The 144,179-nt window shown below is 37.6% G+C and overlaps 9 protein-coding genes across 12 annotated transcripts in view; 7 read left to right on the plus strand and 2 right to left on the minus strand.

Annotated features, from left to right (window-relative positions):
- LOC139117820 (polycystin-1-like protein 3) overlaps positions 1 to 4,175 on the plus strand; it is a 6,690-nt gene extending 2,515 nt beyond the window's left edge. The window contains exons 4-7 of the mRNA XM_070681066.1: positions 1,132 to 1,259; positions 2,393 to 2,621; positions 2,772 to 2,869; positions 3,680 to 4,175. Coding sequence (XP_070537167.1) covers positions 1,161 to 1,259; positions 2,393 to 2,621; positions 2,772 to 2,869; positions 3,680 to 3,757 — 504 coding nt within the window. The 5' untranslated portion in view covers positions 1,132 to 1,160 and the 3' untranslated portion in view covers positions 3,758 to 4,175. The remainder of the gene's footprint in view (positions 1 to 1,131; positions 1,260 to 2,392; positions 2,622 to 2,771; positions 2,870 to 3,679) is intronic.
- A 7,533-nt stretch (positions 4,176 to 11,708) lies between these two features.
- Positions 11,709 to 33,517, plus strand: LOC139117821 (uncharacterized). The gene is made up of 11 exons (XM_070681067.1): positions 11,709 to 11,881; positions 15,338 to 15,964; positions 23,567 to 23,785; positions 24,205 to 24,254; positions 24,546 to 24,636; positions 27,554 to 27,882; positions 28,572 to 28,683; positions 30,084 to 30,211; positions 31,059 to 31,287; positions 31,787 to 31,884; positions 32,958 to 33,517. The coding sequence occupies exons 1-11, from the start codon at positions 11,824 to 11,826 to the stop codon at positions 33,033 to 33,035; spliced, it is 2,019 nt and encodes a 672-aa protein (XP_070537168.1). The 5' UTR covers positions 11,709 to 11,823; the 3' UTR covers positions 33,036 to 33,517.
- Positions 33,518 to 36,886: 3,369 nt separating this feature from the next.
- LOC139117108 (periostin-like) lies at positions 36,887 to 41,753 on the plus strand. Its single transcript, XM_070679948.1, has 5 exons — positions 36,887 to 37,153; positions 38,838 to 39,055; positions 39,659 to 39,848; positions 40,190 to 40,399; positions 41,448 to 41,753. The coding sequence occupies exons 1-5, from the start codon at positions 36,970 to 36,972 to the stop codon at positions 41,564 to 41,566; spliced, it is 921 nt and encodes a 306-aa protein (XP_070536049.1). The 5' UTR covers positions 36,887 to 36,969; the 3' UTR covers positions 41,567 to 41,753.
- Positions 41,754 to 44,941: 3,188 nt separating this feature from the next.
- On the minus strand, positions 44,942 to 57,166 carry LOC139117109 (FAST kinase domain-containing protein 4-like). The gene is made up of 6 exons (XM_070679949.1): positions 57,109 to 57,166; positions 54,456 to 55,848; positions 53,220 to 53,471; positions 49,972 to 50,083; positions 48,222 to 48,336; positions 44,942 to 46,432 (listed from the first exon to the last, which is right to left on the minus strand). The coding sequence occupies exons 2-6, from the start codon at positions 54,994 to 54,996 to the stop codon at positions 46,328 to 46,330; spliced, it is 1,125 nt and encodes a 374-aa protein (XP_070536050.1). The 5' UTR covers positions 54,997 to 55,848; positions 57,109 to 57,166; the 3' UTR covers positions 44,942 to 46,327.
- A 5,218-nt stretch (positions 57,167 to 62,384) lies between these two features.
- LOC139117110 (myosin heavy chain, clone 203-like) lies at positions 62,385 to 72,755 on the plus strand. Of its 3 annotated transcripts, none has more exons than XM_070679950.1 (4): positions 62,385 to 62,568; positions 64,420 to 64,845; positions 66,228 to 67,182; positions 68,698 to 72,755. In XM_070679950.1, exons 2-4 carry the CDS (start codon positions 64,462 to 64,464, stop codon positions 69,678 to 69,680), a joined length of 2,322 nt encoding a protein of 773 aa, XP_070536051.1. In that variant the 5' UTR covers positions 62,385 to 62,568; positions 64,420 to 64,461; the 3' UTR covers positions 69,681 to 72,755. The 3 variants fall into 3 exon arrangements, with proteins under 3 accessions (XP_070536051.1, XP_070536052.1, XP_070536053.1); XM_070679951.1 differs by lacking the exon at positions 62,385 to 62,568 and adding an exon at positions 62,747 to 62,903; XM_070679952.1 differs by lacking the exon at positions 62,385 to 62,568 and adding an exon at positions 63,720 to 63,799.
- Positions 72,756 to 82,011: 9,256 nt separating this feature from the next.
- Positions 82,012 to 103,203, minus strand: LOC139117111 (GTP-binding protein Rheb-like). Its single transcript, XM_070679953.1, has 7 exons — positions 102,991 to 103,203; positions 102,207 to 102,278; positions 92,786 to 92,936; positions 91,773 to 91,829; positions 87,581 to 87,628; positions 86,849 to 86,930; positions 82,012 to 84,975 (listed from the first exon to the last, which is right to left on the minus strand). The coding sequence occupies exons 1-7, from the start codon at positions 103,037 to 103,039 to the stop codon at positions 84,883 to 84,885; spliced, it is 552 nt and encodes a 183-aa protein (XP_070536054.1). The 5' UTR covers positions 103,040 to 103,203; the 3' UTR covers positions 82,012 to 84,882.
- A 338-nt stretch (positions 103,204 to 103,541) lies between these two features.
- Positions 103,542 to 116,791, plus strand: LOC139117112 (FAST kinase domain-containing protein 2, mitochondrial-like). Of its 2 annotated transcripts, none has more exons than XM_070679956.1 (6): positions 103,542 to 103,655; positions 109,454 to 110,898; positions 113,084 to 113,350; positions 113,565 to 113,631; positions 114,490 to 114,622; positions 115,527 to 116,791. In XM_070679956.1, the coding sequence occupies exons 2-6, from the start codon at positions 109,482 to 109,484 to the stop codon at positions 115,614 to 115,616; spliced, it is 1,974 nt and encodes a 657-aa protein (XP_070536057.1). In that variant the 5' UTR covers positions 103,542 to 103,655; positions 109,454 to 109,481; the 3' UTR covers positions 115,617 to 116,791. The 2 variants fall into 2 exon arrangements, with proteins under 2 accessions (XP_070536057.1, XP_070536055.1); XM_070679954.1 differs by having other exon boundaries at positions 103,548 to 103,877.
- A 606-nt stretch (positions 116,792 to 117,397) lies between these two features.
- On the plus strand, positions 117,398 to 135,819 carry LOC139117651 (polycystin-1-like). Its single transcript, XM_070680892.1, has 11 exons — positions 117,398 to 117,616; positions 117,953 to 118,270; positions 118,735 to 118,971; positions 120,260 to 120,397; positions 121,430 to 121,614; positions 122,183 to 124,496; positions 126,252 to 126,395; positions 127,714 to 127,845; positions 128,377 to 131,566; positions 132,259 to 132,422; positions 135,671 to 135,819. Exons 1-11 carry the CDS (start codon positions 117,538 to 117,540, stop codon positions 135,817 to 135,819), a joined length of 7,050 nt encoding a protein of 2,349 aa, XP_070536993.1. The 5' UTR covers positions 117,398 to 117,537.
- Positions 135,669 to 144,179, plus strand: part of LOC139117114 (sperm receptor for egg jelly-like) — an 8,711-nt gene continuing 200 nt past the window's right edge. The window contains exons 1-6 of the mRNA XM_070679958.1: positions 135,669 to 135,888; positions 136,555 to 136,796; positions 137,312 to 137,548; positions 138,318 to 138,437; positions 139,205 to 139,313; positions 139,995 to 140,174. Of these exons, the coding sequence (XP_070536059.1) occupies positions 135,858 to 135,888; positions 136,555 to 136,796; positions 137,312 to 137,548; positions 138,318 to 138,437; positions 139,205 to 139,313; positions 139,995 to 140,174 (919 nt within the window). The 5' untranslated portion in view covers positions 135,669 to 135,857. The remainder of the gene's footprint in view (positions 135,889 to 136,554; positions 136,797 to 137,311; positions 137,549 to 138,317; positions 138,438 to 139,204; positions 139,314 to 139,994; positions 140,175 to 144,179) is intronic.

Consider the following 144,179-nt stretch of genomic DNA (forward strand, 5'->3'; position numbering starts at 1 on the left):
AATAATACTTTCCCCAAGGAGACTTCAATTATTATTGTCAGTCTTACTCTTCAATCAATTATCATTCTGAAAACGTCACAACAAGAGAAAAAAAAAGAAAATTCCGAAATGTTTCTAAAAATCAAAAAGGGCATTCTCCGATCAATTTGAGGGGAGAAACATATCTATTACACAAAAGCAAGAAGGTGAAACTGAATTTCTTTAAATGTTTCAAAGTGAATTAACAAAAAGTTTATAGCATCAAATAATTGTAAGAGATGTTTGTGCATGTGAGTGAGTGAGTGAAAGTGTACCCTGACAGCAACTGTATTTCCGCGGTAAACACGTGATTGACATTACAGTATAGGATGGTGCAATACTGTACTGTACGTTATTGCACTTTGCAGGACAGTAGGTACGATACATCGGGTATGGTATAGCAGACTACAGTTTATGGTCAAATTTAGATAAACACGATTGGAACTAATTTGGTATAATTGGATCTTTTTTTTCAAATTTCTCAAAAGCGTTAGGTGCCCTATAGCTGAATGTTGCAATATTACAAATTACTCATAAAAAACAAGTGTGTAACTTAAAAGGAAAAGCAGATGAGCTGAAATTTGCAAGTGAAAACGACTTAACTTCCCCATCCAATTATCCCAAATTAGTTCCAATCGTGTTGATATATAGAAAATCCGGCAATTACAAAAACAAACTATCTATGGGTTATGAAGTAACATGTGAAAGTACAGAAATATAATATGATGACACAATATTTCAAATGAAAAAGTTTTTACTCCATCGAAATAGACGAGCTCGATGTCTTTTCACCATAAATTGGGAAAGTCTTCATTTCATCCTCTCCTTTATATTTCCATACATGCATAAGGGAGGACGTATCGCTGGTGTAATTCGTGAAAATAAATGAGAAAAATAAAGGCAATTTATTCAGCTGCTCTAAAGTGACGAGTTTTTTATCACGATTACCGTGTCTTTATTTACGCAAATAATATCGCCGTCTTAATTGGCATTAATTCAGCTGGCATGTAATATTAATTAAGATTGTAAACATATCCAATGTACTTAATCTAGTGTTTCGGAATATTGCAATGTTTCGTGACAATAGTACAATGGTATTCAATTTCTTTCCAGTGAACAACACTAAAGACTACATTCAAATTATGATTGGTTCTGATGTCCCTTCCCCTGAAACAATTGTATTGACGGGAGGACGGTATCTCAAAGAGCAGGATGTTACGTACTTCGGATCAAAGTTTCAGGTGGGTGTATGAATCACACATCAGTGGTTTGTTCAGTGTTATGCCAAATCTCTACCACCTCCTCTCTTTACCATTGGCAATGTGAATGTTGGTACGGATGGTGGGGTGGGTGGTTGGTCGGATGGGCGGTCGGATGGATGGTTGGTCTGGTAGGTAGGTAGAATGTATGTATGTAGGTAGAAATGTATGTATGTAGGTAGGTAGGTAGGTAGGTAGGTAGGTAGGTAGGTAGGTAGGTAGGTAGGTAGGTAGGTTTATTCCAATGGAAGCACTTCAGCCCCCTCCCTTCTATAGGTAAAACACCAAAGTGGACTCCCGCTTTGAACACGATACAGCCTTCACCGGCCATTCAGCTTATTACCAATAGCTACTCATGAGGCTCTTATAAAATTATACAGTCTGCTGAATCAGAGATGAGATGAATAAACTATGGCTGGATCCAGAGGGGTCTTCCCTATACAGTGCATTGAAAACACCTCACTTGCAGAACTCAGCTGCACTAAAACCATATCTGTACGTGAGACATGAAGACCATAACTATTATCCTTTAACCTGGGCCCATGTAGCCTCACGTTGATCAGCGTGGCACTTGGGACAAAAATGCGGGCAGACTCCCCTTAAGTTGAAGAGATGCCTGCTAAGCTTCAAAGGCACATAGCTAAGGAGGCAGATCAAAGGCCAGAAAGACAGACCAGCATAATATTTCACCTGTACTCAGTGTGAGAGGGCCAAGGGACTAACAACCCCAATCCCGTACGGCCTGCTCGGCCACACCCAAAATTGCATCAGGATCACAATCCCGAGCGAAACTCTAGTGTTTCCTGCGACTTACGGACATTATAAAAGACTGCGTTTTCTTTCATTGCATTTGTTGTGTTTATCTCATGTCGCACTCATTCGGAATCCCCTTAATTGTGACATTAGACAGAAGGGATCTGATATATAGATATCAGAGAACACATTTTTGTGTATTGGCAGTGTTAAACACACCGTACTACAAAGGCTTTCCAGCAAGGAATCACTAATAAATTACTAATATTAGAAGAATAATTTCATTTATTTCCAAACATTTTGTTGTCCTTCTCCGAATAAGAAGCACATTTCATAATCCATACTTCATTTTGCCTGTCCAGGTATCTCAGTTGCATCATGCAATTATCATCCTGCTGGCAAACTCACAACCGCTCCATGTAAATACTACGGCGTATATCTTCAATAAAGTGGTTATGTATTCGGATCAATACCGTGGTTATCAACTCTCCGTTGATGTCCACTTTAACGGAAACACTGCAAGCCTGTTTATCCCAGAGCACTATTTTATGAAGACTGGAGAATACTATTTGACCTTTACCATTCCAAAGAGTAAGTACGTCACTTGTTGGCAGTAATACGTCAATCTTGTTAGGGAGTCGCTTATCAATAGACAATAAGACAGAAGGAGTTATGTGAGTAATTTCACCCAGCTTTTACTGTTTGGTCAGCTTACCTATGCTTTACAACCTATATTTATAGGGCATGAAACGGAGCTGTCCATGGCTGTGAAGCCAACCGTTTGCATTTACCTCGATGAAGATATTAGTAGGCCTACATGGGATACAAGCGGCTGCAAGGTATAACGACATTTGATACTTTCAATGCAACGTTTAGATATTTTATATTATGCAAATGAAAAAGCACAAAGTCGATATGACAGTTTCATCTTCGAAACTTGTATGATTTGTGAAGTTTTACGAAATTTGTATTGCATTGCATCTTTTGCGGATTTATCATTGATTATCACTCCTCTGTCAGCCATGCAGAGCGTATTAGAAAGGCTGATTTTCCTTCCTTGTCCGTCCGTCTTCTACCAACAATGGACTTCTCTGAAAATACTGGTCTGATTAATGTAAAATTCGGTATGCTTGATAGCGATTTTTGCAAGTTGTGGTGAAGTTTAAGTTGGTTGTATATTAAGAGCAATATTTCCGGGGCTTTGACCTATTTTTGTGTACAAGTTGTGGTAACATTTATATCGTTACATTTTGGGGCAAGCCTTTTCCAATTTTTAGTCAAAATCTTTTTCTCAGAATCCGCTTGTCTGATTGCTTCAAATTTTGATATGTAGGTCTCCAGGGTTGTTCTTATTCAGTAAATTTTCGATGGATTGAGACTCACAAAGTACTAAGTCAGACTAAGTAAGTGGGTCTAGTATGGAAAAGAACAATTTATGGTTCCAACCTAGACTATAGGAAGTTCTGCAATAACAAATACATAACAACAATTTAAAGGTAATTAGGTGCGTCGTAACAATGTACAAGTGTATATCGCTTTTGGTGAACGTTACTCTGACTTCTTAAAGAGAAAACATGACACACTAAAGAAATATGTTAATCATCATTAAACGACTTACCTCTTTCACAACTATTTCACTTTAATTACAGGTGTCTCCAAATTCAAGTATGTCCTCTACCGTTTGCCTATGCAATCATCTGACCACGTTTACAACCAACCCTCTGTGAATCAGAAAAATGGCCTAAAATGTCACTGTGATGTCGATGAAGAGATTTAAAGACACACAAGGGGACAGATGGAGGCATGGAAGGATTAAAAAGTAAGAGGCAAAGAAAACAAGAGGCAAAGAAGAATTAAGAAGTTTATTTTGCCAACAATAAATTATGTGTGCTTTGGTTAATATTGCTATCAACAAGTTCAATACAATTGCATCATTCTGTGAACATTTAAATTTATTGTTATATAATTAAGTTAGTTAATAACTTCAAAGTAATAATTGATTGCCTAGCACGCTTAACAGGTTGTTACAGTAATTCTGTGAATACCCTACATCTGTTTACCTTAGCATGTTTTTTGCAAATATTTGTGTGACAGTAGTTTTCCAGTATATTCTGCCAACCCTTGGCACATTCACTATCTCCGTAGTAACTTACCTCAAAATTTTCATAACACAGTGTTTGTTATGTTTGTTATGTACTTTCCATGCACCGGTGTGTATCAACAATCAAATGTTGTTCCACTCATAACTCATGACTGTGCCTCTGTGTGATATAGCAAACTATTTTGCAAATGTTAGGGTGTTTGGACACCGTGGAGCAAAGCCCAAACGATGACCTATGTCGCCACATTTTCCTCATGAGTGTGTATGTGTGTGTGTGTCTGTCTTTCCGTCTGTTTGTTAACGGATTTTGTTCAGTCAAAACTTTAAAAATCATCAATCAGAACGTCATGCAATTTGGCACATAACATCATTTTGAAAATATCTCGGTCTAATTAGATTTTGGTGGATCTTGTCTGCATTATCAACGCCCATTTGCATTGTTAATTAATTTATGCATTAGGTTATATCTCTAAAATTGCTCCACCATATTTGATAAAACTAAGCATGTACTCAAACTTTTATTAAGCAAAACAATTTGTTGACGTGATTTACAGACGTTAAGCTAATTTGCATATTTAATAATAGCTCAGTGAACGTTTAATATATTACAGTAATAAGGCCACATATTGAAGCTGGATGCAAGGACTTAGATCGGACTTTTGAGTAACATTGATCGTACTTAGATCTTGTTATGCTGCAGGTTTGATAGGCGTGACATGTGATAATTAGCTTATTTGAATGCATATTAAATCTATTGTCAGTCAACATATTGACACTGATGTAATTGAATTTCTTTGGAAATCTTACGTACGTTGGTTATACACCCGTGGCCACTTTAGTGTTGAGCAAGGCTACTTCATGCTTTTACAAAGTCAAAACTAGCTCTGTCTGGGGTTGTAAATGAGAGTTTATGATTGGCACCCTGTGTTCAAGATTGAGATACAATGTAACATTACCATGCACTGGTCCATGTACAAATCTTGTTTATTTCAATTTCTCCAGACGCACTGTCTGCATGGGATATACAATTTTACTTGATGCTATAGCAGTGAGCTCATAAAAGTGTGTTGCCTCAATAAACTAATTATCGCGTAGAGGCTTTAATGAATGGAAGTGGTATCTTATGTCTCAATTTTTACCACAGAGTGCCAATCGTTAGCTCTCATTTACAACCCTTGGCAGGGTCTGTTTTGTCTTTATACAAGCAGAATTTCTGTCTGTATCAACACAGACAAATAGAGAAACAGACTAGCAACGCGCATGCCTTTTATTCCATGGTCGTCTGGGTAGACAATGGCCTTTTCATATTAAAATGAGCTTCAACTTTTACCATTTTAAAAATTCTGTCATATGTTTATGAATATATACTTTTTGGAGACTTTGTTTGTGATTGATAATTGAACGAGATTATGCGTAAAAAGACGACGAGATGGCATCGTGCTGCCAGTCGCGTAGCAACCATACAGTTACTTTGTGAGCTCTCAGGGCAGAACACTGCTTCACGCCAATATTACACGCCGGCAGTTTCATAAACATGTCCTTCCTTGACGAACGTGTAAAAGACGGCATGACTGACCGTAAACTATTGAGTAAAATCAGACAGTATCGATAAAAGACTTTCAAATTTGGTTCAAACACACTCATTATGTATTCATAAAAATATGAGAGGAATTTTTAAAATGGTAAAACTTACTTTCCTGAATCTTAAAACACTCCCGTTTTTGCCAGCACGTCAATTCCGCTCAGCACCACACGACAACAACAACACAAACTTTGCCGAACATACTTTCGCTTAAAAATTGGCTAAAATCCGATAGTTACCGAAGGATGCATGGTCGGCACTCTTCGGAAAAAAGAGGCGAGAGCTACCTGAGGCGAGGCGACCATGGATGGGTTACGTAACGCTTCACGTCTTTGACAATACCCGTTGCTAGTCTGTTTCTCTATTTGTCTGTGACCGAGTTTGTGGATCCAACACTCTTAAAATGATGAATACATAGGCAGTATATGTTTTGGTGTGGTAAATACATACATACATACATATATATATATATATATATATATATATATATATATATAATATATATATATATATATATATATATATATATATATATATTCAAGGTTTGAATTATTGCAAACGGCACAAACAGGGGGAACACACATCAAACGTTCGAAACAAAAAATAAAATAATCGATGACAAATTCACACTTTCATTTCTCAGCTTAATTGCGTTGGCTTAAGGATAGTTCCTACTAAATTAAATCGTGACGTCAGTTTATGGTCAAAACTTAACATCTAGTGGTTCTGTGTTTGCATAGCGCAAACAGCCAACAGAATGAGAAATAATTACAGTGAGAATTATTGGCAAGGAGTCAGGGCACAATTTATTGCTCAGATACAGGTGGCGTAGGCACCACTAGTGCATGTATTATATTTCCAGCTAATCCATACAGAGGCATACTCATCGAAACTAATGCAATTAAAACACCGACTGAGAACAATGGAAATACACCGTAGAAGTTCTTACAAATGTGAAGCATTTGATAAATGAAAACGTTTAGGCAATGCTGCATGGTGAATTGATCTATAAAGGTGTGCCTTGATATCTTTATATTTACAATATATATATATATATATATATATATAATATATATATATATATATATATATATATATATATATATATAATGCGCAGTGACTTCTGTCAAATGTCTGAATATTTTATCTGTCAAATAAATAAAAAGAATAAACACTATCTCACAATATGTGTCAAAGTTGGTTTTATTGCTTCTAACTGTAGTTTATTTGTCAGCCTTTTTTCTGTTTTGTTTGATTGTTTGTATCTTAGTATAATATATATATATATATATATATATATATATATACATACACACACAAAATGTATACAATGTGCCCTTCCGGTTATCACCATAATGGCTTTATGGCAATATCTGAACTTGGGCACAGATATATATATATATATATATATATATATATATATATATATATATATATATATATATATATATATATATATATATATATATATATATATATATATATATATAATATATACGAAGTATGCGGTTCGACTTGTCCGATACAAAGTGCTCAATACAAAAGTAGAGCGAGATATATAAGGGATGCTGGAGAATTGATTTTACAATGTCATCTCTACAACGTTGTTTCGTGAGTCGCGAAACTCACTCATCAGGAGACTAGACTGGAGTGAATCTACATGGGCTAAACATCGCTGGTTAGCGCCACCTGTGTAACCAGCGATGTTTAGCCCATGTAGATTCACTCCAGTCTAGTCTCCTGATGAGTGAGTTTCGCGACTCACGAAACAACGTTGTAGAGATGACATTGTAAAATCAATTCTCCAGCATCCCTTATATATATATACATATATACATATATATAATATATTATATATATATATATATATATATATATATATATATATATATATATATATATATATATATATATATATATATACCGTATATATAAAATAGTATCTCAGGGCGGGAGATCTTGTGCAACGGATTACTCTGATTATCTTGTCTTGACTTAGATGTAGACTTTGTCTAGACTTAATTGTAGTTCTTGTGTCCAACGCTTCGTTCTGTAGTTCGAGCTTCTTCAGGTGCAAAGAGAGTGATGAAATGTACAGATCTCAGTATACTTGAAAATTGCAAGGTGACATTGAAATTTGTTCGATTGAGCGTTCAGAGATTCGATTGAATGGTTTTGAAACCGACAAAAATTACGTTGCTTGTTCAGAAGACTGATTGAAAATGTAGTGAGTGATACAGGAAAGTAGTGGATTTGACTAGAAAAACATTACATTGCAATGTGGATGGGAAAGAAATGTCTAGCACACAGAAAAGAACTACCTGATAAGCTATAGGACTTATCTTGGTGATACCGGGTGATGGAAAAGGTATGAGTAAGAACAAAGGAAAGCCCGAATTTATACAGTTTGGTAGGGTGTTTAGAGTATGACTATGACTATGTATGGCCTGTGATATCATTATGACATCAAAAGCATTCATAGTCACACCACTCAATAGGCAACCCTTCAACTGAATTACGTACAGAAATAAATCATAGATAATAGACGAGCATTAACTAGTTCATAAAAGTCGTCACATGGCCGTGGGACTGCAAAATGTAATGTTTGGGTTACTACTATAAGTAAGAAGTCACTGTAGTCGTCAATTATTACAACTAAATTAACAGAGAAAAATACAGAACAATAGCATGTGTATCTCTGCATTCTAACAGTGCCACATATGCCTTGTAGGCGAGTTCGGTTTTCAGGGCATCCAATATTTTCTTTCAGGCGCAGATTGTTCGTACAAGAACGGTAGAATGTAATATATATTCCCCGAGTACTTATAAATAAGTCTCCTCCATAGCGTCAATTTACTTGCAGTCATCAATATACAGCCATCGGAGTCACTCCCGACAAACTACTTCTGTTATGCTTTGTTGTTTTTGGAAGGTATGACAGATGAAAATCACATTCCAATTTCTGAAAGTATGGCAGACGATCTTTTTATCTTAGCATCAAAAACATCGCCACAGAGAAATGGGAAGACACAAGCTAATGCGAAATATTAATTTGAATACGATAAGCTCGATCAAAGTAGTTATGTAACCAGTATCAGTAGAGACGTTAACCTTCAAGAGGTTTAAAGCCCTAGTAGCTGCGAATTTTATGCATTATTTTAATGATTTTATTTTCAAACCAAAGTTGGTTCGTGTAAATGTGCTAACTGAAGGACGTGTATAGAAGTATCACTGCTCGCTGATTTGGACCATGCCTACACGTTTTACTGCCAGTAACAGGCTGAATAATATACGGGTGCCGCACCCATAAAATGGCGCCCCCACGGGAAAATACCAAAAACAGTATTTCCTGCACATACACATCGTGATCATATCAGAAACAAGCATGATGCAATTTACTTGACTGCAGAGCACAGAATGGCAAAATTTTGTTGTTGTAATCTTTATTTTCTTTGTCATATGATTAGATTTTTGAAAATGGCGGGAAATCTCAACCTTTGGAATTACATGCCACTTTTGACACTCCATGGCAGCGTTTTACACTCTTTCAGTCTCTAATGGTTCTTATTCAAAGAAAACTCTTGGAAAACTAAAGATATTTTGAGATCGGTTTATTAAACATTTGCAGCTATTGGGGTTTTTAAAAGGAATATCCAGGAATGAAGCTGATGGTTAACCATACAAATGTAGGTGAGGCAATACGCTTTGTGTATTATATGCTTTCTTAAAATAGGTGGTATTTTGCTGGTAGTCTATGCTTAGTCTCCGTGTGCAGGGTAAATATCTTGCATTATTTTATAAATACGTGAAAGAGAACATTATATGGGTCAACTGCTTGACCAGTCAAGATGAACAGGACATGTACAATGTCATCAATGTCTCACGTGTTTCACAAACGCTACTTATTAAGCTGAAAATTAATACTGTAGAATTGGAAACACAAAAAGTATATCTCCACTGCATCAGAGGCGCTGCGATGCAAATAGGGAAAGGAAATGGTATTACACGTTTTATAAGGATAGACCGAATGTATCATCGACAGTGGTGCGTAGGTTTAGATGAAAAAAAACCTATTTTATAGCTTGCGTAGTTGTCAGACAAGCACATATGGGACGACATCACACCATTTAAAACAAAATATTTTATCGGTTGACGATGTGTTGAAGAATTAATGATTTCCCTGTAGCCTGCTTGTAGACAATAATGAATTTTGATCAATCAGAATATCAGAAAGCGGATGCGGTTTAAGGCAAGAAATGCCAATATAATGCTCTATCGGCGCTAATTTTGTCAAGGGGAACATTCTTTAATTCGATAGTCTAGAATTTAATTTGTTCACAAGTCTGTTGTTTTAAACTATCTGTCTTCCATATATACTTCCATAGTATCAATGAACTGAGAAATCATATTTGATTGTCTACTGCACTTGAATATTATGTAAACATCCGGTACATTATCTAAGCGCGTAATTCAAGCTAAGTAAACAGTTGTTTTGTTTCTTCGGAGTCCGTGCATGTAAAATATTACCCGATGAACTGCTGCAAACCACGATATTGGAAAGGGATCGTCAATGCCGGTTGGTAAGACCACGATAAGCTAACGAAGCACAAACAATTGTCGAAACTTGCCATCTCTACATCTGATATTAGTCACATTGCATTTCTACAAATTAGATGATTATACCCAAATATAGTCCACCATCACTTTATGATGACCTAAAGAAATCCAGGCGTTATTCCCCTGACACCCATCTTCTAATTTTTCATGGATGTGTTAATTGTTCACAATCCAAAGAACAATGCAAACAGTCTTTGATATGATAGGCGTATTTTATCCTCACTGGAATATAAGATTAATCATATTTATAAGTAAAATGTGGAAAAACATCTCGAGTAATCATGTAAAGATAATGCTACTCCTTTTACTAATAAAAACATTGACTTAAGTATGAAAGATTAATACCATTTGCATTGTCTTCAGATGTTTTTCTGCATTTTACTAATGAGGATGACTAATCTTATATTCCGAAGAGGGAAGAAAAATACCGTCATCACATTTAAGACATTGAAGGATTGCTTCATAAATGAAAAAAGCAATTTTATTTCAGGCTTTGATAGATGTAAAAACATCATAAATGTAACATAACAAGTATTGTGCCTGAGCGATCTATTGTAGCACTGTCCATGGTGTTTATTCCTCCTGGTCGGTGTGTCTAAAATATATCCTCAATACTTCCTGCTAGCCATGTGATTTGAGGTGAATCTTCTATGCCCATTGGTGAGATCTACTTCCAAAATTTCACAATTATGTCTTTTGAGCTACTTTTACGTCACAGTTGAACTATTATTATTTTGTGAAAGAACTGGGACTTGTCGGAGGCGGCTTGGTGGCGAGGGAAAGATATACGAAAAGCACTGCTATCTTAAACATAAATCAAAACTTTCAGAAATGTAATTTTCTCTCTTTAATAAAAATACGCAGAAGCCTTTGTCATGGCTATCGTCTTTGACATTTTTCATGCAAATGTCTCTCTTGCGAAGTAGTGCAGCTTACAGACGACCATAGTGGCTTTGTTTATAAGATAGTACTTTTTAGGAACAAAGGTAGTCAGGAATAAAAGTGCTCAAAAGCGTAATATTGTGGCATAATGTTTTTGGTTTTGCACTGCAGTGCAAATACCGATGGCACGCGCCCGCTCCGGTTCAAGTAAACTGTGGTACTTATGAATAATACGTTTACTCCAGATGGAACATGTAATGGCAATCTTTACTCCCTAAATTATGATTCTGCCCACGTCCGAATTTTCAAAGTGTTTCAGTCTAGATTATACATCGCTCAGCTGATCGCTCCTGCAGCGATTTCTGAGTGATCTGTTGTCGACAGACCTCCCTCTCACTGAAATAATATTGTAAGGAATATGTTAATTACGTTGTCATGGCATCGTCGCTTATGGGCTTGTTTAGCATCACATCTTCCCAATTGCCTCGTTTCTTCCAAATTCGAGTGAGAGAAGACGTCTGTGATAGGCAAAGACCAAACTGCCCTGTCTCTCGAGCTTTAATGGCGTAGGATCAGCATTTTACCATACCCACGCTCATCGAGAGGGGAAAATGTTGCGGCTCGTTGCTCTAGTTGTTACCTTCCTATTCCTGAAGAAGGGCGAAGCCCGTGAGTATTGAAATACATCGCTTCTATTTTCTCCGTAACAGTATTCCACCGTACACGTCATCCTTCCATTGTGGAATGACACCTCTGTTATATTTCTCGACCCTACTAACCAACTTTCCTCTGCATTATATAAATATGCAAGAATTTCACCTAATAATCCTTAAGTTTCTTGAACATATTTTCCTTTTCTCTCCTAATCTTGCACCTGCGCGCCCATTTGGCCGTGAACATCGCAACTTCGATCCATTTCTTTCTCCCTCTCCTCTAGCCATCAGAAAAAAACGCACCACATGGGCCTTCTCACCCTTGAAATAGTTTCTCACTGTTGTCTGCAGTTTTACAATATACCATATTTCAATGCAAACCCCGGCCAGCTTGTGAGTAATTCCATCTACACTCATTCCATAATTTGGCTTGCGAGGTAAAAGAATATTTTCATTTGCGAACAAATATTTCAACTCGTTTACCGTACAACAACGTACTATTTTGGTTCCTGCAGTGACGTCTTGGTGACTTGTTGAAGACGTGCATTGCTGTTGCTGTCACTGATAAACAATTGTGATAAGCATCAGGCTTGTACATCTCACTGTATTGGAGCAGCCTCTCGTCCGTTACTTTCCTCACGGACATGTAGCAGGAAATACGTTGTGGCTCTTAAATGTAGCTCTGACCTTCCAATACCAGAAAAATGATGACGCAAATATACGTACATTGTGTCCCTTTTTCTTTTCTATGTAAAAGGGGTACATGATACTTGCAATTTTTCAAGTGAGAAAGCACAGCCTTCTTGATATTTCTCAAAATATTTTTATGTATGAGGCACTGTTGGACAGTGCTTAGAGTTTCAGTATTAGGGGATGGTGAGTTCGAGATCCGGTACGTCAGAGTAACGGACTCACTGTCGGAGGATTGTAAGTTCGAGACTCTGACATGGTTTACTCCTCATTGCTCCATTGGGTAATTGGTTGTGGGTACCTTCTTCTGTAATTGGGCGTTCGCTTGTTGGATGATGGACTTAATAAAAATAAAATAAAAAACACTTCCATCCCCCGGCCAAACAAACTGTTGATTTGCAATGTGGCAACTGATATCCATTTTGCTTCGAACACCTACCAATCACACCAATCTCTCTTACTTCCCTTGCACCGTCTACCATTTTGGGCAAAAATCCTTCGCAGGCCCTCTTTGCCTTACGAAAGCTCTAAAGAGTTGTCAAATTGCAGTGACAACGTTATATTGTACGCTGACAACCTACATTTATTATTAGTCATATCAGTATGAGTAATAAGACGACGGTAATTTGTATTGTTATGCACGAGTGGAATTTAGGGGATCATCAAGAACTACCAAGGTAACCATAGGTTGCCCCAACAATGAGAGAGATTATGGCTTGGGCAAAACAGTCCATTATGCCACGTGGAAAAGCAGAGACTGTGTAGATATACATTAGCTTGCACTGTTTACACTGGAAGACAGCAATTCATCAAGACGAAATAATACGTATCAGAGAATAATGTTAAGCAGTAGTGACAAAAGCCATCTGTGAGGACAAAGCCCTTCGGATGAAAGCTTTATAAAGGCAACCCAAAACTGAAAGAAACATTTAAAAACAGAATGTTTTCAACAGCTTTCATTAAGTTAAATTTACTCATTGACAGCTGTCTGTCGATCAACGCGAAGGAGAGATTAGGTATTCATTTTGACGACTGCAGTGAACGCAAATAATGATAATCGTTTACTGCAAAAAATAAGTAAGAAACTGTGTTTTTTACACAGAAAACAACAGATGAGCTGACTGAAATGATTTTTGAACCTGCATGTAACGTTAAATTTGGGGTAAATCTACATTTAAACTGGTGACATGACACTAATGACTTAAAGTTCTCGAATATCATTGCGTTAAAGACACACTCAGGCAGCTCGTTACCTAAAATAATAGTTTGTCTACTCCAAAATCCTTTTGTGTAGCAGCACACAAGTAATAGAATATTTCGAATGAATGAGTATCTAACATTTCTTATGACGAAAATACATTATGTACGTCAGTTGAAACCTTTGCAAAGATTCGTTTCAATTGAATGTAAGCGACAGCATACATTAATCCTCAGCTTTTCAAAAGTTTCGTTCATAAACTGAAAATATTCTGAACAAAATCATTATAATTATTGTCTTTGCTAATAGTTTCTTTGGTTAAAAATCCAAAAAAAAGAAATGAGACCGTAAGAATCACACGCATGCAAGACAATTCTACTTGACAAAAACATGTTATTTAAGCCATGTTCTGGTAGGGATATAGGACGTATCTCGATTTTACTAAAACGTACAATTTTATCAACTATTATTGTTTCGAGAACAAAAATAAACGGCGTGGATTCAATGTGTTGTTTCCAAAAAATATTCACGTAATTACGTTTGGAGACACAGGCGTTACACCCTTGTGTTTGCGTCGCCGCAGGTGCTGATCAAGTGAGAACCTTGAAGGCCGAAATGGAGAAGGGTTCCATGTGAACAGCACTTGAACTTGGGTCAGTCGACCCTGAGAGATAGGAGAGCTCCATTCTGACGCAATGGGCGTCTTGCCTTGAGAAAATGAACGTGACATTGATTTTAAGCTGTCTCTGAGTTAAGATTACATGATTCTGCCTCTCTTGTTCCGACCCGACTGGCATCAGCAGCATCAGCGAGTATCACATTGAAACACTCAAACAGGTCCGTGTCCTACCAGTTGGGCTAATCCCCGTTGCCAATGTCCTTCACAACAGCCCAAAGCAAGATCCAAGCTAATAATTAAGGCAAACAACATTACATCTATATGCAAATTACCCGAAGCCCTAGATATTTATCATTCCCGCACGGCACTCCACACTATACATCCTCGAATGATACATCGATTACCTTGATTTTGTGGACCTCATGCATTTGCTAAACCTTTGAAGTGCGACCGCACTGTCAAGACATTCTTTAAAGCGCAGAAACAAAATAAAAAAGTAAAAAGGCAATGTAATCAATCGATCTATCTGGCTGGAATATGCCACGAGGAAGTGTCATATTCCTAGATCGACACAAGCTCTGAAAACCATCGTTATAATAGTCGGGTTGTCATAATACAATTATCTGCGGGCTTCATTTGAAATTGGTTGCTTCAACACGATTTTGGCTCAATCATTGTCTATTTGTTTAGCAAATAAATTCTTTAGATTCGGTTAACTTCCTCGGGTCTGTCTGAAAAGTTGATTTTATATTCAACGAATACATATTTAAGATCAGGTGATGCGTATGTGATTCCGCGCCCTTATTGTACAAAACCAAGACCAAGTATTATGCGACTTTACTTTCTATGTTCAGTGTAAAAATTCATATTTATTTCGCCTTAGCTAGATAATGAGATATCTTGCTTTTCGCTCGTATGACTTTTAATAAGTAAATAAGTAATTTTCATCTATCGATTAATTTTAGAACTTCCAGATCCAGCAGCTTTCTGGCCCCTTGATGGCGAATATATGTTTCAGGATGCTTCTGGGAATGACAACAACGGTTCACCTGGAAGCGATGTTCACTTCGAGCCCAATGCTGTCGGCACTCGGAATGGAGCGATGCGATTTACAGGTACCGACGACTCGTACATCGAATTTCCGAACAACGGTGCATATGACACAAGATACTCGATAGCCATGTTTGCGTACGTATATCAGCAAGGGATGTACGGTCCAATTTTTAATTATCGGCATATTGGGTGGGGAATACATCTAAACGCTGGCAATTCGGTTGTACTTACAAGACTATACGAACGTTCGACATCCGAAGAAACCGTTGATCTGCGGATCACCGCGCCTCTAAATCATTGGAAATTCTACGGATCAAGTTATAATCACATTACAGGAATGTTTAAATTATGGGAAATGGATCATGTCTTGAAGTCAGTAAATGTTGGCACTATAGAGTTAGCTACCGATCATCCAGGAAGAATGGGAGCATCAACTGATGCAACTGCACAGTTTATGGTATCATGTATGCAGATATATGACAGAGAGCTGTCACCGTCGGAGATCATAGAAGCTGAGAGTAAATGTCAAATTTTGAATGGTAGGTAAAACATTTGAAATTCGGCACTTTCACTGTTTATATCACAGTACGTTTATTTACTAAACATTTTCTGATTTTTACCACAGACAAATATAAGACAGACTAGCAACGCAGCATGCCTTTGTTTGATGGTCGTCTCGTTATACTGTGGCCTTTTCATATTAAAATGAGCTTCACAGGTATTAGACTTTTTGGAGACTGTGTGGTTGATAACTGCACGAGATTATGCGAAAAGTACGACTAGATGGCATCGTGCTGCCAGTCGCGTAGCAAACATACTTTGTGAGCTCATAGTGCATAAACATGGCTTCACGCCAATCAAAACATAACACGCCAGCAGTTTTATAAGCACGTCCTTCCATGATCAACTTGTACAAGACGATATGACTGACCGTAAACCATTGAATAAAACCAGACAGTATAGATAAAGACTTCAAATTTGGTTCAAAAAGCACTCATTATATATTCATAAAAATGTGAGAGGAAATTTTAAAATGGTAAAACTCACCTAATCAAAGGTCAAAACTTTCCTGTTTTCGCCAGCACGCCAATTCCGCTCAACGCCACACGACACAACAACACGAACTTTGCTGAACATACTTTCGCTTAAAAATTGGCGAAAACCGGAAAATACCAAAGGGTTCATGGTCGGCACTCTTCGGAAAAGAGAGGCGAGAGCTACCTGAGGCGAGGCGTACATGGAGGGCTTACGTAACCGCTTCACATTTAAGTAATATTGCATCTGCCAGTTTGGAATGCCAAACTGGGCAAAGAGCCCTTGTTAAATCTACAGAGGGCACCCCCAGACAGGATCCTGCAAATGACAGGCAGCCGTAAGGCAAGGGCCTTTGGTATTCGCCCCCTGTCTAAGGGAACCACTACTGAGAAATGACAACCTATTTTGCATTTACAGTTTAATGATCTTCTGGCGGAATATTTTCGCTGTGTGCTTAGGCCTTGAATATGAACAATACCCGTTGCTAGTCTCTCTCTATATTTGTCAGTGATTTTACTGCAAACATTCATGGAATTTTTAAGCGTGTGCGTAGTAATAACACATCATTCTGTATCTTCTTTAATTTGCGGTCACAGAACATCGCTCGTGATTTGCATAAAAAAGAACTGTTACAGTGGCAGTATGTGAGTCCTGCGAATGCAAAGGGACACAGAGCACATATGATTAATACGTACAGGTCAACACTTAAAATATCAAAGATCAGGTAGAACGCGCCTCGAGGACACCTATTTGGACTTTCCAACTTTTACAATTCTTTTCTGATCTAACACTTGTTGGTACTCAGTTTTGAAGTTCTTGGAGTAAGAACATTTTCAACATCTTAGTTTTTTGAAAATCGAAAATTGTATTTTCCTCCATAAAGTCAACACATTGCACAGGGAAGGTTGCCATTTTGAATTTCAAATAATCGTAAATGTTTGAACATTTGTTTTTCTAGTACCAAACTTTGCACGATGGCCCCTTATTTTCATTCTTGATTTGGTAACACAATGGTAGAGAGTTTCGTTGAGAAAAGTATGAACAAAAATTTTGAGTCTTGCCATGGCGAGCCGCTAACTAGCTTAAAAGTTTAGGGTTGCATGGATGTTGTGATAATAGTTTCTCAAAGATTGCAATAGACAGACAAAAGGAGCTTAATATCGACGAAACAAAATTTCTTTTTACTGATCTGATCCCATTTTGGGTCAAAATTAGTAAAAAATCTAATACTCGCATTGTTCAATAGCTAAGTCCTATTTTGTTGAATTACAGTAATTCTATCTGCTTAAAATCTTCGGATTGGCGGAAGCAGGATATCCGGTGATGGTTTCAGCTTCAGTGGATTTTATCGTTTGTGCAATATCGAGGGTATTCTAAATTTTGATCATCAGAGTCATTAAGGGTTAAGGCTAGGGAATTACTCCACTTAACCTATACACGACACAACAGTTGTTTGATTTTTTTAACCATGGCTGTATAGTGGTGCGGCATGGCAAACCCATTGTGCATTTTGTGATAAAAGCACCAAACTTGGCTCAGATGTGTCTTAATATGTGCTGAACAAATTCAGATACCGAGCCACTGAAAATCTGCCGAAGTGTTGCCATGGCAACCATTTTATTCAAAATGGCTGCCAGACAGGTATTTCTCACCTACTAAATGTCAACTGCAGAAGTTGTGGGATAACTTTAGGTTGGATATTTTCAATAAGAAACTGTGAAAAGAGTTATTTGAAAATTATTTTAAAGTTTCTTCACCACCTGACTTGTTAAACGGGGTAAATACAGACAAAAAACACAATTCTTATTCATAAAATGCACGGTATTAGAACCTATAAAAGGATGACGCTATGTTAGCAGTCAAGATATGTTAGGCCGTGGGCTAGAGGGGTCTACTTGCACCCCCAGGATAACAAAACTGTCTTTGTAGAAGCCTTGGGATCCCTAGAATACGAAATAGAATTTTGACAGAAAAAATATAGTAATGCAATAACTGTCATAGTCGACTATTGAACGGTACCGCAAAATAACCATTTTGCTACCCACGTACATTTTTCTTGTAGTACTTGTAAGTCATCTGCTAAGTTTTTTTAACTTAACCTGACTTGTCGGATATCATTAGAATGAAATTTATTTCTCTTTAAAATGACATATGTAATATGCAATATCTTCGATATATTTTTTATGAAATGGGACCAAAACTTCCCCCTATACCCCCAAAATCTGAAATTCTACCAATTTTTTACCTTGGCATAACACAAAAGACAATGCTTTGTATGACATCTGTTTACTTGCTACAGGGACATGTTAAAATGTGAAATAGATTTTTGATAGGAAAAATATTGGGATGCTATAGGTCTACCGGACATACTTTGAAGGGTACCGCAAAATTACAGTATTGTTAACTCGCATGCATTTTCGTTAAACCTATCTTCTTGTAAGTCATCTGCTGAGCTTATTTTTTTACATAACCTAGCTTGTGGGCTAACATTGGAAAGGGATTTTATTCTTCTTTTAGATGACATATTTTAATATGCAATATCTTCTATAGCTTTTATAAAATATGACCAAAACTTACCCTATACCCCAAACTTTATATTGCAAATTACTGTCACTGCTTATCTCAAATTCTACCAATTTTCACCTAAACATATTACAAAGGGCAATTCTCTGTATGCAATCTGTTTTATTTACTATGAAGACATATGAAAATATGAAAGAGACTTTTAACAGAAAAAAACATTGGAAAAGGGAACTGTAAAGTCACAGTATTGCGAATCGCATCGTTTTTGTTAAACGTCAAATTCTACCATTTTTTAACCTAGACATATAATAAAGGGTAATGCCTTGTATGAAATCTGTTTTATAAGCTATGAGTACCTGTCAGAAATATGAAATAGACTTTTGGCAATGCCTTGTGTGAAATCTGTTTTATTTGCTACATGTCAAAAATATGAAATAGACTTTTAACTGAAAAAATATTGGGACGCAACAGCTGTCACAGTCATGTGTTGAAGGGTACCGCAAATCACGATTTTGAGACCCACGAACATTTTTGTTAAACCTGTCTTTGTTTAAGTCATATGCCGAGCCTAACTTATACATAACCTGGTTGTGGGGTATCATTAGTAAAGCGATTTGTTTTTCTTGAAGGTGACCTTTTGTAATATACAAATATCCTTTACAGTTTTCATGAAATAGGACCAAGACTTACCTAATACCCCAAAAGAATACATTGCAAATTACGGCTTATCTTACGTTCTACCATTTGTTTTTGCTCCACACAATACAGAAGGCAATATAATGGTTATATGAAATCCGTTTCGTTTGTAACAGACGTATGTCAAAACATAAAGTGAACTTAATATGATTTAGTCGCCACTGGGATCATATTTCTAACGGTTCACAGATACGGCAAATTTCCTGAAACATATAATTTTTATCAAACATGTCTTTATAAAAGAGGTAAGCAAAAATCATAGGTACGGATGATCTCGAAATATTATCAGCATCGTGCATTAAATTATTTGTTTCAAGTGTGTTTTGTAAGATTTGACCTGAAAAGTTCTTATGTGGAACTCTAATTTAATATTCTTGGCAGAGCAATTTTGAAAACCAATTATGGTATCTGTTCTACTCGCTGTAATGGATATGAAAAAAGAAAGGCATTATACTGAATTATACAACCAACTGAATGACAAGCAAGGTGCGGAATTGAGCCTTTAAAGGTTTTGTTTTCTAAACTGTATAAATGAGCACAGCTAATTCAACAATTTAGCTGATCCAATAATCGTTCTAAACATTATACATTACATCAAAATTACCTGTGCGTTCCTGAAGAAAACTTGTATAGATATATCAGAAAGCTGGACTTTCTTCATGAACAATATATTATGAAACTATTATGATATACCTGATATTTAGCTGCTCTAATTATCGTTTCTAAACTTCATAAATTAGCATAAGTGTCTAAAGATATGTCATATAGCTTGGCTTTCTTCATTAACAAAAATAGGGATATGTCCAATATTTAACTTCTCTAATGATAATTTCTAAACTTCATAAATAAGCAGAAATTTAGCTAGCCATTCTTAAGTACTTTATGGCATTCTTCAGTAAAATTTTCAGGATATATCCGATATTGAACCGATCTAATTATCGTTTCTAATCTTTACGAATGAAATCAAAGGATGTTCTATAGTTTAAAGAGCATGTATGATACTTGATCGCTACACTCAGTATACTTTATAAAGTAGTTAGATTTAGCAGGGCTGACATGTTCAAAAAGTTCAAAATTTGGTAATAGCTTTTCTGTAATTGTGTGTTACTGAATATGCAAATGATTTATTGTGAATACTGAACTGCGTAAAATCTCTAAGGTTTATGTTTCAATTTGGACTGGAGTGTCACTGTTTGTATAGGAAGGTTCCCATTTGATCAGATAATTGGCCAGCCAACACTACCTTGCTTAGGTCTTGGGTGTATGTGTCAAGTGGATAACAAGAAAATGATTGGCAAATATTTAGGATTGTCGTTTAAACTTGTTGTCTTAGCCTATGTAAACACCATGGAAAGGAATAAAATACTCGCCAGCTGACTAGCCATGCAAAAGCAAGCAGAGATCCGGGGAGTGCCAAGCACGGACATGACGGACAAAAGTGCAGCATTGTGTTTTAGCTTTGCTTTCCCTACCTTTCATGTTTGTTAAAACAAAAGAAAGTGGAGTAATACAATTTAATTTACGGTGCTACGTTTTTGCATTTCAACAACAAATTATGTACGACCGAGAAATTAATACCAAAATATACCATGTTCAAAATATTATTAGCATGAATCCATATATATATTTATGCAATAGACCATTGACATTGAATAACTCTAAAACCAATATGTAAATCATGAAATAGATATCAAATTACACAAGATCAGTTTCATGTGAAATGAATTATGAAAAGTAATGTATAAAATATAGTACATAGAGCGAAAAATAATATACAAACATGATCGTGTTCTCCACGTGGTCAAATTTTAAACGGCCGCACTTATGTACTAATTGTAGTTACATGATAAATCTCTAACATTGACAATTATGGGGATATATAAGAGATTTACGCCCAAAATGTTATTGTTTTTGACGTTAAAACTAGAAGGTTTGTTATACAATAAATGCCATTGTGCTTTTTGGTATGTAGGCCTACGCGTGAATGTAGATGAACAAGAGTGAGAGATTTGGTTAAATTCCCCGCACAATTTTCCATGTGAGGCCTTGTGATTGAACACCCTGCAAAACTTGTCAATGGCTGACTTATAAAAATTAGAAAAGATAATCAGTCAATGTCAAAATATTGCACATATTCAACATTTCTACTCAAGAACACTCCATCCATTGGAAGAACATGGAACATGCTGTTTTTTACACTCGGACGCATCATACCCTCCCCACCACAGCCATGGGCCGATTTAGGCCAATTTGCAAAACCTGGTGAGTGTCGCACGTACCAGCTACAACTCTAAAAATGCTTTAAACTGGTGCATCAACGATTACAAATAAGAATAGAATAAAAAAAATGTCTGAACAGTAAGTTCTGATAGTCTAACTACACAGAACAGCTGACAGCTGATCACCGTATAAAACATTCAATTTGACAATTTTGAATCTTCCACTTTTGCCTTGTTGCAACCATATTGTCAATAATTTTATTAAGAGAACCCGTTTTTCTGGTAAAATGAAATCATAAAACAATAAAAAATGCAATATGCATTTATAATGGTAATACATCCACTATTCACCACAGAATCATCCATAAGAGCAGCAACTATGGGATTTTACAGTAATTAATGGTCGTCATATTTAAAAATGGCCGCCATACCAGAACGAGGCTCTACCTGTGAGGGATCGGTATCCAAATTGATTTTAAAACAAAAAAATATGCAAATGGTAATCTTAAAAGGCATTTATGATGGTAATACGTCCTTTATTCACCACAGAATCATCTGTAGAGCAGCAACTATTGGATTTTATAGTGACTGGTGGTCGCCATATTTAAAAATGGCCGCCAGACCAGAACGAGGCTCAACCTGTGGTGGCTCGGTATCCAAATTGATTTATATTATGATAATCTACATTCGTACCAAATTCATGCTTTTATCACAAAATGCACAATTGTTATGAAAATTTTGTTATGCCGCACCACTAGTAGTAGAAGAGCTCTGGATCTGTTACCAGTAATGAAAATATGAATCGGTACAGGCAATTTGATAGGGTAGCTAAGCAAAAAGATATGAAGGAAAGAAAACATAGGAACATTTAATCAGAATTTAGCTGATTATGCTCCCGTGTTTCAGCACACGTAGTGAGCTTGGTTGTTTGTTGATGGACTTTGACTGAATGACTGTATGACTGTATGACTGTATGTATGTATGTATGTATGTATGTATGTATGTATGTATGTATGTATGTATGTATGTATGTATGTATGTATGTATGTATGTATGTATGTATGTATGTATGTATGTATGTATGTATGTATGTATGTATGTATGTATGTGTGTATGTGTGTGTGTGTGTAACGTAGGCAGGTAGATAGGTATGTGGCGTTTTGTGTGTGGGTGTGCTCATGGGTTCATAGAACAACGAAATATACATAAAATGGAGAGAGCATGACATCAATAAGAAATGTATATCAAACAATAAAATGTATATAGAAGGTGTTGGATTAATATGGACATTTTTGCATTTAGGGATAATTTCCATGGTTGGAATATATGAGATGATAAAAATGTACGTAGCAAACACAATCTTGTTTAAAGTCCTTGTTGCAAAACTTTTTAAATGCTATTGATAATGATGAAATTTCGTTATGACTTCGACATGCAATTCTTGACATCGTTTATTTTACAATGTCTTATCGTCTTTGCCTTTCCTCCGACGTTAACTCACGCTGATAACCATAACATCTAATATCTCAATGTGTACAAAATTTGAGGTTTGAAAATATCTAAAATGACTTTCTTGTGTACGTTGTTGTAATTTCAAATTTGGATAATTATTTCTAGAAATTTAATTGATTTTCTCATCATATGTTTTTATTGCTTTTTCTGACAAAGAAATGACAACAACGGCAGAGGCCACCACAACTGCAGAAATGACAACCACTGAGGTAACAACAGCTGAACCCACTACAACTAAGGAGCCAACAACCACAGATATAACAACGGAGCCCGAAACAACAACTCAAGTACAAACTACAACAGAAATGGGCACCACCTCAAATGCACCAACCAAACTACCCGGGACAACGACACAAGAGATAACTACCATAGACGGTGAATATTTACTTTATGTTCCCTCAACTGACAGTCAAATGTTCAATTATGTCAGGACATTCCAATGATATTTCATTTAATTTATTCACAATGTTGTCTAAAGTGTACATATTTTATCCATGCTTTGTAATCAGGGGGAACAATAAATTGTGTGATCCTCTAAAACTTACCATTCTTCTTCACCTTTTTCTTCTTCCTTCTCAGCTTTTCTTTATGTTCTTTTTCTTTTTCTGCTTCTTCGGATCACTTTTGAAGTCAATCTATTTCAAAGTCAATACCTACGGCCGTTTGCGAAATATGAGCCTCGCCTCACAAATTTCCCGATGAGAGCGGAATTGAGAAAAAGGCTGTTCCGTGTTAAGTGTATGGGAATTGACTCTTAGTCCCTTTTTACTCATACTTATAAAATTTCAATTCAGGAAAAGTCCGGGATATTGAAGGCACAAATGCGAGCCCATCAATAAGCGAAGTGAGTAATGTCAAAATACATTTTTGCTTCTTTAAGGTTATTTAAATGATACATTTATACACACTGTTTTGCACGTTTGTTCCGTTTCTTGAGTAAATTCAATGGGGAAATATTTGTCTATTAGTGCTCAGTGTCATCAGTTCACTTCTCCAAAACTTTCTACTGTTATTACGTGGCTGATTTTAATACATATTTGTAATTATCAAACTTCAATAAAGACAAAAAATGATGCCTTGTTTAATTGAACAGCAGTACTGTAATCCACTGAGACTTTTGCCTTTTCTCATACAGGTTGTAGAGTATTTCGATGGATTAGCAGACGCTATTTCTGGTCTTGACGATGCCAGTATATCGCAGGAACAGAGCCAAAATATGACCATCGGTAGGTAAAATTATAACTTCAGTTTGCAATACGGCCATTAGAATTTCCAAGTCTGTGATGCATTCGAAAGTTAAACCGATGATTAAAGCAGAATTCGCCTCGGGGACAGATGTTTAGACCTCAATATTTAAAATTTCTTTTGTTGTCTACCAATCGTTTGGGTTTATTTTAAAGCTCTTGCCATAAGATAAATCCTCACGATCTTAGTTTTTCGAAAATAAAAAAAACCCCACAGAGAGTTAGCATTACGATAGCGACCATTCTTACTTTTAGATATCGGTAATTATATCATACCAGTATATTGATGGTACAAATACAGCGATCTGATTGGTCGAGGAGCGAAAAGTACCGTGGTATATTGGCGATATACCACGGCTGGCATGCGCACTAGCTCTCAACTTGAGGAAAAGTCCTTTTATGACGTTCCACGCCAGAATTTCAATATACTGTTATGATATAATAGCAATAAATCACACCCAGCGACGGTATACCACTCGATTGTGACCATTTCACTTCATATATGCACTCGCTATCGCTCGTGCATATATGTCGTGAACTGGTCAAAATCGAGTGGTATACCATCGCTGGGTGTGCTTTATTGCTTAAATATTAGCTAACTAGAACCAAACTTTTCATGGAGACCCCTGCATTTCATTCTTGATTGCGTGAAAGAACGATTGCAAGGTGAAGTTCTTCACTGTCGATACGCATGTTTCCTCAAATTTGCAGTGAGTAAGTCCCACTGAGAGCGATGATGTGTAGAAACTTGTAGATCACGTCTAATGATTCGAAGGACTGGAACACCGTAGTTCTTTTTTCCACCAGTCCTCCTCTTTGTTGAGAGCGGGAGTGGTGATAAAAGTTTTATCCGCGAATTGCTGAGTTAAATTCAACAATGACCGAGTCAAATCGATTCTTTAGCCAGGTCTCGGTGATGACCATGATGTCCAGATTCGCCTCAAGCAAGGTAGCTGCAATAGCAATGATTTTTAAGAGACAGTGCATTCCACAGATCGGCGTCCGAAGTTAGTTTGTTAAAACTGCAAGATGTCCTTGGGATTTTGAAATATGCCGAGTTTTGCTTGTGTCCAAGTGGTTGTGCAGAACGAGTGGCAAGTACAAATTAAATAGCGTGGGGGCGTAGTATAAATGTCCTTATGAAACGACTGGAATGAATCGGAGAACTCTTGGACGTGAACGTCTGCATGGAAACTTTGGTGCACGGTGATTGCTGACTATCGTTGAAATCCCATACATTGGTTTTGGATGCTTGCGCCCAAACTCGCATCCGCGTGGTCGATAAAAGAACTTTGTAGGCAGAGAGCTCGAGCTGGACAAAGGGACATCTTCGTCGCCATATTCAAAGATTTTTTGTTTGCACCCAGACACTGCCGAACATCGAGAAACGAATCAATGCCCACTTCAAAACATAGTAAATCTCCACGTTTTGCTACATTCTGAGGCAGAAGGTGTTCAAAAGTTGAATGCTGTACTGGTAAAAGCGGCAGAACGATAAAACAGAGAGAGAGAGAGAGAGAGAGAGAGAGAGAGAGAGAGAGAGAGAGAGAGAGAGAGAGAGGCTGCCGATCAACAGCGCCACCAATATAAAGATCATTAGTTCATTTGGTTTAATTTTTTTTGTATGTTGGGTATGTAAAGTATATTCCAAAGGTGCTCAAAAAGGTATCGGCATTATTAAATTGTATACATGTTAACACTTTATCGAACTATGATATGATTGCTGACGTTCAAATCTAAATGTTTAAACGTAACTGTGTTTTGTGTTCAGACGTGATGAGCTCTATTAGCAGTGCGTCTCTTACATTCCCCGGGAAGTCTTTTAATATATTATATATTATAGCCCCAAAATGGGACTATGTGCCTGAGGGTAAGTGACCATTTGTCCGACGGCAGGAGGGCAAATGGTCTCCTTGCCTAAGGGTACATAGTCCCTTGTTTGGGTTATAATATTTTTATTACATGCCCTTCTTACACAGTTTTCACTCCAAATATTTATAGTCTATGGTAAATGGTAATCAAATCCTTTATTTCCATCTTAGACAAAGATCCGTTAAAAATGGAACGATTTTCATCATCGAATGGTGCATTGATATATTTTAACTGCTGTTATGTGGTTTATCCAATTTTATATGCAAAATTTTCCAAAAACCGGATTTGCTATGGAAAACATGAAATTTCAACATATTTACATCCAAAAGTTGTCAAGTTGAAAATAGTTCCGGTTCACTTTCAGTCCAATGATGACTATGCGGCCCGAGACGTCATCGACGAGGTACCATTGGATACTATTGAGCGAGCGACGTTCGATATATGAGGCATTTAATAATGTAGCATTCAGCCTACAGGCTATCAATACTGCAATCAATATTTTCTGCGTGTTTGACTTTCTTGTTGTCTATGTGTATGCTTGTCTGTCTGCCGTCTGTTTGTGTTCAAGGATGATGTGTTTTCAAATTGTTAGTCGGTCGCTTCTAGGCTAGGTATTTTTTGTCTGTGACTCGACCCGCCTCACGGATACCTGCTCAAGTACAAAAGCTTTGATTGGGTGGAACATTTCACATCTTCTAGACCTGTATAGCGATTTTACCTTACCAACTTGGAATGAATCCCTAGTAGTATAAACAAAAATCTGTAACGTCCCGTATTTATACTAAAAGACGCTCCAGAGAACACAAGAACAGTCTAGCTAGAATTTCTATTGCTATGCTAACTATGTTCTAAAATATCTTGTACTAAACATGACCTTCTAGAAATTTCAAAACTTGACTAATTAACGTCAGATCACTGATCACTGAGAGAGTGACCTACATAACAAAATAAATAATTGGACTATGCGATGTGCTTATCGTCCACTATGATCACATTTTCTCCTTTCTACATTTTTCGTTGCCAAAAGATGTTTTAAAGAAAATGGACACAGCCATTGAAGCGTTTTGGTCGTCGTCTCCCGAAACTGAGAAACACAACCCTGACAGAGACATATTGACAGTATCTGTGCTGAACACGACAAAAACGCTATCAAACTTTGTTCTGCGAAACATGGAGCCTGGAACTGGCTCAGTTTTATTAGAAACACAAGTGTTACAGTTGAACTTGGAGAGTGACACTGCGGGCGATCTCACAGAATGTTTCCTAGATATGGGAGATGGGAACGGCTTTGATATACCAGCAGCGGAAAAGATTTCCTCCAATTTTGCATCGGTAGCAGAGTCATTGAACAGGATCGTAAGTATATTCTTTCCGATAAAATCTGACCATCGAATTATACAGACAATCCGAATGGCAAACTACAGTTTCGTTGGCTTTTGTGTCCTATTTAAAATGTCATGTCCAAAATAACGACCTACATTAGTATCAATTTCATTGAATTTACATGAAGAAAAAAAGTCAAGATAACCCTAACCATTTTCAGAGATGCGTTACATAACTTTAAATAGGCTTATTTTTCCATTTTGACCGATAATTTTATGATTTATTACATCTTTCAGAACATTTACATTTCACTCGACATAATTTCCATCTCAGGTATTATATGAGCATTTAGTAATTTGAACAAGTTTCACATAGTATAAACTACTATTATTTTTTATAAATATCGTGTATTTGAGTTGATCTAACTGATCTATTTATCATTATTGTACATTTTTTTCTGATTTTTTGCTGCAACATGGACTTCATTACCAGGCAAATCATTTATAATTATTTTTCATGTCATTGCAGCATCCAAACTGTATAACAATTTGGCAAATCTGTGATACAATATTTCACGTTGTGGGCCTGTGAAGTTTGATGTGAAACACTATGGTTTTGTCATAGATTTTCGCATCTTACTAACTTACTTATCGACATATCATTGTCAAATCCTAGCTAAACACGTAAGTGATCGCATTTCATCACATCTTTAACCCATACAGGTGACAGTTTTCAAACGGAGATCGTTGAAAAGAGACAATACTGCAAATGATCCTCCGGTAAATGATGTGCTGACATTATCTTTCACAGACAGGGAGGGCGAGGAAATACAAGGTAATGATGCTACAACATCAATGCAAAGCCAAAAACTGACCAGATATTCAATAGTGTTGATGAACGATAGGTTGCATACCTCTGTAAAGCACTGCTTTGCAGTTTTTTAAGGTTCCAAGACCAGAAATTGACCTTTTTAAGGCAACAATTTTCTAGTGGTTAATAAGCTCAGAACCCCCGTAAATTATATATTTTCGGAGAGCCTAGATATAGGGAAACATTTTGGTTACCATAGTGTGACCATTGTTTACATAACTATCACGTGACAGGTAATTTGCATAACCTTTCAAAAATCAGTTTTCCCTATGTTCTGTTTCAATGCTATGAGATATTTGGCTGAAATTTGTGTGAGTGTAAGCTGTTCTAAAGATCTTTCAAAGTATGTCTCAGAATTTTTTTAAACCTTCTTAAACAATTTTTATGCCAGAAAAACTTCCAGAGCGGTGAATTTAACCCTAGTTGATTTCTTTAAAATTGTGCTCAAATAAAAACTAAGCAAGATATAAAAAATCTGAGACACAGTTTTGACGAGCGTTGTGACAGCTTGCATTCCAGCAAGTTTGAGTCAGATATTTTGAAGTATTGAGACAAAACATAGGGAAAACCGATTTTTGAAAGGTTATGCAAATTACCTGTCACGTGATAGTTTTTTAAACAATGGTGACACTGTGATTATCAAAATCTTCCCCTATATCTAGGCTTTCAGAAAATGCATAATGTACGGGGGTTCTGAGCTTATTAACCACCAGAGAATTGTTAGAATAAAGAGGTTCATTTCTTGTCTGGGAACCTTAAGACATCGAATCATATATCTGTCACTTCTAAAATATGTTATATTTACAAACATTATATCAAAACACAGTTATCATATTTTGCAATTGTGTGGCGAATGGTCAGTATTGTTGTTGGTAAAGTCAGGTTTTACTGATATTGGAACTTTTATTTTTAATTCTAACGTTTTCATACTTTGTCATATTTTTTCAATATACTGTACCGGTTTCTTGTAAAGAAGTACATTTTCTTGTGGCATCATGATTACTTTGACAAAATCAGGATTATTTTAAGAACAAATAGTACCATAGAAAGGAATCGCATATAATTCACAGCTGAAAGCAGGTAGAAGGCAAAACAAAGGCTTTTTTGATAGTCTGCTTAATTTTGAAAAGAAAACTTGTTATTGAAAGCACAGCATGGGTGTTACAAAAATTACTGTAATTCTACCCTGATGGCAACTGTATTTTCGAGGTAAGTATAGAACAGTACAGGGTGGTACAGAACTGTACTGAACTGTCCTTTACAGGACAGCAGGGTACGATACATCCGGTACGGTATAGCGCAGTACAAACAGCAGTACAGGAAGGTTTCACAACAATAGTACAATGGTATTCAATTCTGTCCAGTGAACAACACTGAAGAGTACATACAAATTACATTTGGTTATGATGTCCCTTCCCCTGAAACAATTGTATTGACGGGAGGACAGTATCTCCACGAGCAGGATGTTACGTACTTTGGATCAAAGTTTCAGGTAGGTGCATCAACCACACAACAGTTGTTTGTTCAGTATCATGCCTAACCTATTCCACCTCCACTCTTCAACATCGACAATGTGAATGCATACATTAATGCCACTGATGCCATGCCTTCATAATGTGCGCATTTATTGGTTAAGCCATGAAGCACATTTCATGCTATGCCGAGAATAACACAATTTTAACTGAGTCGTTTTCACTTTACCAGTGCAGAAATAAACTCCACACAATACACTTTCACTGAAAAAATAAGCTATGAACTGAGAAAATAATTTTGATGGCAAAATATGTTAAAGAGTATGTATGTATGTATGTATGTATGTATGTATGTATGTATGTATGTATGTATGTATGTATGTATGTATGTATGGGTATGTATTATGTATGTATGTATGTATGTATGTATGTATGTGTGTGTGTGTGTGTGTATGTATGTATGTATGTATGTATGTATGTATGTATGTAGAGCTGTCACAACCACTCAGCTTAAGACATGCAGCTACTCATAAGCCGCTGTTGTGAAATTTGCCAAAATTTTAGACTGACCACAGCCTGGGTCGTAGTACATTTCATGTACTCACTGCCCTATATCAGAGTATCCGACTATCAAGCAGATGTTGTCGATTTGCACATTGGTCTATAGACCCCTATACGACTCACCATTCAGCAAAGCTGCAAATATCAAGTCCACACTAACAAAGAAAGCATGGAGAAACAACAAGATTAGAGCAAATCGAGATCAAGATCTTAGAAGAATACTTTCATTTACTTTCAAGACAATTAGTTGTCTTTCTCTTAGTAGCCAGTACACTTCATAATGATAACTTCATTTTTCTTGTCCAGGTATCTCAGTTGCATCATGCAATTATCATCCTGCTGACCATCTCAAAACCAATCCATGTAAATACTACGGCGTATATCTTCAATAAAGTTGTCATGTATTCGGATCAATACCAGGATTATCAACTTTCCCTAGCCGTCCACTTTAACGGGAACACTTCAAGCCTGTTTATCCCAGAGCACTATTTTATGAAGACTGGAGAATACTATTTGACCTTTACCATTCCAAAGAGTAAGTTGGACACTTCTTGGCAGCAATACATTAGTCTTCTTAAAGGGACATTAGCTGTAACTTTTGACTAATTTTTCACAACTCTGTTTCAATGTATCAACTACAGAATTTTACTATAATCCGATCATCATGACCAATGCCCCGTGTCTTCCTTGCCAACACAGCCTGTATATGTGAAATGATCATGTTATTGTTGAAATATGTATTCTGACCTGACCTGAATACAAAATTTAAACAATACCAATACAGATTATACTCATATAGGGTATATTTTTGAGCTAAATATTAGGAATTCTCCATGGTTCAGGGATTCAAACCAGAAACTGCAGATGATACACAGAACAAACAAAATTTTAAAATGACCGAAGTTACAGCTAATGGATCTTTAAGGAGTACCGTATCAAAAGACAATAACAGAGAAGGACGTGTTATGAGAGTAAATTTATACAGATTTTACTGTTTGGTCAGCTTACCTATGCTTCAAAACCTGAATTTACAGGACATGAAGTGAGGCTGTCCATGGCTGTGAAACCCACCATTTGCGGTTACCTCAATGAAGACATTAGTAGGCCTACGTGGGATACAAGCGGCTGCAAGGTATACCACCATTTGATGCTTTCAATAAGAAATTTACAGAATTTATGTAAATAAAAACACGAAGTTAATATGACAGTTTCAATGTCGAAACTTGTGTGGTTTGTGAACTTTTATGAAATTTGAGTTGCATTGCATCTTTCACGGTTTAGAAATTGACTTCTTCTCTGCAAAATACCGGTCTCACTATGGGAAATTTGGTATGCGGTACGTTTCGCGCTATTTTTTAAATTGTTGTCAAACTGGTTAGTCGTATATTAGGGGCAAATTTTCCTGTTTCTTTTGTCAAAAGATCTTCTCTGAAACTGCTCGTCAGATCGCTTTGAAATTTTAAATTCAGGTTATTGAGAATGACGTATTTTGATGTACAAATTGTGATAACATTTGCATGTTTATATTTGGGGTAACTTTTCCAAATTTAGTCAAAATCTTCTTCTCAGAATCCACATGTCTGATTGCTTTAAACTTTGATACGTAGGTCCCCAGGGTTGATCTAATTCAGTAGACTAATGGAATTCTAACTCACAACGTACTTAGACTTCTTCAAATTGTGACGAAATCTTAAATTTTGTATTTGTAGGGCAATGTTTTATAACCATTTTCAGTTGAAACCTCTTCTCATCTGTATCAACCAGTCAATCGCTTTGAATTTTGAAATTGCATGTCCCTACGGTTAATCTTTGTCAGATTTTTAAAATGGGAATAAATGAGCATTAATGATTATAGGGGCATATTTCCCATTGGGGTAAAAGGGTAATATATTTTCTTAAATTTCAGAATCTTAGGGTACATGTATACCAATAGCATGGCACAGTACAGTTTATGGTTAAAATCTAGACAACAGGAAGTTCTGACCTAACAGAATACTCAACCACAATCTAAGGTGATGAAGTCAGTTGTGACAAGAAAAAAAACAAGTGTATATCGCTTATTTATAACATCGGTTGTCCTGCGACACCTATGATGCGCGTTTACTCTGACTTCTTAGAGAGAATACATGAAACACTAAAGAAATACAAATACTTATCATGATTAAGCGACTTACTTCTTTCAGAACTATTTCACTTCAATTCCAGGTGTCATCAACTTCTAGTTTGTCCTCTACCGTTTGCCTGTGCAATCATCTGACCACATTTACGACCAACCCTCTGTAAATCAGAAATATACCCTAATGTCGATGAACAGCTTTAAAAGACACAAGCAGACAGTCGGCGGCATGGAAGATAAAGTAAGGGACAGAGAAGAAAAGAGGCAAAGAAGAGTTAAGAAATTTAGTTTGCCAACACTAAATTATGTGTGCTTTTGTTAACATTGCTATCAAGATGTTCAATGCGATTGCATCATTCTGAGAACATTTAAAGTTATTGTTACATAATTAAGTCAGTTTATGACTACAGTGTAAAAATGATTGCCCGGCACGCTTAACAGGTTGTTATAGTAATTCTGTGAATACCCTACATCTGTTTACCCTAGCGTGCTTTTTGCAAATATTTGTGTGACAGTAGTTTTCCAGTATTTTCTGCCAACTCTTGGCACATTCATTATCTCTGTAGTAACTTGTAACTTACCTCAAAATGTTCTTAATAAAGTGTATATATGTTATGCACTTTCCATGTGCGGATGTCTATCCGTGACCAAATGTTGTTTCACTCATACTCATAACTGAGCCTGGGCATTGTACAGCATATTATTTTGCAATGTTAGAGTGCTTTTGGACACCCTTGGCCAAAGCCCAAACAGTGACCTATGTCGCCACAATGTCCTCGTTTGTGTGTGTGTCTGTGTCTGTGTGTCCGTCCGTCTGTATGTTGACGGATATTGTTGTGGTCATAACTTTAAAAACCATCGGTCAGAACGCCATGCAATTTGGTACATAACATCATCTTGAAAAGATCTAGATCTGATTAGATTTGGGTGGATTTGGTCGGCATATTTCATGGTCATTTGCATAATTAATGAATTTATGCATGTCTATATCTCAAAAAATTGCACCACCAAATTTGATAAAACTATGCAGGTATTCAAACTGGTATATTATGCTAAAAGTTTGGTGAGCGTAGTTTATAGATTTGAAGCTAATTTGCATATTTAATATGAGCTCATTTGCAAATATAGTACACTACAGTAATAATCCACACATTTAAGTTGAATACAAGGACTTTGATCGGAATTTTGAGTCATACATACTTAGATCTGGTTATGCTGAACTTTTGATGGGCTTGACTTGTGATAATTAGCTTATTTAAAAGGATATTAAATGTATTTTTGTAGTCAGTTTATATATCGAAATTGACTTAACTGAATTTCTTCGGACTTCTTACGTACATTGGTCATACGTAAACTGACTCAAGCCAAACGTTCCATGAGCAAGTTGCAGATTGTCCTGTTTTCCTCTTCTTGGTAATCGAAGATGGCGTTTGCAACTTCTGAGATGAAAATGATATTATTCTCTTTGAAAGGAAAAAAATTAGGGATAGTTCAAATTGTTTAAACGAAAAATGTAGGAGGAGGGTTGCACAGATTTTTTGGTGTATACTTCTACGTACTTTGCAGCTGAAGTAGTCTGGTGGTTCAAAATTATATTTTATCGATAGTTATTGCACAATATAAGCTTATTAGGATCAATAAAGGAAAACATAAAAAAGTAGTTAAGAAATGTAACAAATTTTACAATATTTAAAAATAAAATTTTAAAGTGTAAATAAAAGCTTAAACTACTTGAAGTATTCAGTAAGCTTTTCAAACTTTTAAACATAGAAGGTAGAGTATGGTAGGCATATAAATCCTTCATGATAGAGTAGAGTTAATATAAAATTGTTATATCTTTGATACAAGTTCAGTATTTAAAGCATATTAGACCCAATATTATCGACCTACATAACTTACAAGATATCGATAACGGTGCCTCAATGATTAACTGTTTAAAACCAGAAAACAAGAGTTTGTGGATCAAACAATATGTTTTGGAGTAGTGAATATAAACATATGTATATATATATATATATATATATATATATATATATATATTATACTTTAAAAAATTTGATCTTGGAATTGCACCAAAAATGTATATTCTGCTCACATGCAGTCTATGAGAACAGTATGAATATTTTCTCAATACAAAAATAGCACCATCTGTATTGTTTTGATGTTTAACAAGTGATATTGATTTGAATAGGATGCTCACAAGGACATATGTTTGGAAGAAACTTAATTTTAAAATTTCACCAAAAATGGTTATGATAAATCTAAGTCAATGAGAGAATTAAGCAGAATTTTATTCCAATACAATATCTGTACATCTATAGATCTTCAACAGTTGATAATGTATTCTACTGAGAAGGTATGTCTTCCAGGATCATCTGCGTTGCATTTTTCCTTGTCGAGATGCGGTTTTGGAAGTCGGATGAAAATTCAGTAAAATTTTCGATTTGAGTCGAACTCACCACGCACGACACAAGCTTACAGTCACCTTGCGAAGACATCACAGACAAAACCGCTCGGCCCATACAATCAATATATGTCCATAACGAAGTCAGACCTACGCAATACCTTATACAAACAATATTTTCAAATTTAAGAATTTTGCAGCCAGGTTTGACGAGCGTAGCGTAGATTTCGGTAATAGTTTGCTGAGCGGGAGGGTCATCAGTTACGCATGCGCGATATGAATTAAAGGGGAAGTTCACCAAGGATGATTTTTACATATGTGCTAGCTTTGTGGTCACTTACCCCAGAAAAGCTATATTCGCCATTTATAACTCGCAGGATTTTTTACAAAAACCGATAGAAATAGTTCAGGAAGTTGCCCATGTAATTTGAATCATGGGAAAAAAGCGCCAAGCTTGGAGCTTGCATAATGTGATATGGAAGGGACCATTATCCCATGGGTATGGCATTGTCCACTCATCCATGCTTAAACAAGTCTGTGCATATTTACATAACTTTTGTTTATACTGGGTATCCTTGCATACAAGATGATTCACTTTTAATAAACTGTCCACTGTCAGATTTTGTGTTGCTGTTTACCACTGTGTTACTGTGAGTGGACAATGTGGGGCCATACCCGTCCGGAGATGGTCCCTTCCATATCACATTATGCAGCTCCAAGCTTGGAGCTTTTTTTCCCATGATTCAAATTACATGGGCAATTTCCTGTACTATTAAACGGTTTTTGTAAAAAATCTTGCGAGTTATAAATGGTGAAAATAGTTTTTCCTGGGTAAATGACCACAGAGCTACCACATATGTAAAAATCATCCTTGGTGAACTTCCCTTTAACCAACTTCTATACACTGTGTTGTCGCTGAATGGAGTATTGCTGAAGGTAATGATTATATATATATATATATATATATATATATATATATATATATATATATATATATATATGTTCGTCTTTATTATCGAACTCTATGATTAACTTTTAGTTGTCGGCAGACATGCTGTCTCAGGGCTCCATCTCGCCGGCGAATTTAGTTACGGCTCAACTACCGTGGTCAAAAGACTGAATGTTTTAATGTACTGTTCTCGTAAAAACAGTGTGAAAGATTTTGATATAGTGCTTGTCGACCGTTTTAGCATCGATGATTGAATCTTTTCGTTTATATTTTGGTCAAGGCTTTCGTATTTACACTGATAAACTGATAGGATATAGATAGTTATAAAATTACATGTCAGATAACGCCACACTGGACAGAGTGCTGTCGAATTACAGGCTTTACCAAGCATCACCCTCCCCTCGGTGATATATGAGATGAGTAATTTGTTAGCTTAAAAATGTTTCAAACAATGTCAGATTACTTCAAATTGATATATCGAAATTGTCAAGGCTAATGTTATATTAGCTTACATGTTAATATTTTTTCAAAAAAGGGCGACGAGCGACGGCGCCCGAATACTCTGTTTGGTCTGTACACTAAGCGTTGAAATTATTACGTAATTACGCATAACTTCTGTCATGTGATGTTTTTAGTCTCTGATCTTGCGATTGCTTAAAATTTAGGGGGCGTGGATCATTTCAACCTTGGGTCGCATGCTTTGGAAACAGGTCTGATCTTACAACAGCAGAAAAAACACCTTTCAACAATGATGAAATTTGCGGTAGCCTTTACGCTGTGTGCATGCGTTGTCATGACAACTGGTCTGAAGCTGAATGAGCGGTTGTTCTCTGCTGAGCACAGCGTTCTGCAGGTGGCAGAAATGCTCGGAGCAACTGAGCTGATAAAACTGGTTGAAGCCGCTGGACTGAACGGTACACTCAGTGGTAAAGGTAAATAGGCAGATTTTTAGTGACGTGGTTTCACTATTTCACGTTCTTCAATTTTCCTCTTTGGTTTATCCGCTTGGGGTAGGGGCACACGACTTGTTACAGGTGTACCCAGGATAGTTCAATGTAAAAGAGCACAAATTTGAATTTTCCGTTTAATGGGCGAGGCGGTGTGTAAACGGTCTACAGTCATGGCAAAGTACTGAAGTAAAACATTAACATTTCTATATTTCCACCAAACGATCGGTCGAAAATATCCACAAAGGGTCAAGAATTATGCTAGAGTAAAACAAACAGTATTCAAAAGTTTGTATTTTATCAACATTTCCTTGGTCAAATTATGAGACAAAAAGGGGTGGGTCATAATCGCTGTACTATTGTGTATACCCTAGCTTTAATTGGCAATGTTAGGACACATATTCTTGTACACGTCACTATTTGTACAGTCTTACTGTAGATAACACTCCTTCTTTAGCTTTCAGCTTCGAGGCATCGCTTCCTATCACTAGTTTATTTTACCAACCAGAGAGTCCATCTGCTATTGGACAATATGTTAAATCTCTGTCCCTCTGTCACATGATAGAGGGACCGTGGTTAAATCCATCATCTGCCTTTCTTGTGATTCATAGACTTTTCCCGCCAAAACTGCTTTATCACCTGGAAACCTTGCCTTCCCGAAACGGAGACATTTCTACCCTCAACAGAGACACTTCATGTCAGCGCACGGTCTCTCACCCTAGTGTTATGCTTCACTGTATATTTAGCCACTGTCTATTATTTAGTATAGTAATAAAGTGGTTATCTATAGTATTAGACGACTTCGTCTCCCAACTGCTTTCTTAGACCTGGTAATATTGCGCACAGCAGTGCCCCCTCACCCCCCTTATGTGATACCTAAAAAGCCAAAAGGTTCCGTTTTGCCTTACACTGCTTACAGTGCACTACAGTGCACTGGGCGGAGAATAGAATCTTTTCAAGTGTCGTTGACGAGACAGTCCGTCATAACTCATGTAATATTAGGCAATTTGATGGCGAGAGATACTACAATACAAAAACAAACGTACTCGAGGTCAGTTGGTCACGACTTTTATTGTATTGATTTGATGCAATGATGGATAACGAGAATAGGTCAAAGTCAATAAGAACATATCTAAAAAGAGTAGCGCTCCACTAGAATGCTTATCAATCGTTCTCGGGGGATTGCAACCCTAGCTTCGATTTCGCCAAAGTTGCATGCCTGACAGCGCGAACAAAACGTAACGTATCATTTCCTTGATCGAGCTGTTGAGAGACTTGACCATGTATGACAAGTTGTGTCGATGACGAACGTATTGTACCCAATCAAAATTGATAAACTGCGCCCATTAGATTTCTCTCTGGACAAATACTCGCCATAGTAATCGGAGACTAGTTAGTGCCATGATATAGCACAGCCAACGTTTTGAACTCATATTGACCTGCCTTCCCAATCCTCCAAAATTATGAAAAGGCTAGAAAAATAATCTTACAGATTGAGAAAAAATAATAATTGACTCAATAACAATAATCTCACTCCAGTCTGGTTACGGGACAAAATAGTTAAAAGAAAATTGCATTTTCCCGTGACTTTTACCAAAGATCAAGAACCAGAATTCGATTATTTTTTCCTTGTACAATGTCCTTATTAATTCCTCTCTTTATGCCACAGGACCATTCACACTTTTCGCGCCGACAAACGTTGCCTTTAGTCACCTGGATCCCTGGTATTTACAGTATTATGGCAAGAACATCACCGCTCTTCAGGAAGTTCTCACTCACCACGTGGTGTCCGGTAGCGTCATGTCCTCGTCCCTCAGCAACGATAAGCTGATACCGTCCCTGCAGGGCTCAAAGCTCAGAGCGAACATTTACATGCACGGTCAGACAGTAAGTGTATGATGAAAATAAACTGACTGCAATTTACAGATCATCATTGTTTCAAGTTAAACTCGTCCACGTGTTTTTGATGAGTAATACGCTTAAAACACTGTACCTACCCGTACCCTACCACACACAGACACACACACAGACACAGACAGACACAAACACACAGACACACACACAGACACACACACACACACTATATATATATATTATATATATATATATATATATATATATATATATATATATGTGTGTGTGTGTGGGGGGGGGAGGTGTTATATATATGTATATATATATATATATGATATATATATATATATATATATATATATATATATATATATATATGTATACACACACACTCACACAGAAACACCCATACACCATATGGAACACCTATCCGACTAAAGCCATTGCTGTCAAGGAAATAACTTGGTCAAACAATTTATTGATTAAAACACAACATGTCGTTGTTTGAGTTTGAGATAGTCGCAGTTGCTACAGCCGGGCCTATTCCGGGGTACTACTTTCGATGTCGTCAAAATAAGAATTATGTTTTCATTTGCTTATTGCTGAAAGGAATATTTTTGTTTATCTGAATCGCAGATTGCCACTATCGACGGAGCCATCGTACGAAGCGTTGACCATAAAGCGGCCAACGGCGTGGTTCATGTGATCGAGAAAGTGTTAAATAATCCTGCAGATCATGATGTCGCATGGCTGTTGCAGAATATTCCGGAATTTTCCACCCTTTTAACGGCTGTTAACGCCACCAACCTTCTATCCACCCTGGCAGGTGTGTTTCTCACCTTCCTCAAGAGGGAGTACACGCACTTTCTTACATAATAACTAGCCTTATACCCAGGTACTCAACATTCGAAGACCTTGGGACAAGTTTACTTTGTCTCTAACCATAATTTAAGAAAACCAAAGCAAAGTCGATGGTGAAAATAAGTATCAGCAATAACGAATTAATGGGGTAACCGAAGCTAATTGAGAGTAACCTTGGTAATTTTGAAGTATTCGCACATTAAATTTCATGACAGTAAACAATGTTGGGAATTCAGTCATAGTACACAAACATTGAAATATAAGTTTGTACTCCTTATTTTTCACAAACTTTCATTGTACTCACAGGGCCAGGTCCATTCACTGTCTTCGCTCCATTGGATATTGCCTTCACCAAGCTTCCCCCTGGTGTCCTGGATAGTCTGGTAAAGAACCCGACAGCCCTAAAGCAGCTCTTGTTGTACCATGTTGTCAGTGGGACATATTTCAGCCCTGGTCTACCTGAAGGCCCCTTGCCAACATTGGCAGGCAAGAACGTAATGATACGCATGAAACCAGGTAATATTCTTTCACATTTCCTGACTGTGGTCCCGTTAATGCACTTTTAAACTTGGTTAGAGTCGATGAATTTCAAAAATAATTAAATCGTTTGTAACAGTTTCTCTTGTATCTCTTCTATTTTGTACAAACCTAAGCTTATTTGAAATTTGGCAGCCCGGGTCAGGTTTTTCCTAGCAATCGAACGCGTTACTTTTGAGTCTCCGCAGTAGTGTGTTAGTTTCTGCCAGATTCATCGGGTGCAACTCCTCTGTATCGTGTTCACCCCACTCACACGTTCATATGAAAAACAGAACACAAATCACCGCGTTCACCCCACTAAAACATTCATATATATAAATCGCAGACTTGAACCAAGTCTATAGATGCATTTTAGGCATATCTTGAGTATTTCATCAACTTCATTTATCTTCCTACAGGACTGCTGGCGATTCCCGGTTTGTAGTACATACAGATGAATGCGCGCGATATCGGATCCTGCCGCTGAAAATTCTTGCAAATTTTATCGTGGTGCATGCGTGGCTGTCATTGCACCTCGTAGTCTGAGTGTCCGTCGCAATATTTGCAGTAGCTTATCAAGTTATTTTCGTCGTTCTTGTTCAGTTTATTTTTAACAAATGTAACCAAAAGTTGCGGACATGTATTTATTTTTGCATTATGAGAGAACATTACGTTAATTGCAAACAGCCCTATTTTCTCAATCGTTTGACATTAATTCAATCGTCATTTGCAACATAACGAATTTCATGACACACCTTTGACAAACTATGTTTAAATCCCGAATACTGAGTACTCTAATCTGTTTGTGAAGTACAGACCGAAAACATTGCTGATAAACAATAAAACAAACTTGTACTTGTCAAAATGTTTCGATAAGGCCTTCACAATGTGATTCAAAATCTGCATGGAAATCAAGTAGTCCAGAGGATCACTATGACGCGACGTTGACCGCTGTAACATTACTTGCTCTACCGGGTCAAGAGAGCAAAATTAGCAATGCTCATCTGATAACATGACCTAGTTGTCTCCCTGCTTTCATTGTCTCCAGGTCAGATAGAAGTTGAGGGCGTCATGGTAACAGAAGAAAGTGCGGTCAAGAATGGTGTTATCTACGTTATTGAGAACGTACTCTTTCCTCCACAGATGAAATTTCGTCTTGATTTTTAATAATTTTCATCATTGAAGAGAATGGATGTTGAATAACATTCGGCTAACATTAGATGATCATGAAATTTCAAGCAAGCTACCCACTTAGCTTTGTATTCTGAATTAAGTCATTTATATCATTGTTCGGGTATTAACTTAGAGTATGACTTTTGCTTCGATTACTCAATATTTAGAGTATTTAGAGTATTTTCCAGGAATAGCAGTGAATGAACTTCATGTTAAGTTTGCGAATCTGTTTCAATATAAATAAAACTTATAATACACCAAATTGGTGAAAATATACAACTCACTGGGGCTTTGTAGAAGTGTGACATGCATTTGCGCTCTCTCTCTCTCTCTCTCTCTCTCTCTCTCTCTAATAAGCATTGAATCAGCAACAGATGGATAGAGGTCAGGACTTTGTAAACGAGGCCTCTCTTTTTTAGACTATATTCACGATGAATGTTCATTGCTGGGGTTTGTGGTAGCTACTATTATGAATTGTATTGTATTTAAGTTGTTTTTTACCTGCAACTTGGAAACGTTACAGTGTCAGGATATTTTGGCTAATACGAACCATTTATTCATGCATAAACCATAAACAGTAGAATTGGAGAAAGGAACAATGCGAGATGTACACTTTGAAGACTTTAGTCCTGGGATGATAGATAGGTGATGAAAACTTCGATGGCAGTGGTTGGTTATTTCATGGAGGTAGCAGAGATTCTGCTACCTCCATGGTTATTTTCAGCCCTTAGGGACTGGTCAGTTTCTTTCGGCCGGGGGGGGGGGGGGGGGGGGGCCGGTGGATTCATGGGGGGGGTCACCCTGTTTTTGACTTTGGTGATGGGGGGGGGGGGGTTCACCATGTTTTTGAAATACCAAATAGGGGGGGTCAGTGTGTTTTTGAATTTCGACACAGGCTCATCATTGCCTAAAATGCATCGTGTCAGCCTCAAATTTCATCATTCAGTTGCATTTTTCGGCGCGCCCTTCGGGCGCGTAACTTTAATAATCAGACATATTTTTCAGCACACCCAACTTTAACATATCAGCATACATATATCAGAGATATCTGTATGTTCAATATTTTTCAGCATGCTCTTCGAGCGCATTACTTTAATATATCAGACATTTTTCAGCACACCCTTGCTGTGCATGACTTTAATATACAAGACATATATATCAGAGATATCAGGATGTTTCATATTTTTCTCCGCGCCCTTCGGGCGCCATACTTTAATAAATCAGAGATATATGCCAGAGATATCTTGATGTTTGCTAAGTGAAAGTGTACCGTTATGAAATCTGCATTTCATATGATAAGCAAGACAAATTCCTGATACTTTTCTGTTCTCTCTATGAGAATTCAGTATGAGAAAGCAACATGCACAAATATTTCACAATATATATTTGATACAGTGACTTATTTTAGAGATAGAAAAATGACAAGATATCTTTCGTTCTCATTGATGCAACTGTTTTCCTTTGTGTCTCAGGTTTTCTGTAGAATGATGCTTTTTTATGACCAAAATAACAGTTAAAAAAGGCAGTTTTTGTCATTATTAGCTGTGCTTTTATGGTTTCAATGTTACAAGAAAAGGTCATCTCAGACACTGCACACATCAGATTTGGCTAAAATGCCTCTCTATGGCTCCTCAGGAGATTTAATTTGATGGCTGGCAAGTCTTTAAACACCATCAAAATTTTGATTTACTGCTTTTTCCTCTTGATATTAATGATTGACATCCATTTCTGTACAACAGTTCAGGACATCTGGTTAAGCATAGAAAGTGTGAAATACATTCACAGCTCATTCAAAATGTACTGTATTCAAACTTTAAGATTGACACTTTGAAATTCCTATCTTACAACTGACATGTCAACAATTCTTTAAAACACAGAATGACTGTTAAAATATAAATGTATGTAAAATATAATATATATATATATATATATATATATATATATATATATATATATATATACTGAGAATCTAGGAACTTGTAGTTGTCACTCTACAGGCTGTTTCATGCGCTAAGCAATCATCAGGAGTGAAGGTTTGGCGGCAATTGAACTGTTTATATTGTGTTGCAGGTGGGCATGCATATTCAAATAAGCGCTTATTTGAATATGCATGCCCACCTGCAACACAATATAAACAGTTCAATTGCCGCCAAACCTTCACTCCTGATGATTGCTTAGCGCATGAAACAGCCTGTAGAGTGACAACTACAAGTTCCTAGATTCTCAGTATTACCGCCCTGCAGAAATGCGTTGAGCACTATACTTTGCCTGCATTGACAAGCAAACCATTTTCGTATATTATATATATATATATATATATATATATATATATATATATATCAACTGCATCAACTGCTCACGTCTATTGATACTATATATATATATATATATATATATATGTATATATAATATATATAATTTGTGTCCACCTTTTGTTTACAGTTGTCGCGTGCGGGGGGGGGGGGGGGGGTGTTCACCCTGTTTTCAAAATTGGAATAGGGGGGTCACCCTGTTTTCAAAATTTGGAATAGGGGGGGTCAGCCACTTTTTGACGTCGGCAAAAAATAATCCACCGGCCCCCCCCAGGCCGAAGAAACTGACCAGTCCCTTACCGGTTGGCGAGAGTTTGGGACAAAGTGGCCTTGTTTGGGGGAGACATGACTCCTGAGGCAAAGTGGTTTTGGTGCGAAATGCCAGGTAACCGTTTCTCACACAGATCGTGGGCGTCCCTTCCTGCTCCCACTCAGTTGCTTCAATGATGCCTACCAACTTTTTAGTACATAAGAACTGAGGTCATATCACATATCTCCGTCTGCAGGAAATCAGGATTGGGTGTTGAAGTTGTCCGTTGGTCAACATTATATTTATCGCTTCCCTTGTTTAGGAAAATGCCCATTTCTTTACACCATTACTTTTTGTAATCAAAGCTGAAGCCTGCACAGAGGGAGGGTGAGAATCTCCTATGGAATTTTTAATCAGAACATTAGGCTTATCCTCACCTTTCATTGCTCATATCGTTGCGCACAAACAGAGCATCTAAAAGTGACTTCTGTATCTCGTCAGTGTCCAAGATTCAAACCACACAACACTTTGATACAATTTGGAAATCCAAACATTCTTCAACTGAACATTCCGTTTTTCAAACTAATAGCTGATTGTCAAGTTACCTTCTTCAACGGTGTTCCGTAGTATTCAAAGAATTCTCTTTGACAATTGTTTCATATACTATGCAAATGCAGTGTTTTGTAAACCCATATCAAAGATGATATTACACATGAACATTTTCAGTTTTGATTAAAATACTGACTTGAAAATAGAATACTGAAAGGACCTTTACTGGGCTCTAAAGAAACTGCTACAAGTTAATACTGACTTTTCATAGCCAAATGGTGAATGTTTATTGTACGCACGAAATACTTCAGTAGTTATACAGAACTATAGTATTTAATTACATGAGTAGTGTATCACAACATTGCAACTAAAACAGCTTAATCCCCTTAAAGGCATTTTTCTCTCTTGAACACAAATGATATTTGGTTTGAAAGTCTCTCTTGGAAAACGATTGACTCTAGCCACCTGTGATACGAAAGCATTTTTATCCTGGATACAGTCATACAGAAATCTTTCACTACAAATCTACATCGAATGTATCAAGCTTATGGTGTGCCCTCCAACTTGCCACACTTTTGAACACCTTCAGTCAATCTATTGTAAGTAATATACAAGCAAACTGATCACTGTACTGACATATCTGGCATCAATTTGGGAATTTGTGGAAGTTGCTTTGCACAAGTCCCATGCACTGTAATATGTGATAATTTCTTCTACAAATGAGGGTATTCATGTATTAGTAATACTGGTATGCCAATTTGGCTGTGAGGGCACACTGCTACTTCTAATGCTCATGATTATATCTAAGCTAGGAATTGTCCTCAGTTACTGACATTCCCATGACAAAACAGATGGCGTAAAGCCCCTGGCAACAGAGAGTCACAGAAGATACTGTCATCCCTGCTCCTGTTTGTCAGTATCTTTGGCATACGGCATAACACCTGCTGGACATAAAGTAACAAACAAACCATTGAACGAATGACATCAATGCTACATACAGGAAATCCAAGTTGAACTGGTAAAAATCACTCAGTGAAACAAGCAGTTGTAAACACAAAAATCAGAATTTACAAAAATTTACATAATAGGGAAGGGGGGGGGGGTCATCCCATCTGCGCTACTTTCTTGTTGATAAACAACGCCTCTTCCCACGCCTCTTCCCAGGAATCGGTAATGAATGTCATGGAAATGTGAAGCAAATTCAGCATATGATACATGCTCATACTTCAGCAGTTTTGTAGCTTTCTGATCACTGAAAGACTTTGCCAAATATACTTTGTTTGCAACCCTTCATTTACATGAAGCTGCTTTGGTTGCAGTTGCCAGTTTCGGTGCAGCTATCACTATAAACATAGGATGTTGAAATGTGTCATGCATAGCAACAGACCTGTTGTATAAGTTCCATAAAAACAGCCACAGACAGGATGACTCCTTCCCTTTAAAGTTTAAAGGAGGACACATCAATTTGATAGCACACGCCACTGAGTGATTTTCAGATTCATTTCAAAATCACATTATAGGAATAATATTTAATACGTCATTTAAAGAGATTCCATGCATCTTCCTCAATGCACCTTGAATGTTCTGACAGCTTCGTGTCATGCATATATTGATTAATATGTAAATTTAATTCTGTTTTCACAATCACTTCTTCGCAACTTCTGCTGCCACAGCTTTGTTTATCTTGTCTTTGAGGTAGGCCCCTCTCTGCCATTCTGATCGCAAGTCATTCCATTCATAGTAAGGAATCTGTTGACAGAAAGAAGATGAACATTAAACCTTTCACCACCATGGTTTGAACCAACTGCATTGTTTTCTATGGTAAAGTTGGACTTCTAGAAAGGGAAATGGGGGTGAACAGGTTAAAGGTAGAATGCGCCTCAGAGGCAGACATTCCAACTCTCAAACTTTTAAAGTATTCTCTTGGCCCACCACTTGTGGGGATAATTTTGAAGCTTATGGAATATAAAAAGTATCTACCAGCTTAGTTTTGTGAAAAATCAGGAATTTTATTTTTCCCCCATAGAGATAACACAGGGATGGCAGCCATTATTATAAATGTCAGTAAAAATTGGGTAGTTTGTGTCTCTGGTACCAAAATTTGCACAGTGGCTACCGATCTTTATGTTCTATTTTGATAGGGAATGGTTGAAAGTTCCATTGAGGGAAGTTTGAGCAAATATTTGAGTCTTTCAATCTTGAGGCATTTACTACCCTTGGACAAATAGAGTGTATCAGAACACATATCAAGCACTAAGACACTATGTCTGATGATGAGACTTTTACATGCTGTCAACTCTTCTGCATATCCATACAATTTGTCAACTGAAATGTTTGTAAGAAAGACATTTACTTGCATCATGTGCAATGCATGGTCTGGTTCTTCAAAATAGGAAATCTGGAAATTGTTGAGAGTACCGGTATTTGTTCTGGGCCTTATCGTGTTTTGTTGCATTTAGACTAAGCAATTTTGTTCTCCATATCAACAGTCCATGGAGTGCATATTTGATATCGATTTTGATATTGATGACATTATCATTGTTAGCTCTTCACCTATTCATCGAAACATATTCACTAACAATTGCCATCTGCAAGGCTACTTTCTTGGTGATATGACAAATGAGATGGCACCAAGCATTGACAGAACTAGCATGGCTCGAAAAACGTAGTAATATTTGAGGCAAGAGATTAAAAATATCAAAGATAAAGAATCTCTCAGGACCTAATACTAGACTTTGATACAATGTTGATATCAGAATCCAATAATACAACACTGAAGTCATTAAGAGTTAGTAGATGGAAGCAAACCACATCAAAATGAACATACCAGATGTTTAGTGTGTATTGCAGTACTGTGTACTACTTTTTGGGGGACTTTCCATAAAAATTTAGTGGCACAATTATGTTGGATCAAAATTAGAATGTTAGAATGTATGAGGCATCTCCATTCATTTTATTTTCTACCCGAATTTCCTCATCAATAATTCTGTTGGAGGACATCTTGATATTACACCATGATATTCAGAGTAAATATTAAATATTGTCTCATTGAATACAATCTAGATTGACAATGTATAATACAAAGAGCACTGACCCTTAAGCTTTTGTCTAATTTCTGGCTAAATGTCCTAATTTTTGTATTATTTATTGAAAATTGTGTACATGTACCTTCACTCTGCATGAAAAAGAATTTGTCCTGCAGTCATTTTTACATTGAATTTGGTTATGTCATAGCAGATAATTTATCACAACTTTAAATGAATTATCAAAAAATTTGATTTTCAGGTTTCGCATTCATGAAACCTTACCAAAATGTTGTTTTACTTTTTCAAATTTCAGTTTCAAACGATGTTTTTCACAGCTGACCCAAGCTCCTTTGTTCTGGCCCTTGCTTGTTTTGGCAGTCACCAACATGGTATCTTCAGTTGCCCACTCCCTCTCAATATTATTATCAGAATTTAATAATCTAAACTAAACATGTGTTCATGAAGACTTTCAGTAAAATAGGAAAAAGATCATCTTGACACACACTACATACCTCAAGCAGAGCGTATCCTGCTTTGGTTAGATGTCGTCTTGCCATTTCATATCGTCCTAGAAGATCTTTACTCTGGTAGCAGTAATTCTGGAATTCCCAAAGCATGACTGCAATTCTGAAGAAAAAGAGAGACATAATTAAGAAATGAGGAAAGAAATTATGCACTAGAAGGCTTTAACAGTCCTGTTGAAGGTGTACATACCAGCATATCAATGCTTAAACTGGAAACTCTACCCTATCATGTGAAAATTGATCTTGGCTTGAGCTCTGAAATGAGTTATACAGCATTAAGAGATCTACAGTGACTGACTGGTATAATTAAACATGTGCTCTGGTATTGAAGTTATTAGTTCTTGGCATCTTTTAACCTTGCTTTCAGCAGGGCTCTTTTAAAATTTGTATAACTGTAAGCACTTGGCAAAATGTTTGATGTACGTTCAGTATATTTACGTATATGGGACACAACATTAGTGGTATACATGTATGTAATGTATATCTTTGTATATGGAACATATTACGTGGATATACAGTACGTAAGTATGTCTACGCAGAACAAGAGTATACATGAAGCTGATCTTTGCAGACCAAGTGTATGTACAATGTAAATGTGAATTTTATTTGTATATATACGTGTACACTTAATGCACTTGACAAATGTTAGTACATGTGTCAGAGTTCGCATTTACGCAAAAATCGTGCGTATTTACGCATTGAAATTGACGCTGTACGCATTTTTTTCATTGGTATGCGTTTTCTATACGCAAAGGATAACACCGAAAGCACTCCCCACGACTGAGCTAAGGCGAATAACCAGACGAAATTTGTTGCAACACATTTCTGTCAATCACTCATTTTGTGTGGAAAGTTTCGGATTCTCTGGGCGTTGTCTGAAAAATCGGCATCGTAGTTCACACGTTATCACATTAGGCACGTTATCATGTCAGCTGTGCCTATGAATTACGTTGCTAATTTTCAGGCGAGCGATAGTTTCTGAAACTTATGACACAAAGTGAGTGATTGACAGAAATGTTGCGACAAATTATATAAATGCCAACCGTGCACGATCATCGCGTCTCGCTGTTCCCAAATTTTGATCAAGCACACATGCAGCATGGCGTCGAAGCAGACAAATCTGTTTTCTTTCAACTTTGCTCTACGAGTCTGTGAAAAAAATGATTCATCGGTAGAGCTCGTCGGAATCCCAATAAATTTTGAACACTGCAGAAGTGTCTGGATAAGCTGCCATAACTCTAACTTTTGGGTTGCCCGATGTGTTTTGATGGTCGCATGTATACCCTTCCTGTTACATTTCAACATTGTTCAAGTTTTTCGTTAAATTTTTTTTCATTAAAATAATGTACATCGTACAATCCGAATATGTAGTGAAGGTTTATTCAACGGCACATTGTATTTTGCAGTCAGTTTTTTCATCAATCGAGTGCTGAAGTGAAATTACGCACTCAAATCCAGCCATTACGCAATTTTAGCAGACTAATGAGTATGCCGTACGCGAGGAGAAAAAAGTCACTGCGAACACTGTGTGTGTATATCATAAGCATTTTGTGAAGTGAAGATAGGCAACGCAATCTGTAGAAATTTACTATTAATATTAGGGCATCATAACATACAAAACACCTTTGAAGATGTAACAATGATCTGTCAACAGTCTAGCAAAGCTTGCAACTTGAATTTCATTTCATAAATGAAAAGAGTTTTATGTGTGAACAGGATATAGCGCTAGAACACCAACCTTTTTGCATTTGGAGGAGTCTTTGCAGTACCGCCATCTTTTTCACTGTAGAACGTTTCATATTCATCGACTGGCAATGCTTTGCCATCTGCATCCAGCAAAAACTCAGCATCTGTGTCAAACGACAATACACAACATCATCCCTGATTGTACAATTATCCCAAACAGACTTCAAGACTTTCAATGGGATAGACAATTTTTGATGTGTATTTCTTCTATTCAATGATAAGTTACTCATGTTCTAACTTATTTTGGCTGACACTGATCAGGGTTTTACATCACTTTTTACTTTTGAGAGTCCCTGGGACCCCTGGTGTTAGAAAATGGGAGTCCTACATCAAAATATGGGGGTCCCAATTTATTTCAAAAGAATATTTTATTGTTTATCCATGCCATGGTCTTCACTGTGTTCAATTAGTGTTATAACACACGGCAAATGGTTGCGCATTTCTTAAAATTATTCTTACATGAAAATTCTAGTTCATACTGAGGTCCCTCATTGATCAATTCAAAGAACACTATTCATAATTGAAATGATCTCATAACTTTAATGACAAGTTCACAAAGTTGTGAAATTTGAACAAGTATTCAAATTTGGCAAATTGACAAGAAGGTAATTTCATACTCTGAAATGGCATTCACCTAGCAAGTCCAGTAGGTTGAGTTCACACTCTGCCAGCAGCTCCTTCAGCAAATAACCTAGCATTGTTTATGAAGTCAAAATCATCTGTGATGGGGCCAACCAGTTTGATGAACATTAGTCTATTAAGCCTTTGAGGACTGAGTCTATTTCGTGCCCTCTGTCTGATGGCATTTTGTACTGAAAAGCGCCTTTCACATGGGGCAGAGGACACTGGTATAACAAGAGCAATTTTAGCAAGAATGGCAAGATCGGGATACTCCTCTGTAAAATCAGTTAGCAACAGCTTGATATACATATCAAAATTCAGTGCGTCCGTGTGAGATCTTGTGAAGTGTTTGTAAACAAGAAAGTTTGCCCTAGCTCTATCAGCATCAATACTGGTGTATTGTTATGATGATTCAACAGTTGATCAAGCTGGTTGACCCCATAGTCAGGTAGGTTGGCCAAATTTTAGGATATCTGTGTGGGTTTAGAATTACATCAAACATTCCAGAATATTCATCTCATCATCTGGAAATCTGCAATCTAAATTCTGCAGTAGTTTGTTGATATAATTTTCTCGTACACTACAGAAGCTCTGTCTGAGTGGCTGATTGTAAGTGATTTGAATGTTTTTGTATGTGTTTTCTGACCATTGCCAGGAACATCACCCAAAGCATTAAAGACTTCTCTGACAGTGTGTGAATCATTAGTCATTGTATTCAATGTGTCCCTAGTAGACTGAACACTTTTTTTGATATGGGATAGGTTGACAGAATCTTTCTGAAATGTAAGGCTCAAAATTCCAATCACAGTAAGGACATCAATCAATAAGGCAGTGAATAGCAGAAACAATGAATTGGAGACAAATTTCAACAGCCCATCAGCCTTTCCCCCTTTTTGTCACTTGCAAGTGCCAAGGCAATTGGCTCAAAACTGATGAAAATCATCTTGACAGCTGATTCAACCGACAACCAGCGAACAGATGTAGGCTCAGTAATTTGTTTTGCCTTCCCATTCAACAGAGTTTGAATTTCTCTAAGTTTGTCATATCTCACACTAAAGTCATTAAAGTATGTATACAATGAATGGATTATATTATGATATTCTTTGCAATATTCAATATTCATCTCTGCCTGCTTGAGAAGCAGCAAGATTCAATCGATGTGCAACACAATGCACTTGAACAAGGTTGGATTTCTGGCTTTTAATTTTGCACCCAACCCGTTCAAACGACCGGTCATTACGGCCGCCCCGTCTGTTCCCAGTCCATATATTTTGTCTACGGCCGCGTCACAGATTTCTTTTCTAGTCAAAAATTCAATCAAGGCGTTTTCGATCCCTGCAGCAGTGGCAATTTGCTGGTTACCGAGGAAAGAAACATTCGCCTCGCCATTCTGAATATATCGAACATATATGGCAAGTTTCTTATGAACGGTTATGTCACAAGTCTCATCCAACATTATACCGATGAAATCACTTGCAAGTTGCATGTATGCTATGAATCAGGGACTTCTCGATCACACGTTGAATACACTCTTCAAACTCCATAACTATCTGAGGACATTTGTAATATTCAATGTCTAAGCCGTTCAGATTCTGTAGATGCATGATGTCAGTGAATACATCGCACGGAAGGTCACGTTTAGCAATCAGGTAAACAGTACGTAATTGTGCAGCGTACGCCTCGAGTTCGTTACTCATACCCTGCACCTAGGTACCTGCCGGTCCTCTGCAGATTTGCGAGCAGTAGTAAATTGTGACCTCAAGCTTAGGATTTTAGCACTTGTGAGATGACTTTTCGAGTCCTGATGACGAGTGAGAGTTGAATGTTGAAAATTAGAACAACCTTCCGTGAAGGGCATGTAACATTCGATTTCAAACATGCATCGCATTCCATGACGTTTCGCTCTTCGGAATATCGAAGCCATTTAAATCTATCGAGCCAACTTCTGTTGAATGTTCGTAATTTTGCTGACTTGGCCGGGGGATCTGATGTATCAGTATCGCATGGCGTAGCTGCTGTTTCGGCCTCGACCGAACCTACATCGTGCTGGTTGCTGCGGCCGTCGAAAAAACTTTCGCAGATCGGCTTGTTTTGGGGTATTTGACACGACCTGCCATAATGCATAAACATGTATTGATCGCCGCAAACAAGAAATCGACCAATTAAGAATCAGTTTACATTTTGAAAGTCACTTTTTACGGTAGTAAAATTTGTTTCCGCGGGTACCATTGGTTATCAAACAGTGGAGGCCAATGCACTACGGAGCATTCTATTAAAGTATGGGGTCGGTAAGGTTTACTGGGATGTGTTTTACGTGTTCAGCAGCTTCGCGAGATATACACCAGGAACAGATATTTGTGCGTCCGAAAGGACGCGTAGTTTAGTTTTTGAGGGGTCCTGGGTCCGGTTTTATGCGTAAAGGACGCAGAAATGCGCGTCATGTAAAACCCTGCACTGATACAACCATAGGGTCTACGCTTTAAATTTACTTCAGCAATATTTGGGAAACCTTTCCTGACATTCAACAGCTATTAGTTGTCATGACTTAGTAATTTTCATGGGTAAAATTCATAACTTGTCATAATGCGAGGCTTCATGAAACCAAGAGACAAAGCTCACCAAGTTTATGGCCGTATGGAGTAAGCACTTTGCTGCGCAAGAACTTCTCTCCGCCCAACGTGTTGGTCAGAGAGTGCAATATGGCTGCCTGCATGGCGGTAGCTTTTCTGCCTGGATTGATCAGGGCGTCTGCAGGTTTTATGAATTCGTCTGGTAGATATGGACCTTGGTAGTCGGGACACTCCAGTCTGGCTGCGGTATTGATGTGTAGGAGTTTCAACCTCAAACTCTGGATCTGATAGGACACTCCCTCTATGGAGGAAGAGAGTTTTGAAAAGGTAATGATATCATGACATAAGGAAATGTAATTTTTCTATCGGATTTCTGTGCAATACAATCTCACCAGCTGCTGAACCAACAAACTGATAGAACTCATGTTAATCCTCTTTCTACCAGACGCATAGACAAACTACAGAAAAAACTACAATCTGGGAGAAAGAAGATTAAAGAACAACTCAACCACATCTTCCACAATTTTCACCACAACTCTTTAACCCTTTTCCTGCCAAGTCCATATTTCATCACCAAGTAAAGCTGGTTAAAACTAATGAAACACAACATATTCCATATGGTGTATTTAACATAATACTGTACATTTCAAAGCTGTTGAAAACATAAATACTGTAAGCTTGACTTTTTGGACTAAAGATGCTATAACAGACCAAGCTAAGTGGGTGAAAATACGTCATGTTTTGGCTCAATACCGCTTTTTACTGACTTGGCTGATGTGGAAGTGATACTGTCTGGCAGGAAAAGGGTTAATATAGCTCAAATCCTAACCAAGCATGTGTACACATATTTTACGCTAAAATTATAAGCTCTTGATGTGGCATAAACTTTAACCAAGTTGTAATTTTTAGCCAACACATGTTATATTACAATATGAATTTATGGTATATTTAGTATTTGTCCATATTTTTCTGGTGTGTAGAATTAACAGCTGGATGTGTAGAATTAGCATAATTGCTACATCATGATTATTGTATGAGAAAAGTCACATTCTCATAAAAATATGATTGAAATATCAATACAAGCTGGTATTAAGCTTTAGACATATTGTGTGCTATTTTGCTAATGTATATATGATTGACAGTACGCAAAAGATTCGCACTTGTTGTCCTGACCCATGATTAGGAATTCAAATCAATATAATTCCTTGTAAAACTTCAACAAATGCGGATTTCATTTGTGAAAAGTATGATCAGAAATGGCAGGCAAGCATAATCACTCCCTTACCTGAGACTTTTTCTTGATATTCTGGTCCGAGAGCTTTACTGAGGTACTGATTTGGAACTTGTTGCAGAATTGCAAGGGACCACACAGTATCTACCAAGTTGTTGCTGTTCAGGCTATCTATTCCTGAGTCAAGTGCTGAGATAACATTCCTGAAGAAGGCATCACTGTTCTTGGGTTGGTAGTTGAGTCTTGCAAATGCAATCAGCAGGTTTGCGAGATTCTGACTCTTAAACCGCTCCAGGTTTTCCAGAGTATATTGGGCGATGGCATTGTACAGTGGATAGTGCAACCACTTCAGAAATGCAAATGACTTGGCCAAGCTGGCTACCATACCTGGTGTGCATTCTGCCAGCCTGTGGGGCAATTCTGCTAGTATCTTCTCAAGCAGCTGTTGGTGGTGGAAATTCAGCTTTCCCAAGGAATATGAAAGTCTCAACATGGACTGAATGTCAAGTTCATGCTGACGTTGCATGATATGGTAACCTAGCGAGCGCAGCAGGGGAACAGATCTACGGTTTTTGTTCGCTAGAACCATTGCCATTTCACTAGCTTCCGCCAGTGTGAATTGCTCAGCTAATTCCAGTGCTCTGTCTTCTAGCTTTTCAAACAACACCGTGACAGGTGACTGACACTAGCCATGAGTTTCAGCAATATCTTCGGCTGTGTTATCTCTGTCCAGCGCAGCTCTACCACCCGAATGATATCGCGCATGAGACTTCGCTGACTGTCCGTCTTCATAAATTGCGAGTAAAATGAGGCTAGAACAGTCAAGTGGTTAAAGGAAAACTTACGGAGTCTCCATTTGCATTCGTGTTCCAGAGACTTAATCAGGTGGTTTTCAAAATCAACACCTAAATGAAGCAAGTTTCTAAGAGCAGAAAGAACACTCCCAGGTGCTAATTTGAGAACATCACGCCCAACTATCCCACAAAGCTTATCGAACCGTGGATCTCGAGTGATATCCTCTCTTGCAATGCTCTTTTCTGTCACACAGAATCTCCGTAGCTGACTTATCGCAAATGCTGCCTCGTCTCCGGACAATTTATTTGAATCAGCAGCTTCGAACACATCTTTGACAGTTTTTGAATCATTCAATTTTTTCGAAGTGGCACTTCTTTCAATCACTCTATTAATACCGTTGGCTCTGTTTGTCTTTTCTGCTATGGCGCAAAGAGTCCTGACGGCTGTGTACTGGAAAAGCCTTACATGGTCAATGTGACCGGACTGACTGCTGGTGCAGAATAGGAAAGACTTCCTGCATGTCCTTAGTGTCGGCGTCACTAGGGTACGAAGAATCATCCCCGCCATCTCAGAATTTCTCTGTCGCACTGGATAAGCAGGTGGGTTCAGTTCCTTAAAAGCTTTGGTCCACGTACGTGTCACTTGTGATGAACTGCAAAGAATAAAGCACATCATCATGTCAGATCATTATTCAAGAGGCAGGGTTTATTGCAAAATATGAAAACATCTCAAACTTGTCAAATGTCTTGAGAAGTACTGCAAGCTTGCATATTGTTCATTGAGTAAAATGATATACATTATAGCGTGTTTATACATGAGAATTGATAATATGTAATTCGATCTTTAATCACAAAAGGGATAAGCACTCTGCTGATAGGGCTCAAATTCATCCCGCTAAATACATGCTAATCCTGTAAGAAATTTATACATGTAATTCTGTATGCATGGTTATTTTCAAAATTTGCATTCTTTGTGACTTTTTTGTCACATCATACAGCAACAAAACGATACAATTTTAAGTCTCAGCAGTACATCAAAATTTGAAGTCAGAATTTAGACAACTGTAGTAAAGAAAGTTTGATCAAGAAAGGTGTTTTTCTGCTATGGCACAAGGAGTCCTGATAGATGTAATAATAATGTATACTGGAACACTTTCACAGAACATTTGAATAGATATTGTTATTTACAAGTTAACACTGTCTACAGTCATAGTGGTGATTGCCACACATTGATCCCCCTAGTCACTTTCACAGACAAGTGCAGAATTTATAAATGCTCCATCCATTGGGGTTGGGGAAATGTGGGGGATTTACCAGATTGTCTTGCCCCAGGGGGTGGGGCATTTGACAAATTTCATTACTAATTTCCAGATCTCCCACTATGCCCTGAGGTGGGGGAGGGAAGATTTGACATTGACTGCTGCGTACTGGGACTACCGCCTGACAAGAGTTATACAGTGTTATGCAGTTGAAACTTTAATATTAGCATGGAGTTCTCTGCTACCTCCATGATATTAGTCTCCACATAGACCCTCCTCTTGGAGGGTCTATGGTCTCCACGGTTGGCATTCTGAAATTAAAATTTTTGTTAAAAATATCACCCGTGTTTTACAAGCTGGCTTCTGTTATAATGGCAAAGATAGAATACGATTAGTGGAAATGACAAACAACGAAATTAACTGTAACATGTCAAGGCAAACTCTAAGATTCTGGGGACCCATTTTATGAAGCATAGCCGGTAACAGGACACACACTGTCACGCAAAGCTAGCAAAGACAGTGACTGCCCACTTCGGTTATGACATTTGAACCGTAGTCATTGAAATTATGTTTCCTAAACTATAACCATATTCATAATTGTTCAGACACTGATGTACCCCTCCGGTGTCTGTCAGTCTGTGAACCTTGGCATACCTTTATCCTTCTTCAGTCGTCCCATGCCTTATGCGCAGAAGAGAAATTGCAAACACACAAACACCAGATGTGGCATCAGAATCAGAATCACAATCAGTGGCAAGCAGAGTCAGGAGAGGCAGAGAGCAGCCAGCCCCGCACCAAGAGGCACCACGATAGCGCTTTTTAGTGTAGTAAATTTCTACTACACTAAAAGCGCTATCAATTAGGGGAAATTGCGACTGTGGGTAGTTTTACACGTACATATGCTACTCTTACGTATTTTTAACACATTAAAAAGTAAGAGACTAAAGTGAACTGTTGTTCACATACATTAATATTCATGCTACTTTGTACCTACTCCATATGGACTCCATTGGCCTACAACACAGCAAGGTTCTGCCTCTCTCCTATCCGGACTTTGTCCTTCGATGTAGCGAGAATGTCTATGTTTGGTTCTGATGGTTGGGGTTTTAGAGCTCTGTTTTAGAGTTAGGCTGCGTTCACTAAATAACGGTTGGGGGCGCTGGAGGAATCGCGATTGAAATCTTTTTTTTCCAGATGCCCCCTCAGTAGGCCATACGCTCAAAATTTTTCAAGCCCCCTGCCATTATCATATAGCCGCTTACTTATTAGGTATCAGTGCACACAAAAAAGAAGAAAAATAAACATGTATTGGGCAGTTATACTCTCGCAGATGTTCGACACTACCTGCTATTAGAAGTTTATAGAGCCATATTCATTTTTAAATACATATGAGTGAATCTTATGGATTTATCAGTCTAAGCCGACTTGAGTTAATCCAACTCTGGCCAGGTCAATCATTCGGGCACCTGCTGAAGAGCACAAAAATGACAATCATGAAAGAGTATTGAAATTGAGAATTCCTGGCTACATTTTGCTAAACTGTCATGGTGAAAAACTGAACAGTGACCTACCAAAAACATCATTTCTTCAAACATAAGAGACATATATGACTTAGATGCTGCTCAAAATGACAACCATAAAATAAACGTTTTAATCTCTAAAATTTTGGGTGTGATAATGAAAAATTTGGTAGAAAATAAATAACCCTATTCAGTCACACATTTTTTTCGTTTAGAGTCTTTAATGTTCAAAGTTTACTTTTGGGTTATCTCACAATGAAAATGTGAAAATTTAGAAAATCAAGCATGGTGACACCATCTTTTTTCTTTAATATTTGAATATTATCATAGAATTCAAAATTCCTGATAACTTTCATATCATGTGTTGCTCTCTGATTGGATCTTATGTAGCCTACAAGTATTCACTGTCATGAGCGTCAGAAAATAGCTTGATTATTTAAAAAACAAACAAAAACAAAACAAAGACAAGCTTATTGCGTATCTTCATTGCATGCTGATTAGCAGCACCTTCGTACAAATCAAATAGGCCTATCAAACGTAAAGTAACGATCTAGAATTCTTGGCTGGATAAGGAAAAAGCGATGGTTCAGTGATCAGTGATGGTTCAGTGATATTTAGAGCTGAGTTTTGGCATGACAACTTTTCCTTATTCAAATTTCTTGTTTACCTTCAACAAGTGCAATCACCATTTTGCTTTTGCATTGAATACAATATTTTTCATGAGATGACAGACTCCATATAACATATTTCACCTGTTTAAGTTGTACTATAATAACATTGACAAGATCAATATTTAAATAACGGAGCCTACAATGTGACCTGCCTTGACAATATCGAAAAGTTGAAAACATCTGACAATATATTTATTTGAGAAGCAAAATATTATTTCCGAATATATATTAGAAAATAATATTTGCTTCTCAAGTTAGTTTATTGAATACTGCCAATTGTTCAGTAAACTAATTTGAAAAGCAAAATATTATTTTCTGATAAATACTTAGAAAAAAACAAATAGACAAGTCTCCCTTGACGATGAGCACAGTAACAGATCACGTTATCAATATATGCAGTTGTAGGCACTGAGTGATATGTTGGTATTTTAATGAGCCGCACGTTAACTTGCAACCGAGAAAAAAATCGCACCATTTTGTATATGGTAAAATAATTTGATGCAGGACAATGCTTACATATCGCAAATCAATTCCAGAACCGTGCAATCATTTTTCGTGTAGTCGGACTAGGAACAGGCTGGCGGGCAATTATTTCTCATCAGTCGGAGGAAAACATGAAGACCGGTCACGTAGATGCTCAGTGGGCATCTTGGGCGGGCAGGGAGAGTGTCATCGGTTTTCGGTTGTTTTGGGAAGTTGCCAAACAGTTGAGGGAAATCACGAAGGGATAGCAGGTTGCAGTCAGGAGAGCACATAGGAGAGTTTTTTTTGTAGTGACAGAACGAAGATTTCATGATGTGTAAGAAGGGGAATCTTCCATATGGGCTGGATGACATTTAAATTTTCAAATCGATCGATACTTGTGTCGCCGATATTCCTATTTCTTTTGTATGCGATGACCAGGGTTTTGCTTTCGTCTTTAAGTTCACATCTAGATTTCTATCAGTGTCTGTTTGATTTCCGTTGTTTCGATTAACTGACTGTATGACATAAAAACCAGTCGTTCGTGGTTTTGTTTTTTGCAAATGTTTTATTTGGTATTGCCGTTATATCTGTTTTGTTTGCATGTTGTTCGAATTGTCGAGGTTATAGTTTTTATATGTACCTATAGGCCTAAACTCTTTGTGTCAAGTCGCTTTTGTTGTTGAATGTGCGAATGCATAGAAAACAGTTTCAGATTCAATGAAACCCTTGAGTGTAGCTGAAGAGTGGGATGTGGTTCTGTCTGGAACATGTCTATATGCTGTTTGCGTGTTCTGATGTTTGAGTATGTTTTCTTTGGTCTAAAGCTAATATGTACCTGTAAATGATGCCAATATTGTGAAGAACTTTAAAAGTTAATTCTTTGTCGATTCTTCACATGCTTTCGTCCTCTAAAGTCATTCAAATATAGTCTAAATACAAGTATTATAATCAATCTGTCATTTTGACGAGGCGTTTCTCGCAATTGGCCTTGCATAGAGGACGGAGACGACCGTAGATTTTGGTTGGGGTAAAGCATCAAGCCGCTGCATGGTAGAAGCTTGATGTTAAGTGAAATCCTAATTATAATATTCATTTAAATGGTCACTTTGTCCCGATGGGTACCTGTGCTGTAGCTATCTACCTGTGACTCAGTAAATAGATTCAAATACTCCTGGGAAATAAAAACAGAGGAATATAAATGAAGTCCGAGAGCATTCGGGGTGGTTATTAAGTGGAAATTAAAGGGGTGAATTTTACAACACAGTTTGGGCACAAAACTGCACAATAGATAGTTTAATGAAATGTCTATGGAACTTTGACAATCACACAAAAACTTATAGACAAGCTTTGCCCTTACGATTAACACAATACTCCACAGCATGATTCTACCCGTACTGGGGTGGTTATAAATATGGTAAATAGGCAGAAAACCGCAGAAAGGCAAGCTTTTGGCATAACTAATAGGATCATCACCATTCAATACCGGTATAGAAAATGGTGTCACCAACCACATAAGACCCACTGGTGTTCGCAATATTGCTCGACAGTAAAGTGTGCGGTGTATGGTCGCAAAGGCCGTGGGCCGAACCTCGGTATTAGCTATTAGAATTGCCGAGAGTTTGATGCTGAATGCCGCCGAAAAGCTACCTATGTTCGGCAGCATCCGGCCTTCGATCGACTATCCAAGCAACACGGCGAGCATGTGTGATCAGAACAAAGAAAAACAATACAATGGTCTTACACTTTGCCCACGATTTATCCTGTTTATCCATCTTGTGGAGGGACCGTGGACGATCGAGTCACTGTGCGTGAACGTCCATTCACTGGCATCAAATTCCTTTAGGGGCATGAGAAATACAGGTATCTATTTGTGTTCCCAAAAGTACGGAAAAGAGCTGCTTTCTTCCCATCCTCACCGTCAATGAAAAGCGTACTTTTTCCAAAAAATGGCTCGTGAACGGATTAGAATAGTCATCGGACACTTCAAACTTACAAAATCTAATTTGAGTGTATGTGCTACTTCAGTGCTTCAAACCGGGGGTTCGAAATACAGAAAGTGTCTCCTCTAGATAGGAAACTCACATAGAAAAGCAGTATTGATGTTTAAATGTTAAACCCAATTTAAAATACCGAAAACAGTATTCTGAGATATGTACCCATGCATCCCTGTGCTAAATCGAAAAATTGGATTGCCCATGTAAACTTTGTTGCGGCGATGAACTTGCTTCAGACTTGCGTGGAGGAAAGCTCACGAAGGTAAATATACCAGAAGCGTTAAAATGCGGATTTCGGGATGTGGGCGCCGGGCTTTATAATTAGGGCTACAATAAAGCCAAAAAGCTAATAAAAAGAGTTAATGCTCAATAATACGGATACGGTAGGGATAGTTATCTTGTGATATTGATTTGCTTGGCAAATCGAAATAAGTAGGCGAAAAACACAACAACAACAACAACAACAACAACAACAACAAAACAATCTTAGGCCTTTTAATAATAGCCCCTTTTTATAAGTACACTGTTTGTTTGACGAGCCGTAGACTGCTATGTAAAATGCAGCTCATACACGTTCAGCAATTTTTCCAGTCTTGCAGGGAAGAAGGGAAGCTAAAGGCCTAGGCCTATCCCTATGAAATATTTCCCATCAATATTAATCATATTCATATTTCATAATTATAATTATATTTCTAAGACATTCTGTCTACTTTACGGTGAGCTTTAGTGTATTTACAGAAACAACATGTAGGCTTAAGGCATTCGGGGAATCTATCTTCTTCATGGGCAGAAAGGGGTATTTGATTTTGAAAATATGTCACGGGGTACCGGGTACAAGGAAACCTTATTCCACCCACCCCCTCCAGAGATGTTTTGAACGTCACCTAGTAAACGAAGACGAGCACATGTGTTCATGTAAGCGTTGGTACTGAGGCGTTTATATATGAAGGCATGTCTATGAAGGCGGTCAACAAGTATCAAAATAATGTCAATACAAGCACCAATGATTCTATCCGCCGGTGGAATTTGTATTATTTATTATCTAGAAAAATGAAATATTGAATCCGAAAGCATGGTGATGGTGAGGCTGATTCTGACAAATGTACTGGGTTCAGTCCTACCTTGCAGTTTAAGTGGATAAAGAGAGCATTTAATAAAAAATGTTCAGTAAGTATAGACCGTCATTCGAAATTTTATTAAAAAATTATATCGACTGAAATCAATCCCATATTTTCGATAAATTTTGTCTTGGTATGAGCCTATTGAAAGGGTCAAAGGTTAGGGGAATTCCCTATCAAGTAATTTTGTGGTACGTTCTCTTGCCATTGAACCAGCTGAATTGTTCTGAGGTGACGATGCCTTGAGGTTGTCCGTCTGTACCATATTGTATGAGGTCTAATTTGAGAAGAGTAAATTATCTCAGTTTCAGTGCATCGCGGATGTGCAAGAATGCGTCTCTGAGAGGTTAGCATTTAGTCTACTAAGTTGCGTTGTGGTGCTGCGCGGCATTTGCAAAGCGGGGCTGGCCCACCCTGATTTACATTTCAATTGGCAAAAAAGGCAAATGAAGTTTGATGAATATGACTCATGAATTCCTTGTAAAACACGCCCTTTTATTGTGAAAAGAGGCATCTGATTGAGGTCACTGACACTTTTTTATGTGGCAATACCATGTGCGCCAGTCACATAACTACCATGTGATTTTGGTAAGCTACTGATTCTGTCGAGAAAACACTGCAGGGTTTTGATCACCTGTGCGACAACTTCATTGGACAAGAACGCTTTTAGGAAATGCAAAGGTGCTGTAAGTTTCTAACAGTAATCGATGGCTATGATCTTCGTTGATTTGAACGGAGAACATCTTAATAGTCATTTAGAACATTGCGTACGTTCCTTGTCAAGCTCGTCTCTCTTTTTCGACTTACTTTCTCTTTAGATTGTCTATGTTGAACGATCGATCTCTTTGCCATGGCATTCATACACAATTACGAAAGGGAAAAAATCACAAGTGTAACATAATATGGTGTTGGTTGTTCTCACCATATTCTCAATAATTTTAACTCGCAACAGGATGTGAGCAGTTTCAGTACATGTTAATTTATTTGAACAGGTTGCATTTAGGGCACGTTCATAAAGAATATCATCATTACCCAAAATAAACAGAAGGGATTTTCCCCGTTGCCATCTCCTGTTGCTATTTAATGATCCTGGCAACGTTCAGCAATGTTTCAAGCACATAGTATAGTGATGAAATTGTAAGCAATATCTTTCGCCGTTGAGATGAAATATCAGCTGGTAAGCCAAGACGATTCATGCCAATGCATTAATATAATATAATAACAATAATCATTATTTTTATTGCACAGAGAGAAGGCCAACAGAAAGAACTTCACAGCACAATAGTCTGTTTTGTGCTTGTACCATGAGGAAGCATATAAAGCTCTTTGTTAGTAAAATGAAATTCTCATGCATTTCAAAATATTTCTATCTTTCTTTGTTAATTCCTAAACCTTTTGTGTCCGTTCTTGTGTGTTTCCCACACAGGAAGTTTTTTCAGTTTCAGTGAAGTAAATTTTAAAAACTTCCTTAACAGTGTTGAAATTGGAGGCGTTTTTATGACAATTTCAACCTTGGTGTCCTCTGCTCTTGATGGTATGATAGAACTTACATCACAGCCAGCAAGTTTCCGTCTGAGGTATGTCTTGTTATGAAGACACTATAGAGTACCTCCATGATCTTGCTAAAGCTAATTTTCCATTCAATGCAACTACTTCCACGTATACACACTGTAATGATGTGATATGTGCAGCAATGTGATTGAAATCAGATGAACGTGACTGGTCGTTTATGCAATCATCTTATGGTCTTTTACTTCTGCTGTCCTCCCCTCTCTAGATCTGTTGTTAATCTAATTGGATTTGCAGTACACCTATTGTCATTCACAATCAACTAAGGTCACTCAATTTTTTTGCCTGTGGTTGCATGACAGCATTTGTGGATATAAAACTGGTATAAAGCTGGCAGATAAACAAAACCATGTCAGCTGCTCCAATCTATTGTAGTGCTGATGGACGTCATTCTAAAACATACACCCAATTTCACCAATTTACACCGTAGAACACTTCTGCTGTATAACATTCACTTCACATTGGGTCTATGAGGTGTGTACGTGTACATATTAGACTACGGGAGAAAACATAAAATCATCCAAGAGAGTTCAATATGGGTAAAAGTATCACATTAACTTTTTTTAAGTAGAAAACTGATGTACATGCTAACAGCTTTTGAAATATTTTTGTTGAATCATTTTTGCAGGTATGAAACTATGTCTCATTGCAATTCAAAATTAGAAAAAGCATGGCAGATGGTGGCAAGGATTTCAGTGATGCATTAGAATGCGACGGTGACATTTCAAGCAGTAGCATCTTCGAAAGTGATTTCAGTGTAATATCAGAACCTGATGAGCTAGTCAAATCCAGACACTTAAGTGACGGTGATATCACTGCAAAGGACAAACAACAATTGGCAACAGCTTACCACTTCCTAAAAGATGCGAATTCAGTCATACAGAAAAAACTAGCAGAAACAGAAAATTGTATGCGGAAGTACGCCAAGAAGTTGCACGAAGTTGAAAAATCCCGCAAACAATTGTTAGAACAATATTCAAAGTATGTCATGGATAACCCTGATGCACAGGAGATAAGAAAGATGAAGACAAATCTGGAGAGCCTACACAGTTATGTAAGTTATCCAGTTGGTGGTACCATGATGGCCATCTTGACCTTGATTCAGTCATGAAAATATGTCACTCTTACACTGTGTTGACCAGCTGAATACCCAGTATTTCATTTTTTCAGATTTTAGGCTAAGATTTTGATGTTAATACCTTTAACCTTTTCACCCCTAATTCCCTGTAAACAGGTCCACACTCACCATTGATTACAATGGGTTTGGGACAAACCATGGTGGTGAAAGGGTTAAAGCCCAATTAGCTGTATCTTTTTGCATTTTTTCCCGATAAGATGGTTTGAAATCAAAAGCAACATGTGAAAATACAGAATAGTCCTTGTTACCCGGAGTGCTCTGGGGCTCTCTTCTGGCCAGTTACCCAGACAGCTCTGCGGGGCTCTCTTCCAGCCAGAAGACAGCACCACTAATCAGTCTTGGTAACCGAGACTAACCACTGGCAGGGGTGGGGGGGGGGTTGCCATCTTAGATAGGGTGCTCCAAGCTGCATCACTCTTGTCTCGATCGGCCATCTTAGCTCTGAGATTTTTGAATGGGATTTCCCCCGACTGTAGGGGCTGCCAGAAGAGAGCCCAGCAGAGCAGTCTGGGTAATCATGACTACTTACAGAAGTGTGCCCACAGAAAGGTTTTCAAACATTGGTGTTTGCCGCAAATGTGCAACTTCGATTCTAACAACTAAACACAATGTTCAATGTGTAAGTCATACACTGGTATTGCCCCTTGAGCAAGTTCACAAATACTGAACAATCAACTGAATCTGTCACCAAGGATTGAAAAAGTGACATTGTCAAAGATGATATGGCGTAAAAATGGGAATCAGAAACATCTCTCTGATGAAAAGATGGTTTTTTTTTTGGTAAGTAAAATGAAAGAAAATTCAGCTGACAGGGGCTTAAACAATAATGCTGCATAAAATTTTCAAAAGTTACTGTCACAGGTGCTTCAGGTAAAATAACCCTTTGTAGGCAAAGTCATTCAAAATTGGCATAAAAATCAAAGTATCAAGACGATCAGAATGACACACTGCTGTGACATAGAAACTATCAGGTACACAATCATAAATCTTTTGCCGTATGTACGGTATGTCATCTCACACTTGCTATGATAATGCTCATCATTTGGTATGTAGACGGAAAAAATTCTGAAGGGAAAAATTGTTGTACTTAAAGTTATCATGTGTTGCATTTATATTTCAGTCCATTTTTCAAAATTGATGCTTGTGAGCTCTAGTACAGCAATTGTGAGGAATATGGTTGCAATGTCAGTTTCTTTTCCCCCTGGGCAGCAGCTAACTTAACCTTATTGGTTGATTGTGTTGTTTGTTTGTTTTCTGAGCGATAACATCTGTATCTCATCATTTATGCTGCCGTGTAGATGAAAGAACTGGAAACGCATGGAATGCAGAAAGACTCTCTCCAGCAAATGATAATGCAGATTGAAAGCATAATGCTTGGAGAGGACACTGATGTCGTGAAGGCTCAGCTTTCCGAAAGAGGGCATACAAATGCACCTCCTGTTTCAAATACATCTAGGAGTGAAGGCAGCCCGAGGGAGAAGGAAGAAAACATGAATGACTTGCAAAGGAAGCTCAGAAATTATGAGAGTGAACTCCTTCTCAGAAGGCAAGAATCTGACATAGTACACGAACAGCTGAATTCCCTGCAGGAGGAGCTGCCGCGCCTCAGAGCAAGGATCCAGGCACTGCAGAGAGAACTCAAAAAGGAAAGAGAAAGTAGATCTCTCGAAAAAGTGGGCCACTTGAAAAAGATCTCAGATATGGAAAGTAAGGTTAAAGAATTCGAAAATATCAATGATCAGTTGACGGCTCGGGTGAAAAGTCTAACTGTAGACTTGAAAGATCTTGACAGTACCTTATGCAAAGAGCAGGAAATGAAAGAGACATACAAACAAAGGTATTTAAAACTCGGAACAGAATTTGAAGACCTGAAAACTAGCTATGAGAAAAAGATCGAAGCACTGGAAGTAGAGGTAGAACATAGTAAAGAACTTGTGCATTCTGCCCCAAGTCATGTTAGCACCTCAGCTCAGGGCCTGTCTGGTGACCAACAAGAAAGCAGAACAGAGAGTTTTGATAAAGAAATTCAAACTGACGTTCCGAATGATGATCCTGACCTAGTCGTCGACGGTGCCCCCGAGGAAGATGTTATGGAGCACATGGAAGAAATTGGTAAACTGGTTGTGTCGACACGGCAGAAAGTAGACGAACAGAACCAGCTGATAAGAATACTGATGGATCAAGCCGGGCAGATGGTATCGCTGCCCAAGCCACTGCGTGAAGATAAACCTTTGTCCATGCCAACACAGGAAGGTAAGCTTATGTTAAATATTTTATCAATCCATACAACGGTCATGTGGAAAACAAGTGGCCATTGTTATCACGAAAACTTTATTTGTACTTTTTAATGACGATAGTATCTTGTGGCTCAGTAAGATGGTTTACCTGTCTTGACGAAACTACAGTAAAATTTTTGGTATATTCTTTAGAAAGTAAACTTACAAGCAAACATACAAAATACCCATTCTATATATACTGGGTGGTAGCTGCAATAATTGTAGCACATGGGCCTTTGTTTGCCATGTTGGCTATTCAGCCCGGCCCGTGGCTAAATAGCCAAGACGGCAAACAAAGGCCTCATGGCTACAATTATTGCAGCTAACCTGGTAGAACTTACCGTACATTGCCTCTTTTACAAAGATTAAAATTCAAATCTGTATGAAACTTATTGCACAGAGAAACTATTGTGCTATGTAAAAACACATTTTTGGCCGTAGGAGTTTAATAATTAATGAGTTTTGACTTTCGCTAGTTTGTTACTAGGTATCAGGGTAAAGTTTGTAATTTGACTGTAGGAGTTTAATAATTAATGAGTTTTGACTTTCGCTAGTTTGTTACTAGGTATCAGGGTAAAGTTTGTAATTTTAAAGCCAGCATGAGTTCCATCAGACTTCATAAACTGTGAGAAGCAGACAGTCACCAATCAGCTCACTTCTTCTTCAGTTATATGTTTGTGAGAGTAGATGAACTCAGATTTCAGCTACCTGTAGATTTGATTCGTCAGTGTACAGTTGAGATATATACATGCATGGTAGCTTAATACACAGTATCAGAAATGGTATTTCAAAGTTTGCTACAGTATGCCACTGTATGTTTCCCCCGAGTAGCCTGCTTTGAAACAAACATACAGAAAGATAATTGAAGTGTCTTCATCAGTAGATAGTTACTGGGTAGCGTAGACTAGCTATTGTTTGTAAACAACTTATGGTAAGTATAAACATTGTCCATCAGTAAGGTAGTGTCATGCTATGTGATCAAATATCAAAATAATTTCATATGTACTGTCCAGTCTAAAAATCAATAACAGCAATAAGGTAAATTGCTACTAGCGTAGACAGCAGTACAGGCTTAAGAGCTTTTTTTGAACCAAGTACTATAATCAGTAAAGTTAAAGGCATTTTCCTTTCTGTAGATTGTTGCTATTTAGAAGTTCCTATGCAAGTGCCAACAGAATCTGTAGTAAGCAACTGAAACATTCAGTCAACTTGCTACTTTAATTAATTATGACACTGAATTCAGAAGGGTTAACGCTGACTCAGCATTTTGCTAGCTATTTTGCCCCTGGTGACAACCACTTAAGTGAAGTTTTGTTGAAAATGAAGTGAAAAGAACTTTCATCATACTGGTGATTTTATTATTCATGACCATGCTGTGTGTGAAGGTTCACAAACATCACAATTGCATGGTAGAAGTGGGCGGTCAAATGTAATGGTGGGCTGTTATGCTCTTCATGGCATGTAACAATGTTTGTTTGATATTTTTTTCTAGTTGATCAGCATGGCGGTCCGACAGTTTATCCTCCAGATCCAGTCAGTCTTACCCTGAAAAAGAAAAGTGAAAACCAAACTGGAGACATTAAAACAGACAAAACAATGATGGAAGCACAACTCGATGATCAGTGCCCTATGGGTGAAAGCAGGCCAAAGCCAGCAAAACAGGAATTACAATTACCTCACACTCACAGCAGCCGTGATGAAGTGCACAGATATCAGGATGATCAACAAGATACAAGTGATGAGGACTTGTATGGGGCCGGTAGGGTTTACCAAGAAGGCACTACTAAAGCACCACCTGAACCTATCAAAGTTGACAAATACACGTTTCATCCCAGACCAGATGAGCTTAAACCACCGGTGGACTACAGTGGCAGTTTCCCCGGTGAAGACCTCAGAACAACTCCCCAAGGAAGCCCGCAACAAGGCTTTGGAGAGGCAGCGTTCTTCGACAGCGAGGAAACAACATTGATAACCAGAGGGAGTAGTCAGTATCAGCGTGATGGGCAGGATGTACGGGCATCTGGCAACAAGCCTGTTGCGGATGGACTCAGCAGACGCCATGCTGCCCAGGGCAATGTGAGCCAGCTAGGACTTGATAACAGCAGCGCCAACCAACAGTCTAGCTTGAATCCGATCAATCCAGCTGGTGATTGGCAACAGGCAGAGCAGCTCCAGCTTAACTATTGGCAACACTCAGAACAGACTGGAGAACAGCAAGGTGAACAAATGACCATCCAAGCAGGGCAACCATATGAAGGTCATCAAGAAGAATTCCAGAGACATGACGGAAGATTTCAAGTGACTGAAACGTCTTATGGTGAAACTGATGTTGTAAGGGCAGCATACAGAGAAGAGGACGAAGATGTGAGAGAGTGCCCAATGTGCTATGCTCTCTTTCCCAAGTCCATTTCTGCCGAGGACTTCTCAGCTCACGTCAATGATCATTTCACAGAGGATGATTTCCAAATGGTTTAGCCAGGGAGATGTGTTATCCCATGTGTTCCTTATTCTTTCTAGCTGTTATGCCACCTATTTTGTGAATTGCATGCATTGAGAGGAATATCCTACAAACAAAAATTTTTGAGCTCCTACAAATAACCACAAGTGATTTAAAATGGAAAAAATAGATTATACCATTAATCTATCAGGCATTGGGCTACATCTTGTATACGGAAAATCCTCAGTACTATTAACACACAGATATTTACAAAATCCCACAGGTTGTGTTCCCCGACATGATTTACTCAAAATTGTTTATATAATCACAGATTTACCCCATCATATTAGAGAGAGTTACTGTTACTTTTAAATTTTCATTAAGATAGCTCACACCTCGAAATTGAAAGTTAAACTTTTGCTCAAATTTTCTTCAAGGAAACATTAAACAATTCCCTTTTAAAATCAGTGATTTAAGTGAGGGGTCACTGTGCAAAATTTGGTACAAGAGAAACAAATTACCCGATATTTACTTACACATGAAATTCAAAATGGCCGCTATCCCTGTGTTACCCCTATGGGGAAAAATGTCATACTTAACCATAATAACCACATGTAACATTTCTGCCTGTTTGTCTGAAAGTGTAATCAAGAGATTAGAACAGAAATCAGATTGTTTCTACAGATTAAAATTCAGTAAAAAACAGACTTTAAAGTGAGAATTCAGAAAGTACCATACAGTAGGTATATCAAGATTAAGAGAAATTTGTCACTTTAACCAAGAGAAGACAAGTCTAGAAGACAAGTCTAAGTAAACCTCATGACGTCTCATATAAGTCTTGTTTGTATGTTGTAAAGGATGGGTAGAATAACATAGAGTGGGTAGATTGCAGATTTTCAATTTCTGTATTTAACATGACTGAATCATCTTATCTTGCTTGGTAATATTCCATATAAGGTGACATGTTCAAGTATAAAATGAAGGTCTGTTCTGCAAGTGTAACAAGATAACAGGCACCCATGTGGCAATATGATCACATGTTACACAGAGCGACTTTGAGTAATTCAGTGATTTATATTCATGATAATACAGTTGCTGAAAAACTAGACTCAGTGCTACCTACTCAAGTTGTGTACATTTTGGTTATGTCTGCACCACAACTGGTATGCCCACATTAGTATTGCGAAGTCTAGGTGCAATGTCCAATTTTACTACCAGTGTTGTTATCAGGTAAATATCTTGCAGACTTAATCAGAGTGTCGCTAGAAAGACTATTTTGCAGGACATTTTCCCATATGACGGCTATTTAATCCTTTCAGGCCTAAACCCCTGTATATAGGGGTAGCTCTGGTAAGTTACCAGAAAGTCAGGCCTGGAAGGGTTAAATGCTTGTGAACTATGTAAAAATGATCTTTATATTATTTTCAATGTAAGTAGCCGACTTTCACACATGCCCGTGCAGACAATTGGAACATGTATTTATAAGTGACATGTATACCGGTATCTAATGACGTGATGATTTATCATAATATCCACTCTTACACATACTTCTCTGTTCATAACAACATCAGTGTGGTCTTATACCTTTGCTGCAAAAGCTAGTCCTTTGAGTTGTACTTTGTACACTATGCATCCTAAATCTGCCTTGTTGAAAGCAAATGTTTTGAATTTCAGTGTCACAAAGTTCACAAATAATATCATGTAACATCACACAATGCCTAATGGTTATGATAATTTTCAGAACCTGACATAAATATCATTTCCTTTTTCTGCTAAGTTCATGCAGACATACCAGGTGTAATATGTTGCCTTGTATAAAACCCACGTAAAAGTTAACCCACATAATTTAATTCAAGGATATTGAATCTATTATCAGTAGTTGCATTGTATTTAGTTTTTAGTTTAAAATTGACTGCTAGAATTGAGTTTAAATACTTTGATGACATTTCTGGTGTATACTGGGAACTGCATCATCAAAGTACTTTATCTCAAAGTATTTTACTCATATCTGCCAACATGATTATGTCTTTTGATTCATCACAGAATGGTAGATTGTTGCCCAAATATGGGACAGTATCACAAACTGAATGATGATTTTATTCTCATAATATCAAAATGTCTCTTAGTTTTGTTTATCTCTAAACATGAGAAAAGCTACGTTTAATGATTTGTTTGTGTGCAAAAAGTTTTAGGAAATATTATTTCTGCAAACCTGGCATTATTTTCTCTCTGTTCTGTAAAGTTTTGAAATTCATAAATCATGATACAAGTGTATTGAAGGATGCGTTATGTAAGGTGCAAAACTGAACAACTCAAAACTAGTATCAGCAGCATTAGTTTATGAAGACCACACAATCATGTTTGAAAGTAGACGATATTAGTGCTGTGTTAATTTCTCTACTAGTAAATTATCCAAACGACTAGCCCTGGCACACCTTTTGACCAGATTTGTAGGAGGCATCACATATCTTTTGTTGAACCACTGGTATATTGTTATGTAGAGTGGATGGTAACAGGCTGTTATTGAATTGTACTTGTATTTGAAGAGCTGATTCTGTGCTTTAGAAAATCAGAAAGACGATGATGCTGTATCGGTAGAGTGTGACATTATCGTGAAAATTCAGAGAAATTTAGATACAAAAGTTTTATCGGGAGAAATGTGCAGATATGCTCCTGCAGATGTGCCTCCTGATGGCCAAGATTTCTGAAATCTCTGAGGCAAATTTTGAATGTCGGGAAGTCTTCTTGAAGGGGACCCAGTGGATTACAAATGCATGTCATACGTAAAATTTGTCAATTCAGAGAACATTGATTAGTCAACGACACTTCAAATCGGCTGAGGGGGCACACTTGTTAACTTGTGGTAAGGGTGAAACCATTCAGTAATTGATAATATCTGGTTCTGCACTTTTTCGCAGCTGTTTTCCATGTGATCTACGTCACAAACATTATTAAGTCCAAGATGCTCAGAGTATTTCAAAATACTCAATGTATATACTAGCTTAGTGCTGCACTGTAGTGAGGTCCACTCTAGCTTACATTTTTTCAACAGAGCTGCAGATTGCAATGAAGGAGCAAACGAAAATGAAAGCTTTCCCACATTTTGTTTCAAATAGGTGGTAATAAACATACATTGTAGCATATACATTCACAGTTCTGTGTTTACAGTTTTGTAACAGCATGATAGACTCTTAATAAAACAACTAGGTAGTGTGTATACATATAGGGTGTAGGGGTTACTGATACACATTGGGGTTACTGATACACACATTCAAAAGTGGAAACCGAAACTGTCTCAGATAGCTTCATGCTCTCACAGCAAACATAACATCATTAGTTTCATGTGATGATTGTAATTAATAGTGTTTGAATGAAGACATGCACAGCCAAACTTATCGGTAAATATTTAGCTAACTGTGATACAGTCTTCTTTAGATCGCCTGTTCATGGACTGCTGCAGTATGGGTTTGTTCACTGAACTTCCCTAATATTGGGATTACATAAGATAGTGAATGTCTGCTAAGTTTCAATGATATCAGCTTCATATAGTTGCTCAGAATAAACATGCAGACAGTTCCTGTGCACTGTCTCAGCCTATGACTGGTGTGACAAGGTTATCACAGATATCAATGACCGTAGTCATTATTAACTTGCTGATGGAGGAATTACAATCGACAAAAGTCTCAAATGCAACAACTGATGTACTCAATGTTCATAGTCCTGTGCAAGGTTCAAATTTGACATCACTATACACTAATCCAAAAAGAGAGAGAAATTTTATCTCACATTTGCTGTTTTTCTGATGGTGATGGAGTATTCTACTTGATGGCTAACACTTTTTTATGGTTCAAATGATAGATCAACGTTTGAAACAAACTTAATTTATCATTTAGGGAATCTTTGTCGAGTACTACGTAGTACATTTTCTGATCATAATATTCCATGCGTTAAAACTTCTCTGACACAATAGAATTTTACAAATTGAAATTAGAACAGTTTTAAACATGTCTGCATGCTTCATAGTAGAATGGTTAGTCTGACCCTACAAAACCTTAGGCCATTGATTGACCCTCTTGCACATGTCAGAAGATAAATAAAATGAAAAACTGAAAATAAGTATTATTATACCATTTGGCATGCCTGCTTCAAGTTGAATAGTTTTACTCAGAAACCGCATTGTACTGCTGCCTTGGTACCAACATGTCAAAACCTCTCTGCTATCATTTAGAACTGCCCTAGTATGTAAACATTAGAGTTTGGAAGGTCAGATAGGTCATACAGCACAGATAGGTCAGATGTGTCAGTCCTTCCACGTTGAGGATTATGTACCGGTATATTCAGAGGGTATACTTTGAGTCGAAGTTGTTACTTGTTTTGGAGGGGTAACCCTAATATTTATGTACAGATGTACATTATGATATACCGGTACATACAGACAACAGTGGCTGGACAATCACACAGAGCTGTATGAATGCAAATAAGGTATATACACCTATTTCTGTGTGTGTTTGTGTACATGGTGTTGTATGTACCATGGTCCTTGAATCGGCGGATTTAACCCACTGCATTGGCTTTGCTCTCTGTAAACTTTACATTCTTATGAATGACAAATAATGGATGAATTCTCTGACGAACACTCATATACAGTATAGCCATATGTTACAGCGTAAAATGAATTGACTTGGTCCCCAGAACAAGGCTACAGATTCAAATGATGTCAATTGTCTATCATAAATATGCAGAAAACAAATATTGGTGGGAATCTTGTCACTATCATTCAATCTGCTTCTTGTTGACCTATGATATTCAGATGGTAACAATATACTGGTACATTGAGATCATACAACAATCAATATCTGACCACAATTGACAACGACTTTGGAAAAAAAAAACAGACAAAAACCAGTGTTGTCAATATCTGTCAGCACAAATCAACATATAACACACAATGCTATACCGGTATATTATTAGCTCCCATAGCCATATGTATATATGGCAATGGAAGCTATTCTTATAGGCTAGGGAAATGTCTGTATGTATGTATGTCTGTATGTCTGTATGTCTGTACGTCTGTATGTCTGTATGTCTGTATGTCTGTATGTCTGTATGTCTGTCCGTCAACATCAAAAACTCCAAAACCGCTGCACATTTCATCTTGATATTTGGTGTGTACATGGATGATGGGCTGTAGATGAGATTTTGTTCAAATGAAGTTGTCATTGCCAAAAATATGCAAATTAAGTGAAAAAATGTAAAAACAGTCAAAATTGAAAATCTCAATAACCACTGAGCAGATTACATAAAAAATTAGCATGTAAGTACTTTGGGCTGACCGGAAATAATTGTGCTTTTTTTGATTTTTTGATATTGTTGAAAATATACAAATTAGTGCCAAAAAAGGCGTTTTTGGTAAAAAATCTTCTTCTTCATGAACCGCTGGTCAGACAGCTTTGATATTTGGTATACAGGTCCCTAGGGATAACCCAAATTGGATTTGATCAAATTGTGATGAAATATGCAAATCTGTATTTTTAAGGAATTTTTTTGTCATTTTTGGTCAAAAATTTATTTCATCAAAACCGCTCGTCTGACAGCTTTGATATTTGGTATACATGTCCCTAGGGATAACCCAATTTGGATTTGTTCAAATTGTGATGAAATATGCAAATCTGTATTTTTAAGGAATTTTTTTGTCATTTTTGGTCAAAAATTTATTTTATCAAAACCGCTCGTCTGACAGCTTTGATATTTGGTATACAGGTTCCTACAGATAAACTAAATATGATACATAGAATATATGATGAAATCTGCAATTTTGTATTTTTGGTGCAATTTTTGACATTTTTGGTCAAAAAATGTGTTTCTCAAAAACTACTTGTCTGATGCCTTTGATATTTGGTATACAGGTTCCTGGGGGTTCTCCTAGTGTGATATAGTGAAATTTGATGAAATCTTCAGTTTTTGTATTTTTGGGTCAGTTTTTGCCATTTTTGGTCAAAATATTTGTTTCTCAAAAGTTACTCATGTGATAGCTTTGATATTTGGTATACATTTTTATACATAATTATGATGAAATCATCAATTTTGTATTTTTGCAGCTAATGTTGCCATTTTAGGTCAGGCCATCCTGAAATGAGCTATCAAAGATCTCAACCATCTTCATCAATACATATGTCACAAAAAGTTGCTCTCTACATAACACAGCAGAGCTCTGTCGACTATTGGGTCGCTTGTTTTTTTCAAAACCGCTGGTCAGACAGCTTTAATATTTGGTTAACAGGTCCCTAGGATGACCTTAGTGAGATGATTTCATACAGTCAGGAAATACTTAATTTTGTATCCATGTCTATAGTAGCTTCAGGGACATTGGCCCTATGTTTAAGATAATGTTGTGATTCAGTAAGCATTTGAAATGGTAAACTGTATTTGGTGTTGAAATGCGGTAAAAAATAATGAGAAAACATAGCTGAGGTGATTTCAGCAGATTTCCAACAAATATATTCAAAGTTTTTTTCAATGTTAAAGAGTGATGGAGGGGGGGGGGGGGGGGTCCTGAGGTCCTGGCAGATTTTGAAAAAAATCCAAACAAATGTCAATAAAAAATCAGCCACAGAAGGTTTGTCAAAAAGAAAAGGTGGGATAGTGGGAAAAAAAGAATGTACAGTGTATCGGATAAAAAAGATGTTCCTCATCAATCTTCCAGACAACCCCTTTTATCAAATGGTACACCCCTGATGTATTTTTGTGTGCCATTAAACATGCAGAGTATTTTAGTTTAAGATGTCAATCAAGTTAGGTAAGGATTTGAAAGGAATAGTCAAGTTCACCACAGTTTAACTTTATCTCTTGTGTCATCATCCTTGTGTAATTGTTAAGTTTGTAAGTTGCTCCAGATGTGGATATACCAGCTGTTCTGGAAGAAAACAATGTTTACTTTCCCTATAGGGTTTCTGAGTTAATGATTGCATGTTGAAATCTCTCCAAGTATCTGGTGCATGGGCAAAATGTAAATATTGGTTGCATGTTATGTATTTCAGTCTATGTCAAATATTGTAAATGAAAAATCAAGAACAGTTTGCTGTGTGCTTGTAAAAGATAACATGTATGTCAATTAAATTATATAAAATAATTAAATATTAAATATTAATTAAATTATGTCAATTAAATATTAAAATGCCTTGCAGTTTGATTGTCTTAAAAATTATCACAGAAGTAGAAAACGAAAAGAAACTAATCAAATTGCTGTAACATATTCACCCTCAGTGTCTGTAGGCCTATACTTAACTATTTTATCATTACATTCAGCTTTTTGTTATATCTTTATCACTCTCCATGGGCCAAGGCACACTTGGGTCAATGTCATCACTCTGTGCCAGTCTGTGAATGTCAGTCTGTCTGTATTTAGGCCCATGTTTCATACAATTGGTGGTTTGTTTGATAACTATATTGGTATATAGGGATAACCTAGCAATACAATTTTTTTGACAAAATGTGACATGACTTCGGTGACCTTTGACCTCAAATATACATATTTGTCCATAACTCAGTAACCACAAGTGCTACACCCTTCATGTATAGTATGATGGGACACCTTATGATGCCACATATTGTACCTCATTAATTATGTGCATATCTAATTTTGAGCAAGCCAATAGAGCCAGAGGTCTGATTTTTGATATATAGGGATAACTATAGGAGAGAATTTTTTTGACAAAATGTAATGTGACCTCGGTGACCTTTGACCTCAAATATACATATTTGTCCATAACTCAGTAACCACAAGTGCTACACCCTTCATATTTGGTATGATTGGATACCTTATGATGCCACATATTGTAGCTCATTAATTATGCACATATCTCATTCTGAGCAAGCCAATAGAGCTGGATGTCTGATTTTTGGTATATAGGGATAACTATAGGAGAGAAATTTTTGACCAAATGTCATGTGACCTTGATGACCTTTTACCTAAAATATATGTTTATGTCAATAAATAAGTAACTACAAGTGCTATGTCCTTTGTATTTAGTAGGATGGGAGACCTTATGACAACACATACTTTACCTCATTAATTTTGCACACATCTAATTCTGGGCAAGCAAATAGAGCTAGAGGTCTGATTTTTTGGCATATAGGGATTAATTAGTGATATAATTTTTTTTTCAAAATGTCATGTGACCTCGATGACCTTTGACCTTGATTATACATATATATGCATATCTCAGTAACCACAAGTTCTATACCCTCCAATTTTGATAGGATATTAGACCTTAAGATGTCACATCTTGTACCTCATTTATTATGCGCATATGTATTTCTTGGCTGGCCAATACTGCTAGAGGTCTGATCTTTTTTCCCGATTTAGAACCATAACTTAAGACATGCCTCATGTGTTTCAAATTGGGAACAACGACATAGACCTATTTGCCCATAGATCTCAACATATACACTCCAGTGATACTTCTTAATGACCACATTTCCCTGCCCCATCAAGACTAATACTCCTATTACAAGTAGGGACTGTCATGTCAATGACTTGTTTAGTTAATGGTTGTATCACAGTATTCGATATTTCTAATTCTGTATTTTTTCCATTTTTTATTCTGAATAAATACATTAAACATATTTCACTGTCTCCAGTACATTACATTTAAGTATTTTCACTTCATGCACTTTATCCCTTTCACACATGTTCAAATATCTGACCAGAGAACAAACACTAAATAGTCCAGGATGGGAGCTACAGTGTCATTGACGCTATTTTTAACAAACCAGTATCTTCAACTTATTCATTCACATTCAATACTATTCACCTTTCTGCTTTAGAGTACAAGTTGTTGCCTGTATCTCATTTTAATTTTGGTATGTTGAGGTAGTTTCACTATTAACTGAAATGCCTGGTACACTTCCTTGATATGCACTTTGAATGTATTACAAGTATATTATATTCTTGTAAATGAATCACTCAGAGTGTTAATGGCTGCTCATTTCAACCCTTTGAGTGCTGTAATTTTCCCACCAAAATTTTAACGCAACATTTTACCAATTTTTATGAATTTTTCTGTAATTTCTTTGATAATTTTGAACCAAATGGACATCACATTTGATTAGCTACAGTCTTTTATCAAATTTTCAGCAAAAATCAGAAACAATTTAACTGGGGCATATTTTGTTGAGGCGACAAAAATTGACTTTGGCGCTCAAAGGGTTAAAGTGTCAATGGCTTCATAATTGACAACCGCCAAACATTTAGTCTGTGGAATAACAGAATGGTAATTTAATTCCCATACAAAAAAAAATCAGTATTGACCATAAATTTCCTTTTCAATGTTCAGCTAGCATTAATTGGGCATATACCCAGTAATAATACCAGCGTTTCTTTCTCACCTCATTGTATTCTAATATTAAGTGGATGTATAAGCATGAAAAATGGGTGAAAGGTTATGTGCATCAAAGACAAAGGGATCAACATGAATGGTTTTACCCTGGCATTGATTTGTAATGATTAATTTTACATTGTTTCATTCTAAATGTATCATGGAACCAAAAAAATTGTACGGGAGAGTATTTTTTGGATTACGCGAACAGATAAATATGGCAGTGTCCTTAGTCCAGTGTCTCAATGGATCTTATATGTGAAACCCTATTCATCTCCATTTCACCTAAAATGGTTGTTTGTAGCAAAGTGTAACAGTAAACAATTATACATCGTAAAACTTTGGTTTATTAATAAGACCATGAGAAGTTACAGAGAGAAGACAATTTACGCTGTACAGAAATACTTATGCACAACTTCCTACCAACCTGTTGGCTTATCGCAACCACAACAAAATGTTAATATGGTAGAGGGCTAGCAATCAAATTTTCAATCAATCTACCTGTCCCGACTTTGGTAATATGTTAATCATATATTTTTGATGATCTAAAATTTGAAAACAGTTAAAAACTATAATCCATAACAGTACAATATTCATGGATTATAATAAATGTATTTCTAAGCAAAATATTTCTTTTGTATTAGAAAGCTCAAAACTTTTGTATTTGAACACACAGTGGCACTTTAAAGTCTATAGTATTTTGTTTCTGGTTTACTTTGACGCCACCAAGGTAACAAATTAACACATACTGTAACAATAATTTTGTGAGGCAAATACAGAGCACAAAAATCATATGGATTTAAATTGTTTGTTAAACTAATTGTGACAAACCAGCATTTCTAACAATGCTTGGCCAAGAACAAGTTGACCTTTGAGTTTACTCTCATATTGATAGAATAATTCTGTTCACATCCATGACTTAACTGTAAATTTTGCAGGGATCTGAAAAGAGAAATTGACATAAAAGATATATATGATAGGGATTCAGTCAGTGTGACTCAATGTGACAAAAATCATTGTTGTTAATTAGCACCAAATGTTACACATCACTGTGAATTTCATGTAATATTCTAATAATAGCTGTCCTGGTATAATGATTCATTCAATATACAGTGCATCCACTTCCTCATCGCCTATATTGTATGAATAAAAAATAGAGCTTTCGTTAATCCATGTCATCAGTTATATTCTATACAGCAACTGGAACAGAGGGCTGGTAGTTCATTGCAAATCTTTTATGTCACTTCTTTAAAGGGACAAAGTCAGCAATTTTTCATGAATTTTGTTGGATGCAAGATACTACTTATATTGTTTGACATGTTGAAAGATAATGATGAATGGGTGACCATGCATGTATTCGACCCCGGTTTTAGACACGATACATGAAACCATCGCGAAAACGAATTAATGGTCATGATTCATTTTCGCGATGGTTTCATTTAATTTGTCTAAAACCGGGGTCGAATATATGCATGGTCACCCATTTATCCAGTATCTTTCAACATGTCAAACAATATAAGTAGTATCTTGCATTCAACAAAATTCATGAAAAATTGCCGACTTTGTCCTTTAATGTCAGTGAACTATAGTATGGCTCGGAGAATTTTCCATCACCTGTGATTTCATTCAGATGACTTGATGTTTCACTTTGTGCAATCTGGTATTTATTTTATCTTGGTACCATTTAATATCAAGTCCATGAAATCTTCCAAGATACCACATAAAGAAGCCTTAAATACAGCACATCATTAATATCCTAAGTTTCTTAAATCTACAATTACAAGCTTATAGCATAGACAGTATAGTTTCTCTACCATCTATGCTTATAGCATACATGTAGTTTTTGATGTATTTCTTCTCTCAATGAAATCGTTTCTGCATGTACTCCCAAAATTATTTCCAATCTGTATCAAATACACAGCCTCTGTTCTTCAGCTTGTCAAGAGAGCCTGTGTGTGTAATTGTCAGATGCCACCTGGGTGACCAATGAATTTTTTTAGTCAAGATTAGAATTTAACTGTAAACAATAACATTTGATATTGTATAATGCATTGTGTAAGCCAATACTAATTGTCTTGCAAAATACTCATGGTAAAGAATATGAACACGCACTTGTTTCATGGAGTCAAAACAATATGTTAACAAAATTTGTAGCCATCGCCCCTTTAATCGACAGAGAAACAAATTTTGCTGATGAAGTGTGGATGGTCTGATGGAAAACATTCATTGACAAGTGAATTATGAATTATGAACTGTGGTGAACCAGCTACATGCCTCAAAAGGATGATGGATTTGAGATGTACAGATGCAAAGGATGGCATGTATGACATTCAACATGCATTTTCTCATATCAAAGGCACTGATATGAGAAATGCTAATTATTGCTTATGATAATGGCAATCAAGAGAATGGGTTATGTTGTGAGAGTCAATATAAAATTTTTTGAAAAACCTGTTTGCCTATAACCCTGCCTATAACTTAGCAACTATGATTCAATGGATCAGTTTGTAATTATTCTGTATATTTCATATTCACATCTATACTTAACCTCCAAGGTAAGATTCACATATATTTTCAAGGTTTGAAAAGTAGCCATTTGCGTATAGTGTCCATGCTACTTTTCTTTCTCTTTGTCAATTTAATACAATCAACTACAAAATGTGACTTTACAGAATGTGCATACAGATCTGTCGCCACAGGTTGATCTTTAGTTCCGGTGAATTCCATTGAGAAATAGAATCTGATTCAAAAGGGATTGTTTCAACTCTGTAAAGCGTCCAGGATGATTGAGCGCCACTGTATGTTTTGGACTTTGGTGCTATAGAAATCCATTTGATTGATTCATTGCATGTTGAACCTGAGACACCCATGCAAGGCACAACCTTCACGGTATGTATTTCATTTGAACAAACTGAAACAGCCACATAAACTGAAAGTTCAGTCACACGTCCTCACTCATGCCTGAAAAAATGAACTCAAAACCAATACCAGATTTGTATTCACAAAAATATTGGAATTACTAATTTATTACAAGATATTTTTTACAAAGAACTGTAAAAGAAGAGTATTTATACATACACAAATACTGTATCTCTCAGTGGTAGAGGTTAAAGTTCACACACACTGACCCTAAATGAAGAGGTTGAAGTTCACACATGTTGACCCTAAGTTCATGCAATCCAGGGTGGAGACACACTCATATTAAGCTTATAACATGGTGACAATGGAATGCATTGAATATAAAGATAAGCTTTTTTTACGTAAACATGACTATTATTCCCAAAACTTTCATGACACATAAAAGTGTTAGCATAGCAGTAGTGTTTTTCAACTCTTACACAATCCTGGTTTGCTCCAACAAGGGAAGGATTCACTCATCGGTAGACTCTGACTGAGGGGCAAACTTGCCATCATTGAGCAGTGTCTTTCAGAATTTCTGTACAATGTGATGGCTAAGTGATAATGGTAAGATCCTACAAAAGCATGCTGAGGGTGCAGTCGGTAAAACCTGCTTTCAACCCTGCTCATTGATGGAATGGACCGAGAATAATTATAACACCAGTCAGTACCTATGAATGTGTGGCAGTAACGTATTACCTGTCACCAAGACAAGCTGGGTTGCTCTCGCAGAGTACAAATATTGGTGAATGGTATAGCAAGGTCTTCACTGATGTACCTTTACTGACTGGCAACGTTTGATTACATCATTGAGTCTTAGTAGATATTTCACGGTATGGCAAACACACCTGGCACAAAACAAGCCAGCGAATTTGTCCCTCCAGAATAAGTTTTCCTCTTGAAAGGTTGATGATCAGGGTCGTAAATTATGGACGACCTGATCAACAAGTCATGCTGGATATCGGTTGCTTTCATTGTTAATTGGGTTAATGTATGTGTAAAGAAAGAAAAAAGTGAAGGAAATTAACAGAATTTCAAGATCCTTTCTCCAAAGGCAGTAGACACTGAACACCATATACCGGTACCAGCAGAAGGGTTATAGTTAGTGTATAAAATAAGTGGCAATACATGATATCAAAGGTAGTGTGTAAATAATAACCTAACAAGAATTGGAAGTTGGATACATGAACAGAAAAGCCGAAGGAACAACCTTTATATCTACCCGTTTATCAATGACTACACAGTCCAACAGAAGGACAGAAACACAGCATGCAACAACTTGAATGAAACTATGACATTGATTTTGTTTAAGCCCTACACTGTGAATTTTATTTCCTACTCCATCTGTGAAGATAAAGCCTCACTAACCTAGGTACGGTACATGTAGATCCCATTTTGTGGGAAGACAAATATTATTCTTTTTTTTCTGAAATGTTCTACGACCTTACAAAAAATCATCTCAATGTGCCTTGAAAAGATCAATTTGCTTGATTGCCTGAATTAACTTAACTAGGAGTATGCATATCTCTCAGGTCCTTTTTAAGGAAATTAATCCACATCTAGATTACTCATACATCACAGTACATGTATACCTTGTTTCTGTGTTACATTCTAGGGGTGTTTCCACATATGTAAACATAATTATACATCTTCAACTTGCTAACACCACCCTTGAAATTGTGTCACTACATGATACCTCACCACAAAGAATGAAGGCTTTCAACCAAATGATCAACAAATTTCACTTTACCTTTGATGACTGTTAACAACACGTTTTACTCAACATGGTTGCTGGCGCGAAACAAAAACGTTCCTGAAAGTACCTGTGAAATCATACAATTTTCAGATCTGATCTTAGCGCACGGAAGAATGCATCTGGTGTAGATTGTCCTCAATACATTTAAACTTGTGCCAATCTGAGGAAGTCTGTGTTGCAAACTGAATAAAGGAAGTCTTGCAAACCTTAATGTGAGAAAAGTTTCTTCTCCTGAACAATAAATCACAGGTTCTCTGTTTATCTTCCTCTGTTACCCAAGAAGGGAACTTTAAGCCTCTCACAAAAATAATTAGGCAAACGCTGATTGTTGAAATTTTTTTAGATGCATGTAGTTGGGCTACATCAACTGGTTTCTTTTACCAAAGATATACAAGAAGGCATACATAGCAGCTGTAAACTAAAATGAGAAAGATTATGACAGCGGACACTACAAGTGTTTGAGAATGTACATCTGTACAACTTTGAAAAACCTACACTATGGTATGCTGTCAAATTCATACCATGAACAACCTATTCCATTACATTACAGTCGCTAGATTTATACACTACGTCAAACTACACTGTATTTTAAGTATTAAAATGTCTGATCTGAAAACTGATCAATAAAATGTTTATATCTGATATAGAGTCTTTTCTGAGTGTCTTGTTTGTTTAAGACGTTGAGCTTCCACATCCAGTATACAACCTGATTTGATAAGAAAGTCTCGAGATTCCCCCAACCCCTACAACGAGGAAACGAAAATTGCTCTGAATCTTTAACAATTGTACAGTCACAATACTATTCCTTGCAACAGATTTCGTACTGCACGGTCAAAGCAATCAGAACCACTTTACCCAAAATAATGTTCACCAGTTTCTGTCTCTCCAAAGAAGCCTTCACATCTGGTCCTAATCTGCATTTTCAAGACAGACCGAAGTCTGATTGAACAGGCTCAAAGTGTTTTTTACTTGAGACCCGATACACCTGAGACCCGGTTCACCAAGAAAGTGGGTTTATGAAATAAAATAAAACAAAACAAAACAAAAATATCATACAAGGACAATAGACAACACAAAATAAAACAATGTCATGATTAAAATATACTGAACCCAACCAGTGGTTTTCTGTTTGGAGTTTTTGTCAAACAGGTAACATAATATACAAGCCCATCCCCTGTGATTACAGTCCGTGAAACCCACAGCTGCCATTTACAGTATGTTACAATCTGATTTTCCCTGCTCCGGGTTTCCATCTTGTTTTTCTGTGGCTATAAGAATTGCTCTAAAAACATCCATGACGCTCTGTTTGAAAAAGAAGATACAAAAGGAAAAAAAAATTGTGAGTATGGTCACATTTGTGTGGGATTAGTGATAATGTGAAACAGAGGCATATTTAATGTTAAAACCCTTTTCCTGCCAAGTTCATGTTTCACCATCAGGTCAAGTATCTTAAAACATAGACAGTTGAGAAAGACTAGTGATTGAAAATTGGAAGGCCCCTGAAATCACAGATACTGTAAACACGATTTTTACGGACTTAAGCTATTGGAACAGACCCAGCCAAACTGGAGGAAATTCGTATGTTTTTGGCTCAGTACCGCTTTTCACTGAGTTGGCTGTTTGACAGGAAAAGGGTTGAAGACTTCCGGTGATAAGTGACACGCTCTTGTACTTGGTTTATCTTAGACTATTTTGGAATCGCCTAGAAAGGCTATATAGCTTATGTACCTTTGGATGATATTTCTTTTTACTGTTCTATCAGCCCTGCGCCAAGACAGTGTATGATGTGCAAAAGGCTGTCAACCAATGGATCCAAGTCTTGACTGAAATTCAATGGTCAACTTTAAATGCTACATGCACAGGCCATGTTGACAAGTGGAACACTACTCATTTAACCCTTTGAACGCCAAAGTCAATTTTTGTTGCCTATATCAAAATATGCGCCAGTCAATTTTTTCTATGTTTTGCTAAATTTTGATAAAAATCTGAAGCCAATAAAATGTGATGTTCATTTGGTCCAAAATTGTCAAAAAATTACAGAAAAATTCACAAAATTGGTAAAATGTTGCACACTATAATTTTGGTGGGAAAAATTGCAGCGCTCAAAGGGTTGAACATTATTCTGGACATGATTTTGAGTAGAACAAGAAACTAAATTTAAAAACACAACCCGAATATAGGAAATCGTATCAAAAGTTATGGCCAAATGTATTATTTTGACTGGAATTGATTCAAAATCTAGCTAAGTAACGACCTTCACTGTAAGTAAAGCATTGCACAAGATGTGAATAAGACAGGCCTTGAGGCACGAAGGCTGAAAAAAGGGTAAACTTCATTCTATTTTCACTAGACATAATTTTTGAAGTACTCTTCTCACTCAGAGATATAGTCACTGTATAGGATATTCCTGTTGGTTGTTTTATACATAAATGTTCTATGTCTGGGACTCTAATAACATATGCAGTAATGATGACGATCTCACATTTCACACTTAATATATTACTCTTTGGATGAACCTTTGCTCTTTTTTGATGTTGACTTGTTTTGTTGAAATGAATATTGATGAACAGGGTTCAAGCTGGCTCTATGACAGTAGTGGTATGTTTGACTACTGGACTACAGCATACCATGGTGAAATTCTGACACTCATGAACAAACTTCTATTTGTTTCTATTGCCCACGAACATGTCTTTACATCTTTCAAATACACAGCCTCTCTGAGCTCCTGCTACTTGTTTCCTTTCCTTCATCAACTGTTTATCGACACATTTCAGTATGCTGTTCTGTTTAATACAAGATGTCCGGAAATAGTACAGTATTTAACATCTGTCCTGTGACCTGTCATGGCAGACTTTGCCCTGTCTGCTAAAATTTACCATACATGCCATAACTACACTACCTTTGACCTGTAGAGGGCACTCTACTTTATAGAAGCAAGCTTCATGACTGGGGATAGTTGAAATCTTAATTTACATGGGAGTTCTCAATCTTCAAGACTGATTAAAATCTTCACATGAAATGTGAAAAACAAAGATTTCACATTGCATTTCATAAAACAGTGTACACTGAATAAATAATATGTACATTTACCTAGATAGGAACAAATAGAACCTTGTGGTAGGAGCAATAATGGACAAGAATTACAGAAAATATATAGTTACAAATTTTTACTCACTTCATTTTCCTTGGCTGAAGATTCTACAAAGGCAGCTTTCCATGACTCAGCTAGACTCCTACCAACATCTGAACTTATCACTCTGTGGGGACGATACACAGACATATTCTTATTATCTTTCATCAAAAGCACTTGAGAGTTTCACTTGTCAAGATGGTGTTTCACGTTTAGAATACAAGTACATACTGTACATGGATACCTAAAAAATATGTAATGTGATATAGCAAACAAGTAATGCATATACCGTATATAGTACTTGTTTAAAAGTGTGATTAGTTTAACTATGTATTATTATCATAACATGAATTATAAATTATTTGTGTTACTGTGTACTTTCACTTTCATTATTAAACGCTCCATGCATTCATTTAAGTTGAATTGACATATATTGACAGAAATTTCTGAAATTCACATTTCAAGTAAAATCGTATTTTAAAATCTCACATTCATTTTCCTTTCTTACACTTTCAACACAATGTTAAACTAAAATAGAAATTGAAGATTGTGCAATTTGGTGTTCAGGTGGGGAAAAAAGAACTGATTTTAATGAGAGAAATCTGGTCTACATTCATGCTGTGCTTTCAGCAAGTTAAACTATTCCTTTGTAACAGAGTCCAGTGAAATACAGCAGCCTTTTGGCAGTTGCAAGCAAGCTGGACGCGGCATACTACAGGAAGTAAATGTCTTTTTTTTTCACTTCACAGTGTTCAAGTGAAATTTCAGATTACTTACCTTTCCATATGAAGGTCTGTCTTATTACCTACAAGTACAATTGGAACTCTGGAAGGAAAAAACAAATCTAATAATTTAATTGATACCATAAAACTATTATCAAATTTGCGAGTACGAATAAAATGAGAATGACAATGTACATACACATGTGCATGCATTGTCCTTATTTAGGTTGGTACGTTGCAATCAAATTTGATGCATTTGACATAAAACAGCCTGTTTTACTGCCTCTGTTTACAAAAGGATTTTACTACAACATGTTGGCAAAGATTCAGTGCTTCACAAGGCTGTAAACTGAAACAAACTACAGATGAATAAATATAAAATGTGGGCAAATCTATACAGTACTGTACATGCATTAGTTGGGCCTACACAGGTATGTATTCAATGTATGTCAGGTACATGTAGTCCTTCAGTCCAGTTTCCTAGTACTGAAAACACTCTGTAGCATACATGTACAAGTTCTTTTGTATATGTACAGTATTCACTGGACTTGGTCTGTTAGACCAGTGAAACAGTAAATTCATATGTGTGAGCAGAAGGGTTTGGTAGTCATGTACATCAGACCCTTGCTCATCAAATATACATACACTTTACAAAAAAAAATAATAGGTTTGTTTCTGGTCATTGACATATGGCAAAAATGATGCAGTGACGCAATTTTTTTCAAATTAAAAAAAAAATTTTGGTGGTATTTGATAAATTTTTCCCTTTTCCATAGGGGCAAATGAAAAAAACAGGAAAAAAAAGAGTTGACACGCACACTTTGAAGTGATGTGGGCAGTGACCAGAAACAAATCAATTTTTGTTTTGAGCCTTACGAAGTTGATATAATTATGGTTTTCATGGATATAGATATTTAAAGGAATCTGGCTACATAAACATTATATATTGCATTTGCACACATGTACATGTATGAGTACTCCAGACATGGTTAATATAGGTTTAGACTAGTAGATTTTTTATGGCAGTAAGATTCAGTATGACTATAATGACAAAAGCCCTGTTTTGTATTATAATGGTAGTGTTGCACAATGCATGTACATGTACATTGTATGTAGCTGTATGCACTGGTAACACTAATTAAAATATACCGGTACAGTTAACCAATTCTGCAGGTACATATAGAGTTGTACATTCACAGATTTACAAAGATTCACATTCACTGGAAATCACTTCTACACTATTCCTACATGTATGTACATGTGTCTACATACACTGTAGTGGTTCTTCATATGCTCAATTACATAATTAACTGCAGAGGTAACTACATGTAGCTAAAAAAATCATTGGAATTCTGTCGGATTTTTTAAGATATGATGTATTAGTCATACCATATCTACCCAGAAACCAAAACAGCAGAGTAAAAGAGGACAAGTACGCATATATATTGATAGAATTAACATCCATGTACATGTAGTTATAATACATGTATATTATATGGAAACTGGCAGATCCCATCTCTTCATGATTTGCAACTCTGACGTGCATGACCTTCTCTATAAAATGGTTAAAACATTTTCAAAATTCCATCCACATGTTCAGGAACTATCCTGCATTGAAAATAGTTTTGAATTATTTCATCAGTCCATAGCACCTCACTTGACTGGAGAACAAGGACTCAAAATCAAAATGTGGTATAATATCCCTGAGAATGGCTATGGATGTTAACAATCAGAGTACATGTGTAAGACATACATGTATTTCCTGGGATGGTGTACGATATAGTCTGAGAAACACACCCTGCAATGTTCAAAAGTATCAAAACTTCGATCTAACCATCCTTCAAAATAATGAACCAAAGTAACATTATTTTTGGACTTGTGTATGGTATCAAATACACAGTACGTGAACCATATCAGAGGACTTGGGGTACTTGAAATTAGCCTGTACCAATAATTCTACTTGTCCACCAGAACATTACCGTAGCAGTACAAAACACGTTAAATTTCTGACCCTCTCGCCCCCATTTCTGGCTAATTCATTGCCAACTCACCCCTATTAATACAATGGGATGTACCAAATATTTTATGATGGAGTTATTAGAACAGGTCCAAATTGCAAAACTGCAAAACACAATAGACCGCATACAGTAATATACAGTTTTTCAGAGCTTTGTTAAAAACCCCCTTTGTCAAAACATCATGCAACCGCTGGTCCAAAACATGTTTATTTTTGTTTCATTGATAAACTCTTTTAAGTTTATTGGAAAAATTGATGTACCATTGTATAATTTGTTGTATTTTCTTTATCATCCTAGAGAGTACCAAAATGTTTACCTTTACCACTTGATTAAAGTACGGCACATCAAAACCAACGATTGGAAACCACTACTGACTGCCTACAATCCACCCAAGGACAGACATGTACACAAACTATGTATGCAGCTGTAATGTATCTGACAAATTATGATAGACTCTGTCATATCAGTTCCATTCTTCTAATCAAAATGACTTCAAATTGGCAAGACTTCCTTCATTATCCACAAAACAGCTAACACAACACATCTGTGTCTACCTTGGCAAGTTGGTAAACTCCTGTTCTATTTCTGGCTCACCTGACCTCTTTTTTTTCAGCTCACTTCTGTGTCTAGGAATTCATCAGGTTTTTGAAATACCTCATAGTGCAGTTTCTAAAAAGTATTTCAAAAGTTTACCACACAGGAGGGTAATCAGTGAACTCAGGTCATTTGTTGGCATTTTTCCCCTTCGGAAACAATCAGTATGACTGAATTTTTACTTTTAAAATACGACAGGCTGTGGTATCTTTTAATACTCGCTCTTTGTCATATAGCTGAATTATATAATACAATAAATCACCTTCTCAAAAAAAATTGCTCATACCTTTTACTTCAACTTTTGGTTGATTAGTGCAAGCATTCCCACTACACAAATGACTGGATAAAATACAAATAGTATTTCCTCTGGATTAAAAATTATAATGTTCTCTTGCTACACCTAAAGTCTTATAATCCTTTCACCGCCATGTTTTGGCACAAACCTGTTGTTATCATTGGTATGGTGATTGCGCACCTGTTCACAGGGAATTGGAAGTGAACAGATTAAAGGTCAGTTTTTGAAATGAATTTTAACTCTTTTTGCATCAAGTCATAGACATGGTATAAATCCCGACTAAAAATCCAGTGAAGAAGATCACTCTGACACATACCACTGCAAGGCATGACATATCTATCTGGTCAAGTCAGTCACAATCACCAAGTTTAAGTCATCATGTTCTAGCTAAGAAGTCATTGAAAATCATAGTTTGTAATATCAAATTTTTCAGAGTCATCACATGGTCAAGTCTTTTAACCCTTTGAGTGCTGTAATTTTTCCCACCAAAATTTTTATTATAATGTAGCAATATTTTACCAATTTTTATTAATTATTCTGTATTTTTTTTGATAATTTTTCACCAAATGGACATCACATTTCATTGGCTACAGTTTTTTATCAAAATTTTGGCAAAAATCTGAAAAAAAATAGACTACGGTATGTTTCATAAAGGTGACAAAAATTGACTTTGGTGCTCAAAGGGGTAAGGTTCTTGCATGTTACAAGCTGACCATGCCAGACAACCCTAGCAGGAAAAGAGTAGAATGATAGAACTGGAAGTCTCAGTTTGCAGTATTAGTCACCATTACAAAAAATCTGTCATACCTTTGGTAGCAACTGATGGAACAATCAACGCAACTGAGACTTATTTAGCTACATGCAAGTCTGTGGGTGGTTTGTGTAGGTGACTTGACCTTTACAGTATATTATATTAATGTGAACTGTATATCCTATGTCCCTTTATTTCCTGTTTCCTTTGCGTGGTGTACGACCGTATGACCCTACTTTTCTTTATGTAGCTACGGAACTTCCTTACCTCTTAAATATTTATGGATCCGACCATTGTTAAAAACGGTGTCATGGATGTATGTATGTTTAGCCAGCTGACATTTTGATGCTGATAAATAAGCTCAAGACATGATTTCTTAAAATGAGTGTGATCATTTTTAGTTGCATAAATAAAACGTACAATGTTATATGTGTACTGGAGTACAAATGGTGTAATCCAAAGAAAAAACATCTCTAGTGGAATGGCGTGATTTTGGTACATAGTGACTATATTTGCATGAGGTGGCACTCCAACTCAAAAATGTGTCTGTAGTTTGAGAAACATCATTAAATAAAGTTGAAATACTTACTGGACTTTTCCAATCATGTCTAATAATTTTTCATGAATAATTTTTACTACTTCAAAACTGTAAGAGAGAAAGAAAAGGTATGTCTGTAAAGTTAGCTATATTGCTGAACACTGTAGGATATAAATGCATTCAGTAATCGTATGTCAGACAGTCTGCTCAGTGATAAAATGGTTCACAAAACCTACAAATGTATGATAATAGTGTAGGTGCATACGGTGTACATAGAAATCTCTATCTGATGTTTAGGCCACACAAGAAGTTCTAGAAAGCTTAGCAATGCAAATGTAGGCATTATCCTCCAGTGGAAAGTGAAATATGATTTCATGCAAAAAAAGATGCAGCCAATAAAAGCATGATCTATGGAATGACTCAAAAGAGAATTTCCCTCCTCAGAAACACATGAAGTCATACACAATACATCATTATTCTCAACACAAGAACATTGCGACTTAAGCCTGCTGCACATGAGAGAAATTAGCCGAGCAAAATTTCATTGGAGGCTGTTTGCTCAGCTAGTTTACTCTCGTGTTCAGGCAATTTTTCGTGAGTTTTTGTCCTCACGAGCATTTGAGCAAAATATCTGTGTTTGATATATTGTGCCTCCAGGCAAGTTTCTAACCTGTGCGCCCGAGAAAGTGATTTTCCTCGCGTTTTTTTTACTAAAGCGCGCGAAGGCCGCAGTATGCATTAGAAAGATATGCCAATCTGGGTGGTCATTTTGGCCTGTCTGTGATCTCCACGCGTGCGCTTTAGTCAAAAAGATGTGAGGAAAATCACTTTGTCCGGCGCACATGATGAATATTTTGTTCAACTGCTCATGAGGACAAAAACTAACAAAAAATGCCCGCACAGGAGAGTAAACTAGCTGAGCAAACAACCTCAAATGAAATTTTGCTCAGCTAATTTCTCTCGTGTGCGGCAGGCTTAACATGTAAATTTCTTACACTGTACCAAACTGAAATAAGGAACTTAACACCAGAAATATTTAGCCATTGATGACCCACAATGATTACCTTTTTTCTGAGGTTACTGAATAAACTAAAACGTAGCCATGGATATCAACTGTGTATGATTGAGGAAATATTGAGTATTCGTCTTGCCCTGCTGTGTCCACTAGTTGCAATTGGAATTCCTGTCCTTTGACTTTGAATGTTTTTGAAAATGCTGTGAAAAATAGAGAAAAAGAAAGAAAAAACAACTCATTATAAATTCACTACATCAAATGACAGCTTTCTGCATCACATTTTGGTTTGGCTGCAACGCAGCGATACAGTTGTAAATATCACTATTGGACTTGAACTTGCATAAAACAGTATCATCAATTCACCATGAAAAGAAGAAAGCATCAAGTCTCTCTGCTCCATTTCCTCTGTGAAAGAGGTTAAGATGGTTCAATAGGTACATAAAGATTGCAACGATTTTCAGTTTGGACTTTTACCCATGTACACTGTATGGTACATATAGCACAAACAACTAGTTTACTTGAAGCAACATGATGGTTCAAAGTATTTGAAATACAGAGTTGCATGAATGTATATGTATATGTAATTTTGAATTACAGGTCCCTCCTTTCATTTCCAATCATCCTGATTTCTTTTTCAGAATTTCGTAGTCAACTAAGCTAGATTATCTGCACAATCACAGGACAGGTACACATATGACTAGAGTCCTGTGGCTTTGAATATATTTTTATTCATGATATATCATGTGCAATGTAGGCTCTCTGTATCTCTCTGCATAGTTACATGGATTTCAGTAGGAAATTTATATCACAATCATTTCCTGATGTGTGCATTAAGAAAACAAATGGAAAAATTTGAATAGTCCCATCACATGAACAATCAAAGTATTGGTATTATATTATTTATTATGTGAAATTGAATAACTGGGCCATTTTAAAGAATGTTGGTACATTGTATGTGATAAAGGACACAGCACTAAGCCTGTTATGCCAGCTTGACATGTTGGTACAGAAGAAAGCATTGGTCAGGACAGTTGTACATGTAGGTTACTTTACAGTTGTAGGGCCAGTAGGCTTGAAGTTTTGATGAAATTTTCACTTTTTTTGTGTTGAATGTCGACTACAGTTTCTTGTTCTGCTCTCCATTAAGCCTGAGCTTGGACAGTGGACACTCAGTCTGTAAATGTATAGACTGCTTTTTGTTATTGTTGACAATGAATTCTGGTCTGGACTTCAAATGTAAACAATAATAGTACATTATATACATATAGTTGTATCCGGGGGGGGGGGGGGGGGGGGGGGGGGGGGGGGGGGGGGGGGTACTTGCTCTGAGAAGTGGTAGGGGTGTGCGGCCGCACGTAAAAATCCCGGGGCCCATTTTAGACCTAAAATCTTGTTATTTTAGGACCCCATTTTAGACCTTATGACCTTTGACCCAGGTCAAAAGTCATAGTGTCAAAATTTGCAAAAACGTAATCGGGTAAAAAGCAAGTATTTGCCTAGCCCTGCGTACGATGCTGTGTGTTCCGCTACAGCTAATCGCCCCGCTCACCACAGCCCTGCAAAGACCTGTACGTAGGGTCGGTGACTCAAATCCATTTGGGACTTGACGTAAAAAGCCAAATTACTGCCGAAATTCAGCGTTCTTGGGCCCAAGTCGTATCCCTGCCTACCTCAGCTACTCGATCGCTTCCAAAATGCCAGTCTTTTATTCACTTCTCGTAAATAACCGCCAGTCTTTATTCACTTCTGGTAAATAACCTCTCTCGCTAGCCTGCGTACGATGCTGTGTGTTAGCTGTAGCGGCCAACACACAGCATCGTACGCAGGGCTAGCGAGAGAGTTGCCGACATCGACGGTTATTTACGAGAAGTGAATAAAAGACTGGCATTTTTGGAAGCGATCGAGTAGCTGAGGTAGGCAGGGATACGACTTGGGCCCAAGAATGCTGAATTTCGGCAGTAATTTGGCTTTTTACGTCAAGTCCCAAAATGGATTTGAAGTCACTGACCCTACGTACGGGTCTTTGCAGGGCTGTGGTGAGCGGGGCTATTAGCTGTAGCGGAACACACAGCATCGTATGCAGGGCTAGTATTTGCCTACCACCATACTGCATTTGGCTATGTTGTTGCTGGCCAAGCCGTGATTCCGAAAAACGAAAATTTGGGTGAAAGAAACTATCTTTCACCCTCACCAAAGTTTTGTCCAGCTTCTGAAATTATCAGTTATCTGCAGTTTAATACAGTGTGTTTGGTGATTTTTAAAATTCCAAACTACAAGAAGCCTCGCCGTTCGTCCATAAGGCACTGCTAGTTTTCCCATGGTCACCTGTTATGATAGTAGTAGTAGAGCCACTTTGTTTCGACATTTTCTATTGGGCAAAATTCTTCCATATATGGAGTTCTGACCAATTAGTGACAGTGTTTAAAACAAAGTCTATATTTACTTTGGCTAAAGCAGGGGGTCTTTTAATGGTTCCCCTGCCACACAAAAAGATATTGATGCTGAGTGCAGCTCAAACCTGCTAGGAAGACGGGAACTGAACGTTGGAATTTGTTCTTGTGTGGCACTCAAAAATCGACCCCATTTTAGACCCTAGTTTACTGTGAATTGATACCCCCATTTTAGACCAAGTTGCTGAAATACCCACCCCATTGGACGGCACGTATACATATTAGCAGGTAATGGAAGTACACCCCCCCCCCCCCCCGGGGGAGTTGTATCTACAAGTTATGTGTATTGTAATAGTTGGTGTTTCAAAGTGCTTTGGGGCACAGATCAAGAACTTTACACAAAACAATAACATATGTTGTTAAAGGACCATCAAATATGGCCCTTTAACCCTTTGCACCCTGACCCCCTGGTACTCTATGACGTCATCGGACATTGATGTCCGAGCCGGGTTCAAAGGGTTAACACATGTCATGGCTCAAATACTGTTTTATAATCACCTCATATACAAACATGCACACCAATTTGTGTATGACAATTTTTCACAAAAACTTGTTTACTTTTTGAACTACATGTACATGTCCATGTAAATACTGTGAGGGCGCTGTTACTTACTCCTTATGAGCTTTGTACCATTAGCATACTACACAGAGTTAAATTCATAAAATCATGAACAGTTGCTCATACTCAGGTATGTAGGATAGGCCTCTGGCAATAAAATCCATAATTTCATGTGAGTCAAAGAGGTGCTGAGTGGGTGGTCCACTGGCAATATTTTTCCAAAGGAAAGGCAATACGACTACATACTGTTGACGGATGGGAAGTATACATATGCACTGTCTACATAAAATTGAGGTTAGGGAACACAGTATATATTATAGCCCAAACATGGGACTATGTGCCCAAGGGTAGGTGACAATTTGCCCAACGTAAGGCGGGCAAATGGTCTCCTGCCTCGAGGGAACATAGTTCCTTGTTTGGGCTGTAATATTTTAATTACATGCCTCTTTTGCATAATTTTCACTCAAAATTTTGTGGTTTACATACAAATGACAATTATATGCTTTATTCCATGTTATACAAAAAACTATTGAAAAATTTTCATCATCAAATGGCGCATCAATATATTTACATCACTGTTTGCGATTTGTCAATTTTTTTTCGCATAATTTTGTGAAAACAGTATTTCCTATGTAAAACATGTAATTTTATCATTTGCAAATCCCGAAGTTGTCGAAGTGAAAATAGTTCTGGTTCACTTTCAGTCAAGTGATGACTATGGGGCCTGCGACGTCATGAACAAGTTACCATTGAATCCTATGGAGAACGCATCCAGGAATGTACATGTAATAAAGGGATTTCCTTCACATTCAAAGAAATATTACCTTGCTGTTTACACAACACTTTAGCTGACACTCCTATGTTGTGTTTCTTTTAATAGCAATGTAAACAGATTATTAACATGATACAAGCAATAGCTGACCTTAATTGCCTTTCTAACATGATCAAGTTTCTGGCCTGGTCTTCCAAGTTGTAAGTTTATCTTAGATGAAACTTGCATTATGGTTACCAAACAATACTTTTGAGAAATAATGGGAGACTTTCACACATAATTGCTAAATAATGTTGATACCTTGAATCAACGCATTGGTAAAGATGATGTTGGTACAAATAAGTTGAAGAACAAATATGTCAACCCTTCTACTTTCTGGAATCTGGAGTTACTTAAATGAGAGAGGAAGCATAATTTTATTGTAAGAACTATATATGTAAGCCTTCTATAAAAGTCATTGTTTACATGGCCAAAAAATTACAGTTAAGTAAAATGCCATGCACTATGACTTAATTTTTATGAATGGTGTACTTAGTAAGATTGTTTTGTACTGAGGATGTTTCCCTTGGCAAAAGACCAGTGAAAATAATTATACAACTTTTTCACAGACAACTGTCTGCAAATGCAGAGTAATTATGGCAAATATCGCTATAATTGTAAATTAATTGCAGGAAGAAGTTTACAAATAATTTGACATTTTCTTATTGGAACGGCCATGATCAATATTTGAAGTTGGGCATGAACCAAAGAATTATAACCTTTACACTCGTTCTCATCTATCATCGAACGCGCAACTTCATGTGAATGTTGATACATCTCATGAATTCATCAGTGTGTTTCCTTTGAAACTTCATGAGTTGATAAGGAACTTCCTAGGAAGATTTCGCCGCCTCAACGATGTAATTAATAATATTGCTACAGACTTCCAGACAAGTCGGCGCGCGCCAACAAATAAAACATGCTGGGGCATACAACACGCGTGCGCCACATTTATTTTCGCTGAGAGCATGCACAGTTGTCCCTGGAACGCTCCATGCTTTCCGCGGTGTTCGAGTTTTTCCAAACTTTTGTTGGTTTGTCCATGGTGCCGATGAGTTTTGTAAATGAAAATGTCATCAGAATTTGTGTTTAACGTTCACTTCCAATACTACGGTGCACAAAAGATAACATCCGTGTACATGAAGAGAGGGTGAATTCATGAGAATGAAAGCTAGTAAGTGAAAGTTTAAAATGCCGAGGTGGAACTTTAAAGGCGAAGATTTACGTTTAGGATGGGACATCGCCATCAGTTTCGGGCAGAGAAACGTTCTTACACTTTTGGAAATATGAAAGATTCACATTTCAAGAGAGAAAAAATGTACTCGAAATTTCCTTGAGAATCAACATCGCGCAGGTTCGTTTTGAGAGTCAACATCGCGCTAGTTCATTTCCTCACCCCGGCACAAATGTACGTGCGGTGTAGTGACGATACTCAACGGTCGCATTTTCAAATGTAACCACATTCTCTCGCAAAGAAACGACAAGCACGGGAGTAATGTTTGCTATGGCATTAGCAGTCGCTAGTTCAGTGAACCTGTAGGCGAAATCTTGATGAGATCTCAGCTCGCTCTTTTATAGTTGAAACACGGCTCGCAAACGTTGAAAACATATGGTGGCTGGTAAATCGTCGAACCCCTCTCGCCTGCAATAGTCGTTGGAGATTTTGCTCAACATATCGGCGTGGAAACCGCAATTATCCATAATTACACAGTCACCTACGGCCAAACAAGGATTTCCAAAATTATCCGTAACTCGAACAGCCTCATCGAAAAAGTTCAATAACTCCAACCTGTTGATGGTCAACGATCACATCGGAATGATCGACACCCGTAGCACTGACAAGGATGTTGATCGTGTACGTAGCGTTCGATGCATGGCATGGCGTTGTATTTGAACTGCCGGTGTTCTGATTTCTGCGTGTCCAAAACGACGATTGCCTGTAGTTCTGATCACCGAAGACTCGTCAAACCAATGAATTTGATTTATATTGTAATCAGAAACAGTTTCTATGAAATCCAGTGTATATTGTCCGATAGCTGGAGTCATCGATTCGGCAGCAAGACTTGATATTTTCTTTCGACTCATGTTCAGGTATTCGGTTATCGCTCGGTGAATTGTCGCCAGCGATGGTACGTTTTCGGCCGTACACCCGTTATCATCAAGAAGTTACCTTCTGATTTCGTGCAAGTAAATACTTGGTTGCCGCCTTTTATAGAACTCGATATGTTTGAGAATGTTGTCGACAACTCGCGCTGGTCTATCACTAAGGGAGCCTGTTCTCCCGTATTTGCAGCAGATACTGTGCGCTGTTGATTAGACACTCCGGTCGTCGATGCAACTTCACCATAAGAAACGCCTTTCAAGTGAAGTTCTCAGATGTGTCTTTGCGTCAGAAATGGTGTCGGAAAACCACGTTGCATTTTGGAAGTGTGTACTATACTGTGCACGGCAGTTGTACAATGTTGCAGCAACCCTCAACTTTGCCGCCCAAACTATTTTTGTATCCGCGATCTGTTATTCGCATTTTAGTTGTCGTATTAATGAAATGAAATTCGCGCACACATTTTACCGGGCTAAAACTTCGCCCATTGTTTTTGAACAATTCATACGAATCGCTAATGTAAAGGTCCCGGGTAAAGGTACGTATTCACGTAGCTAGGAATATGACGTTCACGTCAGTCGTTTGCGTACAGTGTATCTTATGTTTACATAAACTTGTAAACTTGTCGCCAGCGCGGCGCGGCGGCGTCTGAAATCTTCCTAGGAAGTTCCTTATCAACTCATGAAGTTTCAAAGGAAACACACTGATGAATTCATGAGATGTATCAACATTCACATGAAGTTGCGCGTTCGATGATAGATGAGAACGAGTGTAACTCTTACAGTACAAGTACAAGTTGTCAGGTATGAGTCCCCTTTTTAATTGGATGAGGAAGAACTTAAAGGTACTGAATCAATTATAACATCCAACCATTCATTAAAAGTACGGTACAGCACAAAGTTTTTACATACTGTACATACCAAGAAATAATGGTGCGGTACTAAGGTTCATTTTTAATAGCCATTATTGGCCCATTGTATATGCAGAGGGAATTTATTGCCATACTTAAAGAAACGAAACTGCAGCATGTACTTGTCATCGTTCTTTACTAAGAAAACATTAAGGAAATATCTAGTAGAAGACCTTCCCTCTAAGAATCAATCCACATCTACATGCATTGTTCAGGGTGAGGTCACAGCCTAGAGTCCGTACAATGAACCATAGATGACCCTCGCTGGCCTTGGGAATAAGAAATGTCACACACATCACTTAAACTGTAGTTATCATCTTTTGCCCTCATTTCCCTATATTCAGGTTAAACTGAATTGTTGAAACCAATGTTGGCAGACCGAATACTAATGATTTGTAAGTTACGCCTATCTACAGCAAGTCACTTTTAGGCAAATCAAAACTTTCAGGTAAATCAATTTTTAGCTGACTGGCCATACATGTATATACTGTACACGACTTTGACAAGCATAATACAACGCAGCAGCCATTAATTTTAGCATACGATGATATGAATCAGCCCTGCATAATTTATATGCAACTACTAGCCCACAGCATCACTTTTACATATTTTCTTGACAACTCCATGTTGTGACCTGCCAGCTCAGAAATCAAACAAAACAGTTCTATAAATTCTTCTGCTGTTGTCTCAAATGCTACTGTAAAAAAAGTGTCCCAAAACTAGCTGTGACCCTTAATTTACTTCATGGTTTCCTGGATTCTGAGAAATGTCAAAATATACAAAAACATCGACACAGCATTCTGTGTCTCTCCTTATTTGTTACTCATTTAGTATGTACCCTGTCCATATGCCACATCACTGATACACATTGGTTTAGGCTCACAGATATTATTATAACTGCAAGGACAAGACCAACGTACTTGTCCCCAGGAGGGATGTTTAACATTATATGCTGCATAATGCATGGGTTTTAATGTTTAAACCTTGAAAGTCTTCAGTCAATAGGCAGATAAGACTACCACTTTCCTCATGTACCGTTTTATTGGTAACTTCATCTGGTATGGTCTCTACACCTGTGTCTCTTTTTATAAAATTAAAATTAGCAGGGGTAGTGACTTTTGATTTTTTTTTAAATATCTAAATTAAACAACATAGTTTTGTTATTCTGAATTTTACTTTGTATAACTTTGGAGGTATCTGAGGCAAGGACAAATTCAACTTTGCGAGAAGACAACTGACAATGGGCTAACATCAAGAAAATCTTGCTACGTATTGAAACTTTCTCCAATTAATGAGAGACCTCATTGCTGTAAAGGATGTACAGGCTTCACTGCTGATTACTATAGTGAAGAGTACTAACTTCTATGTCTTTTGTAACCATCTGGGTTTTTTTTATTTGAGTTTTCTTTATTATTCAACCCACTGTTTTGTATTCCAATCATTTTTGCTGCCATGGTGGTTGTTATCTGCTTCATAATTTTTTTACCTCAGTTTCGTTTATGCTATTGTATTGCCTGATATCAATTTGCATGTGTGTTGTATTTTTAATTCTATAGATGTACTTTTATTGCAGATTTTCAGTATGCATATCAACCACGCAGAGGATCAGCCTGGGGAATAAAGTTCAATGATAATAATAATGATAATAATAATACTATTAGAATACATGCATGCCATGGTAAACAATTACATAATCTCTCCAAACAGAAACAATACAGTACCCATTTTTCATTGGGCCAGTATTCTGAACAAAAGTCAGATATCAAAAACTGTCAACAAGAATGTACTTTGCCATTGTGTTGGTGCTAATGTGAAAGAGAATAAAAGCATGTCACGGAAACATTTGGAAGGGAATTTATGGACCTCTCCAAAAATTTGGCATGCATGCTTGACAACTGATAAACCTTTACCTTTCCTATGATGCAGGTGTAATAAATACTGAAGACAAATCACATTAAAGGGGCATGCTGTATATGTACCAGCTGTACATAAAATGAAACCATAAAATGTTCCCCCTTCAGACAGAAAATGATTTGCACTGACTGCTTTTTTTCAAATATCAGACCATTAAAGTTCTAGCATGTCACAAGGTTTATTACAGAACTGTTTAGGTGTTCTTGCTGAGATGTATGTATTTATATATAATATATGCTAATTCCATGCTTCACAGAACCAAAGGGTTATTGGCAAAGTGGAAGGCTCATCCCGTAGTGGTGATTAAAATATTTTTTATTTGCTAAATAATTCCTGGGACAACTTGACAATCGATAAATCTTCCTAAACCCTCCTTTCCAGTAGACATGAGTAGAATTCAAAGTACTGGTACACTACATGTGGTGAACAGTTATCATGATTCCACCCCCCCCCCCACCCCCCAGTAGGTTCATTTCATGAAAGACTAAATATAGATGATGAATACAGACTAAGAAAATTTTGGATAATTCAGACTTTACAGGGTGGTAACTATAGTGATAATTTCAATAAACTAAGGTAAAGGTCAATATAATAAAGATTTAAATACAGAACTGACTCATAATACATATCCATGTATGTCCATCAGATTGTTACAGTTCCTTGACCTTTGACAGGCACCAAGGTCGTATTTGTTATGGAAGATCATAACACATCGTCATACTTACTGTTCTCTATGGTTGGATCATAAGCATCAACAAATTGCCCTTCTACAAACTGTATGGTCAGTGAAGATTTCCCTGTATGAAAAACAAAACAATAATGAAAAACAAAACATGGATCATGACACACCTCTAACCTTTTAAACTTGTATTACACCATAAACGGGCGACTTTGTTATTGAAAATTTTAAGCGTCAAGAGTGCGTGAAACAATGTTTATCATCCGCATAAATTTGTTATGAAGGGGGTCACCAACCTTTTTCCAAAGTTCAATATTATAATATTGTATTGTCATTTCTGACAGAGACGTTCACAATCACATATTATTTGTACCGGCGCCCTCTTAACCTATACTTTTCATTTCGGGTTATTTACTTAATAGGGTTGTCACGCCAATTCGGAATTTGAAGTCAAAGATAGACAGTTAAATTTGTTGACGCTTATTTTCGCCTGGTAAAACATGTGTTCACGGCTTCTGTGTTCCATTCATTAAAAAATCACACATTTCGTTCGTGCAGTGTTGATAGCCAACGACGAGTTCAGTACAATCCACACTGCCATTTACTCTAACTGTACTATGCCTGGCACTTCACTTGCAGTACAGTCACAAAATTTGTAGACACATTTAACAGAGGGACGAGGATTCTCGAATATACCACACAGAAGCAACCATGCGGAGATTTATATCTCCGGATTCAGAGATGAGAAAATGTTCTCAGAAGCATTTTGCAATCAATGAGCATGAAGGAAAACAAACTGCGCAGAAGTGTGTCTGAGGGCTATAACTTACCGACGGATCTGAACCCCATAATGGCGATCTTGCGCTGTTTTGGTGGCATATTTGTTCCTTAAAATGTAGAGTTACTACCGAAAGCTTGTCTCTCATCAAACTTTGACAAAACAGTAGAGTTACTCGGGTGAAAATTCCCAACGGAAGTGCAAAGCCGCGACGCCAAAGTCGAATGAATAGCCGAGGAGAGTCTGCCACAGCTATGACCTCGATCACGATGTTGTTATTGACTTGATACTCTAAGAAATTACACCCACAAATTGTGGCACTAAACTTGTATATTAAAGTTATAATTCTCTAATATTTTATTGATAAATATTTTAAAAACAAAAATACTGACCTATGGTCATTTGAAATAATAATTGTTTTTGATATTGGTGCAAGAGGCTGATTTAGCGTAAAAACAAATTATTTTTGTTTCAAGTACCATTACTTTTTAAGACTATCTTTGAAAACTTTGGCACCATAAATCTTAAAAAGTGCAATTATTGAAGTTCATTTGACTAAAATGGTATCTGTATGGCATACTGCAAAGTTGTCGCAAATTTTAGTTTTACGACAGTTCATGCACGTCAGCTGGCTCCGTTCACTGTGTTCATCGTGAGGCTTGCAGGTACATCACAGCCTAGCGTAGTAAAGCAGTCCAGTGCAGTGCTACCTGTTAGGTACGTAGAAATGGAAGTACCAACTGTGCTTGTCTTTGCTTATAATAATTCGCCATCTTTATTGACTCAGAGACATAGAGGATATCTAGCTAAGCCGCATGCAGTATATGCAGTACTAGCCTCCAAACACATTTTGTGCAATGTAAGCTGCCCGTAACGGCGTAAGCACATGTTCAGGCGAGAGACACAGCAAAGACAATAGTAAACACCAGGCCTGAGCAGGTAAATTGTGATCTTTATTGCAACATTCCTTTCGATTTTTAGTGGCATTTGTGTGGTTTTCAATGATGTATCTCATTGACAAAAGAAGACGATTGTGTAGATCTGAACGAAGTGCTTGTATGTAAGGTCGACTGAGGTTTTCCCTTGGCATGTTGGTCGCCATCCGACCCACATACCCAGTAACCCAGGCAAAACCTCGAGCTACAACACTGCAGCTAGTCTGAATGTACCTGGAATAGCTCTAAGAATAACCCCCTCGTACCTGAGATCACTGTTATCTTGAGACTTTCTTCGGAGGAAGCACATCAAACCACGGACACGTGATCAATCGTAAGGGAGCCTTCAGTAATTACAGGGGGGATTCCGTGCGCACCCGTACTGTAAAATCCAACCCTCCTCCCAATCTGACCCTCCCCTTTGTCCGGCATTCTAAAGTTAACCCTCCCCCAATCACTGCAGTATTCTCCCCAGGAAACAATATCAGCTAATTTACATAACATTATCAGATAATTACATAACAATTTTATTGTTATGTAAGTTATGGACAGAAGTTACAGAGAGGAGGTTTTGGGAGGGAGGGTTGCAATTTATCACCAAAGCATTTTTGAAGGGTCATGCATTTGCGAGAGGGTCACCATATTTTGCGAAACTATAAGGTGTCAAGATGTGGCTGATATAGTGCTTCACCCAAAATATCAAATCATAATATATGGGAGTCTATCAGGCAAACTATTGACAATTTCCCCCCACACAACAAGCTATATCTGTACATTTATGTTTGATAATACATGTAAATGTACTTTGCTTGAAGTGGGAAATAAAACATGCATGTGTGTACGAGAAATTGGATTTTTGGATTTCATTGAAAATGTTGACTTACTATATGGTAGTCTATGAGGAAAAGATGAATAAATTTTTCCAATACAAAAATAGGTAAATCTGTGTATTTATGTATGCTTGATTATTTATATTTATGTACTTTATTAGACTAAGGTGGTTACAAATGGATATGTGTGCAAGAAATTGGATTTTGTAATTTCACCGAAATGTTGATTCACTGTACATGGTAGTCTATGAGAGAACTATGATCAATTTTTTACCAATATCAAACATAAAACTAACAATATCTGTGCATTTATAGACATTTGATACTTGATATACACTTTGCCATCTGTCCCATATGTTTTTGTCTCTTGTCTTTCATCAGTTTTAACAGTACAAGGTGTTAATGTAGGATACCACTGCATCTTCTTTGCTTGTGAAACTTGTCGATTAAAATATGTGTACATGGAATCAATGTATTTTGTTGGCAATTTCCTACTCAAGAAATATCAAATGGATATTTAAAAGTGACCCTCCCCTAAGATAGGTTTATAAAAGTGACCCTCCCCTTGGACAGTTTTCTTAAAAAATGACCCTCTCCCCCCTCCATTCCCCCAAACAACCCCCCCTGTAATTACTGAAGGCTCCCTAACCTTGAAAGGGTTTTATATAATTAGGAACACACATGAAAAGGGGAAAAGGGGAGGACCGGGTCATAAACTACCCTTACCGAAAATTATTTCTACTGCAAATTTGCCGTAAGTTTGCTGCAAATATGCAGCAAGCATATAGCTTGCAGGAAGGAGTTGCAGAAGTTTGCAGGTAGATGTGACCCTCCTGCAAACCCTTAAGTCAGTTTGCAGCAAATTTGCGGTAAACCAGATTATTGCTGCAAATATGCAGCAACACATGATTGATATTTTATGTTCCTTTATTCATAACAGACAATCCACTTTTTAAATTATAATAACTGGTAATGCTAGATAATGAACAGCTTCAGTTATGCTGGTGAAAGCATTGCATGGATATAGAGTGCATCTATAGTATAGGCCTATATACTGTAGTGACATGATGTAATAAAAGTGCCCTTTGACAATCTGGTTGGGTAAATTATGGTTGGATCGAAAACTGAATTTTTAGGGAAACAAATTTTTGAAACAGGGACTTGTCTGTCTTGCAAGTTACACCCTGTATTTTCTGCGAATGATACCAAAATGCAAACAGTTTCGAACGAAATGTGCGTTTGATGATGGTCTGTAAAGACACGTCGTAGACTTTTGTTACTGCAAATCTGTACAGTAATGTTTCCGCTACTACCTCCAAGCAGAGTAGTGGCTGTGCTCCAAGCTAGTACATGTATACGGTACGTACAATGCACTGCAGCTTACAGTCTGTCCCATCAATGCCGCTGACAAAATCTCGCCTTCTGATAACATGGGTCGAGGTAAAAGGCTTTTGTCCATGTTTTCAGCGTTAGAGTGTATTGCCGAGCACAAATTTGAGATTTAGGATTACACTCCATCCCGAGTCGCTGTACGAAAATTCAAAGCGCCGCTTCACCAACGTCCAACATGCGAACACGTCCTGTGTATCAGCTGCGAGCAGCCGACATGTTTACACTCTCCGGTCACGGTTCATCAAGGTCAGTTCGCGCATTGATATTGATTCTTCGTGCTGAAAGAATTTTTACTCTCTTTTTAGTCTTTCTATGATAAAAATAACCATTTTCATTAAACTAATAAATTAAATGCTATATTAAGTATGAAATATAACGGATTGGTGCAGATGTAGAGTCAATTCCAGCATTTAAAAACGGGACTACATTATCAATCGCGTAATGATTTATAGATGGCACTTCGTTATCGTCATGAGGCTTGATCGGCGCGAAGTTAGATTTTAGTACCATCGGCCAGTGCCGGCTGCGTACTTGTGAGCAGGGAGTTTTCGAGCAGGGAGTTTTCTAGTGGACAATTTCGTGATCTTTCTATGGAATCGCCAGCCAAATGATATCACATCAGTCCGGGTCAGCTCCAAAATTGGAGACTCATTATGATAATGTATTCCGGCATTCAGCCAATCATCGACCAGATTACATCATTAATAAAGTACAGGTCACGCTGGGTCACAAATTACCCACCAAGTGTGATCGGCAGTTTTGGGCCGCTTATTAAGCCCCTGTCTTGTGAATTTCGACGAATTCGACAGTCAACATAATCCACGTGTTCTGCAGAAGGTCATGTCCAACAAGGAGTCCGATTAGTGAACAAATATTCGAAATATTGACGATTCATTTCTACCCTCAGTTTATCGATTTCGCTCAAGTACCGAGAATCATTTTGTGGATGTTCGTCATCTCTATTAGAAATACTGTTATAAAGGTTATTTGTGTAGGTACGCGTATAACATTTTGCAAGGAAGAAGAGCAATGTCAGAGCTTTAAAACGATACCTGTTTTGTAGTTGTCAAACGCAGACTAAAAATGGTACGCGATTTTGAAAATGTGTTGACAGAGTGGCCACACAACTGTTCCCCATACGGTACAATTGTATCGCTGCTATCACCGATACAATGGGGGATTCTGAACGATCTGTGTAGGTACACGATTTATATTTCGCAGGACTTCAAGCCAGAGTCTAGGAATCACAGCGATATATGGGGTTTGGTTGTCTTAGCCAGAATAAAACTGGTACGCGCTTTTGAAATTGTGTTTTGACAGAGAGGCCACACAACTGTTCGACATTATGACAGAATACGGCGCGGGAGTTCGACACAGCATGGCGTACGTAACGAAGGACGCATGTGGAGGTTGCCAGGAAATACAATTTTTACTGATGGCGCGCTGGCCGCTGATTGGCTAATGAGAGGGGGAAATATTATGGTATAGCATGTATAGCGTCTCCAATTTTGGAGCTGACCCGGACTGCACATAGTTGCAAAAACGTGTATACAGTACCAGGGACAGGTGGAGTTCTAAATTTGTGAACGCGAGCGGCAGTAAAGATGCCGACTATATTTTCTGAGTACGGTATTTACACACAGCACGGTGAGACCTGCAACCGGACCGGGAATCGTCCAGCGTCTGCGAGCCGTTCAGAAATGTAAGTCAATGTACCGTTCGTCTGTACATCGATCGCTATAATTATGTTCTGTAATCGTTGTATTGCAATCTTTACCTAAAGATAAATTTTCGTTGAGTACTGATTCATACTGAATTCACTTTCGTTTCACAACAGTTACTTAGAGTAAGTGCTGAGATTTTTGGAGATTGTCGCCGTCGTGTATGTAAACGACATATGGCGAGTTGTCCGTTGTCGGACATTTTAATCATTATTAATTTAATAACGATCATGAATATTATTGCATTTTTCTGCTTCAATTGTTCAACTTGATTTTGTCTCATTTTCAAATAATTATTGATTTCTTTCATGAAATTTACAATATTTGGTCAAACGGTAAAAGACTTACACTCTTCCCTGAACGATTTATATTTTTCAGAATCCATTGCTTGTACAATAAAGGGACAAGAAATTCAGAGAACAGAAAGCCAAAGCGCAGCCTTTGACAGTAATGTAAACGTTACATGAAACTTCTCAAGTCAAAAGAAAATCTTGACATGATCATGACACTTATGTGGCATGAAATGAACATGGCATATAAAATAAATTGTACCACAATTGAATTTAATCTTTTTTTCTCTGTCATCTTTTTGTTTATAATAACTTTATTTGCGCTGACCATTGTTTCTCGTGAAACTGGTATTTCAGAGTTAAGTTGGATAAATAATATTTATATATTGGCCGACTGTGGACAGCACAAGATGTTTTATCCAACTAAACTCTGAAATACCAGTTTCACAAGAAACAATGGTCAGCGCAAATAAAATAATTTGCTGTATGGAGTTTGCTGCAAATTTCAGTAACATTCAAATTAATTTGCCGCAAGTTTGCTGCAAGGATTGTGCCGCAAATTTGCTGCAAAGAGTTTGCAGCAACGTTGCGGCAGGGAGTTTGCTGCATATTTGCAGCAAGTTCACAAGAAACCTAATTTGCATCTGAAAAATGAACCACCCGCATATTTGCGGCAAATAGTTTGCTGCAAATTTACTGCAAAGCTTGCGGCAAATTTGCAGTAACAGTTTGCGGGAGGCCTAAAATTTCGGTAAGGGTAGGAAGTCTTTCCTTCAAGCTGCACCGTCGTCCTCCAGTGGCGGAGGGACTGTGCTTGTCTTACCCTGGCTCTAACTCTTCACTTCAGGAGGTGTTGAATCATGATGGAGGTAAAAACTCACTTGCATAGTTCAATATTTGCTGATCTAAACCAATAAAAGATTGTTCAATTGTTGGTCTCCAAGCCTGCTATTTCAAATTCTCCCAGGTCCTCAATCAATATCATTGTGGATCTAAATAAGCTGTAGTTACTGGTCATGTATAGACAGGGTTCCTTTGGTCTTGGTAAAAAATAAAAAAAATAAGTTCCCTTCTTATATCAAAATGCTATTGATATTTTTATGTGGCAGTATTCAATCTGTGTGCAGTCTACCGTATACTGGCTTGGTCACGTTAGTTGATTGATCATATTACTCCATCTTTAATTGAATCGTCACCAACAACATACTATTGTATGTTTGCTGTAAGTAACTTTACAAGCACTAATCATACATGTAAAGAGATGATAATGTCAGGTATTCCTACATCTAATTTCAATCAATTTCAATCAGTATTTAATTTAGTTTTCATTTTGTGTTTTCTTTACAGATGTTTGTTTTGATAACCAATGTAAAAGATGAACATGTTTAGACCACCGGTCAATAGACTCAGAAAGTTAATTTGCTGTTGTAAGGTGACTGTTCGTCCTGTCTGTCTTCAGGCATTGCAAAGATGTCCAGCAATACAAGTAATTCACTGTCCATTAGGCTGTAGAATGGTTGGTGGACAGTTTTTACAAGGACAGCTATGCCTCATAAATTTGCGATATTTCAGTGCCACAAATGCAAGGCACAGAGATGTGAATGCAGTGAGTGGCCTTCTTACTGGTAGGGATGAGGCAATTGATGTGGCAAAGAACGTTCAGAGTCTGAAAGAGTTGTGCGTGCTAGTTGAGGCACACGGCAACAACCTTGATGAACAGCAGATTACTGAGTTCACACAACTTTACAGGCAATTATGTGCATCCACAGGCTCACATCTTGGTTTAGACGACTTCCAACCGTTCTTTGATATTGTTATGCGGAGGGCAAAGTTCATGGATGACAGACAGCTGACAAGAAGTTTGTTTCATCTGACCAAGAGTGGAGTACCCCAGGATACTGCACTAATACAGACATTGCTACGTCAGGCCGAAAACCGAATCAATGACATGGATGTGTATGAGCTGAGCATCCTTTCGTGTGCCCTTGATAATCTGCGGACAACTGAACAAGTTGCAGCAATGTTACAAGCAATTGCACTGCTTAGCAAAAACTTCTTGGAAGAAACCACTTCGACAAGTGTGTTGAGCTCTCTTCTCTTGTCAATTCATAGCAGGCTTTCTGAGAAAATGATAGAAAGTTTTGAGGACCGTATTGCGGCAATATTGCATGCCAGAAAGGAACCAAGCCTCTCAAGAATTGCATACATTTTCAACAGCTTTGCTGTGATTGGACGAAACTCAGACTATGTTCTTGATGTCGCAAGTCACTTTGCTGTCAACAGTCCCGATCTTGACCCAGACTCCTGGTCTCAAATACTAAATGCATGTGAGAAGCTAGAGTACTGCAATTTGAATTTATTAGAACACACTGTTCAAATTATCAGCAATAACATCCAAGATTGGTCCTACGCAGATATTGCCCGTGCTTTTAAAGCGTACGCAGCCGTCAAGTTTCTTAACAAGCCTCTGCTGGAGAGAGTTGCTAACAGGGTGGTTTGGTTGCATCATAATGACCAGTCACAGCTGGAAGATGGCATTAACCACCTGATGACCTGTGCTGGACTACTTGCACCATACGCAGAACTGAATTTTCATCCGTTTCCCGAGAGATACTTCTACGAGTGTCTGGAAAAGCGGGCTCTTGCTCTTCTACAATCAGCTGACAGTCCGAGGAGATGTGGACATGCTGTAGACTTACTCCATTATTGCATACTTATGGGCAACTTTCCCACTGAGTTGATGCAATTGGTATTCAGCCCAAGGTGTGAAGAACTACTGTTGAAAATACGTGGTAAGTAAAGGGCCCAGGGATCTGTGTCATACCAGTAGTTTGCTCGATTCTGTCAGTTTATCAATTTTTTGCAAAGATAGCACACTTGTGAAATCATTAATACTCCCCAAAATTCTGTTATAAATGCAAAGTCAGCATTTTAATTTTTAGCTCATATTTGGTATATATATAAATACCAAAGCTTATATTTACAGTTTCTGTTCTGTTGATTTCAGCTCTATTCAGGTATGAGGAAAGAAAAATCATAGACTACTGATTTTGCTGCCCTAACCTTTCGTTTTCCAAGTTACAAGAAATTAGCTTCTGACTAGCTCAAATTAATGTACACCCAGAGCTTGTGCAGATAATACTTATTCAGGTACATCTGGCTGCAACGCAAGTCTGAACAGTAGATTGTTGACATTCCCCTGTCATCAGGATTCTGAAAAGGCCATATCGCCATCTACGGTATATTCTGATTGCATTTGTAACTGAAGCACATCTCATATATACCTTATTGTCTGGATTAGTACTGTTACTAACGTATTTAGTTTGTTCATAGCAAGTGTACAGGTTACATGTACATGTACAGACCAATTGTGGGGCACAGTATGGGTACACAGTGTACAAGTAGCTGTCACAGTCTCCTAGGTCAGATCATGCTTTGACAGACTGTAACAACAAATATGTAAAACGATCAAGTAAAGAGAAGATTATTATTCGTGAAGATTATTTTTCAATGTCATATTGACAATAGATAATATGACAAATATGGTAATCAAAATGATTTTCTACCATGAGGGTAAACATACATTACTGTATGTACAGTAAGACTTTAACCCTTTCACCACCATGGTTTGGCCCAATCCCATTGTTATCAATGGTGAGTGTGGACCTGTTTACAGGGAATTGGGGTGGTGAACAGGTTAAAGGGCCAGTAATGCTAACTTTTGATGATTTTTTTCACTATTTTGGTTTCAATATCAACCATAATTTCTTTTTCTACTCCCCAAATCTTGTTGTACACAGTATTCAGTATGTCAATACAGCCTGAACAAACTGTTATTGTTGATAAGTGAGCTCTGGTCCAGACTAGAATTCCAATGTAAACAATAACAGTGCATTCTACACATATAGATGCTATGCTGACAAGCTAATTAATAGTGTTTCAACATTTTTGGGGGGAATAGTAAGAACTTCCAATTGGCATACAATATAAAAATAATGAAAAAATCATTAAAAGTTAGCATCACTAGCCCCTTAATGTCACAAGTTTCTTGATATGTAGGATTCGTTTAGTTAAGTAACATATTTGACATTTGACAATAATTTGATTCTTTCTTGTTGATAAATGCAGAGCAAACTGTAGTTGTATTTTGTGATGCTTTGTTTTTGGTGATGTTCTGTAATAGAAATTGATGAATTTCCATTACTGTGATCTCACATTTCAAGATTTGGAATAAAATAAGACGACAAGTGACAATAATTTGCCCAAGACTTCATGACAGTACTATACCTTGAACCAGTATCTGCATGTATAGTGATTGTGGCAAATTTTGTATCACATGATGATAGGTTTGAAAATTGAATATTTTTAGGAAAATTTCAGTTCTGGCTAAATGTAAGTAGGTGAATGAAAATATCCTGGTATATCACAAGGTGTAATTGTATTTCTTCAGTAGAAATGCTCTAAATCTCCTACTGTACAGACCAGGATACACATACTGGTGTATGGCAAACTTAGCAAGCCCTTGGCTAGCTTGTACTTACTTGTCCATAAACAGGAAGTATAAAGAACAAGACAGCCATCTACAAGATTGTTGACTTTTGAAAATGATATATCATGTTTGACATGATGTCAGCATACAATGTACTTTAAAAAGTTGGCAAGTGTTTGGTTAATAACAAGTCGACTCATTGTGGCACAATCTGTAGAGAGTCATTCTACTGGGCTAGACCCATTTTGGAAAGCTGGCCTTGGTCTGTCATACAGGCAGTGCACTCACAAAGATCAGTTGACATGCCCTCTGAAATGCAAGAAAAATTTACATATTATTCCACATTGTGTTATTGGCTGATATAAAGAAATACATGTACCGATATCCAGAAATTCCTGAATTGACCCAAAGAGTTTGTGAGATAGAGTGCGCACTTGGTATAAGTGTATATGATATTTACAGCTTTGTATCCTTTTTTGATTTCCAAGACAAGAAATTGAAGAAGAAGAGACGAAACACTCTTCAGAGCATCCTGAGAGCAGTGCAAATCAGCTGTGACAGTGATACTAAATCAAAACTCCATCTGGATAGACCTTCAAAACTACTGAAGACCTGGGAAAGACAACCACATGATGGCAAGCTAGATTCAAAGAAAATTATGCAACTTTCCTTGAAGAACTGCCTTCAGTCTCTGGTTGATCCTGGTGTTCATGATATTGAATTAGATGTTGGTGTTTTCCCAAATTTAGTAGTAGGTAAGGATAGTTGTCTCGTTTTGTTCAAGTTCATGTTTTGGATATAAGGATTTGGTTCTCATGTCATGCATTACATATTCCCTGTTCATGAAAAACTCTAGTGTGTGCATTGTCACAATCATTTGTGATAATCTTGATCATCTCTGTTCATTTTGATTGTACAATTTACATCACTTAGTGTGGGAGTCACAACAACACTCTTTTTGTTTCCCAGATTGCAGAGTTGTGGAGAAGACTTCACCGGTAACAGATACTAACAGTGATAGCAGTCCAAGTAAAAGGTAACAGTGATAATATTGACGTTTTGGTTCATTGTACAGGTTAGTGCAAGAGAGATACATGTAAATGATACTTAGCTTTGGCAATGACCCAATGACAGCAAATTCTATTATCTTCATATCAAAAACCAATCATGGCTTTTGGCTATACAGTGATCTCCCCAGGATTTTCTGATAGAGTGGCGGCTAATTTGCATAACAATAGCTGTAATTGTTATGGTAATGAGTTTCTATTGTTACCAAAAATTATAGAGTGGCGGCCACCACTCTATAATAGCTCTGGGGAGAACACTGCTATATCTACAATAAAGTTGTGTTATTTTGTGGAGGAGAATAGATAGAAGGATGTGTAATTTGCTCATGTGCTTCTGTCTTAAGAAACGCCATCTCCCAGTGTATCATGAGGATAAAGGACACAATCAGTAGAAATTTGAGTTTACTTTTTGCAGGAAAAGTTTGCATTTAAACATTGTAAGTACAGAAAGAGTTTGAAGATTCTACTGTATCTCATGCATAAACACATCACTAGCTGCTGTGAATTTTGATATATGGTCAGACTCTTGGGTTTACCACGGTAACACATAGACAGTGACAGTAGCACATGAAAAGAGAGAGATAGTTGAACATGAACAAGTGTGTTATGATACTATACTGTACCTGTAGGTATGTGTTTGTTTCATCAGAATGCAAATATTACTGGCAGTCTGTCAGAGCCAAATTCATATGCATATGCCACCTTGCTATTCTTTTCACACCATGACATCATGCCTTCAGGCTTCGTGTATCTGGTAGGGACTGACCAAGACTATGTTGAACTGTGATGCTGGAATTTATTTATGGCTTTTCTTACACTTGTCTCAGTCATGCCTTGCTGTTGGCCCCGGATTCTTTTTATGTTACTAATTTACTCGAAGAGGATGGTGAAATGTGGTTGCTTGGAAACCATGTTGCCAAGGAGACACAGCTTAAGAGGCTGGGATACAATGTTGTATGGGTAAGGGAAACTTCTCATTAGATTTAAAGAAGATGTCTCACACACATATTTAATGAAATTTAGTTGCAATTTTCTATTTCTATTTCAAGAAAAATGACAAGCCATAAAATAAATTGCGAACTCAAATAATGTCGACTGGTCATAAAATGAGTGTTCTTCATTGAAGTGGAAGGTTTATATTAGAAATCTCATTAGCATTGATGTGTAGGAGATACCAGAAATTGTGTCATTTCTTGTGAATTGGTTCTGCAGGGAAGTTGGGTTGAAAGTATGTTTCCTAGACAATTCTGTATCCCTAAATAATGCCTTAAGGTAAAATGCCGCTCTGGGACAGATATTCGGACTCTCAAACTTTCACAATTCTTTTCTGATCTACCACTTGTGGGGGCTCATTTTGAAGCCCCTGGTGTAAGAAAGATTTTTACCATCTTGGTTTTTCGAAAATCCAAACTTTAATTTTTCTCCATAGAGTTAACACAGAGATGGTGGTCATTTTGAATTTCAAACACAAATATTCGGTAATTTGTCGGTAATTTGTTTCTCTAGTACCAAAATTTGCATGATGACCCCCAATTTTTATTCTTGATTTTGAAAGAAAGTGGTTGAAAGATTGTTTGAGGAAAGTTTGAGCAAAAGTTTAAGTCTTTCATTTTTGAGGTGCATACTACCTTAAATGCAAATTATTTATTACAAAAAGTGACAAACACAATCTCTGAAGATGGTATCTTGCCCTGAAATTTGTGAAAAGAGATACAATGAGTGCAGCAAGTCCAATATGGGCAATCAACAAACTGACAATACCAGTGAGACTTGTGACATGATAATATCTTATCAGGCGTACAAGTAGCTCGTTGATACCGTTATATTAATAATGAAGCAAATGTCTACTTTTATGTTTTTCCAGATTCCGTTGCGAGAGTGGGTGGAATTGAAGTCTATGGAGAAAAGATTGGAATACCTAAGCAAGAGGCTTGGCTTCATCAGGAATGAATGATGTGTGATGTCAAACATAAATCTTTACAATACTTGTGAACTTTCAAGACAAACTGTGTTTTCCCAAAATGGATGGGGGCACAGTCACTCCACAAAGCCATTTTGTGGAGTGACCGTGGAAAGGGGGAGCAAAAATTATTTTTGGTGGTTGAAACAAAATTCTCGAAAGATACAACAAGATGTAATGTGACCAGTCAATATAAGTGGGTGTTACATGGATGTCTTACACATTCATGTGCATTGCAGTGATGCATGATGGGAAAGAATGAGAATTTGATTGCTCCACTTAAATCCCCTACATACAATAATCTGCCTTGTCTTTCATTTTCCTCCTTTCTAAAACACCTCCATTTAGTATTGTCAGTAAGTGTGAGCAAGCTGTAATCTACTTGCAAAGGCTTCTTATTCATTTATTTCCTGAAACTTTCAAAGAATTTGTGAAAGCTGTCACCATTACTTTTACATTTCATGTTTATAATTCGAAAAATTATAGGTATGTTGTTTTCTTCAGGATGGACCAGTCAAATCTCAGTCAACTTCTCTCATTGCTCTATACATTTGTCCCAATTTATGGTTTTGGGCAGGAGAAATAGTTTGGATAAAATAAAAATTCTTTGCAGAGCTCCCTACCATTGAATTGAGATCTGAAGTATCCATTTTGAAGTTTCTTTAATGTGCACTGTCTTTGGCCTTGAGATTTTTTGATTCACTGTGCTGAGAATTACAAGAAATGGAAGTTTAACAGTGATGTGACGAGTGAGCTTCAAAAACTTACACGTTTAAATGGTCTGTGGTATCATGAGTCTGCAGTATTTCAAAACTCAAATATCGGCAAAAACATTACATAACATTGTGCAGAAAATTTTCCAAAGGATGTTACTTGCTGTTTTCCTAAATTTTTGCATAAAGACAGAAAGATTTAAGATGAAGCATTACAGCTTATGTCTAGTGTTTTCAGAACCGTGTTTACAAGTAAATTTTTGTGTGTTCAGGGTTTGGTCAAACCCCAAACTATTCTCATGTTTTTGTCAACTAAACCTCATAAGGGTTTATTTATTCCAGTTAAGGTTGCTGAAGTAGTTGATGTGAAACCTCTATTGGTACCATCAAATGATACTGATACCACTTTTATCAATGTAATAAAGATCATTCCATTAATCATTTTCTCATTAATTATTAATAGCATTATTGCATGACTCATTTTCTTATCAATTATTAATCTTATCATATTCCTTGCCATACAATGCATCCAGTACACCTGTTAGTGTCATCTTGCTTGTGTAACATATAACACAAACAGTTCTTTCCAATGTTATTGTACTAATTTTCATTTGGACAGATGCAAGAATTTTCATACATTCATGACAACAACATTTTAGCTCTGGTAAGGAAGTAAGGAAAGCCTACTGATATTTCAATCTGTAGTTGGGAAAGCATCCTCTCTCCCTGTAAAGAGAGAAAAAAAGTAATGCTACAAACCCATACAAGAAATTTAGAGGTGTATTGAAACTCTATGAAAATAACTATGAGAGGGAATGTCTTTTTTCGCTGATGGATGGCCTGTGTGCTATTCATATTTACAGCCTTGGATGAAGAATAGTGAAAATACTTTTTGTTTTTTAAAATAAATTTGTTCCAACAAAGTGGCAAATAAAAGTAAATCTACATTACTGTGAATGTGTCGAGCGAAGGAACAAAATTAATAGGCAACTTGTCTGAAAATATTAATCATTTAACTAAAAAGAAGACAAAATACCTAAAAAGATAACATCGAATTGAAAATACTTTCTCCAGAGAGGCAGTATATGGCGCCATCACACGATTGAACGTAGACATTGTCGACCTCTGACCTCTAGTAGCAGTCGACGTAATATTGAAGATGGAGCCGCGAGCGAGTGCGGGAAGTGCTTAAAGCGTTAAAAATGTGGATTTTTGAATGGAAACTATGGGTAGTCTGTTTCCCTGTTGTATTCTACCAGTTTTGTGCATCCGTAGAATTAGGTAAGTTCTCCCTATAGAGCCGAAAATCACGTAATAAGTAAAATTATGACGAACGAATCCTTCAGTTCAGGCCCGGCCGGAGGAATTGAAAATGAAACCTGAGGCGGGAAACTGGCAGATGCGATTGTCTGTAATTTGTTACTTCATTGCGGATTGGTGAGTCGGATATTTCGGTTTAGATAGATTCAAAAATTATGATACTGTAGTTTTCATTCATTTCTCGAGAAGACACGCAAGAAATATCAGGCAAAAGTAGTTTCGTTACATCTACTTTTACTACGTGACAGTAATGTACTATGTAGAGTTCCTCAAACTTCTTGTACTCATGTTTTACAGAGGGATCGTATCATGGCTGCTATAAAGATAGCCCAGACGTAAGGGAGAACAGGGTGTCAGGAGGAAGCTACGACATCAATAGACTAACTCCTATGCAGTGTCTCAGCCTTTGTAAGGAGAAGGACTACCAGTATGCCAGTCTACAGAAAGGATACTTGTGTCTGTGCAGTTCGGACGTTGGATCGCAGGGCGAAAGCGATGAGATGGCGTGCAGCTTGCTCTGTGCAGCTTTCCCAACGCAAACCTGTGGCGACCATGATTTTGCCACCATCTACAGCACATCGACATCAGTGAAGAATTTTCAGATACTCGATCCAGGTATGAAACAGAGCCGACTCCCCAAATCATGTTGAAACACCGAATATTTAGCTTGTCAATTGATGAACACATGGGCTACATGTTTAAAAATGTATTTACATTTGAAATGTACTCTGGACTGCGCTTGTTGTACTTCACTTGTCAATGATAACACAGTCTTACAAGCTGATTGGACAAGCGCGACACTGTGTAACTCAACATACTTTAAGGAGTAGAACAAGAAACTGTTGTTGGCATTAACAACAAAAAATGGTGAAAATAAATCATAAAAAGTTATAGCAAAACGGAGTTTTTAATTTTAAACTGATTGAAATGCCAATTTAACAAGTTTCATTTTGCCATACCACAGACAAGGAGAAAAGTACACAGTGAAATTTTGGCAATATCAAAATCGGAGTTGAAAAATAAATGAATGAATAAATATTTTTTTCAAATAATGACATCCTGGACCTTTAAAACTGCAGGTTTTATTGAGCTTTATAAAGAAACTACTCTAGAGATCAGCCTTGAAGCCGGCAGTGAAGGAACAGTTTTCAGGTTTAATTTTGGTGATGGTACACTGATCGGTGAAGAGTATGATTCACCAGAACCTCACATCTTCATGGAAGTTGGTATGTTCTTAGTGATAGCTACAGCCAGAAATAATGCTTCAGGCCCTATTGAAGCAAGGAGGGAAGTCTATGTAGAAACTCCTATATCAGGTATGTTGCTGTGCTTATTCTCACCAAAATTGCATGCAAGTAGGCATGGGTCCGACGTCAGATTGTTTTGCCAGGAAATCTACTCACTAGATTACAATTTCAATGGAAAACAAAAGGCTATGACACCTTCATAATCCCCTTACGCACTAGTACAAATTTGATCCCTGGGATGGAAAGGTGACACAGTGATAGGCAAACATATCACACAGGGATGCAGAGAATAGTCAGCAGCTGGCAAAAACAACCGGCTGTCAGCTAAAATTTGCTAGCCGTGAACATTATTAGTTTAATCAATTAAAATACCAAATCATTTTGAAGAAACCTTATGTGTTTACACACTACTTGTGAGCACCTGTACTTTTATTTTTGCCAGCTGTAACCAAAATTTCTACATCCATGTCACAGGATTTTCAGCTTGTGATAGTTGCATCACAAAATCTAATTATGCAACTGTTATTGCCAAGCGAAAAGAGAACTATAGATGGTGAAAATGATTTTGTAAGCTTGATCGTACCACTGCTTTGAGTTTCCAAGCACGCCAGTGTTATTGCTAAGGTTTGGGAAGATGGGTAAATGGTGTTGGAACTGCAGTACCATTCTGTTGTCCTCAAACAGGGACCCCAGTAAAATTTACAGGGGTAATGGCCTTAACTAAAACACTGCCCCAATGAATTATTACCGTAATTTGATCAGATAAGGAGAAAAAAACAACATGATTAATAACACTTGTTAAAGGCCAGGGACTTGACCCCCGGGATCAAGTTTGTTCTATTCTGTAAGAGGATTATGGAGTGTCATAGCCTTAGACTTGTTAAAGCCAGGGACTTGATCCCTGGGATCAAGTTTTTTCGAGGATTATGGAGTGTCATAGCCTTTTGTTTCCTGTTTAAATTATAATCTAGTAAGTAGATTTCCCTGCAAGACAATCTGATGCCGACACAGGCCTTTAAAGAACTTGATACCACCACAATTCAGTATGCACTTTTTGTTTGCCTAGTTCATCAATAGTACGTTGATGAATTTCTGGCAATGATAGATGATACAAATATCACAGCTGCAGTGCTGCAAATTTGTAAGATAAAGTATAAGTCTAATTTGTCGAATACCTGGATGGGCACAGTTGACGAGGTACCAGCTTTATATCATATTTGCCAGTGTTACCTGGGCAAACATGGCACAATCGTGGTACTTTGTCTTCTCTGCCCAGGTGCGTAAAGTATATGACAAGCTTGACTTGAAATTGAAAGTTAATGTTGAAATACGTCCCAATTATCTTCTTTTGTTACAGATGTTGGCACGAAATGCAATCCATTCATTGAAGTGGATCACACGTTTGAATGTGTCAGCTGGGCTGGCCAGGGTACCTCACTACAGATCACATGGAATTTCAATGATGGTAGTCCAACAACAGAATTCAACATTGCAGGTGGGCTTTCTACACATACCGGTACATCAGTTTCTGCCACACATAATGCAATGTCTGCAACCAATTACGGTACATTATATTACCATGCCCTGTCAATCGCATTTTAATTGGTCGAGCTGAACCACATGACTGCCCACAAATACACAGTTACTGTAATGGTTTGTTTACATGCCCGTGAATGTGAATGATATCATAAACATAGTAACTTTACAGCTAAAACGAAAATTGTGATTTGTACAAAGATCATAATCAATCACAAAATAAAATGGAGCACTTGTGGGCCAAGTTAAGACACTTTTTTCAAAAAAATATCCAGATTTGCAAAATTTCTGCAGCGCGCACACTACTTACTGACAAGTTCTGGGGCCCCGTTGTTGTTCACACAGGAAATTTTCGTAAATTTTGATGTATTTGGGGGGTTCATTGATAATATAATGGAAATATCAGACTCCGCGTTGACCATTAACGTTTATTTATGGGCGCGGGTGAGAGGAAAGCCTCGCCTGTTAATTTTTGGCTTTCCTCTCGCCCTTGCCCATAAATAAACGTTAATGGTCAGCACGTCGTCCGTTATTTCTTCATTATATAACTTTCCCAGCCACATCAGCCACCAATAGACCACATTCTGTACAGGTTACCCTTGCATGGTGACATCTCAACGAGCTGCCGAATAAAAAGCCACAGTGTTCTCCCCAGGATTTTCTGGTAGAGTGGCGACTAATTTGCATAATAATAAATGTAACTGTTATGGTAATAAGTTTCTATTGTTTACCAAAAATTAAAGAGTGGCGGCCACCGCTCTATATGTAATTGCTCCAGGGAGAACACTGAGCCAGGTCCAATATTTTATAATGTTATCATTATAAAAAAACATTTAAGTATACAACTTTCTTTAAAATAAAAATACTGACCAAAGACATGCAAACTGACAACTTTCTTGCCTGTCTGCAAGAAACGCATGGAGTTTGTAAATCAAACTGAATCTTTACTTCATGAATAACAAAGAATGGTGTTGACTCCTCACAACTGCAGACGCACCAAGATTCAGCGTTGGTCCAATTGCTCCCAGGAGACTATCCAAGGAACTCCAAGAACTGCTGGCAGAACCAATGGGTCATGTCGGAGTCTTTATCATGCCAGCCTATGAGTTCACGCAGAGTGGTAAAATTGAAGCCTGGGAAGTGTACGCTGTCAAAGAAGGACAAGCAAAACTACAGGTATTCTTGTTGCCTACAATAAGGGCATCTACCCTTTGCATCCTGCTTAAATACTCACATGGTATCTCAGGTTACAAGGGGTTCAGGTGCATGACACATGGGATACATATCAGTACATTAAGTGTTTTTATTATGTCTATATACCGGTATGCTGACCATTGCAGACATTATACACACACTGTTTGCTGTTGTTTAGCTGTTAACCAAGCGATTTGACAGAGAAAGGGTTGAAACTGGTAGAGTTGTCTTTAATCAGACAGCATTATGTCTACTTTATGTGACAAATGAAATATTTGACCTTAATTATTATGATAACGAAAAGAATAAAAATTGATACAACCACATACCGGTAAATCTCACTTGATTTGTTTTCATGTGCTCTACCAAAATGTGTACACAATTGAAGTTACAGTAGTAACAGCAGGGCTAGACTAAAATATACCAGTAGCACTGCGGACAGGATTCACTTACCAGCAATAGATCATGTACTCAAATATTTACTCGTTATCAGACCTATGAAATAGAAATCCCAGCATAGTTTTTATCATTTTTTTTACTTCATTCGTAGATATACCGACCCATCTGTGGTGAGGAAGAGAAATACTGTGCTTTCAACCGTACATGTATGTCCAAATACCTACCGTGTCCTCCAGTGACTGAAATGGCCTGCAGCAATGGAACAACTTTCTGTGTGCGCAATGTCACATGTGCACCCTTCACAACACAGCATCATCAGAGAGAAGTACACAACCTGTACGAGTTGGTGGAATGTGATAATGTAACAGCACTGAAATTGGGCGTGGATCATGTCAATGGAACTTGGTGTAATGTTTCAGTTCCATATGAATCGATTTATGACTACAGCTACGGCGACTGTGAAGGTCCTGAAGTGGTCGCTGAAATGGTTCTTGGCTACAAAGTTGCCGGAGAAACCATTGTCCACATGGAAGCTGGTTACAATTTGTATACCATAGATGAGCATGAAAGACTCAAAGTAAGACCTCATGATCTGATTGGTTACATTCCATACGATGAGAAGTTTCCTTGGTATTATCCAAAGGCTGCCTATCCACCAATTGGAGAACTGGCCCAGGTGGTTAACACGACTGCCAGCCAATCAGTATTCTTCATCAATCAAAGCCATATCAATTCTGGAGACAAGCTGCATCCTGATCAAATCTTGGTGCACTACTTGGATGTGGAGTTCTATATCAGAGCTATCATTTCAAAAAAGACATCTGCATGGATGTCTCACAGTTACAGCAGCTCTGAAATGTTTGAAGTTTCAGTGGAGTACAACAATCCACTTGCTAATCCAGTACCAGCGCCGTCTTTTTGGATAGCTTCTCAGTATCTAGTGCTCAGCATTCAAGGGATGGACTTCACCCGTGATCTGGGCATGTACTACGCATGCACCGATGAACCATATGAAATGCATGTTGAGGTTGTCCAGGGAACCTTTGCAAGGTTTGTGTGGACTTTTCCTGATGATAGTGCCATCGAATCAGCACCCTTTTTGGAAATTGAAAATTTTGAGGACGGCCCCAGTGTGAAGATACCCGACAAGCAGTCCTTCCATTTTGACGAGATTGGGAACTACTCCACGCATGTTAAGGCATACAACAACATCAGTGAAATAGACATTACACTGTTCACGATTGCAAGGGAAAGAATTACAGGACTGAATGGTTCCTTTGTACTCAGTCCTGGGGACAACACCACCAAAGACTGGAATCTTGCGTTATCTGGCTGCTGGTTCAATTTCAGCTCATTTATTCTGACCGGAAATGAAGTCATGTACAAGTGGACATACGGGGATGGAGCCACTTCGGGAGACTGGAGCTTTGATGTGCTGTATGAACATTACTATGTAGAGCCAGGCACCTATACGGTGGAAATCAACTCGGACAATATTGCTAGCACCTTGGACCACACTTTTGAGGTCACAGCTATCAAACCTAACAATGTTTACCTGCCGGAGTATGGAACCAGTGACATACCAGTGAGGATGTTCTGTGACGTCACCTGGCACAGTGGTGAGGGACTAGAGTTTGAGTGGACCTTTGGCGATGGAGAGACGGAGACAGAGTACAATTCTGGTGTTATTTACCACAATTACTCCACGTTCAACACCTATGAGGTTCAGTGTACAGTCAAAAATTATCCTGAAGTGTCGGACACCAATTCTATCATCATCCAAGATCCAGTTGAAGGTGTGGAGCTGTTGAATATCACAGAGGTTCTTGCAACTACTGACACTATAGACTTCGGAGTCACATGGACGCGGGGTAATGACGTCCATTTCATGTGGTATTTCGGTGATGGTGATGAGGCATACACGGATGACCCGGCCACAACCCACGTCTACGAACAGGTCGGTTTCTTTGACGTCACTGTGAATGTCTCTAATGTCGTGTCGTGGATGATGTCCCCTCCAATGAGAGTTGAAGTGCAAGAGCGCATCTCCAATGTACTCATCGAGAGCAGCAATAGTCCCATTGATGTCTTTGTTGAAATACGAGTGCTCACAGCCACTGGAAACAAAATTCTGTATGACTATGACTTTGGCGATGGGTTTAACCAGACAAATGTAAATGTCGCAGCCAGTGGCCACTCGTATGCATATCCAGATACTTTTACCATCACAGTGAGGGCGTACAATGATGTGAGTGAAGAGACTGCAGAAACATTTACACAAATTGACTCCCTGATCGGCGACTCCGGTCTTTCTGCCGTCTCTCCACACACCAGACAAGAAGTCCTGGAAGCTCAGTGTGTCGCAGTCAATGGCAGTAATGTTGCAATGACCTTCGACTGGGGTGATGGAACAACCAGTGGACCATTTGATGCGACATATACCTCATGGAAATCCTTCTTTACTGGTAAGTATCCTATTCCTATAGGCCTAATGGTAAGGAGATGTTGACTGGTTTGAAAATCTATGGAAAGTGGAATGTCAGTATCACTGTACAGAAGTATAGTGTATGGGTGGATGTTTACCATTAAGTATATATTGTTCTTATGCTTGTTCACAACACATCCGATGTAAGCCCTTCTTTTGAACCAACACACATTTTTCTAAAAGCAACATTTCTCATCAAAGATGACATGCATACAATGTATTTTTAAAAAGCCGAGAATCTAAAGTTATATATGGTAGCAACAGTCTTCTTTTAAGGATAAAGAGTTACATATTTGGGGTACAAAATGTCAATTTTGGTATTAATGCTAAAAATTAATTTACGTCAAAAACTTGATACTATTTTGTGAAATTAATATGAAAATATCATTTTAAACTAGAGTATATGTAGAAAAAAAACGACAGGTTTGTTTTAGATTATCTATTCTCATTCTTAAATGGCAGGGTTTGAAAGACTGACACTCAACAAAATGATGGAAATTATTACAAGCAAAATTGAAATTACTCTTATTCAAAATGAAAGAACTTGACAAACAAAATTGTAGTTTTGTTTACTAGTATTGAAGCAGCATAATGTGAAAATTTCATAAAATTTGACCCAGCCAGAGAGAAGTTAAATATTTTAAAATGTTGGAAACTGGAGAGAAAAAAAAAACCAGGAAATCTGGTGATTTGCATAAATTTACACTTCTTTCTCACCCAACCTACGAATGCTTGTCATACTAACAGCAAACCCAACCAACGTTTAATCTTGGGTTGACAAGTTAATGAAAATTGAGTGAATCTTTACAAAAAAGTGACTTTGGGCAAAATGCGCTGTGTTATGTGCAATGCCACCTTAATTTTAGTTTGGGTGTAATTTCTGAAAAAGGTTTCAGCAGTTGTACATTTTGATACAAACTATCACACAGCCTTGGCAGCAATGTCTGGCCTATCAAGTTCTTTTTCCAACAAGATGATTCTGTCTCCTTTAATACTTAACTAGGCACATATAATGTGATAATATACAATTGTAAACAGTTCTGTACTACACCATTTTATTACCCTACAAGACCTTGCATACTGGTGTTTTAGTTGGTGTCAAGTATTCAGAATTGGACATTTTGTGGCAAGAAAATTTGCCAGTTTTTTAAAGAAAGGAAGTTTCAGTGACAGTGCAGCAGAGAATGCAGCAAATATTGTCAGCTAATTACTGAGAAGTTAGAAAACGGCTCGGGGGACAGATATTTGGACTCAAAATGACCCAAAACTTTTCTGATCTATTGCTTGTGGGGCTCACTCTGGTGCTCTTGGAGTAATCATAAAACTTTTCACTGTTAGTTTTGCGAATATCAAAAATTTGATTTTTCCCTGTAGAATTAACGTGAGGATTTGCGGCCATTTTGAATCCTAAATATTGGGTAATATATTCCTCTATTACTACAATTTGCACGGTGACTCCTTATTTTTATTCTTGATTTGGTCAGGGAATGGTTGAAAGTTTCCGTGAGGAAAGTTTGAGTGAAAGTTGAAGTAGTTCAGCTTCGAGGTGCATACTACCTTAAACCGGTTTACTCACACCAATGAAAAAAGCAGGATGGCAGGTTTTGTCAGGGCCATGAAAATGGGCCATCACACGTTCTTGAAAATATGGAATTCACATATTCCAATGTGACAAAAATATAATTATCATTTTGATTACAGTATGGTAAAAATTATCTTCTCTCTGACCATGTAGGAACACATGTTTATGAAACTGAAGGTTCTTACAGAATCAAATGTTTCATGAAGAATCCGTTCAGCGACAGTGTTGCCAGAGTAACCGTCACTGTCCAAAACAGAATTACAGATGTAACATTTACCCCTCATATCATTGTCAAGGGTAAGTTGTCAGTCTATTTATCTATCTGCATAATACTCTTTATTTTCATTCATTCATTCATTTATTTTATTGCCTTTTTTTATATCTTTGACAAGTTCATTATTACAAAAACTGAAAATAGGCAAAAGGCAAATATGGATCCAGAAAAATAGCTATATGCTAATCGAGTCTGGTCCCATTCTCTTAAATATTTACATTACATATTCCACCATGTGGCGCTCAGTGAAGTGAATAGTATTAAACTTTCTCAACTAGTTTCGTAACAACCACTGTTTTAATGATTTTATGAACTGATATCGTGATGTACTTATTTTAACAGTATTCGGTAAATTATTCCATAACTTGGCACCCATGTACGAAATTGCAAATTGACCAAAAGAGGTATGCATTCTAGGTAAAGAGAGATTCGCACCAAGTTTGAATCTAGTGTCATAACAATGATCTGCCATTTCATAATAATCTTGTATAGGAAAAGGAAAATTATGATGCAATAAATCAAAAATAAATATCCCAACAAGAAGTTTGTGAAGTTTATAAACATCTAAAATTTCCAAGTTTTGAAATAAGGGTGAGGAAGGCTCTTGGAATCCAGAAAAAGTTATCGCACGTACACACATTTTTTGAGAGATATAAATAGTATTCAAGTATGATGAATATGTACTACCCCAGACTTCAAGACCGTACATTATATTAGGTAAAATGAAAGCATTGTATAATAAAACAAGTACATTTCTTGGAACATAATTTCTTAATTTGAATAAAATCCCTGCTTTTCTTTTTATGCATTTATTTATTTCGGCAATGTGTTCTTTCTATTTGATGCCAGTGTGCTGGTAATATCATAGAAGCAAAACTCTCCTCCTGTCTATGGTAACAAAGGGTTTTATGTGCTTTGAGCAAGTTCTTCGAATCAAAATTAGGTAGCTCTTGAATATTATTTTGGAGAGGGCATTGAGTTATATTGCTGTTGTATTACTTTCTGATTATGTAATTTCAAAGCAACTTTGGCAAACTTTAGAAGATTTTTTTAATACAAATATTCTCAATCTATACAGGTATTTCTCAAATCTTTTATGCAACATTAAAGCTAAGAAATATTTTAGGACATCATCCCCAACACTGTGCATGTCAGTCTTGATCAAATTAATGCATAGGTCAGAAAAATGTCTCTCACGTTCAAAAAGTTGCATTGTATCAATGTCATCCTTTAATGTTTTTAGGACCAATCAGGCCATGGTAAATGATGGACTAAGACATTTTTTATTACCAAGTTATTCCTGTCATAAAGTTGATTAAATTGTTTTTCTTTTTTTTTCAGGGGAAATGTTCCAGTTCAGAGTCAATCCATTTTCAGGTGGGAGTCATAACGTGAGCTTTTCCTGGGATTATGGTGACAGTATTCATTATGACACACTGGAGTTTATCCATGACTATGTCTACAAAGATGCTGGTAAGGACATGTGATGTTTAAGTTTCAGAGAGATTTCACCATAATTTACTTTGATTTTTTGTAATGCAATTTTTATGTTTTGTGTAAGTTTGATGAAGGATTCACAGGAATCAGTAAATTACCAGTGTATTTACATGCAAAAACTACTGGTATGATTTCATAGCATATTGCCATGAGGTACATGAGCAACAGAACCAATTGAGATTCCACAATATTCGCAATTTTCTTTGATCTCCAAGTATTTAAAAAAGCAGGTACATGTATTATTGCCAAATCAAGCAGCAAAAAATTCTGTTCCACATAATTTTTGGGAGCTACCACCCCTAAGCATAGAATATGGTACAATAAATTTTGTTGGATCTATTGGTACATGCATTTTCTTTCTCAATTAATTTTCAACATTTTACAAAATAATTCTAGCAACAAATATACCGTATACATTATAGTGATTTAGCTACATGTTCATGTATGCACCAACTTTGGCTTTTTCATTAGTGTACATGTATTCTATCTCGCTTTTTTTGCATGTAGGTTTGTACAAAGTAACACTAGTGGCTCGAAACCTAGTGAGTGAGTTCACCACTACCCAAGACTTCTTTGTACAGGAAAATGTTGAGAAATTAGAACTCGCACAAGACATTCTACCTGTGGAGCCAGGGAATCCAACAGTCCTAGTGTGGACCATAACTCATGGAACTGATGTGGAGTATACGTTAGACACTGGAGATGGCATGCAGCCTTATGAGTATCTTCAAGCTGACGTAGGAATGTACATTGTTCAGGAATATGTCTTTCCCTGGCCAGGGTCGTTTACTGTGACAATAACAGCCGAGAACATGCTGAACAGTATGACTATCACTGGTGTCGCCCATGTAGAGTATCCTGTGAAAGGATTGGAAGTCTTCGTGCGCGGGAACAGCACAACGCACACTGATAAATCATCGTTTGTCGTGATGACTATTCGGCAAGGTACAAATGTTGTCTACGAATGTGACTATCAAGATGGCTCACCTCCTGTGGTCACCACGCATCCAGTGTGCAAGCATGCATTCATAGAGCTAGGACCTCATCTCGTCACCGTGACAGCATCGAATCATCTGAGCAGCGTGAAAGCTACGGCCAACGAACACTTCCTTGTGTTGCTACCCCCCATTCCGCACCGCCTGCGTGGACTGTTCATTAATGTCTCTGATGCGACAGCATTCGGTGCACCAACAGTGCTCCTGCTTTCGCGACAACGAGGTAACAGGAGATTCAACTGCACCCTTCAGTTTGGGGACGGCAACCATACTCTGGTGGACAATACTTACTTTGACACTGGAATTGAAATCAGACACACATATGGGGATGCTCTCATCTATTTAGCAGAATTGAATTGTACTAATTTTTACCACGGTTACGTGCAAGGGTACACTGAGGTAGTCATCCAACATCCAATTCAGAAAATAAACATAACAGATGGCTTGTTTGGAGAGTTTGGTCTGAACTTGACCGTGAATTTCACAGTTTTGATCGGCACTGACATTGATGGACTTGTGGAGTTCAATGGTGTCCCCCTGTCCACGTTCATCACTGGTCTTGGTGGCTATGCTATAGTGGACAGTTCTCTCTTTAATGACACAGGCTACTTCAATGTCACTGTCACAGTGTGGAACTTGGTCACCCAACCAATGTCACTGACTGAACTGACGTACATTGAAAGCAGGATAACCAATATGAGACTGTGGGGAGACCATCCCCTGTCACCTCTCGGCTTTGTAATAACATTTTGCATATCAATGACAGCCGGAAGCAATGTGGCTTTTGATTGGACGCTTGGAACAAACTACAGAGTCCATTCCACCAGAAATGCCACCAAGTGGAGAGAAAAAGACTGCAAACAGCATCTGTTTACAGAGATTGGGGTCTATGCAGTATATGTTGTGGCTACCAATCTACTCAGTGTGGAAGCACATGAACCAATCACAGTGGTGATCCAACGTGAAGTGCAAGGCTTTATCTTAACTTCAGACAGCCAGGTACTCTACCCACCTGGTAACATAAGTTTCATTCTGGACAGAAATCCAGTATTTGTCATCCCGACAAATGCATCAGTTGATATCACCTTTGGGGATGAAACACCAATGATAACAATTCCACTTCCTGACATAATTGACACCCTTCCGTATAATTTTACTCACCACTACGAACCTGGTGTCTATCCATTTGAACTGGTGGTGTGGAATTTGGTCAGCAGGCAGAATTTCCCTGTGAAAGCCGAGACTCAAATTCCTGTCAAAGACTGTGACATTGTTGGTTATAACTCTGCTAGGCCGGGGCAGGAACATGGCACTAAAGGAGGTGGGCCAGATAACACCTATTTCCCAGTGGAACATCCGATAACTTTCACCGCTCAGCATAGTCAAGGGACAGGAATATCATATGTGTGGCTGTTCGGTGATGGTAAGGTGAAAAGGAATGTTGGGTCTGCTGTATTACATTCCTATACTAAGGCCAAGAACTACATAGTCAGAGTGCTTGCTCGGAACATATTTGACGAGGCTTCATGCGAGGTGAAAATGCACATCGAAGAGAGTGTCCTTGGTCTCTACCTGGCTCACAGTGGACCAGTCCAAGTCAATGAGCAGATAACAGTAGTTTTGTTTGCTGTGCAAGTGGGAACAAATCCTACATATACATTGCAAGTCTCCGATGGAAAGCAGAATAACTCGGTTGACATCCCAACGCCTGTTAATGATCCTGATGTCATCAAAGCTGCATTGAGGAAAGTTCATCCGAGTTTCTACTTGCCATTTGATCCCTTTTCGCTTTACGTTTCCACTCAGGCGCTTGTTTTTACACATCAAGGTGATTACCCGATCACTGCCATAGGCTATAACTACGTATCTGAAATGAGGGTCACCAGAGTTGCTCATGTCATTGATGAACATTGTGAACTCCCAACTATTGAAATCTACGGTGGCAGCAAGAACATATCAGCGCCGTGGCAAGTGAAACGGAGTTCACAGGTGTCAATTGTTACCCATGTCAGTGTCGACTGTACAGACACTACATCGGTAATTTATGAGTGGGAAATTTATGTGGTAAGGTATCACAAAGGTGAGCCTTTGCCGGCAAATCAGTTGTACAAGTACGAAAATATTCCATCAACGATAATCACGGATGAAGCCAATATGTTGATCCCCAAAAGAGCACTGGATTATGGCACATATCTCTTCCAGTTGACTGTGACAATGAACAATAGGGGCAAAGTAAGTAATGCCAATCAAATCTATGTGGAAATCGAACCATCTTCCCTGGCAGTTTCAATATCTGGTGGTAGTTCGGTGGTTGTTGGAATAAATGATACCATTACATTAGATGCAACTGCATCATATGATCCTGATGATGAAATCAAAGACAATGACTTACCTGTGTATGTCCAGCATGGATTATTTTTCCAGTGGTACTGCAGACTTCCGGATGAGCTATTCATGTTCGAAGATCCGGGAAATTCTAGCATTATTCCTGGAGATGGACCGGGGTGTTTCAGCAATGGACCGGGGTTGTTCGCTGACAATGTAACAATCTTGCACCTCAACGCTTCAGAATTAATCACCAACCAGGAGATGGTATTTGCTGTGGTTGTTAGTAAACCAAACAGTGATGTTTATAGGGAACCACAGCTTGCATATCAGAAAATAATCATCTTGGATGCTGTGCCTCCACTTCTAGATATAAGGTAGGAATATTGTTATGATTGTAGAACAAACGACAATTACAACATTTAACTATAAACAACTAGATACTACGAGATAAAAAAATTGCAATAATTTAGCTCAGCTACATATAAATACATTATAGCCATTACAGTAAATGAGTGATCATTTCCCATGAAGATTCTTGGAAAGGGTTTGGTAAGTCTGAGTGTATGAAGTTTCATTCTGGAAACCCTAATAAATTCAAACAGTTAATGTGTATCCACTCAAGTGCAATTACCCCAGCTTCAAACAAGCGGGCATTGTAATGTTGACCTGTATTTGACAATGAAGCAACAAATATGGCTTGTATGGTCATGATAATTCTGTACACAGAAAGGTTGAAAAATAGTACTGGCAGTGTTAATATTAGATATTGAACTGATGGTGTACATGGATATCTATGATTATAGCCTTTATTCCATAATATGTGTAATACTGAGAAACTTTTTTCTTGGCTTTGTGTATGAGATGTCACACGTGTTTTGTAATCCACACAAAAAGTAAGAGACAGCTGACCAAAGAAGACATACTGTACATGCGTAGATGTAAGGAAAAAGAATTAGTTGGTTTGACTCAGCAAGTGAATCCGTAATTAACCAGGTCTGTGAAAGTATGTCCAAAAGTGTCTGATAAAAGAATTAATGTGGCACTGACTGAAACTTTCTTTTATTAGATGTCTGCAAAACTGTGGTAAGAAGATAAATCCTTCAAAGAGACTGGCTCTCACTGTACTCTGCACAACCTGTAGAGTTGATGATGATGCACAGATTTCATATAATTGGACATTCTCCCATGATGGCAAACAGATTAGACACTGGGAAAATATCACCTCCACAGGTTAGTTTGAGATGAACGCCAATCCTTTAGAGTTGCAATATTTCTTAACCCAGTCACGTAGAACCTGTTCCATGTACCTATTGCCCTGAGTTTGCCTTTGATGCAGGTATGTAAGGGTAGCTCAAACCCCTAACTGGGACCGCCAACTGGGACTCCCAGTTGGCTTAAAATGCACTCTGGGACCGGTCCCAGTTCACTTCTGGGACCGGTCCCAGAAGCGAACTGGGACCGGTCCCAGTTCACTTCTGGGACCGGTCCCAGTTCGCTTCTGGGACCGGTCCCAGAAGCGAACTGGGACTGGTCCCAGAAGTGAACTGGGACCGGTCCCAGTTGGCTTCCAGGACCAGTCCCAGTTGGCTTCAAAATTAACTCTAGGACCGCGGCTGCAGTCCTAGTTGGCCTCCAGGATCAGTTCCAGTACACTTCAGGGACACATCCAATTTGTGAACTGGGACCACTATGAAAAAACCCAGTTACTGGTACTTAATACTAACAATCTGTTAATGTTTTCATCTTTTTACTCTGCCATAATCGTAGGTATACGCGACATTTAATAGATCCCAACTATTAAAGGCCAAAGTAATTTAATTCTTTGTTTTGTCTGTGTGCACATACTAGCTAAGGGTTTTTCTACTGCCAATGGTTTGAATAGGATTTTACTGAGCTTTCTGTTTACAAAATTTCACATCTTGTGGTATAACTTATGATGATCACGATGAAAGGAAGTTTCTGATGATTTTTGTGTAGACACTTATGTTGTTACATGGAAATAATCAAGAAAATATAAGGTGTGTTTTGATTTTCTTGTATGTGTTTTAGTACTGCCTTCCCGCTCATGTTTCGAAACATTTGAGTGGGCGCGCTAAATAAAGAATTTGATTACTTTGGCCTTACTGCGATGTACTCATTCTTAGAACTAGTAATTAGTCCTGTGCTATGGTGTGTGTTGAAATGATACTGCACGGATCACGTTGATAGAGAGACTGTGTACTGAATCAGATGAAAAAGGAGATGAAAATAACTGTGCAAGACTAGCAATTAACTCATCAAGGCTTTCATTACATTAAAAACAGCAAGCAAAACCTTTAACGAAAACCCGCTGTGTTTTAATAGAATTGCAATTCACTTGCAGTATATGACTGATATCTTATTTGGACCTAGTTATATTTCTGAACAGATAGACACAAATAGGAGAGGGGCAACCATTAGTGCATGCATGTGCTGTTACAGCAGAATCATTTCATTGTTATGCGAGGAAAAAATAGACATCAATGAGGTGATAATAGTCCCATTACATTTTAAGACAAAGGGTTTTGAATATACAAGTCAACAACATGCACTGCTTCAAAACTTCATTGACAGCTAGTAGCTATATGTAGTATATGCTGTCTCAGTGTTTTCTATTTCAGTCTGTATGTCTGTCATAGCTCTATGGAGCTACGAGTCCCAGAATTGAAATGAGACCTGACTGTCCTTGAATGAAACTGGGAGATGTTAGCTTTCCCACACAAAAAACATACATAATTTTCACAACAGTACAGAGAATATGAATAAAACAAGTGCATACAATTGCTACAAAAGCATATAGTGGGATGGGAAACTTCTTTCCCATTAATATTATGGTTTCGTCATTACAGCATGGAGGTACCTTACCTCCATGGTACAGTTCATTTGATACAATGTGTTTCCCCGCAATCATAATGGTCCCAGTTACGTCGAGCTAGTACGCTTCTGGGACCGGTCCCAGTTCGCTTCTGGGACCAGTCCTAGAGGCCAACCGCGGTCCCAGTTCGCTTCTGGGACCGGTCCCAGAAGTGAACTGGGACCGGTCCCAGAGTGCATTTTAAGCCAACTGGGAGTCCCAGTTGGCGGTCCCAGTTGGGGTTTGAGCTACCCTTACATACCTCCTTTGATGGCAATATGAAAGGTATATTGTAACACACCTCATCCGCAGTCTGTATTCTAATTCGCCAGTTGATAGTCACGTGGGATGCGTTCTTTTTGTGCTGATCCACGTAAACGACGTCATGCAGGCATCATTTGTTGGAACTGTTGCCTGCCAGGCATCAGTTCCGAAAAATGATGCCCGCTGACATCAAAAACGACATTGACGCGTGCGCGGACCGGAATGTAAACAAAGATGTCGTCTGCGGCCGATCGAAACGATAGTCGAGAAATATTCTGGTTCATCCTACTTTCTGAAGAAGAATTGGATGCTTTGGTTTCCAACAAGGACTCGAAACGGACGAAAACTATAATCAAAGGTGCATTGAACGTTTTGCAGAAGTATTGCGATCCTGTTAGGAAAAACGTTTTCTTACTGAACCATTCCAACATATTAGGCCTACATCATAGGCCTACATGAGACACGTTTTGTGTATAGTACGTTCTTATGGCTACGGATGAGATGTGTTACAAAACACATATTGACTGGCCATGAGGGCAACAGCATACGTCTTTAACCCCTCGGGCCTGTGAGTCACCCCCAAAACAGACTGTTTCCCTCGGCCTACGGCCTCGGGAAACAGTCTGTTTTTGGGGGTGACTCACAGTCCCCCGGGGTACAGACGTATGCTGTTGCCCTCATGGCCAGTCAATATGTGTATACTGTCACCTGTTCCAATTTTGCCTCAGTTACCATGGAAAGAGAAAATCTAACAATCACAGATTTTAAGCGGGTGGCCGCTTTTTAAAAACAGGCCCTCACATGGGCATTTGGAATACCAAGGAACACCCCTTTGACCATATAGGGGCATATTTAGATTACAGGTGACTGTATACCTTTAATACCAAGGTTTCTTTATCACGATGAAACAGCCAAGTGTATGTAGCCGTAGCTTAGAGATACCAGCTGTGGTTCAGCAATTGTCATAGTACCAGACAGTAACAAGTAGCTTGGTCAGTGTGGAAGAAATTGGCTGAAATGGGACCTTTGTTTTCCCATGCCATCGGTTTGACAAAATCCATACCAGTCCTGTACTTGTAAGACTGAACAATACCGGGACAGAGAGGGTCCACAACCATGGAGTGAAAGGAAGACCACAAGGCTATGTTGCATGAGATGTTAGTGTAATCTGATATGGTACAGAGACTCCCAGACTCTAAATGGATTTGTGTGCTTCCAGTATACAGTAGCTACGTAATACCTCCGTGAATGGCTCTACATGTACTGTAACTGCTTTGCAGAATTGATATTATCATTTGACAGCACCAACACAAGTTACCATTTCACATTGTGTTTTCAAAAGGTGTTACGTCCTCCTACCTGGTGATCAAGGCCAATACTTTACTGGAATACACTGGTGACATCATCACTTTTCAAGTGTCTGGAGATTGGGTAATGGCATCGACATTTGGCGTCGCGAAGTATATAGGTACAGTCAGCCAAGTCCCGTGAAAGGTACCTGTGAAGTGGTTCCCACATCTGGGAGAGCAATGGACACAAAGTTCATAATCAGCTGTAGAGGTGAGAACCGTGTGAGAAAAGCACAACTGAAATTACTGCACACCTCACAACCCAACTCCACAAGCTTCTTAACAAAAGGATTCTGACTGATATGTACATACGGGTATAGGATGGTTAAAGATGTTAATTCCCAAACTTTGTTACTGGTAACATCACGGAAAATTCTTATGGTTGCACAGATTTCCTCTAATACTGCCATTTTGATAGGAACTCAAAACTGGTAACTGCAAAAATCAATTTCATAATAAATCATTCTACTTCCATGATAAATTTTTATTTCCTATCACATACATGTAGTTTTGAAACTACATCTAATGAATATGCCAGTCAAATCTGCAGTGTTTCATAATGGTTAGTTTTTTTAGCAAGGGTCGGATTACATCAGGCCCAATGACAGATGAAACATTCTCTAAAGCTTGTGTTTGTTAGTCAAGTCAAATTTTCTTACAAATTTAACAACAGGTGCATATACCGGTATGTGTGTGCTCATAAACTTACTTTTCTTTTATAGTTCCACAAAATATTTCACAATTATGGTAAGACTTTTCTAAAAAGTTGAATTAGAAACTTTACTATGAGTACCTCAAAGTGAATTACACTGTTTCAAATGTAGTTCATTCCTGTATGCCAATTTTGAGGGTTTTTTCCTGACACGTCCATTCACAGGCTTTAACTCTGAAGAAAAACCACTTTCCTATGAGTATTACAGCAGCACTCATGATCCATCAAATTCAAACCCTGGTGCCCTGGATGATATGGCACATCAGCTGCTTTACTACAGTCCAGACGGTGTAACTCCTGAACTGTCATTACCGATGGGCAGGGCAGATACGGACTACCTGGTGACAATTCAAGTAGATGTCATCGATGCAATTGGTGCTAAAGTGTCAGATTATCTCCAAGTACAGGTTTGAATAATCATCCATTGAAACTTGAATTTTTTTCCAGGGTCATTGTCCCTTTGCAATACTGTTGAATTAATTATCTATCAGGGCGGTAGTATTCTTTCATAACAGTATATCACTGATTCATTTGAAAAAATTACTTTTTTTTTATAGACTGAATAATGGTTATATACAGATACTCTTTTAGTCAGATCTGTCCAACTAATGTAGTGTGGATTTTTCATACCTTCCAGTCTTAACACACTATCAGAATCTAGACTAAACTTCAGGGCAGAAATTTTTCCACAAATTGTATCTAAGAAATAGAGCAGTCTTGCAGGAACAATGGCACATCATACACCCTAACACTATTCCAATGGCTCCATGTTCCATAAACTGTGCGTTTGAAAATTTGCAAAATTTCGAAATGCCTTCCCAAGTTCAAAAGACATCTAGCTTACGTAAATGTAATAATCTGTCAGCTAGATCTATCTGTTCACTGCACAAACTCTCTTAAATCAAATGTGATGTCTGTCCAGGTTTTACCACCTACAGAAAGCAAACTGGAATCCGTGCTTGATTCATTCAAAGTGAACGAAGCCAATGAGTTAGATGCACTGCTGGACAAAGGAGACATACAGGCAGCTGTTCAGTATGTCAGTGTCCTGACAGCGGCATTGAACAATGAAGACATCACATCAAAGACTGATGGGCTTGGCACTGAAAGCCCTCTCACTGAAGAGAAACTGGAACAAAAGAAAGCCATCAGAAAAGAGGTATGCTAGCTTCGCCTGATCTCACAGTCAAACTATCTGATATGGTTGGGTATGCTAAAGGATTTCTTGAAATGTACATAAGCTTCAGCCCAGAACATGTAATGTGTACCGGTATCTTTTCTCATGCCTACTTGGTTGGAAAATCTCTGTATACCAATTTGGTTCAGAGATTGCAATGGTGTGTATGTATAATGCAATTTTCATTGTAATTATTTCAAATTCAGAGTTCTGTACCTTCTTGACAGAATATCCTTCCATCCATTCTTCATTCACCACTGACATTGCTTTTCTGTTATAGAAGTACAGTACCGGTATAATCTTATTTTTGACCAAGTTAAACTTTCCTTGAACTTATCACATCCGTACGACTACATGTAAGGAATTTACATTCAAAGCAACTGCCAATATTAAGATTTGTGTACCGGTACTTTGCTGCTCAAAAACAAGCATCAATTTTCAGAATATTATGTGATACTGAATGGATGACCCATCATATAAAATGGATCAAACTTGTAGCAATTTGATCTCCAAGTTCTTGGTGAATTGAACGTGCTTTCAAGTAAATTGTATTTTTGATTTTTACGGTAAACCCGGTGAGAGAAAAGGTATAAACTTTACAATTCCTATTTTGCAGTGAAGGGGTCCAACCTCTCCATTGAAAACAATAGTACAGACAATATGTTTCTTGACAATTGGATTAGCCTTGCTGACATCTGATGCAATATTTTGAAGTGTCCGTCTTGAGTCCGTCCGATGTTTTCATACACAGGTCAGGAGTGCATTGGTGAACAAGATTGCTACAGTTAAAGTCCGAAACTTGGAAATCATGAAGGAAACCTCATCTGCTCTCTCTCAAGTAGTTGAGAAAGATGTGACTCCCGATGCCCAGGTAAATTTCATACTTTCAACAATGTCTTTGCTTGATGAATGAGGAATCAATTCCATTGTCATTCAGTAATCTTCATGGCCTTTTTTAGGCCAAAAAAGGAAATTGATTTATTTCTGTGACTGCCTGCGTCACTTTAAAGTGTGCGCGTCAACTCTTTTTTTCCTGTTTTTCATTTGCCCCTATGGAAAAAAGGGAAAAATGTATCAATTCACGTCGCCGCATCATTTTTGCCAAATGGTGGTGACCAGAAACAAACTTTTTTTTGGGGGGGGGGGGCCTTATGATACATTTCAGAATTGCAGAATTCTCTAGATAATAAAATGAAAAGGGACAGTAATAGTAGAATTGTTTAGGTATAATATTATCAACTATATTTTATTACAGACTCCTTTCAAACATACCGGTAGTACTTTTATTGAAATACAACAAGTGCTTGTTAGAATCTCACTTGGGTACAAATGAATTTCTAAGTGACATATCCCAAGCTGATCCTTTGCTGATGACAGTTAATAAGTGCGTCTGCAGTGTTTCATCTAGAGAGGGGCATTGGGGATTCCCCCTTTGATGACATGTTGGCACCCCTAGTAATTTGGGGGGGGGGGGGCAGCCCTCCATGAAATGGTGCCAGTCACACCTTACAGATACAAGTAGAAAACATAAACTGGTGAAATCCCCTCTAAATTTTCTGGTAAATGGGGAAAACTCACAGTTGATGCCATCCTGGATGAAACACTGCGTCTGTTGAATTCATGCATGTTTGAAAACAGTTGACAGCTAGCATGGCATTTGACGGCATGACAAACATCTTAAAAGAACAAAGCAAGGAAGTGGCTTCTCCAGAAGATGTAGAGGAAGTGGCAAGGCACCTCCTTACAGGTAAGGGTGAGAGACATTGCTGTAATTGGAAAGTTAAAAGTGCTTTTATGTGACTAAACTGACAATACTGTATTAATGTATCACCATGGTCAACTTTGCAGCTACAGTTGTGTGTGGCCTAGTGTTTGCTCTTGGCAGTATTTGATGTGGTGAAATTTGATAATTGTATTCCTAGTTCCCATTGGTGACAATGCATACTAGTTAGAATTATAGCTCTGTTCATGGTCAGTTAAACCAAACAAAGAATAAAAGCATTCATCACTTCGTCAAGTCTGAACGTTTGATGAGTGTCATATAAATAGCTGAATAAAAAGGAGAACTGTAGTGAATTTGAAAGCTTATAGCACAAAAACTAAAGTCAAATCACAGATTCTGAATTATGTATATGAAAAGGACTAACACCTTACACATGATATGTGTACAGTACTATCCATGTTCCTGTGTATCTTTTGCTATATATAAGTTGTTGGTTTGGAGTTAAAAAAAATTGTTTGAATTGCAGTATTTACAAAGTAAGTTTCTATGATCATAAATAGTATTCATTGCATTTATTAAAATACCGGTATGTTATGTTGAAAGTCAACAAATTTGGCAAACTTTTTCCATACAGAACCTACATCTATGTTCCTTGTTGTGTGTAAACATATTGTTAGGAAATCAACAACAAACTTTTCTTCGTAGGAGTTTCAAAACTAATGAAAGCTGCCTCAGATGATGCCACTGATTTCTTCGAGGAGTTAGAAATGGATTCAGATGCGTGGAATGAATTCATGATGGCAAGACAGTCAGCTCTTGTAGCAATGCTTCCTGTTATTGCCATCCCATCACCAACACCTACAGCTGACATCCTGATCAAACCAGGTAATATGTGAACTATACCGGTACTGGTATATCAGTTTATTAACCATTTGAGTGCCAAAGTCTTATTTTTTTCCCTTTATAAAATAAACCCCAGTCAATTTTTCTCAGATTTTTGCCAAAATTTTTTGAAAAAACTGTAGCCAATTAAATGTGATGCCCATTTGCTCCAAAATCATCAAAAATTTACAGAAAAATTAATGAAAATTGATAAAATTTTGCACTAAAATTTTGGTGGGAGAAAATTACAGCACTCGAAGGGTTAACAAAACGGTTACACAAAATCATGTAATTCAGAATGTAATTGTAATGACAAATAATAGATACAACAAGTGCAGGTGTAGCGATAGATAGGTGACATGTTGTACATGCAAACAGTTAACTCATTTTCATGTATCTTCACCAATGCCCATTATGTCCTCATTGCAAGCCGTATAAAAGCAAGTTGCCTGACACTTTCAATTTAGCAGAGTTGCAATGATGCAACTGCTTTTCTCTCAGTCATTACTTGTCTAGGTTGGTGCAATTTTAAAGGGACATATACAGGGGTGAGCAAATCCAGTGGTCCGAGGTCCGGGACCATCGATTTTTTGCCGCGGACCATTAGTTTTTCACTTTGTCTGGTCCGACGGACCAGTAGATAATCAAAAAATAACAGATACAAAAAGATAGCAAAGTGCGCAATCCGATACCCGCAAGCGTGTACACAACGTTGCCAGTCCTGCACTGCCATCATTCTCGGGTCATATTTGGTATCAGGTGACTTCCACTGCCACTTACATCATCTTTCACGCAACAGGGTCAATAGGGGTACCCAGTATTGCTGAATTGACTTGTAGTTGCCGATCATGCTGTTTCTATAGACAGTACCGTACAGTAATTGAATAGAGCTCACACAGCAGTGGTCGATCGTCTGCTGCATTGAGTCAACTTTGTTCTGCATAAAGAGCAGGTTCTTTGAATGACTATAGCTAATCATTTGAGATATGATTTTGTCAGAAAACAGCTGGCAAAATAGTCCAGCGACAATGTGGAAACACAGTCCCTCCACCAATCGGTCGGGAAACGCTATTGTCAAAATGTGCGAACGAGGGGATCAGCTGGTAGGATGCGCGTTGCGCTGGCGTTCGCTGTTGATGACGTCACACCAGCTGTAGCGTCCCCTCAAAGAGTGGGTACGGTGGTGTCGTCTTTGACGAAGAAACTAGCCTGAATCGGCCGTAAAGTATACAGCTACTTTGAAACGTCAGTTTATTCTCAATAAGCAATATTTCTTGATAAGGAAAGTGGGTGATCTTTTTATTCTAATCGATTTTCAGCGCTAAATCGGCGTTTGATTACGCTATCGCGTTTTAGGTCATTTTCATTGAATTGCGTCTTTCATAATGTGTCAGGAGAACATGAATTTTTGTTCGCTCTACACTGCAAAATTATGACGGTCTGTTTCATTCTGATGTCTGTTCTTGTGATTAAGTATACGTAAAATTAAACTGACGAACCCAGTTTTTGAATAAAGGTTTATAATGAGACGCAAACTGATAGTTTATTGTGTAATGCTTTGCTCCGCAATTTAGAAAATGGCGTCCACTGACGATCTGTATTCTCGTTGTGTGAAGAGTCGAAATATTCATGGTTTTTCGTTTTGATGACTGGTCAAATAAGTTCGATTGGGACCTATTTATCTGATGAAAGCAATTTCAACTTATTTTAGCGATTCAATAACTGCAAATCAAAGTATAAAGGAAGGATAGAAAAGCAGATGACCCAAACTCGGCGAACGCCATTTTTTTTTGCGACCCTCGCAGAGTCGATGATCGATTCTTTGAAATCTTTTCTGATCGCTGTGCCTTGCGTACTACATGGTATTTTAAGGTAGATTTCTGGATTTGGTACTTGTAACACTATTTAAAATATACTGACGACGCAATGTGATCAAACGTATCCATTGGCGGGAATTTTACGTGAAAAATATTGTTGTGATTCAAACCCCATTGCGATTTATCTGGCGTGTCATGAAGCCCTATCGAGCCATGTGCTTGATGTGTCACACAGATCTCCCGGTAGCTGTAAAACAATGCCGCTACGAATAGGAAAATTTACATTTAAGAAAGGTCATATTTGTTTCGATGTCCTATGTCCTCGAAAACCGCTGGCTCCATGCACTTATGCACTCGTTTTCACGGACGGGGCATGTGAACTTCGTTTTAACTTAAACTTAAAGTTATACAATCGGAACACTTTAGACCTCTTCACTCTGTTCCTCTGAAATGGTGTTGAAATCGATGTCTTGTCATCAAGAGAAATGAAATCATGGTCGTAATGATTACATTGGTGTTGACTGCAAGTGTAGTCCAGTCAAACGCAACCAGCACGTGTAAATACGAAACACAGCCTATGTACGCATGCGAATTGTCCTTTAGTTCATTGCATGTTAGGTAAAAATGGTGTCATCATTTATGATAATGTTAGACCAAGTTGCGATAATCTCTTTACGCGAATAAACAGTGTAACGGAAGCGCAACGCGCATCAGGACAATAGAAATACATCACCCCAACATCACTACGCTTGATTTTTATTGAAATTAAAGCGAATGTTGATTATGCTCGTGATTTTATTTATTACAATTTACAAAAAAAATGGGGGGAAAGGATCGGACCACCAGACCAAGTTGCAGGACCAACTGAATTGTTTTTGCTACTGGTCCGGGGACCACTGGATTCAAAATGGATTTGCTCACCCCTGCATAAACTGTAACTTGTGGCAAGTTTTTCAGTATTCTGCTTCTGCATATCAACTACTGTGTCTGACCCTAATCCGTTTGTCATGCTGAAATTTTTAGCATTCTTTTCGTCAACACAACTTGTATGTGTGTAGTGATCATTATTTATCATTTACAAATGAATTCTAGTCTGGACTTGAATACCATTTTCAACAATAACCATGGAGATAATACTCATAGGTTGTGTTGATATCCTAAATACTTGGCATTAAATTACAGTTTAGGGATTCAACGCAGAAAGTGTAGGGAAACCACAAAACAAAAGTTCTGAAAAAATAGCCAAAAGATACAGCTTATGCCGGAGCTTTAAGACTGTACCCCAAGAGATTGCTTTGTGCATTACTTTTACACCAGTTAAGCTTTGTAGGTCAAAGGTTAGCAAGTTTTCATCATTCAATCTTTAGGAGTAGAAAACATAACTGTAGGAATAGATGTAAACGGTGAAGCCATAGATACAGAGGATGAAGATATGCCTTCTACATTGAGAAATGTAAGTTAGAACATGCCGAGGAAGCCAAACGCATCAGAATGTACATTCATGTAAATATTCCAGATCTGGCTAATAATATACAGTGGAATATTAAATGTATTAATGGACAAATCCAAGAGATATTTATGTAAAGTTGTCACCAAATTTGCAATGCAACTTGTACTAAGTTCATTCACAGCTGTTGTACCAAGTGCTGAAATAGATATCTGAGTATAACAAAAACATATAGTAAAAAAAAAACTTAGTCTAAAATTTTGGTATGTTCAAGAAGAATGTGCTTTCAAGACAGATGTTAACTTTTGAATTTTTACAGTACTTTTCTGGTCTACTGCTTGTATGGACTAACTTTGCAGCTTGTGGAGTTCATAATTCTTTTGCCATGTTTTTTTTTTTAAAGATGAAAAATTTAGCTTTTCCCCATTGAGTTAAGGTAGGGATAGCCACCGTTTTGAGTTTCAAATGTTAGTAAATTTTAGGTAACATGTTTCTCTTGTGTCAAAAGTCACATGGTGATCCCTGAATTTTATTCAAGATTGTTAGAAAAAGAGTAGTTTAAATTTTCCTGAGGAAAATTACAGCAAAAGTTTAAAACTTGTAAGTTCAAGGTATATATACAATAGCCTTAATCTCACATCAGGTCATGCACATGTAGACTGCTGTTTCCAACCGAAAAACCATGAAGTAGTTTAGATTGTTTTATGATGTAAATACCAGAACACTACCTGATATGGCCAAGGG

This window comes from Ptychodera flava, chromosome 18 (genome assembly GCF_041260155.1).
Source record: "Ptychodera flava strain L36383 chromosome 18, AS_Pfla_20210202, whole genome shotgun sequence".
Classification (NCBI taxonomy): domain Eukaryota; kingdom Metazoa; phylum Hemichordata; class Enteropneusta; family Ptychoderidae; genus Ptychodera; species Ptychodera flava.

Coding starts and splice junctions, on each gene's coding strand:
- LOC139117821 (XM_070681067.1), top strand. CDS start 11,824: ATGTTGCGGCTCGTTGCTCTAGTTGTTACCTTCCTATTCCTGAAGAAG. Junction 24,255..24,545: donor CGAGCCCATCAATAAGCGAA/GTGAGTAATGTC, acceptor TTTCTCATACAG/GTTGTAGAGTATTTCGATGG. Junction 31,288..31,786: donor GACCTTTACCATTCCAAAGA/GTAAGTTGGACA, acceptor CTGAATTTACAG/GACATGAAGTGAGGCTGTCC.
- LOC139117110 (XM_070679950.1), top strand. CDS start 64,462: ATGGCAGATGGTGGCAAGGATTTCAGTGATGCATTAGAATGCGACGGT. Junction 64,846..66,227: donor TGGAGAGCCTACACAGTTAT/GTAAGTTATCCA, acceptor GCTGCCGTGTAG/ATGAAAGAACTGGAAACGCA. Junction 67,183..68,697: donor GTCCATGCCAACACAGGAAG/GTAAGCTTATGT, acceptor ATTTTTTTCTAG/TTGATCAGCATGGCGGTCCG.
- LOC139117651 (XM_070680892.1), top strand. CDS start 117,538: ATGTGGATTTTTGAATGGAAACTATGGGTAGTCTGTTTCCCTGTTGTA. Junction 118,271..118,734: donor TTTTCAGATACTCGATCCAG/GTATGAAACAGA, acceptor TTAAAACTGCAG/GTTTTATTGAGCTTTATAAA. Junction 124,497..126,251: donor ATGGAAATCCTTCTTTACTG/GTAAGTATCCTA, acceptor CTGACCATGTAG/GAACACATGTTTATGAAACT.
- LOC139117112 (XM_070679956.1), top strand. CDS start 109,482: ATGAACATGTTTAGACCACCGGTCAATAGACTCAGAAAGTTAATTTGC. Junction 110,899..113,083: donor ACTACTGTTGAAAATACGTG/GTAAGTAAAGGG, acceptor TTGATTTCCAAG/ACAAGAAATTGAAGAAGAAG. Junction 113,632..114,489: donor GATAGCAGTCCAAGTAAAAG/GTAACAGTGATA, acceptor CACTTGTCTCAG/TCATGCCTTGCTGTTGGCCC.
- LOC139117109 (XM_070679949.1), bottom strand. CDS start 54,996: ATGGCAATGGTTCTAGCGAACAAAAACCGTAGATCTGTTCCCCTGCTG. Junction 48,337..49,971: donor ACTCCTCCAAATGCAAAAAG/GTTGGTGTTCTA, acceptor CTTTTTCTTCAG/AATTGCAGTCATGCTTTGGG. Junction 46,433..48,221: donor CAGGATACGCTCTGCTTGAG/GTATGTAGTGTG, acceptor TTCTGTCAACAG/ATTCCTTACTATGAATGGAA.
- LOC139117108 (XM_070679948.1), top strand. CDS start 36,970: ATGATGAAATTTGCGGTAGCCTTTACGCTGTGTGCATGCGTTGTCATG. Junction 37,154..38,837: donor CGGTACACTCAGTGGTAAAG/GTAAATAGGCAG, acceptor TTTATGCCACAG/GACCATTCACACTTTTCGCG. Junction 39,849..40,189: donor CCTTCTATCCACCCTGGCAG/GTGTGTTTCTCA, acceptor TTGTACTCACAG/GGCCAGGTCCATTCACTGTC.
- LOC139117111 (XM_070679953.1), bottom strand. CDS start 103,039: ATGCCACCAAAACAGCGCAAGATCGCCATTATGGGGTTCAGATCCGTC. Junction 102,279..102,990: donor TATGGGGTTCAGATCCGTCG/GTAAGTTATAGC, acceptor TTTTTCATACAG/GGAAATCTTCACTGACCATA. Junction 87,629..91,772: donor GACATGATTGGAAAAGTCCA/GTAAGTATTTCA, acceptor TTTTCCTTCCAG/AGTTCCAATTGTACTTGTAG.